Source organism: Anoplophora glabripennis, unplaced genomic scaffold (assembly GCF_000390285.2).
Source record: "Anoplophora glabripennis isolate ALB-LARVAE unplaced genomic scaffold, Agla_2.0 scaffold469, whole genome shotgun sequence".
Taxonomy (NCBI): domain Eukaryota; kingdom Metazoa; phylum Arthropoda; class Insecta; order Coleoptera; family Cerambycidae; genus Anoplophora; species Anoplophora glabripennis.
Window position 1 is genome coordinate 4,707 of NW_019416551.1, and position 127,728 is coordinate 132,434.

The window sequence follows — 127,728 nt, forward strand, 5'->3', positions numbered from 1 at the left end:
CAGTTCCACTATAGAAGGAACCTTATGTCAGTAAAGATAAAGTAAAACACCTATTACATAAGGGAAGGTAATCGTAGATTCGCTTACAAAATAAAATAAAAGAAGAAAATATCGAAAACAACTCACATCAACTGAACATTAGCTCCATAGTAAATCAAATCGAAGTGGTCCGCAATAAGGCACGAACAGTTTTGTCAATATCATTATCAAAGGGTACAAGCGTTGCAACTTCAAGATTATCCCGCAAGAGATTTTATTTTCGGTGATTTACGGTTAAGCCTAAGAACAAGACTGAGAGCGCATCAAACGAACTTTGACAACTTTGAACAGTTTTTATAAACATGGCAGGATCGAACAGGCGCATTTATAAGTTTTCTGTAGGCATTCTTTATTTTTCCGTTTTATACAGGATATAACTTTAAGTAGGAGTCAGCTTTTTAGAGGTTATAGTACGTGTTCCCCACAATATTAATCTCAAATTATAGTTGTATTTCTATATTTAAACTCATCTTAAAAACTGCCACTAAGCAATACCTGGACCGGTGATTGTGAGCGCTGATGAGTATCGTCAGTTGTTCTTGATGTTTTTAATAAATCTGTATGAAACTAACGGAGTGACACTGCTTTTGTGTCGATACGTTACAAATTGTAAGTAAAACTAATTTATGTTTTAAAATAATATTTATCATTAACTACAAAATCCTTAATAAGAAATAAATAACAGTGCTTATTGATAGATTTTAATTACTTATCTTCTAAAATAATTTTAAGTTTGTAATAAAAAGTGTGACTATTTTTTTAAAGCACTGTGTTTAGTTTGCAAATCTCTGTGTAATATACAGAGTGTAACCTTAAGTCTGGATCAGTTTTTTATGGGTATACGTGTCACTGATTTGAATTGTCTTTTAAAATAATTACAAGATTTTAATAAAACATATTTACAGTACGATGGTTTTTCAGGTTATGTTATGCCGTGGCCTGTGTATTTGGTCGCTGCCGGTTACATAATTACTTTTCCTTAGCTAGGAATCTTGGGCCGTCCCTTGTTGTTCACGGACCAGGCTCTGTGGAGGCGGACAAGCTATTAGATTCGCCTTGATGTTAATTTCGGTTCCTATTAGATCTAAGTCTGCTGCAGACGGAATAGGGTCCTCTGCAATTAGTCGCATTTAGTGTTTCCAAACGTTTCGCCGTTCTTCACTGTCTGCATCTTCAGTGATGGCTCTGCAAATGCTTCACTGAGAGAGAAATATATGTTACACTTTTTTAGAGAGCTGTGTTTAGTTTGTAAATCGCTATACTTGATGACTTCTGAGCTAGTTTAGGTGAACTATACATAGATAAATTAACAAAATGATCAATAATTTTTTTACTCTTTTTTCTTATTAAGCCACTTGATCAGACGAATCGGTGCTAGAAATCTTAAATTATTTAAATCGTTTTATCACATTTATTTTCATATATTTTTTTAAATTATCGATTTGAAACAAGAGGTTTCCAATGTTTTTGTTGGAATGGAACTAACATTTGCATTTATTGTTTCCCTGGGATCATAATCAACCAAACGAATACCAAGAATATCTTATCCCAGAAAATAGTGGCCATAAGTTTCAAACGAGACAGTATCTGCTTGATATTTTCTTTTTGTTTAGACGGAGATTTGATGCATGACGCAACTGCAACGATTATTGTCGGTTCTCAATAATGATATGCGAGACCTATGTTTCATCTCAGTGATGATTCGATCAAGAATTGTTCCCCATGATTTTGATAGCTATTCAACGCCGAAAACCGTTTTCCAATCTTCAGTCTTCGATAAATAATGTGTTTGGGAAAAACTAATAGCAAGTATATCAATGGCAGAAGGAAGATTTTGTTTGGTCACTCGATACTTTGTTTAATATATAGGATCACGATTTATTTAAATCTATCATCTAACTGCTATCGCCTAGTATTTCATTGGGAATTGTAACACAAAAAAATAGAATTGATGGGATTTTACTCTCATTTTACATGGTAGATTACACAGCGCCACAAAAAAAAGGTGAGTTGGACTATTGACAAGACTAGTGTATTCTATAGAACTTTGACCCGTTGAATCCGAATCTCAAATCAGTTCGTTGATTCTAACAATACAATCCTCCCGATTTTCGGGAACAGACTTGAGTAGTTAATGAGTGAAAAACATTTAATTTTGGACCCCCGATATAAGATCCATGTTCTCCTCGCACATTCAGAGTTACGGGGTTACGGGGTTATGAAGTTATGGGGTTACGGGGTGCATTATAGACTTACGGGGTTATTGCGTTGTGGTGCAATGAGATCATGACTTCGAATGTTTTTTAAATCACTGATTACTAAAGTCGATTTGAAATCTCGAAATCCACTTTCTAAAGGAGTGTAGGTATTGATGTTAGGAAAAAAAATAATTGATCCTGGAATTCTGACTTTAGATACGGTGGGTGAAAATACTATGGAAAATACTGGTCTGGTCCACTGTGCAACCCATTTTTTAATTTTGTGGCACTATCTATTTTTAAATTTTTGCTGACTATTCTGATCTTTAAAACCTTTAAAATATTTGCTGACTCCATTAAATCTCTCTAACAAAGGGATCAAGGTGCTCTGGTCTTCATTTCTTTTTATCGTGAACATTTAATCTTGCTGTTTACATAAGACCCCGTAAATAAAATTAAAAATATTGTCATCGCTTTTCCACCCCGCATAATTACAATATAAAATAGAATAGGTCATCTATGCCTACAGTATAAACGTATTAACATGACATCGAAAAGATTCAACCATCCGAGAGCTTTATGCATAGCAGATTACATAAAGGGCTCTCCATTTCACATCGAGGGGCCGGAGTGGTCCGAGAAGTTCACAAAAACACGTGATTCCAGTGGCGCGACGGCACGCCACTTCATAATTCGTATTGTTCGTCTAATTGGACCAGCCCCGCTGCTTTTGTTTTATATTCGAGCCTAAATATCACTCCCCAACAAACAAAGCAATAAAGCATCGCACAACTCCTAATTGCATTTCACTTTTTCTTTTGTTCCCTGCTAATCTTGTTTATGTCACTAAAGGTCTATAAACACAATCAAGATTTTTGAGTTTGCCTTGGAGGTAATAATGTTATTACTTATTTAGTCCCGTCATTGAACACTGGGCGGAATTTAGTGAGGCGGCAACTTGAGTGTCTGGTTCAATTAGTTCTTATGATATATTAATTTTTTATGTCAGTGTTCATGGTAGTCTATGAAGAAACTGTTTACATGAGAAATATAATACATGTTATGTAGAAACATATGTAGGTACAAGGTGTCCCTAAACTTGGTAACATAATTTTGAAGGAATGATAAGTAAGTCAAAATAAGATGAAAACTTGAATAAGACTTTTTTTAAACGTTTCTGTTTCCGAGATACATTACAGATCTTAATGCAATTTTAAAACGACAGTTGTTCAAAATGGCTTTCATCAGCACTCACACATCCACGGAGACGTCTTTTTAGGGAAAAAGTTAATTTAGGTAAATCGTTCCTTCTACAAACTGTTTTTACGTTAAACAACTATTGGTTTATTGAAATTTTTTTAGTTTTTTATATAATCTAACAAGTTATCGAATATCTCAGAAATGGTTGGTTTTATTGAAACTATCCGAAACTTCATTCAAAAATGTAAATAATGTATAAAAGCCTAACCTCAAATATTTTATGTGACAGTAACTTTAGACAAATGGAGATTATGTTTACTCGAATAAGTGTAAATATGTATGGATTATTTATATCGTTGATAAAATATTGTTCATAAAATATTAACTCTCCAAGTCTATATTACATTTGAAAATAATTATTGTTATATATTTGTTTTTATTAATAAATAAATAATACTTGTTAATATTTAAAATGTAAAAAAATATCTTATTCATTCATGTGTCTAGGTAAAAAGGTCTGTTTTAGTCGTTCACTACAGATGAAAAATAGTTTAAATATATTTATTGTCCTTTAAGTAATGTTAGTTTATTTAATAGTTGTCTTTTAGTAGATTTCACTGAATTAAATATTTTAACTTCATGATTTATTCTCACATTGATATACATACTTTTCACATACAGTTCTCACAAGTTCTTATACATATTTCAAAAAGTTTTTTAATACATGATACACAATTTTATTTTTCTGTAGCTTGTTCTCTTAAAAATGTAAAGAACATATTACAGACGATTTTGAGGGCGCCCAATCCTTTTTCTTAATAGCTTTGACCAATCCAATTTCATTTCCACTATCTTTATGAAACCTGAGAATAAAAACAAGGAAATGGGTAATACAATTTTATTCAGTAACTAATCACCTGTAATTTAACATTAATGTATGTTTATTATTGAAATTATATGTTGAGGGATCAATATTTATATAAATAATAATTATTATTTTTAATAGCCATCATGAAAATAAATACCAATTGTGACAAAAAACTAATAGTAAATAGCCGGTAATATGAGCCTGTATATTTACATCACTTAATAACGTGGGCACTAAAAAACATGAAGCCAACACTGGAAATACGTGCAAGTGAGACGGAGAATGCTGCGCGGAGCCGTCGAAGTGCCATAAATTTTAATATTATTACTTACCTAAAGAGTGTAATTTCAGCACTGTTGTGATCAGATTTGCTATTGCAATCGTCAACGATACACTTCCCCATGATTGCACAAATAAAAACAATATACTTAATAAAATAGCAACAATGTTAACACTGCGAATGTCTAACAGCGACTGAGAGCGCGAGCTGGCTGGGCTGAAGTTAGGCTGACGGTTGACTTCGCCGGCTTGCCTCTACAGTTCAGTCTATTTTGTCTATGTTTATATCCATGAAAAACAAACATAACTTATAACAACTTACACATTTTTTATTGGAAAGCCAAAATTAAAACAAGATCAAAATTGGCGCCACTACAAATCAATTACTATGAAAATAAAACATTACATACAAAAAAGTGTAATCACTTGTTCTTTATGTGTCTTTTTCTAATCTAACTTCAGTGCTGAAGGAAAGAAGTATATCCGTACTATTTTCTCATTTGAGGCTTAGTGTAAGAGGAAAATCGTCATATTATTATTACAAACGATATATGGAAGAACTAATTATAGTGGGTACAAATTCTGACTGATACGTTTAATTCGGTATTCCATTAATATACGTGGTCAACTCAATTGCCGAATGCGCTGAAAAAGAAAATTCCAAATTGATTATATTTACTTTAAAACGAGTATTTGATTGTAGACTGGCATCATGTGCGTGTCTAGTTGGAGAAACCTGGGGACTAAAATCGAAGATATTGCTACGTTTTTTTATATAGTAGTGGCTTGGTGGCTTAAGGTTAAACAAACCACTGCAAGAGAAAAATTGGATTGATTCGATAAGAGTCACGGTGTCTGACAGCTGCCTTTAAAGTCTTAAATGTGCCATCACTTCATAATAATGAAGAAGCAAGAATAGCAGATTTCCGTATTACAAATGGTTACATATAGTAACTGACACTCCTAAGTCGCTATTCCGTTACTGAAGAATGTACTTTCAGAGATGAGATCTGATGGAATAATCGCACAATTCAACATTCACAAACATTCGGAGACTAGAGTAATTAAGTGAGAAGAGAGTCTATACACAGTACACTGGAAAATGAAGCCTGGTATATTAGGATTAAGGCCTAGGTGACAAAAAAAACTATAACCTGGGAGCATTTTTTTCCAGTATTTAAAACACAAATTTTCAAAAAAGCGCTTGTTTCACAGAGAATTTGCTGAGGAACTACACACATTCTTGAATAACTGTGCAGCAATGGACTCGAATAGGATGTGCTCAAAATTTGTTTGCGATTATTAGCAATTGTTTTACAAATTGTCAGATATCAACATGCATACGCTATGAAAAATATTGAAAATATAGAAAAAGCATATGAACTTATAAAAAAGATACCCGTCTCTTTTTTCCTAAAATCGAGCCAGTATTTAGCGTTCTTTATGGTGCTGCTCAATTGCATTTTGGGAAATATGTGCAAGAAGAATATCGTTAATACTCGACTAAGACACACACATGCAAGGGAAATGTTGAATGTTCCGCATCAGAAAATGACTAATTCGATATTTTTGCAAAAACAAAGAACCGAACCGTATCATATAACTCATCATAATAACCAGGAAAACATGCGCAGAATTAGAAAAATGCGAAAATCCAAAGCGGCATAAGAAAATAAAAAATTGCGTGTCGTTTTCTGTCCCAATAGGTGCCGCAGCTAACTACTACATATTTCCATTCCTCACAAAAAGATGATCCGCTTTCAATTAAAAAAATTAAAACGAAAATGAAAATTTTTAGTGTTTTCTCGATTACTTGAAAACGGAAAAAGATAGGGATACCAAATATACAACGTGTACAACTGTTAGTGTGCTGGGTGTTTTCCTACTTCATCCTCATATACCGGGTGATTCATTGTCAGTGGAAGTCCAAGGTATCGTAACCCCGGATCTTGGTTAAACAACGCAGGCTTACTCCTCGCTTTGGTTGGATTATTATCTGCACTGGAGAGCAGTATCCCTATCCAAAACTAGCCTTACATAACTCCCAGTTTCTGCCTAGCTTCATGTCCTTTTGTGGATGCTCTTGTATGGTTGGAGTGGCAAATCTTCACCTGCATAATCATTGGAACCTGTCACTGGTGCTGCAGAAACCGCTCAGATAAGCCTAATTTTAAGTTATGCATATTACGTAGTTAACCCCCGGATCTGGCTTGTTCTCATATAGTACATATATTTTACGTTATCTTCTATTTGAAGATTTAACTTACGTGGTAGCAATTATCACCGCTTATTCCATTCCGCTACTCACCTTATTAGATATTACTACTCAGTACTTACGCTGGCAGTTTTTTTTGTTATTTAGCTTGGCGTACTGCTAGGTAACTTATTAGTCAATTTGTTAATAAGGTACATAAATTATTTATTTACAATTCTTGCTGACCTTTTCCCTGTCTTTTGTTATAGTTTATAAATTTATATTACTTCGGTATAGGTAACTGCAATAATTAATGAACTTTAGGTACACTTACAAAACTTTTAATAGTATTATATATTGTTTACGCTGAACTCACCAATACATGCCCTTGTTATTATTTAAATGGCCTTTATTCGCTTACGCTTTACTTAACATTGTTTCCTAACAATCTAAAGAATATATAAAGTATTTAATCGATTAAGCACTTAATTTGAGCTATAAGATATAAGTTTTATGTAATTTATTTCTTTGGAATTTTGTACACCGAACCAATAGCGCTATCGGAGAGGGTTATCACTATCCTTATTATTTAGATTACATAGCACTATTTTGCCATACTTAAGAGGTGCATAATCGGCTAATATTTACAACTAAATTGATTTAGCGATTGTAGCCTTTAGGCACCGGCCATTTAGATAAATTAAAGTTACCGTTTGTATAGTTACTTTCTTAGGGCTTTTATTTGTATCTTTTTCCCGTTTTTTTTTGTACTGTAAGGTTTCGGCGTCTCTCCAGCGTTCTTGCGTAGTGTCCATCGGGTTGTAAAACGGGTGGCGCCTTAAGAGAATTATTTTCAGTTATATCAACCCCACCCCCATTGCTGAGCTGAGCTAGGGCCAACCCTATAGTTGGAGAGAACCTTATTGTCCTTGGAAAGGAAAACCTATATTTTATTTTATCACCCACAACCGGGTAGCAATATTTATAGGAGCTTTTTTTGATATGTGACGTAGAATAGGCCACTAAATTTTGACCAATTATTTTCAATACATTCTGTGATCAATTTTGTGTCTATTTCATACAGTTTTTATATTTTCTCAACAGGGTAAAATTTGTAAAATGGGGGGAAATAAAATTTCGTTCCTTAAAAAATTCAAGACCCAACCAGTTTTTTATGTCGTAGATATTTATGTTTTCTACGTGACGGGAGTAAGCTGTGTCGGTAATAAATACATCCAGAAAATAGAAGGTGACACGACAACATCACGTAAGCCGAATAAGTGTTTATAATACGCGGCAAAGCCCGTCGGTGTATTGGCGAAGGCGCTCGGTTGACAGCAGCAACATAAATAAATGTCTGTTCCACTAAATGTATCCTCCCATTTGATTTTACTTATTTTTGTAAATTTCATCTTAGGTAAACTTAGATAAATGCATGTATTTTGTAGTAAAATCCAAACGTTGTACATTTATGAATTCGGATAAGACACAAGTAGGTACTTGAAAACTGTAGTAATTAAATAGAGCCTGAAAATATGGAACCTTGCTGTTAATAGGAAACCTTCATTAAGTCGAAAACCTATAAGGATATCTAGCACTAATGTAACTCTTGCAAGTTTTACGATTATAGGTAAAATGAATAGGAAAACAAAAGTTTATTTATGCTTGATATAAGTTTTGAAGGGTTTACCACTGGCTTTTATAAAATAAATTAAGAAAAAGGTTCCTTATATTTTTATGTTTGTTCTATCAATCCTTAAAAAAATGGGAGAGAATTTAGGACTACCCTTATGTATAGCGGGCGTGAAGCCTGGGAGGCTTCTCTTTGAGAAAATTAAAAGTATGATTTTGCTGGATTGCTGTAAGAATTAAAAGAAAGAAGTTGATTATCACTTTGAGAGAAAAATAGAATATTTTCCAACCATCCCAAATTTTTATGAAAATCCGGAAAATATGAAAAATTTAAATGTTTTGAGTGTGCTAGTTGTTTTTAACATTTTCCCTTTGACAAAATCTGTAACCGTTTCTAGTCTCGCAAAAAACTAATTTTTTCGGGAAAATGCGGAAAAGATTAAATCCCTATATTCAGTTTGAAAAAAACTATCTTTTTTTGTTTTGCAGTGTGTCGTTGAAAAAAAATTTTTAACGGTTTTACAGAAAATATATGAAGTTTTTTCAACAGTACAATATTCAGAACAACTAGCACATTTAAGATAATTTTTCGCAAAATAAAAATCGAATATTTCAGTCATTTTGCATTTTCCGACAAACCATGACAGACATAAAATTTTTTCAATAACAAATGCCCAACAATGATCTAATGTCCCCAACTAGCATATTCTAGCACATTGCAAAAAATATGATTTTCGGAAAATAAGGAAAACGCCTTTTTCCAATTTTTACTGTACAAAATTAGAGAAGGATTTAGCGCAACCATTTTTTTTTTTTAGAGAAACTTACCTTGCTCTCACCTATTTTTCTTTATTGAAGAGATATTTTATAAATTATTCACCTTCTGAACATACTACAGGGTGTTTCTAAAATGTGGTACCAAATTGGAGCTGGAAACATAATTTTAAGAATAAAGTTTTTATGAACATGGGTTCGAAATTACTTAATAGTTACAGGGTGATACAGGTACAATGTTAAATACTATTTTCTTAAATAACCTCAACACGACTGAACAGACTCAAATGAAACTCCATCTGAGATTTTAAATTATCGATCGCAATCATGAACTAAAGTTTTTGCTTAATTCGCAGTAGCGGAGATGCATGAGATTACTGAGCTTATTATTATCTATAATATTTTTGATAGACCAACATTTTCTTGAATGATAATCTTAAAAGGTACAAAATAGACCATCTTGCTCAATTTCTATGGTTCGCACAATTTTCGAGAAACTTGGCAACAAACAGGTATATTTTTATGTGTTTTGATTCCGAAACTCAAAAAAGCAGTAGATCGCCTTCAAACTGTGCTGAAACATTATACAGGGTGGTCCGAATTTTACGCAGGAAATTTCGAGGACAGAGATACAGGGTGTTGAAGTTGTTAAAAAAAATAATTATTTGTTTATATCTCAGGAATCAATTAATCGATCACAAAAAAATTTTGGTACAGATAATCTATTATAGGAGGGCTTGCATTCCCTAATATGAGCTCTAAAGGTATAACCAGTGGTGTATAACTGGGGCAAGGATTATCTCATTTTTTTCAAAAATGTATCGATGTGGGTGGTTCGCAGTTTGAACAATTGTTGTAAATACGTAACATTAATTTTGTTTCTTGTTTAGTTGCTGTTGCTTGGTAAATATATTTTTATTATTATTTTGATTTAAATTGTTCTTATTTGTAAAGAGTATTAGGCCTCCAGGGAAAACTACCAGGGAAAACTAAAACACGCCAGGAACACTACCTCACAGGTAGTGTAGAAAGGAGTGTAAATAATTGTATTGATGTGCTTACAAACTGCACTTACTTTTAAACATAAACATAAATATTATTCTAATATTATGATTAGAAGTGTCTGCCACAAGGGGATTGTATTGGTATGAAGGAGGAGGAGGGTATGAATAACTTGAGAACGGCGAATCTTAGGAAAAAAATTAAAGTCGCCTTTTTTACGTAGGTATTTTGTGCATTAGAATATAAATCAGTTACAAGGACTTGTAAAAATGCAGTGGCGTAGGTTTTTTTTTTGTAAAAAGAGGGGTGACCCCTGTACACCACTTGTTGAACCTTTAAAGCTCATATTTTAAGGAATGTAAGACTTACTATCATAAATTATCTGTACCAAATTTTATTGAGATCGGTTAATAGATTCCGGAGATATAAACAAAAAATCAATTTTTTTTTAACAAATTCAAGACCCTGTATCTCTAAAATGAGACCGTTCTAGACCTATATTTATAAGACAAATAAATATTATTTTAAAGAGATCTATCTGCCCTCGAAGTTTCCTGCATAAAATTCGGACCACCCTGTATATTAACAATTAATGGAAGAAAGAAGTCTATAAGAATATAGGTGCTGAAATGTATGTTTTCTAGACAGAAGCATGTTTTTGTTTATCATCATCAATTTCAGTCCAATCTATGTACAGGGATGGCCAGAAGTACGGAATATGATTCATATCTTTTGAATGAATTATTATTTTTTAAAACGTTGAAACACGTTAACTAATTTTGATTTTTTCCCATCTTTCAGTTATATAATAATTAATTTTTCTTCAACCCCTAACCCCCAGCTACCCCTACTTTTTTTTCAAATGGAAACATAAGGCATGGGGGGCTCGTTGAAAAGCTTATAGAAAACTGAATCCAGCCATACCAAATAAACAAGTTTTTTTTCATTTAGAAATTGAAACAACTAGATAATTTACAAAAATAAACTCAATGTCACAAATGCTGAAAATGTCCTCCATTCACTATTTGGCATTCTCCAAGACGATAATAATGCTGTCCACAGCATTCTGAATGACTTCAGCTGGTAAATTATATTATCAATATTATCCGGTCTGTCCTGGTAGACTCTTTCTTTCAAATATCCCCAAAGAAAATAATCCAAGAGTGTTAAGTCGGGGGATCTTGGCGGCCATTCAACTGTACCCTGTCTACCAATCCAGCGATTTGGGAACATTTCATCTAAGTATCTTCGAACATCAATACCAAAATGTGGGGGAGCGCCATCTTGTTGCAACCAAATTCTTTCATTCGGTATATCTGGATCAATTTCATGAGGGAAAATCACAGCTAGAGCAGGTATCAGGTCAAATGTTAGGAAACCCAGGTAGCGAGCGGCAGTAAGATTTTCTTCAAAAAAGAATGGGCCCAAGATTCTGTTGTTGATGATACCTGCCCATACATTAACTTTTTGTGGATGCTGCTTATGCGATTCGCATGTCCAGTGTGGATTTTCCTGGGACCAAAAGTGATAGTTGTGCCTGTTAACCACTCCATTAAAATAAAACGTAACTTCATCCGAAAAAAGTACGTCTCGTTGAAAACAATTATTGTCGTCACACCGTCTCATCATTTCCTCACAAAATTGTAATCGCCTATCATAATCGTCTTCCGAAAGCTCTTGGACAAGACATACCTTATAGTGGTGGTATTTTTCTTGTTTCAGAAACATTCGAATTGCAGTTCGAGAAGCATCGTCATTGCGGTTCAATGAAACAGTTGAAGTATGAGGATTTTCAATAACTTCTAATGCAATGTCTAATTTCTTTTCTTCATTCAAAGCACGTGCCCGTCCAGTTTTGGGCAAAGTCTGTACTGTACCGTGTTTCTCAAGTTTGTGAAATATTTTACTAACTGTCCCTTGCGACATTTGATTTTCGGGATATTTCGCATTAAATAAATCGCGCACTTCAGCCTGACTTCTTATTTTGTCCCCATATCCAAGCAATATCAAGATTTCAATGCGTTGCCTTTCCGACAATACCATTGCAATTCAGTAAATAAATTGATTTTGACACGATAGTAACGTTTCGAACTACAACTATTTACAACTAAAGCGAAAAATTAACCAGAAAGCCTGGCCAGTAAGTGGTGCCAAAAAACGCAACATAAAAAATATATCTTTTTTGCGTTAGCAGCGATAGGTACAGTTTCAAATTCTTTATTTTATTCTGTGCAAATTCATGGAGGATAACACAGAAGATAATTAAATTTTATTTCACTTGTTAAGTAGGTGTTTTATACAACCCTAAAAACCTTGCTATTGAAAAAATAAAACTTGTTTATTTGGTATGGCTGGATTCGGTTTTCTATATTAACTTATTTATTAATTGTGTGTGGACCTACTAAGTGTTTTTGGGTCTATGTTCGTAGGAAACTTTTTTAATTAAAATATTATTTAATATCTCTTAAGTCCATTTTGCATCATAATTTAGAAATACCCAATATACTCGGGAGCACTTGAAATAGAATTTTGTCATCCCTGTCTCTTTAGTCACTGAAACTTGATACCCCATTAAACATCGATTCACAATTTTATGCATTGCCTTGCTTTGATTAAAAACAAATTTCTCTTTGAATTAAGGGAATAAGGGAACAAAAAAAGAAACAATGCAGAACAATCCCTGCCCTCTGGAACCCGGAACGGTTGAGTGAATTACGCTGGCCGATGTCCGCTGGCTACAATTTGACACACGATTGAGTTAGGCCCCGGGGCCTCTAGGTGTCCTCACTGAGGTGTGTATTAGATTGTGCCAGCAATTAGAGCCCCATTTGAGCCTGCTAATGAGACTCTCTGGACACAATTATACTCATCACTTCTCCAGCCCACTACACTTGCTTTGTGAAGACAAACGCAGGCTGAATTTTTCACTTGTCTCTTGTATCTCCCCTTGAGAATGTACATTACACAATTCGTTTTCTTATTGTTCTCTGTATTGTAGACGGTCGAGTGGGCTTTGGAGTGAGTTTTGTTAGCGGAACTGGATGTATGTTGTCTTTGCGAAGGGGGCTCGAAATAATTTTAAAAAATCTGAATGTCTATCGACCGTGAACACCGAAAACAAAATACTGTTAAATGTGTACTGAATTAACTAGAAAAGATGAAGTAAATATATACAGTGTGTCACAAATCAGTAGGTCATTCCTTTTACTACAGGTTAACTAGGCGGAAATAATGGGATTTTTATCATGTTATTTTTAATTTGCGAGCTAAAGCTAATATTTTACAAAGGATTTTTATTCTATCTGCTCTATCTGTTTTCTCTGTTGTATTCGTTTCTCTGTTCTACAGTTTTGTAAAATACTGAATTGAAATATTGCTCATCTTTATATAGCTATATTGTTACAGTTTTGGGCAATTTTGGTTTAAAAAATCATGGCGCAAGCCGAGAAATGGGGTGTGGTAAGTAATACAGATCGCCTACCCCCGTCCAACTTTTTTCTACGCATGGCATCGTTTTTTTTGGATAAAATAGTTATTTTCCTAATTTTGTTCTCTCTTATATAATTTTTAATTGTGTCGTATTAACTCATGTACTGTTGATTTAATTTCCACAGCACTTACAAAGTAAAATTTGCGATAAATTGCAGTATTTGTTAAAAATTATTATTAGTATTATTTATACGTTTTTATGATTTAGTCACAGACAAAAACGAGTAAACCTTTAATTATCAAAATAATAATTCTAATAAATTATTAATCTCGAAAAGTACAGAAAACATGACAAATAGAGACGAATTGATATCATTTCCAAAAATTATAAACAAGCTGTTTGTTAATAAAAAAAACTAATATTTTAATGTTTGCAAAAATAACATTTATAGGTAAATGCGACTCGATGCCAAACAAGTCAGAGAACCCATTTACGAGTATCTACAACAATAATAAAGCCGGCCGCACATTGAGATGCAGGTGACGCAGGCAACGCAGGGCAGGGTAGTGCAGGTTTCTGTATTCAGTACAACTTAATAGAGAGTAGGGTAGCACAGAACTGCGTTTAAGCAAACCTGCATAGCGCAGTCTTCCGGACACAGTTTCCTGCGCCACGTGCTTAGTAGTTTTTGCTGTTTGTAGTGTTTGAACTATTATTCAAAATGAATGAACAATTAATTGAGTTGGTGCAATTTTGCATTCGTGAAGATGGATGTGTACCTATTTTAACGAAGCGATTTCCAAACAGGGTTCTGAGACACTCCGCATTTTTTGTTTCTTTATTTTATTTAAATAAATGCATTTCACTGCATCGCCTTTTGCATTTTCACACCCTCTAAATTAATATGAGACGGCGCCAACGCGAAGACGATGGCACATTTACCTGCTTAGCAAGTTAGAAGCAAGCAGTATTCATGCACCACCCTCAGCGGACAGTCGAGTACAGCACAACTTCCAGTATGAAGGTCGCCGTTGGAAATAAGTAAGTTTGTGCTAAGTTCCACTTGTGAAAACTGCGCAGCCGCCACCGTTCTCAGTAAAAGCTTGGAAATTAAGCTGAGGTGGAAATTCAGTTCATCTCTATCCCTTGCCGTCGCAGCGCAGAGTCCAGTCCGCCAACACCCGGAAGATTACCGAAGTAAGTAGGTTCCGCGCATATCCAATGCGCAACTCTCCCGAGTTCCGTTCCACCGCTATAACCGTACAAAAGTGCCAGGGAGAGTAGGTAAAAGGTCTAGCTGAGGTCTAACCGTAGCATTATAATAGTATGTAGGACTGTATATAATGGATAACCTTAAATAAACGTAATTATTTATCGAATGTGACTTTTATTCCTGAAGTTTAACTTTCTCTAGCCCCCTGGACACACCGTGTCTTAACTGTAGCTGCCTGAGTAGTAGTGTTTGTTCACTGTAAACAGAAACTGGCGCCCGAGATAACCGCCATCAGTCCCCATTCCTTCGCCTGTGCTTCGAGTGATTAACCAAAATTGCTCAGAAATGTGATGGTTTAATCTTATCAACGAGTAACAAAATTTCAATTTAGGTTTTTTTAAATTTTAACTTTAATATCTTGTATCTCGAGACTGAGGCGTCTAAATTAAAAATGATAAAACAGTGACAGAAGTTCAATTGTTTTCGTTCAAGTAATTTGTAGTTAATGCCTTGATATACTTATTTGTGACACCCTGTAGAATCCCTTGTTAAAGTGCAAATCGATGAATCTAGTGTTAAATAGAAAAAAAATGTATACTGTCGGTAGTACGTACTTACCGATTGTAGCAACTAAAATTTATTATAGGTAGAGACTTTGTGATTAGGAAGAAAACAAAAAAATTTCTATCAAAATTTAAATGATTTTAAGTATTTTTCATATTAAATTATTAAATTAGTGCATTTTTATTAAATACTCACGCCGGTGCCACACATGCGACATTGAGCGAATATCAAGGAATATGAATTAAGAACAACACTGAATTTATACACAAATACATAAAAATACTTACAAAATATAAATTTTGAAAAAAAAAACGATTGCATAAGGAAAATAAATAAAAATATTAAAAATTCATAAAATGGATCTATATTTTTTAATCTACATTTTTAATTACATTTTGACAAAATCAAATTACTCTCAACTATTTAATTTCTTCCTCATAGAAGATTTATTTATTTGCTAAATAAAATAATAACTAAGTAAATGTTGCCTAGTTCAAAATATACTTCATAGGTATATGCATTATTTTCAGGTATGGTTTCAAAATCGAAGAGCGAAATGGAGAAAAGCAGAGAGATTGAAAGAAGAACAAAGGAAAAGAGACGGTCAAGATATTATTAAAAGGGATGGAGAAACTAAAGAGGAAAAGGTGTGAAAACTATTATATTAGTAAATAATATTGATCTTTGTTATTTTTGAAAAGACAGATATGCCTAAAATGTCAACCTAAAAAGCAGCTGAAAACTTGTATTCAATAGATTTGTCCTTGGGCACAGGTCTGGAAATTAGTCGCATATATTCGTTGATTTCATTTGGATATTAAAAGAGTCGAATCAACCCTTGCAACTTTCCAACCAAGTAAACACTAGAGAATCACCTACTTTTTTACATTATGTTTTCCTAAGTCGCGGGTTTATCGTGGACATACAAAAACAGTACTGCAACTCCCCGCAATTATTGATGGATACCAGAAACCCTCCATTCTCCAAGGTCCCAAAATATGTTACTTTATAATGAGAGATTTGTCTTCCGATCAATCAACACACTGGTTTTTTTGTTTATTCTTTTTCCTTTTGTATCACCCTTTTATCTTCGAATAATCTATGTAAAGGATTCTTTTTCTTCCTTTCATACATAACATCTAGTAGGTAGCAGTTAATGGAAAACTAAAAACCACTGTATAATTTGCTGCAGCTTTTAGGTGTAATTTTATAATGAAGTCGATTCAATTTTCATTCGCAATTGCTTTCAGATATTTCAGATATACCATGATTGTAGATAGGTTCTTTTGTAGAACCTCATCCATCGAAAAATCGATTAAATGTAAAGTTAAAACAGATTTTGGAGCTTCGAAGAGTAAGGAACTTCTGGTATCAATTCGGAACGGTAGGATTACAGGACTGATTTTCTTTTCGTATGTTCAGGATATGCCTGCGGTATTGGGTGAGTGTATCATACTGTGTTCGGAGTCTATCAGTTAGGAATCTAGGTTCATGACTATTAAATAATGACCCATTTACACAAGGCTAGTTGTGAAGACATTACACTAACCCAATCCAACATTGGCATCGTGTAAATGAGACAGTCCTGTAAATGGAATGTCTCCAGCCATTGTCCCAAGCCACTCCACTAATTAGAACAGTTTCTAATTTTAGGAGCCAATAGCGTCCCCCACTACTCAAGAAGTGGATTGGCTTGTGTAATGGCATTTGTGAGAACGTACGTTCCTAGCCAAGCCTAGCCTAGCCCTAGCCTATCCATTCTACACAACCGTATATACTAGACCACATAGATTATACAAAGATACTAGCCTGGCGGATGACGGAGTGGCCTACGTGTAAACTTCAATTGAATTTTTATTGGATTGTCCTCAACTTTGTCATTGGATTGGCTTAATGGAATGTCTTCACAACTGGCCTCGTGTAAATGGGCCATAAGTCACCGCATCCACTTGTCTGGCTGTTTGCAACTTTTTAAAACAAAATTTTAGTAAATTCCGTTATATTTTAATTTTATTCCCAAGTAACATTTATTTTATTCTCAATACCATTTACTTTTACAACTTTATAATAATCTTCTCTAATTATACTCCGAACATCTCGTATATCAGAGATCATAAGTGAATACGCTCCTGTATTGCCATGAAAATGCATTTCTATTTTTCAAAGCGACATCTACTCAAGAGTATAAATACCGGAAACCAACTAGAATTCCTCTCTTTTCTCTGCTCTTTAATTTCTGTCTTTTTCCGTGAAGTTTCTTTTCTATGATAGGTTAGAACGTGAAAGGATCACATTTTCTCAAGGAAAAATTATTGAAATTGTAAGTAATGGTGTCTATTACTATCTTAATATCTTTTTTAAATGTGTGTAGGTTCCGTTAAGACATTTTGCTTTTGTTGTAAAATGAACATAACCTATTCACACTACATGTTAGACTAGGTTATAATTTTTATTTAGCAGCTTTTGTATTAATTGCTATTGAGTTTTGGCTAATTAGTTGGCATTTTGTATTCCCAAAGGAATGTGGCATATTTTAGTTGCTAACAATTTTCTGCCTATAGTTTTTATATTGGTGTGAAATAGTTTATTGTTCTGGTGACATATAAGTAAATAAAAAGTATATGGTATAAAGTAAATCTTTCGGTTCTTAGAAAATAATGCCGGGTGACGTCTACAGAGTGGTTGTAGCGTCTGACGATGGAATGAGAGGATAAGTTGCAGTTTTCTTATTATTAAATCTGATTGCAGCTTACTTTCACAGTACAGTTACACAGTTTTACAGTTATTTCACAAGACTAGTAATCCGTTATTTGGAGCTAAAATTGATTAGATTTTACAATTTGTTTGTATATCGTATAAATCTACATAAACTTAACAAAGATATTAAGTAAGCAAAAGCGATTAAACGTTAAGATAATAATAGACACTATTACTTACAATTTCAATAATTTCCCTTGAGAAAGTGTATCCATCTCACTTTCTAGCCTATCATAGAAAAGAAACGGTACGGAAATGCAAAGACAGGAATTAAAGAGCAGACAGAAGAGTGCAAATTGTAGTTTGTTCCCGGTATTTATACTCTCGCGTAGATGTCGCTTTGAATAAAAATACGTTTTCACCGTAATATACGAGCGTATCTATTTATGATCTCTCATATAATACGAGATGTTCGGAGTATAATTACAGTAAGATAATTATAAAGTAAAAGTAAATTGGATTGAGAATAAAATGGATTAGAAATAAAATTAAAATGTAGTAGAATTAACCAAAATTTCGTTACAACTTAAATCCGCCTAATGTAGAATTTTATCTGATTTCTAGGTTTTAGTGGTTGCTCACCCGAAACTGAAGAGTTGCAAGAGTTGATTGCTTTTTTAAATAGTGAATGCCCAAAATACATCGATTAGTCTCCATGGTTATAATCAGTGGCGGTTTTACCATAAGAGCTGCAGAGCTGCAGAACACATAAAACTTTATGTATTTAATCATATTAAATATCAACAAAATATTTAAAGAATCCAAATGTACTCGCGCTAAAATAAATCTAGAAGCTTAGATTATTATTTATTACGACGCGACCTACNAAAAGTATATGGTATAAAGTAAATCTTTCGGTTCTTAGAAAATAATGCCGGGTGACGTCTACAGAGTGGTTGTAGCGTCTGACGATGGAATGAGAGGATAAGTTGCAGTTTTCTTATTATTAAATCTGATTGCAGCTTACTTTCACAGTACAGTTACACAGTTTTACAGTTATTTCACAAGACTAGTAATCCGTTATTTGGAGCTAAAATTGATTAGATTTTACAATTTGTTTGTATATCGTATAAATCTACATAAACTTAACAAAGATATTAAGTAAGCAAAAGCGATTAAACGTTAAGATAATAATAGACACTATTACTTACAATTTCAATAATTTCCCTTGAGAAAGTGTATCCATCTCACTTTCTAGCCTATCATAGAAAAGAAACGGTACGGAAATGCAAAGACAGGAATTAAAGAGCAGACAGAAGAGTGCAAATTGTAGTTTGTTCCCGGTATTTATACTCTCGCGTAGATGTCGCTTTGAATAAAAATACGTTTTCACCGTAATATACGAGCGTATCTACTTATGATCTCTCATATAATACGAGATGTTCGGAGTATAATTACAGTAAGATAATTATAAAGTAAAAGTAAATTGGATTGAGAATAAAATGGATTAGAAATAAAATTAAAATGTAGTAGAATTAACCAAAATTTCGTTACAACTTAAATCCGCCTAATGTAGAATTTTATCTGATTTCTAGGTTTTAGTGGTTGCTCACCCGAAACTGAAGAGTTGCAAGAGTTGATTGCTTTTTTAAATAGTGAATGCCCAAAATACATCGATTAGTGTCCATTGTTATAATCAAGGAGAAACCCACTGTTTTTAGAGTTTTGACTACTTTTTAGGTTCTAGGTGGTGATTTTTGTCAATTTAAAAATGTTGAAGTATTTCCCAGGGTATTCCAAATAAATAGAGTGACATAAGTATCATCTGTCCTGCGTTTCTTCACAATTTTTTTCAGTGAGCCTTTATTATTTAAAAGGATTGTTCATAAGTATATTAAAGCAACTTGTTTCATGTTCAGTATAAACAGAAACAGGGATATTTTCCTTTAAGCAAATCCACCTGGTACCTTTCGACAGTTATTGTAGATTTATATAATTTTATTAAGTAAATTCGGACATTTTCAAAGTAATACGAATTCCTAGGTCGACGACGGTCAACCCACCAGTTCTCCTGAAGTGAATCAGGATGAGGACATCGCGAGGGAAAGAGAATGCTCGAGCCGGAGCAGCGCGGGCCGTGAAAGTCCAGAGCAGATTAGAAGTGCCCCCGATGCTGATCCTTCTAGCCCCTCTTCGCCTCATAGCCCCGCGCCGTCAGTTTCATCAGAGCCTCCGAGACCTATCCAGCCACCCCCATTTAGTCATATGTTTCCCTTCGGCGATAGGTGAGTGACTCCTTATATTCCACATTTACAGGAATGCGGAAGTTCTAATTGGTAATTCAATTTGTGAAGGACATTGCCACATAAATTTTAATTGTAGATTTGCATTTGAAACAATTTCAATCCTATAATGACAAACTCTACAAGATTAGGTTCTCAAACTAGGTGACACAGTATCTGACAGCGATAGATAAAAAGCGAAATAAGAAGGAATAAAATATTTTCTAAAAGCGATTCTTAAAAGCTATACGGTCCTTCAAAAATGGACTGTACAGTACAGTTTTTAATCAATAATGCAATAGTAATGGAAGATATAAAGCGTGTTTTGGAAAAACATATCAGAAATTCAAGACCTGATAGAACATCAAAGAATAAAAATTTATTTTCTTATTTATTCATTTGTTATTGTCTTTTGATTTTGAGATATATGGCTTCCAAGATGACTTTTTGATAACAAAATGTAGTCAAATTTTTTGCAAAGAACAACGTAATAAGATTTGGTCTTTGAAGGTGCCAGATACCTGAATATGTTATTAGTTTTTGACCATCAATGGTCAAGGTCAATTCAAGGTGAAATGTTGATTTTTAATGTAATTTTTTATTTTTAACTACGGAATCAGAAGGAGTGACAATCTGTGAGTAGATATATAAACCGAAATAACTTGATTCATGTCGGATTATTTTTATTCTAGAAAGATGCCCTTGTAGTGTTCCTTTTCTTTAAAGAATATCAAAGAATAAAAGTTGGTTGACATTGGGATAGTCAATTGCATTTTTTCCAAAAAAAAAAAACTTGTGTTTTCACCAATTTCAACAACAGTACTTTTTATGTAAAATAAAATTTTACGTCGGAATATAAAACATATTCTGTAAAGAACATACCCTCAGAACAGTTACGTCATAAAATGTCACAGGAGAAAATCGTCTTAAAAACAAAAGACGACAGCCCCATGGTCACAAGAAAAATTGTTTTATTTGTTTGATAATCAGCTCCTAAATTTATGGTACCTTTTCCCAAAACAACCTGTAAATTTTAAACTTTGTGTAGTGTGAATCCCTCATAGTAGTTACATATATTATATCATTGAACAAAGTCTGCTCAGTGGCTTCAGAATTAGAAGTGATTTTGATAGGTTTCTACTTCCAAAAGGGACTGATAATTTACATATACATGTATTTAAATAAACAATTTTAAAAATATTTATTTTATGAGTATTTTAAATTAAATATACAGTGTCAACGTCAAAAAGTCGAAACCAACTATCTGGCAACCAGCCCGAAAACTATTCAACCACTGTCAGCTGCCACGGAAGCTACCAATATATATATATATATATATATACAGCGTGGTAAAAAAGTTCTGCATAAAATTCATATTTTCGTTAAACATTTTTTTTTTCGNTTTAATTTAAGTTAATGTGGATTTATGCAGATTCTTGATCTACGGTCCGCTGCTGACAATGTTTATAACATTGTCCTGGTTTTTGAAAAATTACTCCTGACTATGCATTTTAATGTTTTTAAACAATTTTTTGGAAAGTTGTTTTGTCCTCTATTTAGACTTCTTTACTTTTCGAGAGACATATCGTCCTGTTCTTCAGAACAAACTCTGAAACTGAGGATTAAGTTCTCTGGTCGGTGCGTATATTTGATATTTGTACCAATCCATGGAGCCTCAATGGTTTGAAGTCGTTTCCAAAATCGATTTTTTAAAATTTTGTGTTATTTACTTCTCAAATGCTGATTTATCTACATTATTATTTTTTAGGTGACACTTAACCTCATGCTAATGTACCCACCTCTCTGTTTAGCAATATACAGGGATGGCCAGAAGTACGGAATAAAATTAATATCTTTTGAATGAGTAAATTTTTTTTTAAAACGCCGAAACACGTTAACTGATTTTGATTTTTCCCATATTTCGGTTATATAATAATTCATTTTTCTTCAACCCCCTAACCTCCAGCTACCTCTACTTTTTTTTTCAAATGGAAACATAAGGCATAGGGGGTTCGTTGAAAAGCTTATAGAAAACCGAATCCAGCCAGCTACGTTCCTTAATATATGCAACCTCATATACAAAATGTGTGCACAGCGAACAATTAGATGCGTCCTTTGATTTTATTGGCTAATCAGGCACGTGAAGTAAATGCAGTAATATTTCGTACGTGGTATCACTGTATAAGTAAATAATACAATGGTGGTATGTGCTGGTTTATTTCTGCGAGCGGCACGTGTGAATATTTTCGTTTAGGCGTCTACGGATATTATAATTATTAAAATGAATAACGTTTCATTTAAAAAAAAACTTTATTTGGTTCTCTGCCTTATGAGGATAAACTAAAAATAACATAATTAGGTGGGCCAACACCACAATTAAATAGTGTAGTCGTAGTGGAACAAGCCGAAGTAAAAGTTATAAAAGACAATTTAACAATAATGTATACACAAAAGCAGAGTGGGTGTGCGGGTGTCATTTAAAAAATACACTGTTTTGTTTTCTGTCCTTACTTTTCGGTGGTGATAAAGCATGGACAATATACAGTGTGAAATATTTAAGTAATTTAAATCATTAGATAAAATAACCATAAGAAGTCAGTTAGATTCTGCATATTGGGATAATATACGGAAACACAATGAACAGGTAACGAAAAATCGTTATCTATCTAAAATCATAGATTGCATAAAATTTTGCGGAGCTTTCGAATTAGCACTTCGCGGACACGAGACAGAAAATTCGGACAACTCTGATGTGTTTCGTGGACTCATAAATTTTAGTGTAGATCTTGACGACATTTTAAAAGAACATCTAGCCACATGGGTATGACCGGGATTTTCTGTGATTGTACCGGGAATTAGCTGTATGGTCCCGGATTTCGGANAATAAAACTTGTTTATTTGGTATGGCTGGATTCGGTTTTCTATAAGCTTTTCAACGAGCCCCCTCATGCCTTATGTTTACCTTTGAAAAAAAGTAGGGGTAGCTGGGGGTTAGGGGGTTGAAGAAAAATGAATTATTATATAACCGAAAGATGGGAAAAAATCAAAATCAGTTAACGTGTTTCGGCGTTTTAAAAAAATAACTCATTCAAAAGATATGAATTTTATTCCGTACTTTTGGCCATCCCTGTATAGGTTGCTGCATATACCTACAAAGGATGCTGAGTACACCTGGGTTTTGGAGCACATTCGTCTTATTGCCTGATAATCCCCGTTTTCCTTATTCTTATCATTTCCAACTAATGGCTTGTTCAATAATTTTGTTAGTAAATCCAGTTCCTCTGAAAGCTGATCCTAAGTGATCTAGTTCCTCCCGCAAGTGTTGTCATGTTGACGGTATGTTAATTCTAGGTCAGATGATAATGAGATTCAGTGTTATAATCCATTTGTGTTGATTTTCTGTAAATGTTGCTAAAGTGCTATTTGGTGATGTCTTGATAAGGGCATATAGGATCAAAACAGTGTCATTTTATTCTAAATACTATAATGAAGCTAATTTCCTTATGTTTGTCATTAATATGGTCCAGAAATTTTTACATCTTTATATTCATGAAGCCAGATGACAAAAGTTTTGTCAACATATCTAAACCAACATTTTGGCTTTAAAGTTGCTAATTCCAGAGTTTTTCTCTCACAGTCTGCGATATAGATATTGGTTAGAATTGAGGATAATGGGGAATATGTAGCCGATTCTTCAGTTTGTTTATAAAATTGATCCAACCCCTAAAGGAGAAGAATGTCCATGACAACTACCTACCTTGGAAGTTTGCATACCAAACTAATATTTTGACGGTCAAATCCGTTCGAATTCCTTCTAACCAAGAAACTACTGAACAGATTTTGTTTGAATGATTATGAATTACCCACGCTGGATATATTACTGATGTTTATTTATTTAATCCTGAAATAGGTTTTAATTTGCGAAAAACGTTACTACGACTTGACTATACATCTAAAGATAATAATACGATTTTAGGAACGAAATTCGATTCCACCTGGTATTATTTCTGTAACGGTTATTAAACAAACAAAATTACTTCCCATATATTTTCTTTTCTCCACAGACTACCTTTGTTTTTCGCTGTGGCTGATTTCGAGAAAATGTAAGTACAAAATAGTACCACAAAAATTTCCTACGCTAATCTGGTCTATAAAATGAGATGAGATTAGAGATAACGAAAATATTCGTAGTTCAATAAATTTTGTTCTTGTAGGTATCTCAATTTGAAAATAACAAAATTAATCTATCATACTTTAGATACAATTTCGGATAATTTTCTGATCATAATCTACATTTAAATAAATTATTAAAACAGAGAAACACAAAAACGAATTAAATCTAACATTAAATGCATTTGGTGTACAACCAATGAATTAGAGTGAAATTGTTGGAAATAGGGTAAATATTGGTTAGGTAAAAAAAAAACGTATTAATCTGGTCATTGTCAGCACTTTTGACACCATTGTCTCAAAATTTAATTAATCTAAAAGTTTTGTGTTTATACAAAATTTTGTTCTATTAATATTTATTTATTTACGAGTTGGTCTTTGTCAAAGTTAAAATTACAACAATTATAATAGACATTTCTTTGCAAGATTACATTATTTAATGGGTTGGATATGTCCAGGGTGTTTTTTCATTTAATAATATTTATATAAATCATTTTTAATTTTTATATAGTCCATAAAGTTTGTTCCGCATATCATCAGTTAAGAACCTTCTCTGTGCTATCTTTTACATATCTAGATTCTTGGTATCAAAGAACATTGACCTCATTTGATAGAATCTTAAACATTTTTTTAATTTATTTGAATTAACTTAATTAACCTTTAAGTTACTTAAAAAAAATTGATGGATAAAATTTGGATAAATTTTTTCACATAAACAGCAATCAAAATTTTAGTCTTTAAATTATTTGGTGAATTTCTTGGTTGATCTAATCTGCACCTATTACACAATTAATACTCACAAAATGCTGTAATATTGCGCGGTATACTTAACTTAAAACGTACATAATTGTATGTAATTTGTGGTTTTATATTTATAATATATTTTTTTTTATTAGGTTTTAGGAAATCTGTAAATTCTTAAATATTTTACAACAATTCTAGCTAAGGACTTAACATAAAAATATTCTTTAAGTAAAACATATTGCCTAATTTATTAATAGGTATATTTTATTAATATTGACAATTTTTATTACGAAATATTTATCTCTTTTTTCGTTTATTTAAAGAATATTTTTATTTGGGTAAACGACGCAAAACAGAGCTTAAATTAAATATACGGTCAACAGTTTTTATGTTAAACTAATTTCTGGAATTATCCTGGCGCTAAGAAATGAAATTTTTACTCAAGACCAAATTATACAATTACAAAAGCTCCCGCAGCTTGTTACAATTTTTTATAAATTAACCCACATTAAACATTAAAATGGAAGGTCAAATTACCCACAATATAGGAAAGAATGTGTGCACGGCATTCTGTTGTCTAATTAATTCTGTTACGATGTTAATATAATTACAGACACTGGCAACTAAGGCATGTTATGCCTTTAATTAATCAATGACGTCACTAATTTTAATTATAGACAGTGTAATGTATCCCATATCACGAACAATAAAATAAAATAGCAAGCTACATCGTGCATGACTATTTTTATATCAACGATACTCTGAGACGAATTGCGAAATTAAGATAAAATTTTCCTAATTGTCATCTCAGTTAAAGATAAATTTGTTCGCTATTTATTGTACTCAAATTCAAGTTCCTTTTCATAGAATTTAAAAAATCACTTACATATTTACAAATTTGATATACAGGGTGTTTCAGAAAGACTTCCCGTAAATTCAGGGGGTGATAGTACGAAAAAAAAATAAGAATTTTTTGTCTTATGAACTATATCTCTATCTCCTCTTGTTTTCGAGATTCAGAGCGACAAAATAAAATTTTTTAAATAGAATTTTTACGAAAATTTCCAAACGGTGCGAAATATTTTTATGAAATTTGGTATTCCGGGGTTTTTAAGGACACGAAATACGTTGGTCTAATTATTTTTGGTATATTTTATAGAGGGCGCTAATTATGCTACATTCGTATTACATTTTAAATTCTAATTTTTTTTGAGGTTAGGTTTCGGTCTCCAATTTCTTATGTACAATTTTATTTTCTAAAAATAATGTACTCTTGTTAGAACTTCCTAATGTGGACGGTTTTCGAGAAAAAAGGCTTTTAATTGAACTCTTACACTACGGTGTAGAAAATAAGTCACTTTTCTCAAAGTAGGCTTATGTCAAAACTTATTGATGGATGTCTCATAAATAACATATACATTCTCAGTAATATTTTAAACTCTAATTATATTATTATTATATCAAAATTTTAGTGACTAATTAGTCATTACTAACTAAAATTTGGATTTACCTGAATGGCAAAAAACCTAACCTTAAAAAAATTAGAACCTAAAATGTAATAGGAATGTAGCGTAACTAGCGGGCTTTATGAAATATCCAAAAAATAATTAGACCACCGTATGTGGTGTCCTTAAAAACCCCGAAATACCAAATTTCATAAAAATATTTCGCATCGTTTGGAAATATTTTGTATCTCGAAAACAAGAGGAAATAGACATATAGTTCATAAGACACAAAATTCTTATGTTTTAATCGTACTATCACCCCCTGAATTTACGGGAGGTCTTTCTGAAACACCCTGTATAAGTCTCAGACATTTATATGTATATAAAAAACAGAACCTGACGGTATTCATCTTCTACTCTCAGATATTGCAGTCTTAATTTGTCCACACCACTATGGACTATATTTAATTTATCTTTAAATCAAGTCATTTTAATGTTTTATATCTATATTTTATTAACAATTATTATCTCACTCACTCACTCACTCACTCACCCACTCACCCACTCACTCACTCACTCACTCACTCACTCACTCACTCACTCACTCAATTTTTGACTTCAATCAGTCACTACTTGGATCGAGTAGATTCTGTACATACAGATTTTCCACGCTGTTTAAAACAATTGAATCCACTAATCTCATATGCTTGGAATTTGTGACCCTTTTAGATTGTAAAAAAGTTATATTTTAGACAGACATCAAAGTCTTCGATTCGACAATGTCACATCCAAAAAAATCATAGCAGTGTCTGGTGCGCCTCAAGACTCACTTGGGGTCACTGTTTCTCAAAATCATTTTAAACTATATTAATGAGTGATTTTTTCACTGTAAATTTTTACTGTTTGCAGACGTCTCGAAATTATTCTGAATTATAACTGATAACTTCCAATTTTAGTAAAATTCAACATGACATCAATAAATCTATTGACTTGACATGACAGAAACGATATGGAAGGGCAGAAGCACGTTTGTACATATTTACCATATTAATTATTATGAACATTCTGTTCAGTACACCAAATATTTGGCAGTTACATTTGATTCTTCTCATTGTTATTGTCTTAACATACAAAGTGTGAAAGCAATACTGAAATACATTTTCAGGACTTCCTTTAGCAAAATAAAAAAATCATTGAAAAATGGGAATATACCCAATGGAAGACATTTGTTAAATTACATTATAAAGGCAACTCAGAAAATTATACACTATTCGTTTTCGGAAAATGTTTGCCATTTGTTATTTGTGTCTTCTGATTTTGTTTGGAATATATAGTGTATTTTTTAAGTATGTTTTTTAAGTAAATAAATAGTTAGCCTAATTTATAAATTTATATAAAACGTAGAGGGAAATTCGCTGCTTTCGAGATATGGGCCTTAAAATTTTAACATTGAAAATAAAGCAGTAGCATTAGTATTGCTAAATGTTAGAAAAACATGAACAGTGTATAAGGAGGTATAAACACTCCAAGTGTGAGAAATGTTTAGTCACCATCCCTAGACGGAGGAATGGTCCGATCGGAGTCATTTTGGTATCGTTGTGTCGGTTGGACCTTTTTGTGTCGAATAGATGCAGTCCAAATATTTCACAATTAAGGGGTGGTAATGAGAAGAAAAATACACTTTGTCTATTTTTATACGATTCTGTCGAAGTGAACTCAATGTGAAAACCAAGTTTTTCAAGGCACATGTGGTAGGAGGTAAATTTATGTGTTGGGGCGGTAAATGAATATATGATTTTCAAAACGAAAATTTATTAGAATAACTTGGTATAGTGTTGCTGATATGTTGGTAAGGATGTGCAGTTGGGGTAGCTGTAGAGTTTTTGGCGGTTTTCAGAGTGGTTATGTGAAGGATGTAGGTGGTGGAAATCAGTGGCGGCTCATGACATTGAGAATAGGTGAAGCATATTCATTGATTGACTATAAAGAAAAAAAAAAAAAAAGCGCCGCTGGCAAAAATTTTCAAATTTTCTAGGTCAAACAGCTTTAAATGAATCTGGAAATTTTTAGTTGCATTTGCAATATTACCAAAAAACTGACGTTCGTGAGAAGGATTTTCATTTAGATTTTATAAAAAATAGAAATATTAGTTCGGCTTGTGGACTTCAGCGAACATTAACGCATACCGTACGCCCGACTTTACACCCACAATTAAACACGGCATACAGAAAAGTTTTTTTAAATGAACACTTCCACACAACCACTTATACTCCGAATACTATTCATTCCGAAACTTTCGAACGTACACGTTGTCTTTTGACTTCCCCTTTTTTCCACATCGAGAGAATAAGACACATGTCTCTCGCAATTTAAAAAATTCGTTTTGTCCTCAATTTTCCATCTGACGTTTCCAATAAAATACATACTGGATCATACATAGGAAACATTTCTACAATTATTATACAAAACAAATATTAACAAAGAACCGTTATATTCGTTCATTGGGCGACGTGTATCGTTTAAACTGTTAAAGGCACTGGCACTACTGGCAGGGTGGCAGGCAGGTGCCAGGTAGGCGACGAGCGATGCTGGGCTGGATGCTGCTTCTAATTTTGCATCACTCGTTCCCCCACGCCGTACTTTAATCACGTATTGGCCGCCTCGTTGCCATGACAACCGTGGTTGTCATGGCATTGAGAAGCAGAATACAAACTAATTTCAATCTGCGTCACTTGCGTATACTAAACGTTGTATGGTCCGAAGTTGATGTTCGCGCTCAACGAAGACAATGTTTTATTAAAAGGCGTTCACCGCGCAACTATTCTATTTATTTCCGCATATTAAACAAACAAACACAATACATTTTCAATATAGAATTATACCTAAATTATAAAATTTATATAAAATTAAAAATAATTTTAAATTGCACAACCAAACGGAAATTTTAGGTGAAGCGGTGCGTCACTTGCGTCATCTGACTAGCCGCCACTGGTGGAAATATATACAGGATTGTATCTTTTATCGTTTTATGCGTTTCGAATTACGGCGATTCTTAATTTACGACAAAACTGACATTATTTTTCACCAGATATAGTGAAACGGTTTAAATATTCTACAGGCACATTTTTCAAATACATGCCACGACAAAAATAATTTCTAGTGTATTTTACTAAGTTGTCCTACTAAAATATGTCAGTATTTGTATAAGTAAATTCATATATATACCAGAGATGAGGTGTTTTATTTTATCCACACGTTCATTTACAATGCGTCAGTAGCTTGGGAGCGAACTCTGCAAATTTTTTGAAAAATACTAATCTTTTTAATAGATATGGAATACGCAAATATCTGCAATCAGTACTTACAACATCTGATAGTTTTTCTTCATATTAATTGTCAGCGACGTAGATATGGAGACGTCACTTCCTTTTCTGAATCGTATCTTCTATGCCTATGACTTTTTAAAAATATTCCCGCAATATTTTTTGTTAAATCGTTATTGGTTTTGTAGTATAACAACCTCAGGTTCGGTCAAAAAAAAATATAAACGTAGTTGTGGCCAAAAATATATGATCGTCATAAGGAATACCTACGTTGTGTACATATATTTTTTTATTGACCGGAAGGCGCTGGCTACTAACTTCGTAGAGAGGATGTATGGTTTAATTTTATAAAACAAAAGCAGAGTAAATACACCTAACTTTATTATTTACGTACAACAGTCTTCAAATTAAACATATGACAAATAGAATGAACAACAAAAATATTAACAACCATTTAACAGAATGAGGGTGCCAGGCTCACCTAGAGCTCCTGTGGGGAAAGAGCATGGCAGAGAAACCCACGATCGTTGCTCTTACCACCCAACTATAAATACAAAACAACCGCTAACCAAAGGCATAAATTAAGATCCTTTGCTAATGATAATTAAAACTGGACTTATTTAATTTCTCACTAAATGTCATCTCACTCAAATTAGACATATACACTTCCAAGTAAAACTGAAGAGGTTAGAATAATAATAATAACAACAACAATAATAACAACAATAATAACAACAACAATAATAATAATCAAGGGCGAAAATGTTAGTAAATTCAACAAAGCTCTTATATGCGTATGACATAAAGTGAGAACAAGAAATCAAAGAACAACGTAATCTTGATAAAACAAGTTAAAAGTGAAACAAAGAAGTTGCTATTGCAATATCTGGCAGTCACGACAAAATATACATATTTTAACATGTAATAAATAATGAACAATCTTTAATAATAATTGTAACAATTTTATCTTAGAGAAATATACGCCCCTGAGCATAAAACAATGAAAGCTAAACATATACAGAATTATTATCATGAAACATCTATGATTTTCGGACAACGTAACCAGGACAAAAACAAGTTAAATGTGAAACAAAGGAGTCATTATTGAAATGTCTGGACGCCCATGACAATATATATATTTTAACAAGAAATAAATAATGAGCAATCGTTAATAATAATTATAATAATTTTTCCTTAGAAAAATATATGCCCTTGAGCATAAAACAATGGAAACTAAACATACAAAGAATTATTGTCATGAAGCATCCATAACCATCACAATCATAAGATTACATAGAACAATTAACAACAAAGTACTTAGAGAATATTACCTGCTAACTAATAACGGTTAAACACTTAATTTTACACTACTTTGTCACACTGCCCGCCGATCGTCTTGCTACCTCTCTGCACACTGTTCTCACTTCAACTGCCTATCTTCGACTCACTAGGCTTCCTTCCAGAATTCCCTACCGTTTGTTTTTTGTGCTTCCTTCTACCAACCGTTAATATTACTTTTTCATTATTATACAAGACTCATGTAACAGGTGACGTCGAAGTTGATAAGATAAGTACGGTTTTGCACAGTTTCAAAATCCAGTCAAGTGCGAAAAATGAAAAATGTCCTATTTGACTGAATATTTTTTTATTTCTGTAGAGACGATTTACGAGTATTGCAAGGTAGCTACAACATACTCTTATCACCATCATCCATAAGTATTACAAGTTCAATAGTGGGAACAAATTAAAAAAAGCTTTCTATACATGACGAGATAACAATACTTACAAGTACAATCCAATAAAAACAAATAAAAGAACAACTAACCTAAAACTAATTTGAATGTGCTTAGCCAACTGGAAATAGTCTTTGTTGGAACCTCTACTTATAAGTACATATAGACTTAAACTTGGCACAGCGCAGTACCTACTTACATAAAACAAATCAGTGTAGGAATAAGTGGAGGGGTAGAAGAAGTCAAAATGGAATACTTGATGTGGTATACATAAGGCAAGTTCGGTATTAACATCTAAACGCTCCAGATATGTTTTGTTCTTTTCTAATTGTAAAAGATGAAAAGACAAAGAGATATGTCTAGAGCATCTAGATGCCAATACCGAACTTGCCTATAGAATCCTCTCACAGATTTTTTGCCTTTCAAGCTTTTTTCGTTTACAATTGAAACACCAAGACTCCCAACACTGTCATCATTTTTGAACTGTTATTCGTACATGGAACATTCCACGAAAAAATAAATAAGTAAAATTACGTACGTTTTTTGAAGGGTCATAGAACTATTAGGAATAGTAAGGAAAAAAATACTTTTTTTATCTATTTTAACCAGAGTACTGGAAGTCTATCTCTTAAGATTTTAGAAATCGGTTTTTTATTCTTCACAGGACCTATAAATTTTAGTTATATTCAGTGCGTTATCTAAAAATCTTCTATAAAAGAAAAATATATTGAAACTGAAGCCTATGCGCCTATTAGATTTATAAAATGATAAACCGTCTAAAATCCTGGAAAAGGAGCCCAAAGTAATATTCAAATAACGTGGCAGATGATAAAAAACGATACATCCATTACGACACAAGATGATTTTCAAATGTTTATGATTGTATTAAGGGCGCATAATAAGGACTTAAGGTAATTTAGTCGCGCGGCGGAAAATGAAGTTATAAAGATACGAACTTCTCAAAGGGGACCTTATTGTCTGTAGCTGTAATAATTTGGAATTCCTCTAATCAGATTTTATACCGTATTTCGCTAGCTTTAATAAATTATAATGTAGCCGAATTAGGGTACCTACGGAGTAACGCATTTTCCCCAAATTATAATAAGAATTTTTGTTAGCGGCATTATAATAAGACGGCTGTATTTACGAGGTACCGTTAAAATAACTCCAATTTTCACAAATTATATTCCACCCAAGCTCTTTAAGGAAATAGAGAAATTTTAAGGAAGAGATAATAAAAATTATAATTTCTAACAACTTATTCATAAAAAGAAAATCAATGGTTCTATACTAAGTGATATTTAAAAGTTAATAATAATTTACTTATTTGTGTGTGCCATACATAAAAATTGATGTAATATTATTTGTATCACAGTAATTTTTCTAGGGAAGTTAAAGCCAAATCATATCTTTAAATGTAACTATACAGGGTGTAAGAAGTATGACTGCCATAACTTCAGCATGAGATAGACTAATCATAAATGAACAAAAAAGTTGTATATTACAGGGGCGTAAGATTAACAGTTTTCAAAATACAGCGAGTATTAGTATTGGGATGTTTCATCACAACGTGACAACAGCGCTACACAGCTGATGCACACCACGTGTGCATGGGACAGACTAAGGAAAAAATATAAATAACTATTATTGTGAAACATTTAGTAAATTTCAAGACAATTGTTTTCCAGTTTTTAAATAAATAAATTAAAATGTTTCCATTTTGTAATACGAAGCTATAGTGTTGTTCTTAAATTTTAGCAAGAATTTTAGTAATTATGAATCTCTTAAAACAGGAACTTAATTTTTAATCAAATTATGAATTTGAAAAATATGTAATTAAAGTACTCAAAGATTCAGGTCGTCCAAATACTCATACGTATTAAAAATAATTTAAGGACTTACCAAAAAGCAAAATTCAGTAATTTTTAAACACACAAGTACAAATCAAACTACAACATATGCTCAAAATATCCACCACCATTTTCGACATATTCGCGACACCTTCGAATCCAATTTTCGCGCACTCGCTGGAAAACACCTCAAGAAAAGGAAATAGTGGTATGCAAAAAACACTCCGACACGGTCCAATTCCAAATACTAACACCAACTGAATTGCGTATGGCTGGACAGCTTAGTACCTCGTGTTAACCGCCACGCCGTTGTCGCATTGCTCGATATGAATTTTATCGAATTTTAAATTTATTACAACGCTAATTATTTTTTAGAATTAAGCATAAAAAAGTTCAAAAAAGTGATATACATACATTCTATTTTATGATATTTTATGCACGCAGTTATATCAATATTCCTTAATTAAATTCTGTTAAAATTAGGGCAGTCAAACTTCTAACACCTATACAGGGTCGGAAAGTCCCCATGGTTCATCGGCCGTTACGTGAGAGCGATAAAGTAAGTCATAGAAATCCGTGCGATAGAGAAAGATGGCTATAATGAAGGCGTCTAATAGTCACCGCCCATTTCGCCCTTCCACAAATAAGAAGTGAATCTTATTTCTGTTAAAATATAAGAATTCGATTTCTAAGCAACTTCGACTTCAATACATTTAGCCCTAAATCTACTGGAAGCGGGAGAAGGTTCCCTAAAGCAGAGATAAATATCAGAAGAATGCTAAAGAACTCCAGAAGAAGAAGAAGAAGAAGAATTAAAGTAAATTCTATGAGTAGTAGTTGTAGAAAAAGAAGGAATCTCAAAAAAAGAAGGAACTGCCTAGAAATCTCAAAAATAGAGGAGACTTAAGAACAAACTCCAGACGAAGAAGTTATAGAAAAAATTACTCTTCAGACAAAGACACTGAAGAAGAGCAAACTCTAGAGGAAGAAGTTGTAGAAGAAGAAGACATTCTAGAACAGGAAACCGTGGATAAAGATTGCACTGCCATTAAAGAAATAAAGAAAAAAGAAACATCAGCAGAAAAAGTTGTAGTGAAGGAAACAGAAATGAATGTAGAAGTGTTGACAAAAGCAGTGAAAGCACATGAGATAAGTATTATCAAAGTTTCAGTAGCGGTAGCAAAAGTCCCAGAAGAGGAACATGCACTATTTGACAAAAAATTCAAATTATTTTAACTGATGTAAAAGCTAACTTATTTTTTATTTTTATTCAACACCTTGTAACTGTTAATAATTGGACCAAGTAAGGCAAAGTTGAAACATTTTTGATGTTCTACATTCCCCTGAACTATTTTACTTTGCTTTGAGTCGCCATGTTCAATTAAAAAAGCTTGCATTAAATTGAGATTTTTATATTACTTCTTGAATAAAGTTAAGCGTAAAAGTTTGGTTTAACATTTAGAATGTTGACGCCAGTAGGTGTTATTTGTACCTACTTACATGAAGCAAACAATCTAAATAGACCTATTTTGATCCTAGGATTTGTGGTCAAGCGTAAGTAACAGCCTGTATAATAAATTTTGATCTATAAATACATTTTATTTTATTAAGACACACTTACACATTCAAGTGATAAAAAATAAATCGCATAATGTATGCCCATAATATTAAATGATTGCCTCTATAAACAACAACTTTATTGGTATAATTTAATCAATAAATATAATGTTCAAGTGGAACATATTACGCACCGTGCTCACCCTACACTGTAAAAAACAGCAGCAGCAATCGGAAAAACTAGGTTACGATTTTATAGAAGACAATTTATAGCAAATAATTTTATTTCCTTACAAAAATCTCTACATGGGCAAAACGTTGTCATGAAAATTCACACAATTGTTCCTAAAATCATGCCAAAAACAAATTACGTGAAAATTCAACATTTACGAATATTTTTAACAGTTGTGAGATTATTTTTAACAAATTGTAGATTTTTTCAAATTTTCAAATATGAAATTGAAATTTTGATACAATTTGTTCCTGTCACGATTTTAGGAACTATTGTGAGAACTTTTGTGTGTTTTCTGTGTCTAGAAGTCTTGGAAGAGAAGTAGAAGTCTTCAAATAGGAATAACATATGTATAGAGTAGGGTTTAATTTGAAACGACAAATTTAAACAAAAATTCAAAAATCTTTTCTGGTGGTTTACAGAGAGGCATATATTTCTTTAATCTGTTACTAACAGATCGTATGGCAGTAACAGGAGACAAAAAACGATACTTATCGAGACTAAGGAAATATTAGCGGATATGCCTTCTCTTTACTTGGTGATAATTGTTAGGATGGAATTTTTTAGACTATTATATGCACCAAGAGATCTAATCTAATGGAAAGTATCACACTAGGTATGGAAACGGACAATATGGAGACAAAATTCAGTTTTGAATAAAAACTTTAAGGTATTCATCACATATCGAGGTGGCGCAAATGAAACACACAGAAGTCAAAGGCTGAGCAGTGTAGGTACTAAGGCTGGCAGTATTAGTGAGGCGATTGAAACTATCGTTTCAATATCTCAAAAGCATAAGCAATACTACGTTGTGGAAGAGAAAATAACATGAAAACCTACAGGAATCAGTAGTCTTACAGGTTGTCAGGCCTCTTTGACGGCGCTGACTAACTCGAACAACACATTTAAACTGACATAGGAATGACTGAAATAATTTAAAGTCATGGTTAATAAGTTAACTTTGATGTGGATGCTAAAGATTTAGCTAGGAAGGTTTAGTCAACTCATTTTATTGGCTTGGAATCGACCCTGGGAGTGTTCAATATCACAGTATGGTTCCAAATAACGGAATGGGTCAGCAACAAGCATAACCTACCATGTTCTGTGTGAATGTGAAGCATTAGACCACAACAAAACAGATAAAGCTATTAAAATAGGGTTGTTTCCCTTTGCTTACAATAATGAACTCATGTTTCCTCTATATTGAATTTTTGTTAATTTTGTGTTAAAAACGGGTATCAATCATATGATGGTCTTGTATTAGAATCACATTTCTATACTTTCTAAGTGGAAAGACATGTACATAACCGATTTTATGATTCCGGTAGATATAAAAAATCATAAGATTCGCCAATAAAGTGAGACTCCGCTGCCGTTTCCTTGCTATTAAATTCCATGTGTTATAGATTTATACAGGGATGGCCAGAGGTACGGAATAAAATTCATATCTTTTGAATGAGTAAATTTTTTTTAAAACGCCGAAACGCGTTAACTGATTTTGATTTTTTCCCATCTTTCGGTTATATAATAATTAATTTTTCTTCAACCCCCTAACCCCCAGCTATCCCTACTTATTTTTTTCAAATAGAAACAGGCATGAGGGGGCTCGTTGAAAAGCTTATAGAAAACTGAATCCAGCCATACCAAATAAACAAGTTTTATTTTTTCAATAGCAAGGTTTTTAGGGTTGTATAAAACACCTACTTAACAAGTGAAATAAAATTTAATTATCTTCTGTGTTATCCTCCATGAATTTGCACAGAATAAAATAAAGAATTTGAAACTGTACCTATCACTGCTAACGCAAAAAAGATATATTTTTTATGTTGCGTTTTTTTGGCACCACTTACTTGCCAGGCTTTCTGGTTAATTTTTCGCTTTAGTTGTAAATTGGAGTTCGAAACGTTACTATTGTGTCAAAATCAAGTTATTTACTGAATTGCAATGGTATTGTCGGAAAGGCAACGCATCGAAATCTTGATATTGCTTGGATGTGGAGACAAAATAAGAAGTCAGGCTGAAGTGCGCGATTTATTTAATGCGAAATATCCCGAAAACCAAATCTCGCAAGGGACAGTTAGTAAAATATTTCACAAATTTGAGGAACACGGTACAGTACAGACTTTGCCCAAAACTGGACGGGCACGTGCTTTGAATGAAGAAAAGAAATTAGACATTGCATTAGAACTTGTTGAAAATCCTCATACTTCAACTGTTTCATTGGCCCGCAATCACGATGCTTCTCGAACTGCAATTCGAATGTTTCTGAAACAAGAGAAATACCACCCCTATAAGGTATGTCTTGTCCAAGAGCTTTTGGAAGACGATTATGATAGGCGATTACAATTTTGTGAGGAAATGATGAGACGGTGTGACGACAATAATGGTTTTCAACGAGACGTACTTTTTTCGGATGAAGCTACGTTTTATTTAAATGGAGTGGTTAACAGGCACAACTATCGCTTTTGGTCCCAGGAAAATCCACACTGGACATGCGAATCGCATACGCAGCATCCACAAAAAGTTAATGTATGGGCAGGTATCATCAACAACAGAATCTTGGGCCCATTCTTTTTTGAAGAAAATCTTACTGCCGCACGCTACCTGGATTTCCTAACATTTGACCTGATACCTGCTCTAGCTGTGATTTTCCCTCATGAAATTGATCCAGATATACCGAATGAAAGAATTTGGTTCCAACAAGATGGCGCTCCCCCACATTTTGGTATTGATGTTCGAAGATACTTAGATGAAATGTTTCCAAATCGCTGGATTGGTAGACGGGGTACAGTTGAATGGCCGCCAAGATCCCCCGACTTAACACCCCTGGATTATTTTCTTTGGGGATATTTGAAAGAAAGAGTCTACTAGGACAGACCGGATAATATTGAGAATTTAAAGAACAAGATTAGGGCGGAGATGCATAATTTACCAGCTGAAGTCATTTAGAATGCTGTGGACAGCTTTTACTATCGTCTTGGAGAATGCCAAATAGTGAATGGAGGACATTTGCAGCATTTGCGACGTTGAGTTTATTTTTGTAAATTATCTAGTTGTCTAAATGAAAAAAAACTTACTATTGAAAAAATAAAACTTGTTTATTTGGTATGGCTGGATTCAGTTTTCTATAAGCTTTTCAAAGAGCCCCCTCACGCCTTATGTTTCCATTTGAAAAAAAAAGTAGGGGTAGCTGGGGGTTAGGGGGTTGAAGAAAAATTAATTATTATATAACCGAAAGATGGGAAACAATCAAAATCAGTTAACGTGTTTCGGCGTTTTAACAAAAAAATAACTCATTCAAAAGATATGAATTTTGTTCCGTACTTCTGGCCATCCCTGTATAATACTTAAGCGACTAGACGCTGCTGTTAGCCATTGTTGGCAGTGCCATCTCGGCACTACAGAAAATAATATTAACAATTTTAAAATGAAAATTTTAAATATTAGTATTGTTTCTTGATTTTTGACTTCTTGATTCAGAAACGAAGACCTTGTGAACTTATATTATTTTTCAAAATAACTGTTTCTATTTGTTTAAATATCATTTTCATTACTACATCTAATATTCTACACACATTCCTCAATTTTCTTTGGCAAGATGTCATTTTTGAAAATACTCATTAAATATATAATAATTTATTATTATTTTTTAAACATTTAAAAAATATAACATCACTTATATTTTTAGAAAGTTTTGTGGTAAATATCTAAAAAATGATATTTCCCATAAATTTTTAAGTGAAAAGTTGATAATTACGACGAAGGTATTTCAGAAAGCAACAATAAATGTTGAGGGAGATACGAGTATAATTCAGTACGAAACACAAATGATACTCATACACAGGATGTCCCCAAATTTCACCGACTACGTTTGACTGCATATTCACTACGATAAATAAATATGTACGATCTACGAAAAAATTTAAATAAAAAATTTTTAGTGTTTGAGTTAAAAGCATTTAAAGTTGTCAAAAATAAAACTAATTTAATTAATAACTTCATAACCCGTTTACCAATCGCGTTAAAATTTGGTACATTTATTTGGACAATTATTATGGCGTATTATTTCTTAAAAATTTAGCCAAATGATATATTGGGTGGTAATTTCCTCCGGTTACCTCCCCTTTTACAGTAATCGTATTTTTTTAAAACGGACAACATTGAAAAGGTAGAAAAAAATCGTGAGAAAATCGTCTACAGAAAACTATCCTTGAGAAAAATGGCACTATTTGCAGGTCAGTATTTTTCGGTTTGCGTAGTAGTGTTCATTGCTGTGGCTATCAGGTAATGTCATTATTATCATTTGCTCTAAGTGACAGCGTATTCTTATTCTACTTTTATCGTAATATTAATTGATTCTTCTAGTTTTTTAAATTCGTTCCATTAGTTTATTTAGGAGGAATTTTTTTATTAATATCGTTTTATTAAAAAAGGAATATTCATTCAATGAGCTTACCATGATATGCATTTAATATTAGGATGGTGCAGGATAAACTATCGAGCTGCTGCAGTATTGTAAAGTGAAAGATACCCAAATCGTCGAACACCTCACCATACCACTTTCGTTTCGATTAACAGAAGATTACGAGACTATGATTCTTTTAAAAAAACATACTGTAAAGGCATCCTCGTCAATTGCCACTTGAAGTATAAGATGAAATTATTAATGTTGTCGAAAATGAGTCAGGAAGAAGTGCCCGCAGTGTATTAAGACAATTAAATGCATGTAGAACTAATGTTCCTTAAAACAGCAACCTCTTCGGCCATTTCATTTGACTCCTTCTCAAGAACTTGAAAATTTAGATCCCAACGCACGTTTACAATTTTGCCGCTGGTGAATGGTTTCACAGAAGATAATAATTTGCTTAAAAAATTGTTTTTTACCGACGAATCTTGTTTTACAAGGAACTGAGTTGTACATTTTCATAATTTGCATGTGTGGAGTGACGAGAATCCTAAAGAAACACGACAATAATAACATTACCTGATAGCCACAGCAATCAACATTTTATTTTCGTCGCCTACTGAACTCAAAGTTTTCCGTGACACTACTACGATAACCGAAACAAACAGATTTAAATGTCATTTTTCTAAAGAATGGTTTTCTGTAGGCGATTTTCCCAAAAGACAATTTTTTGTAGATAAAACGGCATTTTCAATATTGCTGCCCGTTTAAAAAAAATACGGGAGGTAACCGGAGAAAACTACCATCCAGTATATCTATTTGACTAAAACTTTAAGAAATAATACGCCATAAGAGTCCAAATAAATGTGCCAAATTTTAACTCAATAGGTAAATGGGTTGTGAAGTAATTAATTAAATTAGTTTTATTTTTGACAATATTGAAAGCTTTTAAGTCAAAACCCAAAAATTTTTTATTTAACTTTTTTTTCGTAGATCGTATTTATTTGTCGTCATGAATATGCAGTCAAACGTTGTCGGTATATCTAATACTAAATCACAACTTTGCGATATATATGAGAAAGGTTATATTTTTTAACCAGAAACACACCAATTTCATTAATTTCGTCATTACCTCTATTTTCCTAAAGTATCTTTCAAGGATTCAAAACATAAATAATTTGTTTTTTTTATATGGACTTTACACTCACCTGGTCATGTATTTGGATATCTATTGTGAGAGTGTAAATTCTGGTTTTTGGTTCTTTTATGGGACACATCCATTGTTTTCTGATATCATTCAAATGTAGTTCCATCCCTTTCCCAGAAATAAGACTTTTTCAATGAAAAATTTAATCCTGAACTTGTTAATCGCAGAAAACTATTACGGGAGACCTTGGACAAAACCTAAATTTGCCTTAACAAAGAATTTAGTATATTCCTCTTTTGAAACATTGCCAATATTCTATTAGTTTTTGAGACATTCTCAAACTCAGATTTTATTTATTAACTTGCAGTATTTTATTATAAAAATTTGTTATAGTTTGATAAAGCAACAGTTTTTATACATAATATAAGCATTATATAAAATAAATATTCAGACGTATGGTTAGTTTTCAGTCCTCTTTTGCTTTAAGTTCACTCTAATCACCTTACTTGCTTCCGAGAACATATATAACTAAACATTGAAAGAACAATGGAGAATTTAAAATCCCAGAAGTAGCGGAAAATGAATAAAACCAAAGTTGACATTTGTTCTTGGATAATATTCGTTTCGTAAAGTATTGAGATCCATTTGCTCGCGATCTCGGAGATATAAATAAATCAAAATGTCACATTTCTTCTATTACATTTTCCGATATGGAGGCTGCCTTGTTTGACGTCTCTAATAATGTTTGCTGACATGCTTCTTCCAGTGTATTCTCTAAATCCGCCCCCAGTTAAAATGTTTAGACTTCAATTTACTTTACAGCGTCCCAGAGGAGGCTTTGGCTTATGTCTACAAATCACATCAGACGAGTACGGGATATCCTGGATTGCTGCTTTAAGCCACGGTCATCTACTCTATTTTAAATTCATATTTTGTATGATTTGACATTTTGTCTGTCAGGCATTTAATTTGCTGCTACTACATAAATAATTTAGCTCTTTACAGCCAAACCTTTTGTTACTTACATGAAACAAGATTTCGAATTTTGAGGTTGTAATTAATTAATCTACAATCTATTTTACAAAATTGATGATTCCCGAGTAATCGTCAATCCTCAATAATCATGAATACTTGAGTATTAATGGATGCTCTATTATTCACAAAGTACTTTACTCATGAATAATATTTCCGAATCTTGATTATATATTTAAAATAGATTGGTAGGAACAGTAATAACTAAAAATATTTAATTACAGGGTGTTTATTAAACATACGGAAAAAATTCAAGGAGTTATTCCCTAGACTATTCTAAGAATATTTTGTCCTTTGATGATTTTTGAAAAGCTGCTTTGTTCCGAAGATAGAGGTCGAGAAAAATTTTCGACAAAAACAATTTTGATATTTTTGAAGTTATTAACGTAGTCGAAATAAAAGTATAGCGTACTACGCTGGGTTTACCGAGTATAATTTTTTTTGAAAGAAAAAAAAGGAGGCAAGTGCAGGCATTGAAAAAAACCAGTTTGAACGCGGATTTCATTTGAATACATCTCGTGATTGATCATTTTGTATGTGTCGAATTGGTTGAGACTGATTGACGTTTGGCTGTTTGACGTGTATTTTCTGTTTTTAACAGTTAAACTTTTGTTAGTGAGGTTATCTATCATGAATTGCTATACAACGTCGAGATGACTGATATGACTGACTTGCTGATAGCAGTCCATTAAAAGCTAGGCGGTTGTACATTGAACGATTTCCTGACCGTAAGTAATGTTCCTGATAGAAAAACGTTCCGAAGTATTCATCAACGTCTTCATGAAACAGGCACATTAAAACGAAGTGGAGGACCAGGAAGGCCAATGACAGTAACAGCGGTAGAAGTGGAAGAGAATGTGTCGGACATGATACAGACAGATAGATCCAGGTACTTCTACTCGAAAAATTACAAATACTTTGAAGGTAAGTAATGGAATTGAAATATTTTTAGGGACTATTTGTTATGCCCATACCATATGCAACGCGTTCAGGCACTTTTTCCTGCTGATTTTCCTCCACGTACTGCATTCTGACAATGGCTTTTGCACACATTGGTTCAAATCCCTCAACTACTGACGCTGATTCTTTTTACCTATGAAGAGAAGTTCTCAAGAAATGTAATAAGGAATTTTGACAATAACCATGTGTGGGCTGAAGAAAATCCACGAGTACCTCATGCGGATTGAAGATCGTTTTCAATATCATTTCTCGTTGAAAGTTTGGGTTGGAATGGTGGGTGACTGGCTAATTGGACCGGTATTTCTACCAGGAAGACTTACCGGCGCGGCGAGGTGTATCGCAATTTTTTTGGAACAAACGCTACTTATCTCAGTTTCTGAAGGATGTACCATTGGCAACAAGAAACAATGTGCACAATGGTACATCAGCACATCTCTGGATTGGTCGAGGTGGATCTCACTTATGGTCTGCTTGATCCTCGGACTTAAACCCCCTGGATTATTTCCTATGGGGCCATCTAAAGTCATTAGTTTATATTACTCCAGTTGAAAATGTGGAAGATTTAAGAAATGGGATAATTGCTAGGTGTAACTCAATATAAAACGACTCTGGTGTTTTTGAAATCAAAGTCAAACAGAAGAAGATTGGATTTTTGCATCATAGCTGGAGATAGTCATATTCAACAGTTCCAGATTAAGAAGCTGTATCTTCGGAACAAAGCGGCTTTTCAAAAATAATCAGAGGACAAAATGTTTCTATAATAGTCCAGAGAATAACCCCTTGAATTTTGAACTATATGCCAGATACAAATAGAATGCCATTCTTTGTATGTTTTTAAAAATACAAACGGTTTTAAACAATTAATAACTGAATTTATAGAATAAATGTTCTTTAGACTTGGCATCGTCCTTATTTGGATACCCTGTAAACATATCAATTAATTATTGTTGATCGTTTATTTAATTGCGATGTGGCCAATCAAATATTATACAGGGTGATTCACAACTTATCCAAAAAAATTTGGGAATAGATGCGGCATGAGAAATGGAGTCAATATCGTAAAAAATGTTTATGTAAAATCCTTATAGTTTTCGAGAAAAAAATTATTGAAGTTATAGTTCATTCAACCACTACATAGCTAGACAACTGTTTACAATAGTCTTTTAGTAGTTAGTGTCAAAAATGGTTTGCATGTATAGCAACTCGGAGTTGATGGATATGGTTTTAATTTATGGTGAAGCAAGACAACATTTGTATTATAGTGAAGCATTTGTGTTATGGTGAAGCAAGACAACATTTGTGTTAGTTCGTAGAAACTGAGTAATATGGACCCAAATGTGTTTACACGTTGGTGGATAAAATTTTGAACAGTTGTTGTTGTAACATCGGGTATGTCAAATGATTTTATTATTTAAAAACACAAAGGCAAAAGCAAAGGCAAAAGCAGTTGAATTTGCCGATATAAAATAGGTGCTATAAAATCTATTTATTTATTTCCTTGAGAAAGTTTTTGCCCGTTTTTTTTTCAGACAGCTATGCCGGTCGCATTGGGCGAGGTCAGGTTTTACAGTGGACCAGTTTCCAGTGCCGTGCAGAAGTGTATTTTTAAATCATTTTCGATCTGCCCTTTTTGATTTTTTCTTTACAAAATTGTATTTGTAAGGGTCCCCTGTACATCCAGAATTTTTTTTGGATAAGTTCTGAATCACCCTGTATTTTTAATCAATCAAATTATTATTTTACTGACAAAATTCGAATCTATACTGAAATTTTATAGATGATATAACTACATAGTTTTTGTTTTGTTTTGCAGTCGAAATGGTGGTTGGTGGATCACATTAATTTTGTTAGCTTTTCGTATTTATCATCTATTAAAAATATAAATTATTGCACATGCGCCAATAGTAAAGTGAGTAATTTTCTTTGTCCAATATAAGTCAACTCTGGAATTCTTTTTTGGCAACTTTTTGATGAATTTGATCTGTAAAGAAGTTGTTTGGATTTTGTTTCGAATTTTCTCATTAAATTAGGAAACTGCAGCAGCTATTATAATTTTTGGCATGCAAAATTAATATTTCGGCAGCAAATATCTTCGACTACCATTTTGGTTCCAAAGTAGTGAAATAATTAATTGCGGTAGGTATTATAATCAGTTTTATTCATAAATAAACTAACAAAGTTCTTCATGAATGGATTCATTGACATATTCATAAAATGTTTAACTAAGTCATAACAAATAAAAAAACAGAAAAATAATATATTTTGTTTGATAAGTTGATGACTGTAATTTTCGAATTAGATAACACAAAAAAATCTAATGCTACTGTGACAGCTCTAGTATCACTCTTTATAGAAACATGCTGTAGTAAACATGTGAACGAATAGTTAACCTCACTACTTATTTGTTGGTAGGTTGGTACTTCTGAACTTCAATTATAAATGCACTTAACCGCTACTTCATGAAGCGACTTCATGAATTAATTTATCAAGAAATTCGCATTGTAAGGCAGCTATAAAACTGTGGCTGTGATTACACTGAATGCGAATCCGTACGAAAATCTGTGCGTACGGATTGTCAAATTAAAATAAATACATACCTAATATTTACAGTAATAAACAATTTGGATCGATTTTATTTTGATTACATTTTAACAAGGCAGTGTAACTGTTTTATTCGTGCGAATAATTTTCGTAGGAATAATTTTCATACAAACAGATTTTCGTAAAAATTCGCTTTACAGTTTTTCCAGAAATATGTTGTTCTAAGATCAGTCTCCTAGGGTATTATTACAATAATTATACAATTATGATAATTTTTTAGTTGCATACTGAATTTGCTATGTATAATATAGGTAATAAATATAAAATAAATCTCTCGTTGCGACATAAAACTTCAACCACATTCGAACAGTGTAATAGAAATTCCCTAATTGGACAACGACGTTAAAACATTGCAAATTGACACTTGACCCATTGAAAGCGCAGCAGCGCAAATTATATTTGCCATAGAGTCTGTCTCTGTCTGACGCAGCAAGAATTCTTTAATTGTAACAAATGCCAAGTACTAAAATAGACCGTTAGACTATCATTGCCACTAAATTCATTTAAATCAATTGGAATTACACTCTTTTAAATACATCAATGTCAATTAATACTCACTTCGTTCCAAGAATAACAAAAATAAAAATGTATAATACAATAATGTTCGTTTGTGTATATGTGCAACGTATTATCATACAAGTATAAATTACATCAGATCATTATAAAATTTCGTACCATTGAAATTGATACAGACAGTTATACAGGGTGCCTTACAAAAAATGCCACCAAGTTTAACTCGATTATTTTCTGACAAAAATAGTTCAAGAAATGCCACAAACACTAATTTTTATTAGTGTCTACATATATACTTATGGTGGGCTATTATTGTTATTATTATTATTTTTAATAATACACAATGCTACCACACTAAAGTGTGGCCCATTTAAGATGTAAAGCCCATTGTAAAGAAAGGTATTTAAGATTTGTTTCGGCTTTCATTTGAAACATTTGCTTATACATTCTCTTGCCTCATAGAGATTTTATAGTAACAAGTGAGGAAAAGTTGCCAATAGCGCCACGCGGGCGCAATTAATTCACGAGCGAAGCGATCAGACCACCAACGTTTTTCAGTCAGGCTCATTTAAAAAAGGTGCAGTTCTTGGAAGACCATTAAGTATTAGAACGCCTGACTGAGTTGGAAGAAGCTATTCTACACGAAACTGAAGAAGGCCCAAATACTAGTATTAGAAAGATCGCTGCAAATCTTAATATGAATCATAAATTAGTTTGGTCCGTTCTGAAGTATCAACAGTTATACCCGATCACATACAAACGGTTGAAGCCTTACTGCCGCAAGACTATCCTGCTCGCCACAATTTTGCCACTGGATTTTGCAAAAAATTGAACAAGATGTTGACTTTACCGCTGGCATCTTGTTTACTGACGAAGCTAATTTTTCCTTAGATGCTATAATGAACTTAAATACGTTTGATCTGATGAAAACCCTCATGCCATAATGGAATCTCGATTTCAACATCAGTTTTCTTTGAATATACGAGTATGGGTGGGTATTATTGGAAATTTTCTTGCTGCGCCTTACTTTTTACCAAGATCTTTAACAGGTGCCTCCTACAGACATTTTCTTGAAATGGTTTTTCCTGAACTACTTGACGATGTCCGCTATGCGCTAAGAAAAATGTCGTTTATGCACAACGGGGCTTCCCCACATTTTAGTTTGACTGCTCGTGAGTTTTTAAATGAAAGATTCGATAATAACGTGATTGGACTATCCCCTCAAGAACCAGGTCAACCTTGGTCACCCAGACCACCCGATATGAACCCTATTGATCTTTTTTAATTTAGGGACATCTCAAGATATTAATTTACAAGGTTCACATTGAATCTGAGGACCACTTACGTCAACAAATTATAGTTGGATGTGATATGACAAGAGCTACTTCTGGAATTTTCGCACGTGTTCTTGCTGCAATTTCAACAAGATCTGAAGCATGTATTTTGGCTGAAGGTGGCTATTTTCTATGTTTGTTATAATAAATCATAGTAAAGTAATTGTTAATTAATTTGTTAGTTATTACTTTATGGAATATAATGAGTATCGTAAAAATGCACTGGATCAAATAAATTAATTTTGTTTTGAACCGGTTTGGAATACAAAAAGTGTAAAGAAACAAAAAGTGAAAATAAAACAATGGCTTATGTGATGACCTATTTTATTTGTAATATTATACAGGGTTAGAGTGATACATTTTAGTTTGGCAAATAATGATCGATGATATCCACACCTCCGCCACTGGTAAGTTTCTAAAGCTGGTAATTTTTCGTTTCATACCTACTGGAAATGAAGGAGGATAATGGCTGCCCTAAGACCCCACATTTAAATAACAAAAAATCCTTATTTTTGGCCACAGAGTGGGTCCCTGGATTGTTGACCTCTACTTAAGAAACACCCTGTATATTTTTTGGTATCGTTATCTCGATTTTTAGTCAGTTTAGGTAACCGTGCGGTAAGTGTACGCAATACGTGTATCTATTAGTTTTGTGGCAAAAATGTGTTGGTAAATATTCAGTCTTTAGTCGTCACACAAACTAAAACTCAGACAGAATTACGTGAATATAAAAATAAGCAATTTGTTCAAAAGTTTTAAGATATTAGGGTAATTCACTTTATTTTCACAAACTCCAGAAAATAATGCTAGTTTTTCATACATTTTCAAACAATTTTTATAGTCGAGTTTTTTAATTCTCCTATTAAATAATTTTATATGACTTACATCTGAACACATTGAAAAAATTACTTACTTATTACTTGAAGTGAATATCTGGTTTCCAATTAATAACATATCTAATTTAATATAAAATGTGGCCTAACAGTTGGTGAGCATTTACTATTTTTGTGAAAGAGTACGTTTTTTATGCACGTTTTCATTAAATTTGGTAAACAGTAAACAGTTAAAATATTGGATATGCAAAAATGAACGTTTTATGAACATTACATTAAAAATGGCAGTTGCCTGTCTTAAACATAGATGTTGGAAAAAAATGCGTTAATACCATTTTCTTATTTTTTTTAAGTATTAATTACTAATTAATACGTTTAATTTTTTTGAAGACACAATTTTTCACTTCTTAAATCGTATCAAGCAAAAATCGAAAGCGGAAACGTTTTCCATTTCCTCCTTTTTCTGCTGCTTTCTTATTCAGGTGTGCTAGTGAAACTTTTTCGCGTAGCGCTTAAAATTTAATCCTGGAGATACTTGGTATACAGAAATTATATTGCTAGCTTCAAAAGAAATTACGGCACTCATTCCTCTTTGGTGCTGTTATAAAAATTAAATCAAATTTTCCCCAATAAAGTTTCCCGGATACAAGTTAGCTTTGTAGTCGGCCAGACGGGTTTTCGACGAACAGTTTTCAGTTTATTGCAATATTTTGCATTTATATAGTTCGGGAAGCAGGACTCTCTTCGCTTCCTTTCTGAATAAATACGAGTGTACATTAAACATTAAAAGCTCAATTACTGTAATTTTTAAATATTATTAGATAGGTATTAAAAGTTTCTAAATCGAAAAATCTTGAACTAGAAAATACCCTAATAAGACATCAATAGCACATATTGTGTAAGTTAATTTTTGAACTAACGCATTGTTTTTTTTGCACAGCATGATAGTTTTGTGCTTTTGAAGAGTTTCATATACTATCAGAAGAGATAAAGACAGAAACCAAACGTCTCTTGATTTTTGAGAAAAAATACACGCTGAAAATCGCATATCTTGGTTCGCATAAGAGTATTTTGCTAGAACGCTACGTCACGCGACGATTGGTTATATTTATAACTAACGACCTTATGACCTGCAGTATATTTGTAGAGGCGTTTTTAATTTTACACCGTTTTGTAATTCTAGTTAACTTTTCTGGAGAATTGTGACACTTTTCCTTTATTAGGTCGAAAATGTCTCTTACTCGAAAAAAATGTTAAACTAATAAAATTTGCAAAAAGTTTCCTGTAAGTAAATTCCAACAAAACATGTTTTATAAGAGTGCAGTTAAAAATATTTAAAAAACTAAAATAAAGTCATAACATTTTACTTGATCAATGTTAACATCTATATGACAACGGCAATTTTTGAATAATATTAGATTGCTATATGGAAACAACAACAAAAATATTGTTTGCAATTCTTTATTTGTGGCATTTTCAGTTACTTTTTTTTATTCATTTGGGTGTTTATTGTTACACTGAAAGGAAGAAAAAAGTAATACGGTAGAAAAAATATTAAAATAGTGAGCGTTCATTTTATTAAATATTCTCATTGGCGAGGTAACTAGAGATCAGATCGGAAATGTCCCTATACCCATTCCAAAAACAAAAATGACCGTTCAACATTTACCGAGGTCACAGGCACATATCTAAAATAGTCGAAGTTTTTAATCCATGCTATTTTACTAATGATGGCGGAGCATCAACTACTTCACATTTTAGTAATCGCACTATCCACGTCATTGTACATGTCTGCCTCTGATCTGAAGCTTCGCATCGATCAGTTTATTGGATACGTATCTAGCAACACCCTAATGCCTGCTCTGTTGGCCTGGCCTGGTGAGCAATCCAGTTTTTTGCTGAGAGACATTGGCCGTTACTCATTTCATTGTCGTTTGTGCGTGTGTGAGTGAGTTTGACGCTTTGCTTTGTATGGTACGTGTTTTTATGGCAGTCAGTAGCATTGTTTATCGTGAGCATAAAGCGGCACACAGTTTGACCATAGATTTGCTGCGTAATATAGCTGTTAACTGGCGTTAACTGGTAGGTCCTGTCATTGAAAACTCCAGAATTTCTACAACAGTATTTTTTTTTAGAAATTCTATCAGTTCATTTGATTCGTATTTGCATTTTAAAGAAAAAAGATATCTTCTATTTCGTTCTAAAAACCAGTAATAGTCGAGTAAGTTGAAAAAATCGAAAATACCTAATTCTAAACCAATTCGTTTCATAAAAACCGTTTATAGGAATTTTATAATTCAAATGTAATTTTAAATAAAAATAAACTGTAATCATACAAACTTTAAAAAACACTTTCGTAGACAATTTTAATTGCATAAGAAATAGCGTCCAGTGGAAAAAACAATAAAATATTTACATCAATAATTTTTTCAAAGATGCCCTTTTTAGAGCGTTTTAAAGAAGAAAAATTTTTATACATTTGGTTGTACTCGATGCCAGAACTTCTCAATACTTTTACTATTGACGTATTTGTGATGTTTTGTCATTAATTTGTTTAAAAACTATGCCAAATTTCAACAATTTACGTAAAATATTTTCAGAGATATTTGAAGAATTGCGATATATTTTTTAAATTTCAACACCCTGATCTTAGAAACCAATGGTCCTGATTCATTAAGACTTTTTGGCCTTAAATGACCAAAGGAATATGTTTCAACATTTGCAGTTGCAAAGAAGTAACTCCATTTCTCTAAATCATTGCGAAATATCGTTTGCCAATTAAAAATACAGTATCCACGGATGATGATGAAAAGAGATATAACTTTTTTATTTTTCATTTTATCAATAAAATGTTTGTTAAAACAGTCTGTTTGTATGCAAAATGTATAAAATTGTAGTTTTAAGTAAACCAACTTATACATAGTGTCTTCTACAAACAAGTGATTTGAAAATAGAAACTGATTTTATCCTTAGCACTCAATATTACGTCAGTTAAGCAGCATATAAATAACCAATCCTTTTGAAGCACTTAATATGTCCATATCGTCATAATCAAAGGTGTAATCAACAGAAAAGTTTTTGTTAAAATTTTGAAATTTTGAGAAACAATTATGCATGATTGAGCCTTGTCAAAAGCAAGATTTTTTTGTGTAAGAAAAGTGCCTTTTTCGTTCAAGGTATCAAAAATTTTTTGTAATTAACACCAATCATTAAGGCGATCTGCGGACATCCTGTATATATTACCACGTGCGCACTACATAATTCTGCAACTGGAAACAAGTACAGTTTTTTATATGAATGAAATAAAAATGTTTTTACTCTTTCCAATTCTATCCCTAGACATATTGTCTGCCTCATAGTTTCGTGATAATCCTATATGTTTGCCTCGTAGCTCTCAGACTACGAAATTTAAATAAAAATATTACATCATCTATAGATTCTGTCGAAAAGTTTATAGTGAGCAGTTTTTACTTTAAATCTAACTCTTTGAGTGACAAAGGTAAGAGATAGACGAAGATGTCAAGAAAATGAAAATCAATCCCAAAAAAAAATAAAATTCTTTGAAAACCTATCAAATATTTGATTTGACAGTTGAATCTGTCTTGAATATCAACTCGAGAACTTATACCCAGTATTTTTCTAGCTTTAGTAGCTTCTAAAGTATCCTAACCAAAAAAATATAGAAACAGATGGTTTTAGGTCATTTTGGACGTAAAAGTAAAAACATCTCAAAAGTTTTTTTATGGTAAGTCTGGCTTTGAGAACACAATGACGTCCCACGAAAATGTCGGAAAAAATACTTAAAAACTATCTTTATAAAAAAGTAAACAAATAATTTTAGTTTTATCCATGTCAATTTGACGAGTTAAAAATTATTCTGTACTAATTAAAGAACCAGTTAACGATACGAGTAAAAATATTATTAGGGGAGACTCGGGCAAGAAGAACCACCTAACTTTAAAAATCAATCAAAATCACATAATTCAATCCAAAATTTTGAAAAAATTTAATTAAAATAATACGATTGATACATTACAAAATATCTTTATTAAAATGTAATAACAAAATCGAATATTCTATAAAAAAAATAAAAAAATAAAAGACTACTTTGGTTCTTTTTGCCCAAAGATACCGGGCATAATGAACCACTGCTAAGGGCAAAAGTAACCATAACTTATAATACATACTATGGGCAAGAGGAACAATGTATAGAACTATTGTGACATGTTATTTAAGTTTATTTATAACAGAAGACTTGCAGTTGTCACACATGTATACACCGGATTTGTAATCAGTACATAACTGATGAGCCCAATTCTGGCAAAAATTGCATTTTACCCAGTACTCACCCGCTGCAGAGTTGCCATAGGTATCATCACAGACAAGACACGGCACATTTTCATTTGAAGGGTCAAGTTGTTCTTCTGGAGGTTTTGGATATATCAACTCGCATTGCTTGTTTGATGCCTTGGTCTTGGTCACTTTTTTTTGTATTTGTCATATCGGAAGGCAACTTTGTCTTAATCTTAATTCTTTTAATACTTTCGTTTCTAAGCTCTTCTTTTATAGGAGTCGAAGTTAAAATTTCGGATTTTTGGGTTTTGCGTTTCCTTTGGGATTCGTTGCGTTCTACACGTGGCAGTGGATTAATTTCAGCGATTGGAGTAAATGACATTTTTTTTGGTTGATAATAGGAACAAGATGGAATGGGCGAAATGGCTCTTGGTTGTTCAACGGAACGAGATTTGCTTATTTCATTTGGGCATAAAATTATTGGTGAACCTGGAGTATGATGATCTACAGAACTTCGGTTGACATGTTTGGTTTCCAAAGATTTGTTAAACAATGGAGGAGTTTTCTGCTTCTTGTCACTAGAAGTATTGGGATTATCACTTTCTTTTCAGCATGATGCTATCGGAACGTCAGAATAATTATCCACTTGTTGTTCATTGTCTTGCAATTTATCAGTTACCAACGATGGTGCAAAGTCTATATCGCTAAATACGTTGATGCATAAATCTTTCCCAATTCGTGTAAAGTGATGTGCTGTGCGGGATGTTGTTTTTGCCACTTGTCGACTGCCCTTTCAAAGTATTTTCCCAATGGCCCATAAACAGCTACATCCAATGATTGTAGCTTATGGGTGCAATGCGGTGGCACTGAAAGAATTACCACGTTATTTTCTGATGCATAATCTATTAGTTCCAAAGTTCTGTGAGATACGTGATTGTCTAAAACCAGTAAACATTTCTGTTCTGGAGTTGGTCGCACGGACTTTACGAAAAATTTCAGCCATTGAAGGAAAATGTCACTGTTTACCCAACCATTATCACTTACAAAATCAATAGTGCCGGGCGGAGTTCCATTTAAATATCTTGGATTTCGTTTTTTCCTAGGAAAAATTAGAGCTGGAGGAATAAATTTGCCAGAAGCTGAGCAACAACATATTGCTGTTACGAGTTGTCCTCTTTCGACTGACGAAATACTCCCAACTTGTTTTTTCCCTTTGGTTGAAATGACTTTAGGTGGGCGTTTTGCAGATGTTTGTATTCCGGTCTCGTCCACGTTATATATGTTATCCAGTTCTATGTTATGTTTTTCTCTAGCTGTTTTTAAATTCTCGAAAAATCGCTGAACCTGAGGTCTATTAAAACCACACGCACGGGCAATACTGGTAGATTCTGGAGTCCTAAGACTGAGTTCCGGGTGTCTGCGCATGAAATTTGAATACCATTGTTCTCCGGCAATACCGTTTTTGAAACTGTGCGGAAGCTTATTTTTCTCTGCAAACTGAAAAGCCAAAGCGCACAAGTCTTGTTTTGTGCAACCATAAAAACGAGCGTCCAATTCTTGGACGTGCTGAACAATTTGCTCTTCCATTTCTTCCGAAAATACAGGTCTAAAACGTCCCAGTCTTTTATTACAGGATTGTTTTACAACGTGCTTTCTTAGGGTTGGATATGGAATATCAAACTGTACGGCAGCGCCACATATTGAAATTTCTTTTTTCTCAATGGCACTCAATGCGAGTCTCATTGTGTCTTCTGTCCATCCTTGACCTCTATTGCTTTTGCGTTTATAATTGAACACCATTTTCTAAAAAATAAATATATTTTTGTAATTATTTTCAATTTTTAACACAAAATTTCAATACAACGGGCAAAAAGAACCGGGCAACTGGAACCGGTTATTCTTACCCGGCTCCTTTTGCCCGACCTGCAGCCAACTCGTCAAACTACGATTAAAAATATTTAAACGGGATCCTAGCCACTTCCTTATTTTTAGGTTATAAACAGAAACAAATACTTTTAACAATACACGTGTTTAGTTGTGAATATCTATCAAGAGCTATGAATAATTTCTAATTGACTAATATATATTTAATGATTTAAGATACCCACAAATATTATTGATTGAATAAATCTAAGAAATAAGTACTTACCAACTCACTTCAACGCACAAACAATGGCAAACTGTGGTGGCTACTATCAAGACACACCGAATATGGACGATCTACTGCAAGTTTAGAGAAAATGTTGCGATTCCTTTTGCCCGCATGGTTCCTTTTGCCCGAGTCTCCCCTACCTATTTTTATATTATTAATAATTTTATTTCCGCAACAAATTATAGAAATGCTCTCTTATAATTTGTTATTTAACAACCACTTAGTAATTTAAAAAATTATATGCGAGTCCTTCCCACCCTGTATATGTATGTACACTTAGATGCCGGGTTAATCAGTACATACCCTTTGTAAAGTAGCAACCATTATCCACTGCTTGATGCGTTACCAGAAATCGTAAAAACTTTATTACCACGGTAATTAAGAAACCATCTCTTTTAATAAGTAACCCCTAAAATTACAATAACAGTGTTATTGTGTAATTAATTTATACTCTGTGTAATTTAAGATAATTTAACGATGTTTTTTTGGCTTCCTACCCGCATTTAAATTTTACGGCATACTCACGCGTGGCAATTAAAATAATATTATATATTTGGTTAATTAGATATAACACGTTGTACTTTAATAGCTTTAATAAATTAATGGTGCCGAAACAGACGAAGAACACTGAAGCATTCTAGAAATTTAGAACTTAGAAATTTACGTCAGATAATTTATAGTGCTTGTAGTGGTTCCAATGCGTCAAATTATTTTGGTACATGTAACAAAAAATAGTGGCGAAATTTTAATTTCAATAAATTGACTGAGAATTTAATCTATTGGCCAATTTTGTCGAATGCAACGATTAAAATTTATTCTGTAGTGCCAATTTAGTTTTATTTTAAAATTGTGACAATTTTTTTTAATATTTAAAAAGTAGATTACATAATACATATGTCAGTGTCAGTTATTCTAACTGTGTTAATCTGACATAAGTATACACATCTTAGTTCATAGTTTGTTATGATTACAGAGGCCGTCAAAAAATATATATTTTTGGTTTTTAGATCAGACCTATCATTTCTTATAGATTTTGATGTCTTGAAATCAAATTCGAAGAGTAAAAAAATGTTCAACGATTAGGTTTTTTGTAATCGCAGGGACAAGTCTCTTCTATATTTAATATGCAGTTATGGTCCAGGCGCTAGATCAGTAAAAGTAGGCTTTGGCGTTTGTGTTTGAAGTCATCTACAGGGTAGGAAAGTACCGATGGTCTATCTGAAGTTACGTGAGAGCGATAAAGTAAGCCATAGAAATCCATGCGATAGAGAAGGATAGCTATAATGAAGGCGTCTCATAGTCACCGCCCGTTTCGCCCTTCCACAAATAAGATCCACTTCTTATTTGTGGAAGGGCGAAATGGGCGGTGACTGTTAGACGCCTTACTATACCCATTCTTGTCTATCACATGGATTTCTATGGCTTATTTTATCGCTCTCACGTAACTTCAGATAGACCATCGGTACTTTCCTACCCTGTATTTTATTGTACAAAAAATCCCGAATCTTATGTAGAATAAGAATCCGAGTTTGCCTATTCCAAAAAAACATTGCTAAATTCAGGGGAACATCAAACATACAAAAAGAATGAAAAATGAGCCGTTTTTCGACGTACTTTTTCCTGTAATATTGAAAGTAAGCCCTAAATCAAAAAGTCATTCTTTATTTACTGTTTATTTGACGATTTTCTATAAAGTTATAACAACTGCGAATCAAAAAATTTGAATTTTGCATTAAGAATGGGCGAAAAATAGTAGAGAATCATATGTATATTTGGAGCAATTTTTAAAATAAGTAAATAATTATAAATATTGATGACACTTTGTGAACATACATATGTCAATTCTACCCTAAAAATTTTTGCAACGATCGATAGCGTGGTTTTCGATTGACAGGATTGTTAATTAAGAAACTTTCAAAATGTTGATCGCGTACCGTGGGTTTAAATTAAGGTAAATAAGAACGCGCATACAATTTTTTAGAGACACTTGTCATAATAAATCAATACTAAAAATCCCTATTTTTACACTTTTATAACCATTTACAATTTTTTTCAAATTTTTCAACATTTTACTCTATAAATAATTATATATTGCCCAGTGAATTTTCTATGCAATCGACAAAAAGTTGCACACAAAAAAACTACGTCGCATTTTAGTCAAATACGATAGCATTCTACTGTGTAGATTCTGTTGTAGCTTTATATAAAATCGTTAAATAAACAAAAAATAAAAAATGACTTTTTTTTATTTAGGGCTTACTTTCAATGTTACAGGGAAAATATGTCGAAAAACGAGTAATTTTTCCCCTGAATATAGCAGTGGTTTTTTGGAATAGGTAAACTCGGACTCTTGATCTACATAATATTTGGGATTTTTCTGTACAACAAAATAGATGACTTCAACTACAAACGCCTCGAATACTCTACCCCCTGGGCTCAATACAATATTTGGTAAATATAAAAAATACCGACTCTATCCGGATTTTAACCTACCTAGATGGGTTCCTATGTATTTTTGAGTGTTGAACACGAATTATGATGTCCAAATTTGGTGGACGGCACCTTTAATGGGAAAAAAGGGTGAAAAGGGGAAGAAAAAATTGTAAGGTGTGTTTTCCTATGTATATTTGGGAGCTCAACATAAATCAGATGTTAAAAAAGGTCATTCTGCCCATTCAAGGACAAAGAGGGCAACTTAAAGGCGGATATCCATTTGTGACAATGCTCCGTAACGTAACAACGAACATGTTACGGCCTGTTGCAGAAGGTGACACGGTTCGCTGCGAAAGTATGTGTGGTTTTGGTCATATCATTCATTCCGTAACGTAACAAAATAAGGTTACGAGATGACACAGGAACATAAACTCGCAGTATGAACCTGACTGCAATAATGGACTTGTCACTGCAATTGCAGTTAGCAGCAGCGTCATATATTTTTATTCATCATTCAATTTTGAAGAATAAGAAACGGAAATCTCCGGAAATTTTTTCTTTACTCCACTCTATGGCACAAACACACTCTTTCTAGTCACTGCAGAAAACAGACTGACCCCAGACCATATACAAAAGACTGACGAAACAAAAAAATAAGACATGTTCTGATGGTTCGTCCCGGATTAGTTACGCGTGTCAAATTTGTTACACGTACCATGCAACAATTTTCCGTCTCCACTAGCTGTAACGTAACATGTTCGGTGTTACGTTACGGGGCATTTAACACAAGTGGATACCCCTCTTAAGAATAGCTTAACCTGATCTAACTAGTGCCAACCTACGCATGCGGTAAACCCTTGGAAGGGTTTTAACCCTCCGTAAGGGTACTACCAACATTTTACCACTTCTATGGGCAGACTGGCACTTGGGTGGTAAACAATTCCAATATTCCAAAAGTAAAATTTAAATATTATCCCTTAAAAGCAAAATAGATTTCTAAATTTATTACATTTATTTTTACTCTTATATTTTTATATCAAATAACAATTTGAAAAAATTTCACTTTTATGTGTTAATTATTTGCTCTCAAATACAATATATGGATAAAATCCTCGTATCCGAAAATGAAAATAAATAATTTAAACAAAAAATGAGAGTAATCCCGCCCTAAGCGGGTTCATGTAATCAGCGTATTTTATACATTTTCGGTAAATAAAATTTTCCAAACATATTTGATATTAATTTTTAGGCAAAGCCCCAAAGTATGCATGTAGTAAATTTATTTCGGAATTATTTAGCATGCCTGGTGTGCTTATGCGATTTAAATTCGTCACATAGCCTGGAGATAAAGTCGGTCAAAAAAGTCGCTGGAAAAATATGAAATATTCATCTGGATAAAGCACTTGGGCCGTTGCAGGAGCCATGTGCACTAATGGGGTAAATATGAAATGCTAATATTTGCCAAGTTAGAAATTATATTTTAAATTGAACTCTCATGGCCGGCGCGCATTTTATATTTTTAGGGGTAGCATGTCACAGTAATATGAAACTTATATTAGGCTGATTAATAACAGTTGTACAGGGGTAATTAAACCATCCGTATACCGAGTGTTAATAAAATTGGTTGCATTGCAAAAGGAACGAATGAAGGCATTTTATTCAATTTTGGTATGTAGTTTTTTTGTTTTTGATTTTTTTCAGTCAGATTTACATATCAGCTTACTTTTACGATAATTAAAAAAAATCACCTACGCCTCTTTGTTCCCAAGATAGTTTTTTTTATAATGTTAACTGTTAATTAACTGTTAGACGTGTCGGACGGGATTTTAGGGACAATTAAAGAAAGGGTTAGACATTTATTTTCAAAAAATTTTACATTGATAATTCATGTAATAAAGGCGCTTGAACACCGCTCTCGGTTGTGCGTTAGATTTTTATCTAATGTTTCATTTATCTAACTTCTAAGCTCTATTAATGCAAAAAGAGCGAATTCCCCTGCGGCTTTTGGGAATCTGTATCTATATCGTTGTTTTGCACATCCTATTTTGTTACTTGTAAAGAGTAGCTTTATTTCAACTTTATAAAATTTTTCTTTTTCGATAGATTTTGGATCAATTAGAACCTCTATCTACAATATTAAATTTTACAATTAACGTTTACAAATTAAACAATTAGTTGCAAAAAAACTAATGAAATTAATTAAAAAATACCTGGAGCAACAATTTCACGGTCAATCAGATTTGGCACACATGTTGGTCTTTGGATTGACCGTCTTTTCTATAAATTTCATCAACATCCATCGCTTTTTGCATTAATAATGCGCAATTTTCGAAAAACGATTTTTCCGCGTTCTACCTTTATTTTACAGTTAAGAAGTTGGTGAAATAGGACATTAGGTACCATAAATTGTAGGTAATTTAATTGCCTACAATATAAAATAAATAATTATCTGATAGGTTGTCTAGATTTTCGTGGGCAGTAAAAAAAATGTAAGGTAATTTTGCCACTTATTTGTAATTTGCCAACTTAGTGTTTGTGATCTAATTCGAATATACTATATACAGGTTCCTCAGAAAGGAATGAGTCATACTTCAAGAATAGACTCATTTGGATCAAGTTGCCCGTGCACAATTTTGGTTCCTTAAAATGTTAGATTCTCAAAAAAATATATTTCTTTTCTTTACATACGCGTGACTTCGTAGGTATCTTGATCTACATATGTAGGCCTATTTTCAGATGATGAAGGCTATTCATGAAATATGACCCAATCGTTTTGGGATACCATGTATATTAAGAAAGAGAAGCTGGTTGATTTTGGAACAGGTCAAATGCGCTTCCTGAATAGCGGTGCGTCTTAAGAGCAGCTTTTTTTTAATAAAACGAAATATTGCATTATAATATAACATAGCTAGGTAGCTAGTTATGCCTACTAGGTGATAAAAAATGAACAATGACGTAAATAGCACTTACCTGTACCAAATTTCAATGCAATACATTGTTTTTCGGAAAAGATGTAGCCAAAATTTGACTACTTCATCTTTGCGTCCTGCATCTCGAAAACAAAAGGTGTGGTCCATGCATCAATATCATTAAGTATTATACAGCTAACTATGAAATTTTTTACTATAAATCGCATTTTTTTTAAATATACCAGTGACTTTAGAGGGTTAATTGAAATTTAAATGCGATATATGTTGTTTCAGGTAAAATTTATTTAATCAGGATCAACAACTTAACATTTTTTGCTATTGTGCGTTTTTTAAAGTTTTCGGAGATTTCGAGTTAAATGTGTAAAGGAAACCACCCTACTCGGTATCAATCGATTAATAAAAAAATTCTTAATAAAAGAAACTACTTATTAAAATATGTATAGGTACATACTATACTATTTTAACTAAAATAAAATATGTTTAGAATTATTATTTAGAATTTAGAAATATTTAGAATTTAATTTTAAACTGAAACATGTAAAATATAGCGATACATTTAGATCCAGACTCTAAAATTATGTCCACTTTCTATTATCTTACGAACAATACAGAAACGAGCTGTCTGACTATCTAAAATATATATTTTGAAAATTAAATTAATATGCATTAAAAGTAGTAGGTAGTTCAATAAAATAATTGTATTTACAATTTAAAAAAAATACAATTTTATCCATAATTCTTTTGTTGTCTGCTACACTAATTAAAATCCACATTTTTCAGTGTTTTCATATCTCCCCAAATAAGCAAAATAATGAGAATGGGAGAACACTTGACTCATGTAAAAAGTTATTTTTATTTCAGTTGCTTCATTTAGAAACCATCCAAAGAAATTACAAAAAAAAAAAACTTACAAAGGCTCTGTACAAATTATTTGTTTAGTTAATTGGTAGTTAACTATTAAATTAAATTTAAGCCTATTAATGAGTTTTATGTACATCTGCCCCTAAAGTTTCGCCTATGAAACCGGTCAGACGAAAGCACAGTGTATCGGATGCAAAAATGATTTAAAAATACCAGCGAGCTTTTCAGTTTTAAATTCTGTATAAAATAGTTATGGTCCGCTTTTTACATTTTATTCGAATTACTTTTTGCCTCTTCAAATTGAAAAATAATAACGCTACATAGGAAAATCTAATCTGTGGGATATTTTATTATACAAACATAAATTTTTTACGTACTTTTAAAACAATATTTTTTTTGCCTTTTGTAAAATTTGAAAGAGTTGTTGCGATTAATGAAGTTTTAACAGTATTAAACCGTGATGCCGCCATGGCGAATAATAAAAGCTTTTAAATTTTACAGAATTCGTTTCAAATTTAGCCCTGTAATCTGTAGAGATGTTTCAGTCCATTTTAATAAAAAAATATTGGTCTAATGTACTCTTCAATTTCATTGATGTTTTTTTTATATAGTATTTTTTATTTAAAAACATGAGTGTTTTAAACGCTAAACATTACAATCCTATTAAAATAAAAAAATCAAATTAAAATAAAACTCAATCTTTCGCAGAGTTATGTATCATTATTTCTGCTATGAATGTTTTTTTCTATTAAACTACTAAAAACTTTAAAAATTAACAGTTCATTCCCTGTAAATATTATTACCTATATGTATATTTTATATCCAAGTTAATTCAAGAAAGGTCAGGGTTCTAGAAACAGACATGAAATTCCGCAATATGCAGGCCTACATAATCATATCACTAAAGACATTACTAATTTCAATCAGAAAATTTAGCCATAAGTGCATATTTGATGGAAAATTTGCAGAAAAGCTACACAAACTTATCTACATATTGTCCAATAGTCAGGCTACATAAAGTCTTTGAATCCAAAAAAGGAGCAGTTAAAACTTATTTGGGACTGTTAACATTAGTCAAAAGAGCAAATATAGTCAAAGTGTGTTGGCTGTCCAGATATAAAAGCATTGAAGAAAATGGAAAAGTAGATGAATTCTTTGTGAGCAGAAAAGAACTATTGAAATGTTATGTATAAACAAAATCGATCTTGGAACACTCGTACAAGTTTTAACAGGACACTGTCGACTAAAGGAGTAGCTCTACAATATAAAATTAGTAGAAATATAGACAGCTGAAAACACAGTAGGTCTGAATTAGCTATCGGATTCTCAATCAACCTTAAAGTAAGGAAAAGAAGCAGAATAACTTAAAATTAAGAAGCCAAAAAAAATTAAAACGTTCCTTCAATGTTCTTTTATTATCTTTTATTATAATCAGGACCATGGCCTCTAGCGTTTCGTTCACTGCTCAAGGATTACTGGCAATTCTTAGCAAATAGCTTACATAACTTAGCAAACGTCGCAGGCAATTAGCAAGAGAATAAACTGTCAAGCAGGGTGCAAAGATTTAAATCAACTTGATTTAAATCATGATTTAAATTGTGATTTAAATCAGTTGATTTTTTATTTTAATCATGGGAATAAATTTTAAAAAATCAACTTTTTTAAACGCTTTTATTAAATCGAAAAATAACTGTAAAAGTTACAAAACTATAAAATATGATTCATTCAACACACAAACTTAATATCTATTCATCAATAAAATAATATACTTTCTGTTGTAATATTTTAATATTATTAATAACAAAAAATAAATGTGTAAAAGGTATAAAACTAATATATCATATAACACAAATATACCTAATAGTTATTCATCAAATAAAATATTACACTTGCTGTTGTAACGTTTAATCAAAAACACCAATTTGCCTGCCTTCTCTACTCCCAGTCGATTCCTCAATTTAGAATGGACTAATCCAAACGAAGAAAAAATTCTTTCCACCGACGCCGATGATGCCACAGCTCCCAGAAGTTGCCTAGTAATTTTGATAATCGAATCTCCATTGTTTCCAAATACATCCTTGTGAGATATCCACCATTCGATTGGAAAATTTTATTTTGTTTTATTTTTTTTATGCAGCGCTATGGAAATGTTTGTTATTGTATAGGTGCGGCGAATTAGGCATTATTGACAGGAAATAAGACGTTAATTACTAGAAAATGCGATTTAAACAAAAAATTTGATTTAAGTCAAAAAAATCTGATTTAAAAAAAAATCTGATTTAAATAAAAAAAATTGGGTTTTTTGATTTTAAAATAAAAATCATGATTTTTTTGCATCCTGCTGTCAAGTAAGGCATACATTATCCTGAAATGGATCAAATCAAATAACCGAAATAAAATTAGACAGAAGAATTAGATAATTTTTATTCAAAATTCAAAACAGAATATTGTAATGATAATAATTATTGAGCGGTGAAATACAGAAATACAGAAGTCATAGAAGACAAATTCTCTGGAATCAACAATAGTTTGGAGGGTTACTCAGTATACTGAACTACAGCACTTCGGCCCCATTGCGCCCCTTGTGCATCCTCCCAACGAGAGATCAGCTCTACTGAGCCGTCAACCAGCCTATCAGGGAGAAAAAAGTGATGACATTGCTCAGGGCGATCTCTCTGATGTAGGCCATAGAAGTCCATCGTTCTCTTAACACGGATTCTCTCTCGTCGTGTCTCGTTGACGAGCCACCAGTGCACTCACAGAGTACATGGAGAACTGTTTCGTCTTCCTGCTCACACCCTCTACAGAGAGGTGTTTCACACTTCCTCATATTGTAGAGGTGTTTCCTTAGCCAGCAATATCCGGTCTGAATTCCCGTCACCAGACGAAGGCTTACTCTGGACATTGCTAGGTATGTTTTGGCTGTGTCTTTGCTGGGGTATCCTAAGAACTCCTTAGCAGATTGACAGCTGTTTATTTCATCCCACCGTGTTCTAAACTCTCTGTGGGTCTCTTTAATCATTTCAAAAAGTGATGACGAAATCACGCTGAAGGGGCTTCTTTATTACCATTGAAACGGTCATGTCCCTTAATCCAGCATACCGATACGCTATTGGTAGCTGAGGCCAACACCAGCGCTTGATGGCATTCCTATACCGATCTAGACATTATCTTTCGATTAGACAAACTCTCTATAACCATGCTGAATTTTATAGAGAAGTTAGAATTTATCTAGAAGTAGATACAAAAAAAATCAATTAAAGATGGAAATGTTGGAATTAGTGTATGTGGGTATTATACTGGAACGAGTGGCGTAGCTTTTACAGCCTCTGTTTTTTAATCATTTCGCCTACTTTTATAATCATGGCAGTAAAAATCAACTGCACAGAAAGTAATAGACCATCACTGATCTAATAGTTGGAGACGCCATGCCATAAACCTTTCAAATATCCTTTTCGATGAAAATATACTGTTATACGTTTAAATTTGATTGTATATCTACCAAATGTGATATAACAAGTACGAACTTGTTACAGCATTTAATCTGCAGTGTATTTAATATGGCGCAATTAACAGCAGACCAAATCATAGTAAAAATGTGCATGCCGCTGTGCACACATATTTAAGTTACAGTCTAGCATCATTTTTAGCTTAATTTGCACTTGTCAATCAACTGAACTTCTAGTCTAGAGTTCTAGTCTAGAGTTAGTTAGAGTAGTCCAAAGCGGTACGTCTATAATTGTTTCTCTTTTGTGTGCAATCACATTAATAACATAATTTTATTTTCGTTATATATCACTAGCCTTGTCTACCTTCCTTGATGAAGGATATATATATGTATGCATATATTGTTTAAAAGTTTTTAATGTTCTACTTTTGCTTAGCAGTCTTATACATGATATTGCTTAGATAATGAAACGTCAAAGAAAATGCGGTTCATTTATTGTCTGGACTCATGGATATAACAATATAGATGGAATTAATTTTGACGTCGCATTCATTATGGAGTTGGAAGAAACCGAAGAAGAAAATGGTACCCAACTAATCTAAATACAAGGGTCAATCAATAAGATAGGCCTTTCTAGAGACCATCTATAATACTCAAGACGAGCTACAAAAATGAATGTTCTCCAAGACCTCTGTACATACACGTCCCATATACGTAAAGCAAAGGATAGGAGACATTTTAGTACAATATACAGGACACTCTGCAGACCAAGTAATATCAAATCCTAGTAACACGAAAAAGATTCTAAACTAGATAGAAGCAATAGAAATCTAGAATAATTTAACCCAGATGAACACTAAGAAGTACCTGCAATTTGGAAACGATATACGAGTACACGTAAAAAAAGGAACGTCGTAAACCAGTGACTGCAAACCATGCGCTAGGTCACGAACCAGTACACAGGGCAAATATAAACACCTGCCAGAGAACTTAATTTCCAGTTTCAGCATATTTTCTGAAGAGAGAAGTCTCAGACGTTGTGGCAACCAGTATGGTAGTTATTTTATAAGGAAAATAATAATTAGTAGCTTTCTTGCTTCATTGAAAGTTTCTATATCTAAAAAAGATTAATTAATTAAACATAAAGTGCTAAAGTCCCACTTCAGATAAAGTAGAAATTACAGAAAACTCAACGAGGGACTTGCTTGTCCTAAACAACAAATGAAGTATCTAATTATATATATTATTACCCTAATTCACTTTGCTTAGAACTTACCGGTATGTTCCCTGGCAATGTCAAATTGTCTGACTGCGCTTAAAACGGAGATTACTGGCTAATTAAACATTGTGACATAACTGCCCGACAAACTAATTAACACGATGTGCATGACATCATGCTCGGTTAGATTGAAGATTTCAACGTTGAGCTTGATGGATTGGTTGATTTTAAGTGCGTGATGTTGTCCAATTAACAAGTGTTTAAATTAATTATTAAATAATTAGTCTTCTCGTTCTGGATAATATAATGTTATTTTAGGACCTTAAATGGCGTTAATTAGAGCAGTTGTTTGGTAAATATTGTGCGCGTTGGTTAGCAGTTATGTAATTTTTTTATAAATTAACGTCCTCATCAATTAATACTTCAGTTTTTATTTGATTCAAAGACCATTTTTGTACATTTTAATTTGCCTTTCAAGTATTGCAAAGAAATGCGCTAATACAGTAATTTTCACCTTTTTTGCCCTTTATAAGATAAAAAGGTCTGCAACAAGTAATTTCTTTTTAGTTTACAATAAGTCAACTACACTAGCTACTAATTGCAACATTTCACTCCAGGTAATGTGGTATTTAAGTCAAAATCCAAAAATAAAAATCAACTAAAATTGTAATATTCAAATATTGTCCAATTAAAAAAAAAACGGTAAAAGGTAAAAAAGTTCTTCTTAAGATTTTGTCCGACAATTTATCAAAAAAAAATCTTTATAAAACATATACAGGGTGTCCCGGTACTTGATACAAAAAAGTCAGGTACAAATAGATGAGGTCAAACTAATGTCAGTCTTCATATAAATTTTTTTCATCCGGACCTTCGTTAATAAGTTACGGGCCCTCAAAGGTGAAAATTAAAAAGTTATTTTTATTTACAGTCTCCAAACCTAAACTATTAACTTCAGCATGATGCAAATTTGGTGATCAATAACACATACAGCTTGTTTTTAATGTTGTAAGTGAAACTTCAATATGTCCAGAATGCCAAGGATGGACTATGCTCAATGCCCAGAATTTTTTCGTAGATGACGATCGCAATCTGCCCGTATCAAAAATAAGTTTTCCGAAGAATTTGCCAACGATAATACCCTCTCGGTTCAACTCGGTAAAATTAACAGTTTAGGAAATATTTGCGATTTTATGTCAGTGCACATCGAGCGGCGCCTCCATCATTTTTGTTAGAACCGTATATACTTTTTAAATAATAGCCTAGAAAATCTTACTGTCTGCTAATGTAATTTTCACTAACAAAATTTACAAATACACAAAAATGGTGTAGGCGCTGCACGATGTGCACTGTGACATAAAATCACAAGTATTTCTTAAACTGTTAATTTTACCAAGTTAAACCAACAGGGAATTAATGCTGGCAAATACTTCAGGGAATTTATTTTTGATACAGGCAGATTTAGATCGTCATCTATGCAAAAATTCTGGGTTGTTAGCCATTGGGCATAGTCTGTTCCTGGCGTTCTGGATGAAGTTTCACTAACAACATTAAAAACAAGCTGTACGCATGTGTTATTGATGAGAGATTGCAAATAAAAATAACTGTTTAATTTTCACCTTTGAGGGCCCGTAACCTAGTCGAGGAAATAAAGCACAAAAAGGGCCGAAATCTCCGAAATTTTTCGATCAAGTCGTATTAAGATGGGATTTTTTGCATTCACTTTCTAAAATTATGTGGAAAAAATGTATGAACTTTGTATTTAGGCGAGGCAATGAAGCATAAAAGTTCGGAATTTTTTTCATAAAAACTGATCGGAATGCGGTTTTTTGCATTCTCTTCCAAAAATTTTTTGTAAAAAATGTGGCTACTTTGTGTTTCTGACAAATCGGAAATTGAATTGCTGCAGCCAAAAATGCATTCAAAAAATGCATTTTTTGAGACGCCTTTTGGAAGATTTCAAAACTTCGTAAATAAGAGTCAGAACTGGCCCAAATCGGGTACTCGGGAGTTTTCGAGGTCGCTGATCACGATTATGATGTTCAAATTGACCCCCCGAACACCAGGAACTCAGGAACGCCGATGAACGTCATCTCCGTGGGACTCTCCCACAAATCACGCGGGGAAGGAGAGAAACTCGGCGCCCGGGGTTTTTTTGGGTCGCTGAATTCAAATATGCCATCTCGACGACATCATAATCGTGATCATCGACCTCGAAAACCCCTGAGTACGTCCGTCCGTTCCGATCCGTCTTTATGGAAAAAAATCCGAACTTTTGGCCTTTTTAGTGCTTCATTGCCTCGACTAATTATGTTTAAAGAATTCATAACTCGGTTAATAATGCCTGGAATGGACTCAAATCAGGGTCCTAGGGGTTTTCGAGGTCGTTGATCCTGAATATGACCTTCAAATTGGTCCATCGCCGACCTGGAGCTTAGAATTGATGATGAACGTCATCTCCGAGGCTTCTCCTGAATTTCACTCTTAAATGCAACGAGACTTGACACCCGGAGGTTGTTTGGGTCGCTGATTCGTAATCTGGCGTCGGCAAGCACCCCCGGACACCTGGTGCACCGGAACATGGACATGGACGTCATCTCCAGGAGTTGTCCTGTAAAATTCGCGTAAACTAGCCGAAAATCACATCAGGGGGTTTTTCGATGCGCTCTTCTTGAAATCATCTTATAATATGGTGCATGCACGACTGTGACTCGAAAAACTATCCGGGCCCTATACTTCAGTTGATGAAAATTATATTTAGTAGAATTAAAGTTAATAGTTGATTAGATTAGGATAAAATGGAGTTAAATTATATTTGAGTTAAATTAAATTGAAGTTAAAAGTAGGTTAGAAATGGCAATTGATTTGGACATAAATGATTTTGATTTGTTTTTGAAACAACAATTACATACATTGTGACATCCATTCAATTTATTCCCTCTATTTTCATCTTGCATACTTTAAATGAGATCAACAATTCCAAACAAGTTATTGGAGTATTAACGGCAGTCTCAAATATATTAAAAATTCATTGTATATTGACTTCCGGTGCACTAGGTGTCCGGGGGGTGATTGCCGACGCCAGATTCGAGAAGAGCGCCCCAAAAACCCCCTGATGTGATTTTCGGCTCGTTTACGCAAATTTTACAGGAAAACTCCCGGAGATGACGTCCATGTCCAGGTTTCGGTGCACCAGGTGTCCGGGGGGTACTCGCCGACGCCAGATTAAGAATCAGCGACCCAAAAAACCGCCGGGTGTCAAGTCTCGCTGCATTTAAGAGTGAAATTCAGAAGCCTCGGAGATGACGTTCATCATCAGTCCTAAGCTCCAGGTCGGCGATGGACCAATTTGAATTTGAACGTCATATTCGAGACTAGCGACCTAGAAAACCCCCAAGACTCTGATTTGAGTCCATTCCAGGCATTATTAACCGAGTTATGAATTTTTTCTAAGTGACTTTAAAAAATGCTTTGCACTGCACAAATGCAATTTGGCCGAAAAACATAATACAAAGTTGATACATTTTTTTCACATAATTTTAGAAACCGAATGCAAAAATGATACGACTTGGTCGAAAAATTTCGGAGGTTCAGTGCTTTATTTCCTCGACTAATTAACGAAGGCCCGTATGAAAAAATTTTATGTGAGGAACTGATATTATTTTGACCTCATCTATTTCTCTTCGACTTTTTTGTATCAAGTACCGGCAAGTGTACAGTTCTAGCATAGCAATTGTGTCCAATTAAAAATTAAAACCAAAAAATAGTGGAAGCGCCACTCGATGGGCAGTATGACGTAAAATCACAAATATTTCCTAAACTGTTAATTTGACTGACTTAAACCAAGAGGCCTCGTTGGCTAATTCTTCAGGGAACTTATTTTTGATGCAGGCAGATTGCGATCGTCATCTATGCAAAAATTCTGGGTTGTTAACCATTGGGCATAGTTCGTCCTTGGCGTTCTGGGCATAATGAAGTTCCACTTGCAACATGCTAAAACAAGCTGTAGGTACGCATGTGTTATCGATCACCAAATTTGCATCATGGTGAAGTTAATAGTTTAGAGACTGTAAATGAAAATAACTTTTAATTTTCACCTTTGAGGGCCCGTAACTTGTTAACGAAGGCCCATATGAAAAAAAATGTATACTTTCGACTTTTTTGTATTAAGTACCGGGACACCCTATATATATATATTTTAGGATTTCTAAAAATATTTCATCAATCAAATAAAAAATTTCTGTAGTAGAGGCCTCTTTAAATTTTAAAGATGGCACTTATTTTGTGCTTATTGTAGAGGGACTAGTTACAGCTTACTGAGTGGGCTTCCCATATGGATAATTTAGAGAATTTACTTAATTTTGAAGAAAAATTGTCTATTAATTAAAAATAATAAACTTAACAACGTTTGAGATTTAACAATAATTTATTATGCATAATTTGAAATGCAACGCAAATCAATTTAAAATTACGAAGAATTTGAAATTTTATTATCAAATTAAAAGATCATTGAAACAATTATCTTGTTTTTGATAAATAATAAATAATACTATCAATTTGTTCGACAGAAAAACATTATTACATTTATTATATTATTTTTATTTTCAGTTTACGAATACATAATTTATTGCAGGCTAACTTTAGGATCTTCTAATGAAAACAAGTGCAATACATATTTTAGATAGTATTAACTAAATTATTTGATTTAATGAATGGTAAACTAATTCTACCATATACTTTGTGTCAAACTGTACATTAGAATCAATTAGTTGTTATTAGAATATTCGAGGTGTAGTTAAATGACAACATCGAAGTGGTATACATAATTACATACACACGAGTCCTCCTACGCCGTCGTAATGAACGCTGTGACATTCAAATTCGAGAAAATGGCGGCACCGCGACGAATTACCTCTAAGTGTGAGGCTATTAGGTACACATTAACATCTGTTACAGAAATCTTTGAAAGACGTCAATCTGATTAGTGCCAGCATATACGTCCTAGGTCCACATTGCTATTAACAATTATAAAATGTTTCGCATATGTCAATTTTTAGTATTGTGGGTGGTACTGTTATATCTAAAATTTATACCAACACTGATGTATCGCATTTGGGACAAATTTTATATAGGCTGTTTTTTTAAGTCTTTAAGTCTGTAATGTTAGGAGGAGTTGCTTCAGTCATTCAGACGAAAATGCGTTTAGGGACTACTGACATAAAGTAATTTTTTTGAAATTCAGGATGTTGAGGTTTAAAAAAATTATTAAATTTGTACAAATATTTCTCTGAAATGTTTGACCTACACTGAAAGAAATGGGTTTATTAAACTGTTTATCTAGAATAATGTGTATAGCGCATATTAAAACTTTTATAACCAATATACAACTTTTATTAAAAAAAAGCAATCATCGCCATACTCATTATTCAATCAGTTTAACTGGAAGGTGCTTAATACACCTTATGCATCTATGAAATAAAGGTTATAATGAATTACTTATACATTATTAGGTGTTATAGACTTTATATTCCAGTTGTATAGTAGGGAAGATTTGTTGTATAAAGACCAGTATCCGAATTTGTATATAACAATTGTATTAACAGAATTATTCGTTCTTATACTGAATATGTTTCCGTTTTTAACGTGTAAAACGCATCTTATAATGGTTAAGTGATCGTCACCTCTCGGTGCATAATCGGTTATGATCGTTGTTAAGTTATATTCATAGTCTTGTAATAATAATCATATGTCAGACCCGAGAGCGAAGTGCGCCGACTCAATAAGAAACCTGGCTATTCCAGCCGCTGATTTAGGGTTCGCCGCACGAGCTCATCCCTTCTAAGATTTCAGTAGCATGCTATGCATGAAGCAGAACGGTACTCAACTATCTTATACAGTCCACTTTTATTGTCCATACATGTTCAATCATTGTCAAAATAAACACACAAAACCACAACGTCTTTATTATCTTTACTCAAGAAGAGAAAATACAACAATCGTAAAATTTCCGACAGTCCGCTGTGCATCGACTTACACACGTCTAGTTTGATGAAAATGGACAGTATATGCACATGTTTTGTGGGATACATGATCATATCGCGTTGTGTGAAATGGAAAATTATTATGTAAGTATCTAACTGTTTTATGGCTTGTAATTGTTTTGTTTTTTCAAATGTAAATCTTGTCTAAATCTTAAAAATTATTATTTTGTAGGTCCTATTAGAAATCGCTGATGTTAAGTTTTACATAAGATGGAGGAACAGAAGGTTAACGGTGACAAAGAAGAGCATGGTTATAAAGTCAATCAACCAGAGGAAATAAAATTATATGGAAAGAAGCTCAACCTTTCTGGGGATGCTTCATTCTTAAGGTGGAAGAGTTATAGTGCAAATTCTCATGTAATACAAGAAAATACGGGTGCATCGTTGCTAAGAAAATAAACTGGACAGTTTTGGGAGCGATTTGTCATCATTTTTAATGCTTAAAAGTATGTTTTATGTATGTTTACATTAGAACCTTAGCTTGTAATTACAGTTATCCAATAAAATTTCTGAAAACTTAATGACATATGTTTTTAACTCATACAGAGTATACAACAGTTTAATACATTTATTATTATAAAACTTATAACCAGTACTAGATGTTCTAATAACGATATGGAACACTTTAATAACAGTTATTGCTATTATTTCGTAAAGGGTATAAAAAACGTTGTATACTAGTTATACAATAATTTAATAAAGAATAAGGTTTATAGTCACTATACAACTGTGCTAGCAATACGCGTTTTATATCCAATATTCACCTATCCAACTGTCACATATAGTATACAATGGTCTATAGAATGGTATATAGAATTCTAATAAAGAATAAAACGCATTTCTTTCAGTGTAGAGAGAATTAAAGAAAGGAAATTGAAGCTTCATGTCTCTAGTTTTCGGATCTGAAGTTTAAAATTTTTTAACGTTAGCAATTTTTGAATAATCATAAGTAAATCAACGTAAAAAATTGCAAATTTTTGCTTTTCTTTAAAAAGGCCTAAAATTTATTTTTATTTTGGTAATGTGACCATAAAGTTCTTTTAGATAATTTAATTCTCTTCAATTTGAGCGGTTCCGGAACCTGGGCAATGATTTGTCGTTAAGTTATCGTCGATCAAAGCAAAAAAATCATTTTTGATTTTGGCAATCAATTACTCGGGAAATAATGGTCGTACAGAAAATCCAAGCAGGGTTTTGAAAACATGTTCGTTATGTGAATTAAAAATACCCCTTCTGGTAGAAGCGGTTTCTTATGGATATTATCATCTCTGTTTCCTGAGTTCCTGAATACTTTGACTGAAAGCAAGACGTGCCGGAGGATCTATTGGTAGGTAAAAGTTCTTGAACTGATTGAAGGTGGAATGGATGTAATAACTAATCTTTTAATACTCTATTAACGGAACTTTTTGAAAGCCAACCTCTGCCGCTAAACGCCTTGTACGTACTTGCGGAATTTCTTCGGCCCTTTCCAAAATTCGTTCCTCCAGCTGAATAGTTTTAACCGTCCTGTTTCCAGAAGGCGCGCGCCTCTCCGCATTAGCAAATGTTCTGTGATTTAGAATTCTTCGATTAGGAATTCTTTCAGCATATGCTTTAACACTAGCAGAACTATTTCCTTCACAATAACCCAAAACTAGTAACAGTTTGTTCAGAAAAAATATAAATTGTAGCCATAGTAAAGAAGATATTAAAAAATAAAGTAAGCTAAAATTAAATGACACCTAGCTTGACGCTGAACCTCTTAAGTATTGTTATGAATTTATTTCATTGCTATGTGGCACCTCAAACTACCTAATTATCACCTATTATCTTAAACTGATCTTATATTATTTAATGTGTAAGAAATGACAATCCATAAACGATACCAAAATTTTGTAAGAGGCAAAAAAATCTTCTAAAATAGTGCTTATTTTTAAAAATATAAATTCTGTCGACAATGGCGTACACTCAAAAATGTTACGGGATAGTCAGTGGCGTACAGGCATTAGAAAGAGAACATCCTGTATATGTATTCTCAAGAAATTCTATATTTACATTGCCCTTATATAAAAAAATACGTGTACCAAATTTGAAATTTCTAAGAAAAACAGTTTTCAAATTATTTGAAAAAAACTAGGTTTTGTATATAGGTAAGTTAGGCTAAATAGTCTTATTTTCATCCAAGGAACCTATGGTCAAGCGTTGTCCATCCTTTTCAGGGGTAATAATTTACTATGCCTACAAATTTTTGTAAATCTTTAATTGTTTTGGGTTGTGGAAAATTTCTAATTATTTCAAATGATATTTTTTTCCAACACAAAGAACAAACCATGGTGTTAAAGATTGAAGACAGTATCTTCCAAATGGTCAAATCAGATTATCTGTTCGGTAAATTTTTCGTGATGCGAAATCACACTCCAGGAAACTGGACGCAATAAAGCTATCGTTTCACGGTTTGTATGGCACATGGTCATATTCTGCTAAAAATAAACGTCTTCCAGATTCAATCGTAGTCCCAGCAAGTTAAATTCCATATTGAAGAACTACGGACGTATATCCCAGCGACTCCAGAAACCGCTGCAGTCACTCGTTTTGGATGGAGAGGTTATCTGACGACCTCTTGATGTCACAACTTTAAAATTTTCTTGAAAAAATCAAATCAAATCATCTCAAATCTTGCGTAAGTTGGACTTTCTAATGATGCAAGTTTAGATTTTTGTGCAAAACGCAGTGCATACTGGTTTGTGATATACCACATTGCTGTGAACTCTTGCAATGGCCAGACCAAGATTTTCCGTGACACAACAGCAATGTTTTCGAGACTGAGCATGAGTTGGACTCTTAACATCGGTAATATGTCCTGTACGTTCAAATTTAGCCACTAAATTCACAATTGCTGTACGAGAAGGTGCATTTGTGTCACCAAAATGGATACGGATTTTTCGAACTGTTTCCGCGAAATTTTCACCATACTTATAGTGAACTTTTATTACTTGTAAGCGTTGCTCATCTTTATCTTTATCAGTCGCGCTGTTTATAAGTGACAGCGCGACTGTTCGAAATGTGTCAGCTCCATCTGTAAGAAATAGTATACAATTTAATGTGAAACCTTTTAATGGAAGACCCTTTACAATTTTAAATACACTCTACGTCAAAAGTCTTGGACCCCCTGTATATTCGTTAAAACCGTTGTTTTTTATACTGTGGTAAAAAGGTACATGCATTTAGGGAACAAAAAGGCAATAAAAAGTTACGGACCATAAACACTTACCTTACGTTTATTTAGTTAAATCGCCAACTCAATTTTTATTTGTGTTAAGGGGGCGATTTAGTATGTATATTTTTACCATGTAACAGAGCTTCAGATGAGGACAGAAATCGTCGAAGAAACTAACATAATTGAATATTATGTATCAATGTATTCGCAATGGTTCCCGCTAGTGAGTGAAATAAATTTCAATGCTCATGAGAACAGAAGAATAATTTAAATAAATGCCAAAGTACCTCAATTTTAACCATACTGTTAGTCTGACAATATATTGCATTTACGACGGAACTAAGTCAGGCACAATAACCAAACTACTTCACTCACTAGAACGGACACTTAGGATCATTTGTATTTAATTTTCAGATTAATATTTATTAACAATTCTATAATTTGTGTCCTCAAGTAAGATGACAACATTTTACACACGACTCCATGTTTATTCTATACTTAAACCAGAATTTTAGCGGTTTCTATCTTCTACAAGAATTTGTAAATATAATTAGTTTGTATAATCTGTCACAGGTGTCGCTACCCTTGAAAATGAAAGCGAAAACACAGAGTTGGTTTATTGTAAATTGTATTGGCCGAGAAATAGTGAAATTTCTGGCGTTTTTAGGTACTGAAATCTTTAAAAGTAAAACGTGTAGAACAAAAGTAGGGGTAAGCACAAAAATAAAATCCTTGATGTTTTGTTTATTCATGGTTACCGTTTAAATTTACCCAAATAAAATAATAACTAAAAAAAAGCGTTTGCAAAACATGCGTTTGCTATTATCCTAACCCCACATTTTAACAATTATTTTCACGTACTTATAAAAAGTAAACAATTTTATATGTAGGACTAAGCAAGTAAATGTTATAAGAATATTTACATGTGGAATTATATATAAAAAAGATAGTATTTTCGTAGATTTCAGTACCTAAAACCTTAATGGTTTGATCGTTTTTTGCACCTGTTTATTCGTTTTACTGCGGCCGGCGTCTTTGAAAATACTCAGGTGGCATGACATAACATTCCTATTATTTGATAAGCTTTAGATTATTCAGTTATTAAATGTTTGAAATTATTTGTCTTTGCGGAAAACACTATTTACAGAATATGGGACCCATAATGGTCTGATATTATCTTTGATATATAAATATGGGTAATATTTTAAAAGTAGGTAGGTACCTAAGTAATAAGATTTTGTAAAGCTTAAGTAGTACGAAAATATAACGCATAAAAAACCAATAATATGTACTAATTTTTCTTTATTAAGAATAAAGATTAAATTTTACGTACAGGGTGTCCCACATAAAATCGTTATTTATATTGTAGCCTTGGTAGTTTCAAAATAAATTTACAGCTTAAAAATTGGTCTGGCTCAGGTAGATTTCTGTTTCAATCTACAAATCAGTAGCTACTTACCGATAAGAAGGAAACCACTAGTCTAGTCGAGAAGTGAGTTTTTTTTGCGAAAAATAGTTATTGTAATCCTAAAAATATGGTTGTTAGTACATTGGATTCGGAATTATATTCAGAGAAAGAAGTATTTTTAAATTTATCCGCAATTAAAAATAGCAATTGTTATAAACAAAAAACGAAGAGAAAAAAGGGAGTCTCCGTTTTTTAACTATAACTAAAAAAATATTGAAGATAGCTGAAATTTCAAAAAAGATCCTGAAAGAGGAGAAAATTTCAGCAAAATAAGTCAGGAATTGTAGCTCCATTATTTATAATTTTAATTTGACGTTGAAAATATAGCTCCGCGCGGCGGCGGCGGTTTCCGCGTCGTCGCGTCGCCGCCAAGCAAAGTGTGCAACACAAAATAATTTTTTTATAGTATTCAATATTAATTTAAAAATCTAAATAAATTATAGTGTCATCTAGACACTTGAAGGAACACAGCCCAGTTGGAAAATAATTTTTAACTTGACTTATGTTAAAGTTATTCAATTGTTAATGAACTAATTTTTCGTGGTCCTAATCTTTCATAAAACTTGTTGTAAAACTTTAAATAATGTATCTAAAATTTTTTTTCTTTCTGGGAGGTCTTTTTATATACATAATAAACAAGATTCCGTTGTAAAAGTTTATAAAAGTTTTTTCATTTGTTTATAATGATTTTTTAAAGTTAACAAAAAATGAAAAATCCGGGAAATGTTATAAATTTTTTTTTTACCAAATGTTTGATTTTAGTTGTTTTTCTATTAATATATTGCGTTTATTAGCTTAGCTAAAAACTTTTTAACGTTATTTGTTTATAAATTTGTTATAAACAAATGGACAAGTTTAATATTTTTGAAACATTTTTTTTGCCATTTTATTGTCTTGGTAATCTGTTTTTTAAAAACAAAAATTTTTCTTAAATAAATTTTTTAATTGTTTATAATCGTAATTTCCCTGGGAACACGATGGTGCAATTATTTTTTTGCTACTTGCCGTAGTTTACGAGATATTTGCGAAAAACCTTATTTTTTACGGGTTTTTTGACCTTTTGACCCCTTGCCTGATCACCTAGGTCAAAAATGTTTGCGGATTCGGATTCCTGAGGGTCGAAAACATATTTGCGCCCAGGTTTGATCGACAGAGGAAAAAATGGAGGTTCAGCCTTCATTTCAATGGACTAAATACATACAGTAATATTATATATATATTTTATGCCTATACATATTATTCTCCAAACGCAATTAGTAGCAAGATTCTATATATTTTAGTAATTAAGCAGTGTTTTTAAGTTAAAACGACTCGTCAAAGTAAAAAAATATTTCAGGTTAGGTATATATTTTTTTTACTGAAAATAGCAGTTAATTTACATTATCGGATTGTTAATGTGAAAATATAAACATTAGACTGTTGACTATTCCATGTTATACGTGTTTTAAGGTCACTTTTGAAGAAGAAACTACATGTAATTTTAAAAACCGTATTTCTGTTTTTATAATGAAGGAATAGTAATTATAAGATTGTTTAAGCTTATTAACTAAAAATTATTGCCTACTCAATAAAAAAATATTATTGTCCTCGATAATCTATTACTGATTAATAAAATATTTACTCTCTTTCCTTATAAGATTGTATGTACACAAATTGGAGCCGTTCCTGAAAAATCGGGCGAATGTGGCTGCAGTTTAAATTATTAGACTTGAAGCGTTGGCCGCTAGAACAGCACCTGCCGGGGTCCCGTTTTGTGACTCACGCTGGGCGATATTTTTTGTACAAAATCCCGTCCTTAAACCTCTTTCGAGATATTTGCATATTTGTTATGTTTTCAAACGCACAACAATTTTAATTTTAGATATATTTGGCTCAATTATCCTGTCAAGATTATCTCATCGTATTGATACACCATTTAAATACACCTTATAACATAATAAATACATTTATAACATTTATTAATTCCTTCCCCGCCACTGTCACAGCTTTATTCTGCGTGACATGCGCCGCCTGGCTAAAATAGATCCCCTTACTAAAGGAATCTACACATGCTATCCAATTAATATGTTAGTGTAGCAAATTAAGCTGTCTGAGGTATTTACGCAAATGCATTCACTTTGGCAGCGCCATAATTTCATATAAGGAATCTTCTCGAATGTCGCATATTATATTAAACAATGTCACGAAGTCAGTTTGAGAATCCCGTTATAACTGAAGTTGTAGCCTAGCGACTACTATACTCAAAAGGGTATCAAATTAATTTATAATTAACATACAAATTAGGTAGTAAGTGGCTTGTACATCGCACAACAGACTAATGTAACGGCATGTTTTACTTTCAGACAGGAGTTGCTTTAGTATATAAATTGTACATAATATAGTGTGTCCGGTAACTTAACTTAAAAAACATTATCAATATTTTGGAAAAAAAATCCACAATTTTATAAATTAGTAATTGTTTGACCATTAGTCTTCAGGTAGATTTAAAAATAGTTGTATAGTAAAATTCGAAAAATGGGTGAATATTTTGAATTTTTTTTATTTATTTGTAATCATTTATTTATTTTCTTTGAGTTTTTTTGCGAGAAATATATAACTTGGAGGGTTTATCACAAAGGTTGGAACAGCACTTGATATCAAAATAAGACAATTTAGACTTACTTGCCTTTATACAAAAGTTTCGCATTTTTTGTTAGTTACTGTTTTAGCTAGAGACTTTTTATTTGGCGTATTCAGTATACTACCTATATTATTTCTTGAATATGTAAAATATAATATATAGAGCGATATTTTTTAAGAAAGTGCACTTGAAAATCCCAGAAATGTTTTCTTCGTGCACCCATAACTATCTAATTTACATTTTCAAATACTCAGTGGGTTTTAAAGATTTTTTGTCTTGTCCTTTCTCCACCAACGTGTTAACATATTTGGCTCCGTCGTACCCAATTCCTTCGAACTAATACAAATGTTGTCTTGCTTCATAACACAAATACTTCACCATAACATAAACGTTGTCTTGCTCCATCATAAATTAAAACGATATCCATCAACCTCGAGTTGCTATACACGTAATCCATTATTGACATTTGAAAAAGTAATGTAAACACTATCGCAAAACTTTAATACTAAAATCGGCTTTTCAGTATTCGATATCGTCTGGGGCCACGTGGAGAGAGAGAGAGCGAATTGCATACAGCGCACAACGCGAATGACGCTAGAGCCTACAATAGTTAATAATGTTCTTCTCGGAAACTATGAATAAGGATTTACAACATTTTTTTTACGATATTGACTTCATTTTTCATGACGCATCACCAAATTACCAATTTTTTTTGGATAAGTTGTGTATCACCCTGTAGATAGGTTAACGACGAAATACGAACACTTGATGGATTTTATTTTCTGTATTATTCCATTAAATATTCCCGCCAATTCAAAGGATTTGACTCTCTTATAGGCGAGCGGTTCACCCCTGAAAAAAATGGCATGAACCCGACGAAATTTTTAAAACAAAAACCTACAGCATTAAACTTTTTTTATTTTTATTTTTCTGAGAATTTACATATTTTTCTGTACAATGGACCAAAATAAACACTTTTTGTTCTTTGACAAAATTTCGAATAATGCTTCGTTTCCGAGATATTTACAATTTAATGTGAAAAAAGTAACGAAATCGACAAACTTTCGGAATTTTTTTCTCACGTTTTTCACATTAAATTGTAAATATCTCGGAAACGAAGCATTTTTCGAATTTTTGTCAAAGAACAAAAAGTGTTTATTTTGGTCCATTTTACAATAAATAATTTACTATTTTCAAAGCCATTCGGGGAGTAATTTTTTTTCACAACTTTTTTGTTTATAACAATTGACTGACCACGCCGAAAAATATAAAAAAAAATATGTAAATTATCAGAAAAATACACTATAAAATAAAAAAGTTCCATGCTGTAGGTTTTTGTTTTAAAAATTTAGTCGGTTACCTTGAGTTAGAAGCATCTTTTTAGGGGTGAACCGCTCACCTATTAACGTCTACTTTACAACAATATTGAAATTTATTATATTATTATTATTTAAATCAAGAGAACATAACGATCAATCACCAATGACTGTTTTTTAGAAATAAGTGTATTTATTATAGTTTCAATTTTTGTTTAAATAAATTTTACGTTGGTTATTAAAAAAAAGTGGCATGCCAATTTCATAATTTGCGTATTTTGCAATGAAATGTAAATGAATTTGATAAATAATCAAACAGTAAATTGAAAAGCTTACATTAACATGGAAATCGAGGCCCAACTAATTCCTGGTGATATAATTTACAAATGGAAACACGATGATTATGATACATCATGTAGCAATTAATGCAAACTATATCAAATTCTATTAAGTCACTTTGGGAAGGGCTGTGCTTTGACCGCCGAATGCATTGCAAATCCCTTCGTTAAGTGCGAATGGCTATTTCGAATGTGCGGCAATTTAATCACGCCTTCCTGTTCAAGCTGACTCGAAAATTATTGTACCCATCATCTTAGATTTAATTAATGTTCTATCCTTTAATACATCGGGTGGTGATGATGTCTATTTGGGTAAAAAATATTTTCCATAATTTTTCATATCTGCCTATTTGGTAAGTTTATATATGATTTTCAGAATGAACCGATTTCCTTAAGTTCAAGCTGACTGTTGATAATTTCTCATTTTTTGAACAATTGTTTTCAAAAAATTTGCGAACATATTTTGACAATTTTTGATTTTCTATTGTTTCTTGTAAAAAGATACAAATTATTTCATTTCAAATAGCAACTGTAAAGACATAATCGTTTCTATGGTTTCGATAGTCATAAATTTAGTTGGTTACTTCCAGTAGTTATTTGTTCTTCTTCGATCTCGTTTAGGTCACAAACATGGACATTTAAATAAAGGGGACTTATTTATTTACATTTCTAGATGAAGTCTGGTCTATTCACAGTCTAATTGTATCATTGTTGTCAGCTGTATAATTATACTGGAAATGTACTTAATATTTTTATCGCAATTTTCATCACAATTGTGAAAATTATTATTATAGGATAGTATTATTAAGTTATGCATACAATATTGTTAAATTCTGTACTATTTTTCATTTTTCATATTTGCCATGTTTGAAGACTTGGCAACTACGCAACAATTTGTAGCGTGTTCCTTGTTCGTTCTGCCGTGGTTGGCAGAATATGGCCTCTCTTGTTAGAAAATTGTTGTGATTTTAGTAAGTGAAACGTGATTAGTGTTTATACATGTATTTCGGATAAACTTCTAAGGTGTGAATATGGTTAGACAGTGCAGAATTTGTAAGAAATTGGATTATAAACATCCACATCAGCTATCCTTCCACAGGTAAGCGTGCTTGAAGGTGACTTTGGAATGTATATGCAACTGTGGCCATTGTCGTGCGTGTGGGTAAGTTTTATTTGAATAACGGTAAAATTTTATAAAACTGACTTGGTATTTTTTTAAATTTTTTGCTGAAATAGTAAGAAAACAATAATATGAACCACGTTTGGCCATTAAAATCAAAGGAAAATGCTGCACCACAAATAAGTTACAGACATTATTTATATTTAATATATTTATAGGTATTTCAATGTTATCCCTTATACCCAACATTACAAATTTTAATCATTCATCATTTTCATTTTCCTCTACGACAAAAACCTTTTCAAAAATATATTTACAATTTTACTAAATGCACGAGCATAAAAACTGAATAAATACAACAGCAAAAATATGGTGGTGGTTCACTTATACATAAAAATACCGAAGATGCAATCAACTGAAAGTTGCATTCATTCAACCATTTGATGTTCTCCTTTGGGAATATATTTTTATGTCTCACTGAAAATTTGCCTCAGTATTCTAAAAGTGAAATGTGAACGTTTTTAGGATGCTTGGGGATGGTGCAACAAGAAAGAAATGGTTACAGTTATTGGGATTCCAAGAAGTTATAAAAATATTATATATATTTATTATAAAAATACTGAGTAGCTGTTGAAATATATTGACTTAGGACTATAAAATATTTTATTTTGACCCATCCAAAATGTACGACATTGGAGATGTAATCGCGCGCATCAGTTGGATGAAAATAAAGCCCTCTGCTTTCCCCTTGTCTAGCTTCACCCAACATATGAGATAGACTGTGACATGCATAGTCCCCTTTATTTAAATGTCCTTGGTCACAAAGCATAACCAAAAATCACTTCTATTTTGTCGACGTTTCGTCGTTTCTACTTATCATTCGTCAATAGAGAAAACTGTCCGCGTTGGACACTTTGTTCCGATTAAATGCAGTGCAATGTAGACCCTACTATTGGCCGTTATTGGTACTGCCAACTTAGGAACATAATAAGACATACTAAAAATGTTGTAATATTTAATTACCATGGCAACTAAATATGTTTCAGATATTTTGGATAATCATTATGTACACAGATTTTCAAATGCTATCGACAGCCTCGAACATAATATTTTAATTAAAAAACTGGATGAATATGCGATTTCTGAAGGCATCGTTACACTGTTTATGTCCTACTTGAGTGACAGGACACAATATATCCTGTAACGTGGATGTAACTTACAATTGTTATCGGACGTACCTAAAGGTTCACTCCTGGGACCTCTGTTATTTAACATACTTTTAGATGATGTAGGACAATCATCGATGTCTCTTTTCTGTCACGCTGATGATATGAAATTATATACCAAAATTGGGGCGTATGAGAACTGTGGTAGATTACCAAAATCATTATACTTGGTTAAAGGTTGCGATCTCTATCCCTAAATGCTAAATATTTCAACAACTTCATTCTATTGTATCTTATTACCAAATAGATAATGTCTTTATAATTGAAGCATTATTTATCAAAAACCTAAAATCCTATATGAATTTAAGATATGCCATACAAAATGGCAGAACACTGGTTTCACAGAACATAATACTTTGATAATTTTGTATCTCTTTTGCAAATCTCGTTCGTTTTCAATAGATAAACATATAACAGAGAATGTATCTTAATTTCCAATCTTCCAGTAAAAACGTCAATGTCACGGCCCACATTATTTTGAGGAAATCAGATGAAACATTGTATACAAATTAGTACATTCTGTAGCAAATTTGGATTGAGGAAATTAGAGCTAGTGGAAGATTCTGACCGCGAGCTAAAGACGAGCGCAAGGGACTACTTGTATTTTGACAATTGTTAAGATTATATATTGGCGCATTGAGAATATTACCGAGTTTGTTCATTCCAGTTACTTGTCTGATGCATTTGCCTTTTGAAAATTTATAAAAAGTAGGTATATTAGAACAAACATCGAATAGTCCTAAAAAGAATATTTTTTCATAATATAAAATTCTACCGTTATTATCTTGGTTAATTTTTGTGTTTGTTTCTGGATTAAAATTTAATATTATTGAACCTAAATCCTCTACATGTGAAATTTTGGGACTGTGACCTACATAGGTTACTTACTTGCTTTTGGTATTTTATTCGATTTTATATCTACAACATGCTCTTAAACAATGATTTTAGTTACTTTTTTCTCTAATTAGATAATAGATAAGGAATTTTGTGGAAACTATTTTTTATCGTTTTTGAAACGATTGGAAATCCAGTTCTGAATCAAAGCATGTTTTTGGAGAAGGTTGACGATCAATCTGTTTCGACAAATAGTTGAATAGTTTCGCACCACACGTGCTCGATCATTGTTTACACAATTGGAACATGCAGGTTGACTTTAGACCTTATGTCAACAAATGGTAGACACATAGAAACAAACGGCCTATATTAATTCAGCGAATGTGTTTCATTTTGTTACACTTATTCCAGTTGTTTATTTATTGGTCTATGAGAGAGTTTTTGTAATACAGTAGGTAATCGTATAGCCCGAGAGCCAGCAACCGTTTTGAGGTCATTTGGCAAAAGCTGAAAATTTTTCCTACGCTTCATTTGGTATCACTAGTAAGTAAATCGAAATCCAGCTCGCACAGTTCCGGGGGGTGTAGCTGCGGCAGCCTCCCAAACATGTAAAATAATAAAATAAAAAACTAATACCGCAAAAGCTGAGACTTTGTTGACAAATTAATTATGTTATAAACAAAAGAAAAAACATAATCCGCTGACTTTAGAGTGGGGGGTTATGCCTCAGCTTTTCACCTAAAGAAGTCAAAATATGCGCTAGGTAAACTGATACCGCAAAAGCTGAAATTTGGTAAAGTAATAGTCAACTTAACCAGTTATACGAAAAAAAATGGTCCGCTGAAGTTTTAGTGGTGTATAAATGCTCAGCTGACGAGTTGAAGGCACAGCACATCGCTATACGCGCGGGCGCGTTGCATCTTTAACTTTATCAGCTGAGCACTTTTCCCTCACTAAATAGAAAGCTGAGTATTTTTTTCATTTAACTTATTAAATTAGCTATTGTATTAACAAATTTCAGCTATTGCGGTATGAGATATCTATAATTTTTCCATTTTTTAAGTCTTAGTAGTAATTATATAAAAATAGTCAACTTTTTTTCGAATATTTATTTACAGTAAACGTTATGTATGAAAAAATTTAATCTATTTCATCTTCCGATTCATCACCCTCAATGGTCGCTGGAGTCAATATCGATTCCTGCCATTTCTGCCTCATCATCTGTAAATATATAATAATAATGGTAATAATAATAACCACGGTAGCGAAGTCGGTCGAGCATGCCGTGGCAGGCAGTTCTCGGCCAGACTTCGTATTCTGGTCCGGGTTCGATCCCTGGTGTCGGCACTGGCAATGTCAATGGATAAAGGGTGTTTGTCCGCGTTTTTTCAAGTGTAACCCCCTCCCGCACAGCCTCTGGCTTTGGATTTGGGGGTTGTCTCATTTCTGTGGAGCGTTTTATGTTATATTATTAAAAAAACGTTAATTATAAAAAATAATTACATATAGTACGAATATTTTTAAATATTTTTAAATTGTATTTTACATATATGTAAATTAAATAATCAAAAATTTACACTTAAATAATTAAATTTCATTATAGAGCGAAATATATTAGTATATTCTAACCTCTACTATTTCTTTGTTCATCCTCGATAATTATATCTCCAAGGGAAGAGGGCAGCTGTTCACCCTCGAACCATTTAAAAATAAATTTGTTCCCCTTCTCTTCCCAGCCGAAATCAGTCGGATATAATTCTGTTGGGACCTGAAGATGAGCGTGTGCCCAAATATTTGCAATATACGTTGTCCGCAGCAAATGTTGGTGCAGTTCAATTTTGCAAGGCGGTAGAGCTGATCCGTCGATATTATTTTTTGGCAAATGGAATATGTCATCGTTTCTTAAAATATTATATGTCTTCAAAAATGTTGCAACTCGAGCCTCGTTGACTTTGTTAATTTTTTTAAATCCATACATTCGACAAACATATTCTTCTATACTATCAAATGTATTCTGCATCCCTCCATCAGGTACGTTGCTTAATTTAATAAAACTATCGATGAAAACTTCAGAGTTGCGTAAAAGCTTATAGGGCCGAGTTTTTCCTTTTTTGAAAAATGATGGGTTGTAATCGCAACCTGTGAGGGCATGAAAAGCTGGCAGTGCTGCGCTTAATTTAGGGCCTAGTGTTTTATATAGATGACTTATGTTAATAAAACGCTGATTATTACCGACTCCGGCTTCCATTGAAACTTTAACATTAGGATTACTTATGGCACTCATGTTAGCCAGATTGGAGTAGGAGAGGGGACGTATTGGATGCTGGGACCCATGACGTTCAGGTGAGGAAAAAGGAATCTTTCAAACTATGAACCGAATATCCAGTTTTGTACTCATGCGATTGTAATTTCCGAAGTGGTTATCTAACTTTATCTATATGTACATTACATACATATATTTACTGTTTATAATTTTGTTATGCAAACATAAGTATTTAAATGTGAATATTTATTAAAATTCTTTGAATTGAAAAACTCGTGAGATCATTTATTGTAAATAAATATTCGAAAAAAGTTGTATATTTTTATATAATTACTACTAAGACTTAAAAAATAGAAAAATTATAGATATCTCATACCGCAAAAGCTGAAATTTGTTAATACAATAGCTAATTTAATAAGTTAAATGAAAAAAATACTCAGCTTTATATATAGTGAGGGAAAAGTGCTCAGCTGATAATGTTAATGATGCAACGCGCCCGCGCGCATAGCGATGTGCTGCGCCTTCAACTCGTCAGCTGAGCACTTATACACCACAAAAACTTCAGCGGACCATTTTTTTCGTATAACTGGTTAAGTTGACTATTACTTTACCAAATTTCAACTTTTGCGGTATCAGTTTACCTAGCGCATATTTTTGACTTCTTTAGGTGAAAAGCTGAGGCATAACCCCCCACTCTAAAGTCAGCGGATTGCGTTTTTTCTTTTGTTTATAACATAATTAACTTGTCGACAAAGTCTCAGCTTTTGCGGTATTAGTTTTTTTATTTTATTATTTTACGTGTTTGGGAGGCTGCCGCAACTATACCCCCCGGAAGTGCGCGAGCTGGAGGTCGTTTCTCTTACTAGTGACACCAAATGAAGCGTAGGAAAACTTTTCAGCTTTTGCTCTTTTGGTCATCAAAAAAGGTCGCTGGCTCTCGGGCTAGTATCTCTCCGTGTGAAGTTCCAATATGATTCTCATTCAAAATATTACAACAACTTCTCCTAGTTATATTCAGACTACTCGTAAACACAAATAAAAAATAAATTAACTGCGTGTTATTTCCATGAATAACTCCAAAATTGATATCAAATTTCATACGTTGTGATTGTACCTTAGATTTAATTTTAAACTCACGCAAAACAATAAAAACGTGGTACTGAAATGCTAACAATAAAAAAAATATTTCGTACCTAAGTGTACTACTTATTTCATGATGCTTACTTATTTAAGAGCCTCTCCACATCATAAATATGGCTATTATTTATTTAAATCGCGAGGGGTGGAAAATTAAGGGGCGAATTTAAAATGGTAAAAATCGGCCGCCGCCGCTCCGCCCTCCATTAAGGATTCAAATTCGAACCGACGCAAATGCTTCGGGGTCGCATTTTAAATTGCTTCTCAATGAGATTTTTACGTTATTATCTTTATTGGCATTTATTATTTATTACATATGGGGTCAGTTTTTTCTCTATTACTTTTTGGATATTTTCGGTTAATCTGTTTAAAAACATAATTATTAAAGATTTAAAATGTTTACCTCAGAAATTTGTAAGTGAGTAAGATAATCAAAATGTATTATTTCAATCAGTTAATTTTTTAAAAGTTGAACAGCTTTAGCCAACTCACATTGTATAAATTCTAAATTTCTTTTAGGTATCTAACAATAATTTTAAAATTCCATCAACACAACAGTTGCTACTTCGGTCATTTAATAGATCCTGTATCTACAATAATAACAAACTTAACAACAATACCCACTTCATTCAAGAATAACTAGACACGATCAAATCAAGAAATTTGCTTGATACCATAGAGATAAAAATGCTAACATTAATAAATGTTGAATAGTATAATAAAAAGGGTGAAAGCACTAGAAAAGAAGTGAGGCACATCACAGCAAATCACAGAAATTATGTCGTGACAATGTAGTTAGCGCAAAGATGAGAAAAAGCAAAGAAGAAGAAAGTTGTTGAATATTAAGCTTGGTTGCCATGCCTTTTGTTTAAATTTTTTGACGTTTCGAGAGTGTTCTTTTTTTTTCTTCAGATAAACTCTCAAATTGAGATTAAATCATCTGGATGGTATTTATATCAGTTCATGGCATTCCGATGTTTTATTCCTTAGTTGTAGGGTTAGACGAGCGAGTTTTGTTTAACTTTCTAAAAGGGTGAGTATTATTACAGCTATCAGAAGAAGAAGTAAAATATCAAGACTTGCTTAGAACCAAGAATTAAACAGAATTGGAAATAAGGCAGATATTCCGGTCACATTAGACAGATGGACTCAATTACATGGAGATTAAAGCCAAAAACTATATACTGGACATTCTTCATGGTTGTTAGACCCATACTTCCTTTTGTATATTACGGACTAAGATGTAGTAACAAAGTACCGTCGCTACTGATCCAAGAAAAGTATAAGATTTGCTCTTGTAACACTAAAAAAGGCAATAAAACCGCATCTACGGCGTCTATCTAAGCTCTTTTAGACTAGTCTCGTCTTCACTTTGTGATAATGTGGGAAACGGTAGGATAGACTTCTTCAGGCTGTTTTGTGCACCAGGAGGCTTTCGTTCACACCTGACTGAATAAAAAATCAACAGAAATTATTATGCTAAGGTAATATGGAACATACGAGAACAGATATTGTAATGGAATGGGTCGACAATCAACTATACTGAAATATTATACTCAATTAATTTTAGGTGAAGATTTTTGAATAACTATCTAGAAATAAAACTGAAAACATTATCACCATTAGCCAAGAGTCACCTACGAATAGTGACACATTTATACGACGTTGTGGCTTTAGAGAACATCTGAACAAAATCGAGCTAGTATATGACGAAATTTTGGAATGCAGAGTCTGCAAGTAGGTCAACCGAAATATACTGTCAAAATATTGCATGATTGTGAAATATTAGATAAAATAAGATAGCTTTTTTATGGACAACCAAAATTGGATCTAGAAGAATACAGCAAGTGGTAGATTTAATATAATGCACGACAAGACTGCAATATTTGTTGAGACATTGCTTGGTAGCTCTCATAAAAATGATGTAAATGCAGTCATTCTCCAAATATCTGTCAGACATAAATTGTGTCAAATCTTTTGTTAAAATTTATAACGTCAAGTTGTACATAACAATCACTTGTGTACTTGCGCTACACAGTACTTGTATTAGCTTTGGCAATTATTTGGCAAGTCAAGATATGTTTTGGAATGTATCGATTTGCATCATCCACATCATACTACATTTGTTTACATTTGCCAAATAGAGACCGCATCATCTGGAGTCAGCTTTACATTGTTTATTGCAAACAATTACCTACTTTCTCTATAGGAATAAAATAATTATGAGAAAATTCTGAATTGGTAATATTATATATATATTATATATAATACCAACTTCTTAACTGACCAAAGGTTGTAAGGCCCACGTAGTACTTTCGTCGCATGCACGGCACTATAAAGGTGGCAATAAAGTGTGTGGTCACTGATGATTGGTAGGTACTACTCATAAACCAAATTATCACATTTTATTCACCAAAGTGGGGAATAATTTTAGTAGTTAAGTAGGTCCAATAAGTAAGGGTTTTGGAACTTATTTTGCCACTATTTTCAGAGTAAAGATTGATGATAACTAATAAGCTCACGGAATAATAAATTTTTCTTTTGAGTAGACAACAATATAAGTTTTTTTGGAACTAATTTAAAGCTATCTGTGGGTCACGGCGCATAAGATCCATTTATTACTTCATCGTTGCCCAATTAATGCAAACTAATAAAAATGAACCCTAAATCTATCTAAAGGAGAAAACATAGCAAGTGGATATCTGGGTATTCCGAGGGGTCAAAATAAAATTCTTGCACTTTTTTCTCCAAAATGGATTCTTGAGGAGTTATAGGCATTTTAATAATGCTCAAAATTAGTTAAAAATTGCTCCACAAGAGGACATTTTAGAGAAAAACGTGCAAGAATCAAAGTTTGTTATATTGACCATATTAACACTTTACTTTAAAAATTGTAACTATTTTAACAAAAAACCGAAATTTCCACTGATTTTGTGATATTTTTTTGAGGTTAGGGAAAATCCTGAAGTGATGGAGCATTTTTGATGGCTCCATCGTCATCAGCGGGTCAAAATACAGGGGGATCATATGCTGTTAAAAAATATATGACAAAAAAATCATTTTCGTGTGGCCGTGTTAATGTTTGCTCCATAATACAGGGTGTTTCAATTAAAACTTCCCACCTGAAAAATATCTAAATTAAAAAAACTGAGACTGGTCGATTTTCTTTTCAAGGCGAAGACATGATGGCGTAAGTTTTGATGTCTTGGAAGCTACCCTTTAGACAGGGGCGTAAAATACCCTTAAACTTTAAATGGCACTCTATGTTGAGTGACAGCTCATTTTAAAGCTTTTTCAATTCTGCTCACGATGACATATGACTTTAAATTTTGGTTTGAATATGACAATAAACTCATCAGTTAAAAAATAAGACAAAATACCAATTAATGTTTTGATTTTTCGTTTATCTGTCCTTACAAAAACTTCCTACCCAACTTTTTTACCTGTTTTACTTTAAACGTGACAATAATGCCTCGTCTTGTCTTGTCGAGACAATATCCCATAAAATCATCACAAAGTCGTTTGAATTCCAATTCGTGAAAATGGTTTATTCAATTGCTGAAAAAGTGGGAATAATTAGTTTGTTGTACAAGAATAATGACTGTGCACGGCAGGCAGCACAGATTTTTAAAGATCGCCATCCTGACAAAAATACTTAGCATCAGTACGTTCTGGATTTAGTGCATAAATTTTCGAAAACTGGATCGGTTGCAAACATCAACGTGAACAGGTCATATATAATGAGGGTAATCAGGTGGCTGTCCTGGGTCACATCCCAATGGAACCAAATTTAGTCTCAGGAAACTTGCAAGTACTTCAGGAATTTCTGTACCTAGTTGCCGCCGAATCTTAAAAATTCATAAGTATCACCCATACAAAACTAATTTGTTACAAGAAATTAACAAAGATGATCTGGATCGCCACTTGCAGTTCTGTGATCGTGCTAGAAGGAATCCAAAATTTTTTAGTCAATCTGTTTCTCCGATGAATGTACGTTCCAACTAGATGGTCGAGCCAACCGCCATAATTGCCGGGGTGATGAAAATCCACGCATTTTTCATGAAACTCATACGCAGCATCCGAGGAAATTGATGTTTGAGCGGGCATACTGGGAGACCACCTCATAGGACCTTTCCTCCTACCGGGAAATCTGGATGGAAACATGTATCTGAATCTGCTGGAAAAGAAAATCTACCCGATGATTGTGGAAGTATTGAAAAATGGCAACGCTTTGCCAGAAGAGGATGTGTGGTTTCACCGGGATGGTGCTCCACCACCCAGCGGAGGGAAACCAATTTAAACATTTAATAAAATAACACTCTTTCATTCATTGATATTTTGTCTTATTTTTTAGGTGATGATTTTATTGTCATATCCAAACCAAAATTTAAAAAGTCGTATGTCGTCGTGAGCAGAATTGAAAATGCTTTAAAATGAGGTGTCACTCATCATAGGGTGCCGTTTAAAGTTTAAGGGTATTTTACACCCCTGTCTAAGGGGTAGCTTCCAAGTCATACAAACTTACGCCATTACGGGTCCCCCTTGAAAAGAAAATCGACGTGTCCCAGGTTTTTTGTCTTTTTTTTTAATTCCGATATTTTTCAGGTGGAAGTTTTACACCCTGTATATTATACTATTAGTAATATATTATGTACCTGTATATTATTAGTAATATATTATATTATTAGTATTATAAATACTATTAAACACAAAATATTTTGCATATCATCTTGAAATTTCCTAGAAATATGTTACTGACTTTTTAATGGTTAGTATTCACTGGTGTGAATAATATCAGCATGATACGAGAACGACAGAAAAAAACTTTAAGTGAAATTTTATGCAGGGCATCTATATTTCAGGATTTTGTGTCTGGATCTCATACATTCTGGCCTATTACGCGAGTTATATGTTTCAAGAAAACATGCGGTACCCCGGAGTGCATAAATTTATATTCATTTCTGCTGGCGCTATAAAACTATTCGGATAATGGGAGTTACGCTGGCATATTATTGTATTTTAATATTTAAGTTTCCTTTTATGGACCCTCCGGCGACTTATATTAGATTCGCTCTATAAAATGGCAACCATTCTTTTGAGTTTCTGTACCTTTTGTGTAATGTCCAATATTATGAGAATAAAATTTGGAGTTATTAAATAAATATTATTTTGCACTGTCTTGTGAGATTATGTATATGTATATAAATAGACAGAGTAGGTACTTCATATAAAATGTAACACTTAAGAATCTTTCGTAGTGAAAAAATACTTTACTGAATTCAAATAAAGTTTCCAATAAATAAATGCAGCGATATGAAATTTGACAATTTTTTTATATTTGAGATGGCTCTTCAGCTTTATTGAAGAAAAAATTGTATCAAATTGAATAGACTAACAAAGACGTATAAGGGTTGTTACGGTCGTGAATGAAATTGATTCTAAAACACTATTGTAAATAAGAATTTAATTATTTTAAACAAAATTAACACTTCTTCATAATTTGTAAACTATAACAATGTAGAAAACATTGAATGTTTTTCTTAAGCTTTAGCAAAATTTATTCCCAGTGGGCGGTCTCTAATTCAATAAAATCTGAGAAAATGCAAAAATGTGAAATATTCCAAAGCTAAGCGGCTTTATCCTTAATTATACAAATAAAGTTTTTTTTTCAATTTTAAAATTTTTTAATGTAATAAATACTGACAACAACAAACAATATTTACACGCCACCCCATCAACACCTACAGACAGTTTTAACCTTTTTTCAAATTTTCTGTAACAATGTAAGTATTTCATCTAGTAAAAGTTGATAATAGTCTCTTTAATTTTGTTTTTTAAATAATTCACTATTATTTCCAAAATTGGCTCCTTCATAAACTTTTTGTTTCAAACATATCTCCATACGTCAAATCAAGAGTCCGAAGTGGTCAAGGATATGATCCATATACAGTGTGACCCATTTCAAATGGAAACAGGCCTAGAAAAATGGTATTTATTATCCAATTTATTTCGGATTTTCTCTAAAAGATGGAGCAATAAAAACTTTATTCTGGAGCAGAATATTAAAATTTGATTTCTATGTTCAAGGTCTACTCCGAATTTTTTTCACTGTCAAATCTAACTACGGCACTGGATTCAGCATCCCCTAAAACGGTTTTGTGGCAAATTTCGTAAATAAATACTTAATAATGAGGAATTTATAACAACAATTTTAATGTAGGCATGTTTCATTTTTTTAAATACTATTATAGTAATTTTCTAAAAAAAATGTTGGCTATGAAAAATGATTTAAAAAAATGAGAAATAAAAAAATACAATAAATTTAACATCACAATACAATGACATTTTAAATTTTTGTAGCCTCCATAAGGCTACCATTAATTTCGATGCACTTTTCGAATCGCTTACGAATATTTCTTTGAACATCCTGTGGTTGTTGCGGGGCTTGTGAAGAAGTCTTCACAAGCTTGTATGATTCTTACACACAATTCTTTTCTATTGCCTGGGCGTGACTTATAAACCTTGGATTTTATGATACACCATAAGAAGAAGTCCAACGGCGTTAAGTCCGAACATGAAGCTATTCCGTATGACATTCATCAACTAAAATTGAAGATTTACTTTTTCTTGTACAGGAAGTTCATGTAATATATATTCTAAAATTCATTTCTTAGGAACTGCAAAAACTGTACGCTATTCATATTACCCTCAAAAAAGAAAGGACTAATTATCGTTTTTATTGAGTCGTTTACAATTAATAATTAATATTCGACTCTGGTATTTCTGTAGTCCAGTACTAGAATTTTGTGACTATACCAGACACTATTAGTTGTAAAAGTTGCCTCATCGGTGAATATAATAGTTTTTACAAGATTTCTACTCTTGAGGTACTCTCCTTGAGCCCATAAGCAAAATTCCATCCTCTTTTTATCATCACCAGGTTCCAAGGTGTGTAAAAACTATAAAAATAATTTGACTATACATATGACTAAAGATAATACAAAAAAACTGATATTTTGAGATTAGTTACAGATTATTTTGTTATTGCGTGATCACCTTTAACAAAAACAAAAACATAAATGAAATGACATTTTTTGAAATGGCGGTGTATATGAATTATTTTTCTGACACACCTACCAATATTTGCCATTTGTACTGCAGTTTCAAATGTTTGTATATAATTTTGTTATATTAATGTTTATTTATAAATATGGAAACAAAAAGGGCTCTTTGTAATAGCTGTTCTTTTCACATGTTCTCTTTGTCGAAGGTGGTGAACAACATACAAAATATTTCTCTGAATAATTACATAAACAATTTCAATATATTAGATTTGTGTCCTTGTCTTAATTATATTTAGGCATATCATTTTCAGTTTTTATTTTGGATAATTATTTATTACTAGCTGTTTACTGGTTATTGAGGGTATAATTGAACGCTAGTTAGGGTATGTAGCCGATAGAGTAGTTATTTTCCGCAATATGAGCAGTTAGAAATCTTGTCTATGGGGTTAGGTTCTTTTGTATATCTATATTTCTGGTATCGAAGAACATTGTTTGATTTAATTTTAGGATCTAAAGAAAAAAACTGAATTTGCTTGAATTGTTTTAATATTTTTAAAATAGAGTAAAATAACATATTCAATGTTTCATTAAAGTGACTCTTAAATTTATCAATTTCAAAAACGCTATAATATCCATTTGTAAGAGTTAAGTTAGGTTAGATCTTTTATAATCTTGAGGGTTGCTTTCGCTGTACAGCAAGAATAAAACGCTCTCTCAACGGTAATAATAAAGTATTTTATTGAAAACTAAGTTTGTGGAAAAGATGTGTTGACGGGGCGAGTGTTCTTTGGAGAGTCCCTGTGTGTGGAGTCGGTCGTAGGTAGCTTGGTAGCCGCTGGCAGAAGTCCCTGGTCCTTGGCGCCACTTTGCCGGGGTCGTCTTCCGGGAACCCCGTGGTGCGTCCGGCGGCGTTCTTGACGTAATGCTTAAAAATGGGTCACTTGCGAACATGTGTACCCACAATCTGTTAAAATGTATTGCGTATAAAGAGCAAGCTTTTGCATTCACTAGAAAAAAAAAAAAATGAATCATTAGTGCACTCAAATAACTTAAATAATGAATTTAGAATGAACACAATGTTACGAATAAAAACCGCTTTGTTTTTCAATTTTCTAACTCTCTGCTTTGACAAATAATCAAAAACTAATACTATGCTACAAAAAAATTCAGCTTAAGACAATAATTTCATTTACACCGTTCGTTGCTGAAAATGTGCGTAAGAGACAAAAATGAAATCAACAAAAGTCTTTTTGTTTTAATTAAACTCTTAGCAAAAAAAATGAAAGTATAATAATATATGTATACAGGGATGGCCAGAGTACGGAATAAAATTCATATCTTTTGAATGAGTTATATTTTTTAAAACGCCGAAACACGTTAACTGATTTTGATTTCTTCCAATCTTTCGGTTATATAATAATTAATTTTTCTCCAACCCCTATCATCGAGCTACCCCTACTTTTTTTTTCAAATGGAAACATAATGCATGAGGGGGCTCGTTGAAAAGCTTATAGAAAACAGAATCCAGCCATACCAAATAAACAAGTTTTTTTCATTTAGAAATTGAAACAACTAGATAATTTACAAAAATAAACTCAATGTCGTAAATGCTGAAAATGTCTTCCATTCACTATTTGGCATTCTCCAAGACGATANAAAAAAAAATAAATGAATCATTAGTGCACTGAAATAACTTAAATAATGAATTTAGAAGGAACACCAATGTTACGAATAAAAACCGCTTTGTTTTTCAATTTTCTAACTCTCTGTTTTGACAAATAATAAAAAACTAATACTATGCAACAAAAAATACAGCTTCAGACAATAATTTCATTTACACCGTTGGTTGCTGCAAATGTGCGTAAGAGACAAAAATTAAATCATCAAGTTTTTGTTTTAATTAAACTTGGCAAAAAAATGAAAGTATAGTAATATATGTATATATTCACCTACTCGTAAATTGGTACATAATTGGTACTACAATATGCACCATACCACAAAAAAGTCGTTTGTAATTATTACTTTTCTTTATATTGCTTTGTTAAGAAATTACTGAAATAGCGCTTTTACATGCGTGCGCTTTGTATGATCAACGACGATATGTACCTCAATATTTTTTTGTGTTTTTAAATTGGTTTTTAATTTTAACAAGAATCAGATTTTAACAAGAAGTTCACTGAAAAATGTTTGACAACTAGGTATACAGGGTGTTACAAAATTCGCGGACACGGAATGTGGGATCATATTGAGCTAGATAAGGTGATAAAAAAGTGTTTTTATGATTTTTCAATCAGATCAATATTTTTCGAGATATAGCAGTATCAAATATCCAGAAATATAAAAAATATATTTTTATAAATTTCAATTTTCAATGATTAAATAAACAATTACGACAAACGAGTTACAACAATTGTTCAAAATTTCCACCGTCTGCTGTTAAACATATTTCAGCACATTGTGCTACTGCTCTAATGGAGTTGTGTATCACCTCTGGTGTTATTTGCTGTATTGAGTGAAATATGCGGTTCTGCAACTTATTCAAATTTGCCACTGGTGTTCTGTACACCAACGTTTTTAAGAAGCCCCAAAATAAAAAATCACATGGCGTTACGTCTGGACAACGAGGTGGCCAAGCAAATGGACCGCCTCTGCCAAGCCAACCGCACTGCTTCACCTGCACGATTATTTGAAGCTCCGAAAGCCATCACCATAATATTCACGATTTGAATAATTGTGACCTATTATTTTGCAGTTTGAATTGACAGGTACTTTTACTGTACTCTAACGATGTCAAAGTATTGATAAATGCTTTCTGAATTGTCATTAATTGTTATAGAGCTGTCTGTTTCAAACAATACAACAAATAATACCAGAGATAGTAGGTACGCAACTCCATTCGAGCTGTAGCACAATGTGCTGAAGCATGTTTAGCAGCAGGTGGGGGAAATTTTGAACAATTCGTTTGTCATAATTGTTTATCAAATGATTAAAAATTGAAAATTTTTATTATTTTTGGATATTTAAAACTGCCGTATCTCGAAATATATCGGTCTGATAAAAAAATGATACAGACATTTTTTTATGACATTATCTAGCTTAACATGATCCCATAGTCCGTGTCCGCGAATTTCGTAACACCCTGTATCATAATTTCAACTGATAGGTGTCAATGACTTTTCATTAGTTCCATCGATTTCCGAGCAAATGAATAAGAATGGGCATTGGGCATATTCACTAATATACATAATAATTAATTGAAAACCATTTTATTGATTGAATTTTGGTTGAAGCACATTGTATATCGATGAATTTAAAAACTGGCTCAAACTTTTAAACATTTCATCTTTTTTTAAGTTAATCATTTATCCGATACACCCTTATTCAAAATTATAAAAATTAAACACAACGTCCTACACTGCTGATGAAAATATGATCATTTTGTTGCTCGTGAGCCATGTACTCAGGATTTTACGTGTACTAATAGAAATTGCCTTATTTATTAAATTACGAACCTCCTAATGCCTCAAATTGCGTTGTAGGTTTACAGAGAAACATGCATTTAGAGACTTAAGCATAAAACGGGCTTACGTAGTCAGCTGCGGTTTCCGGAAACCTGGCCCTCTTTGATGCCTTGATGTCTGCTAATTAGCTGATTAATTAATTGCACAGTCACTCTAATTCGATCGCTATTTATTTATGAGCATCAGCATTAATGTAATTACTGGAGGTGTTGTGAAGCGTTTTCATGTTTCAGGACCTTAATCCCCCTGCCAAAACTATCAAAAGCTAATGAGTTGGGTGTACAGAGTGTGCCCAAGTTATGGCCAAGAATATTGAAGACAATTAAATGCAAATACCTATTAAATAAAGTTCTTTTTATGTGACAAATATATAAGATGACTGGAAAACTTGTTTATTTAGCTGAAACCATGTTAAAAGAGCTCATTTGCAATTGATTTTGGTGTAATATACAGTGTGGTCCGAATTTTATGCAGGAAACTTCGAGAGCAGATAGATCTCTTTAAAATAATATGTGTTTGCTTTATAAACATTGGTCTGGAACAGCCCCGTTTTAGAGATACAAGGTGTTGAAGTTTTCGTTATTCATATAAATACAATCCCCTTGTGCAGACATTTCTAACCATAATATTACAATTATATTTATGTTTATGCATAAAAGTAAGTGGAATTTGTAAGCACATCAACAAAATTTTTTACACTCGTTTCCACGCCACCTGTGAGGTAGAGTTCCTTACGTGTTTTAGTTTCCCCTCTAAGCCTAACCCACTATCTTTACAAATAAGAACAACTAAAATCAAAATAATAATAAATGTACATTTACCAAAGGCGAGGGGTAGTGAATTTTCACAATCTGCATATTTGGTCACGAGAAAATAGTCATGAAATTCGGACAAGATCTTTTCAACACGAATTTTCTGTGAACGTGTGGCTCGGAATAATTCGCAATAAAGTTTGTGGACCTTTCTTCTTGCCACCCCGTCTAAATTCCCAGTCATTTCTAAACTTTCTAGAAAACCATCTATTTGAATTATTAGAGGATGTTCCATTAAATATACGACAAAATAGCTGGATACAATGGATGGTGCTCCTGCGCATTCTGGGAGAATAATATAAGAATGGCTTAATGAAAATTATATGGGGCGATGGATAGGTAGAAGACCAAATGCCAATGTCAACCATAATGGTGCAGAGGGTCCAGTGTCTTGGCCAGCCAGATTGCCATATCTAAACCCCCTGGACTTCTATGTTTGGGGTTATCTGAAAAGTAAAGTTTATTCTACTCCAACAGATACAAGACCACAACTACTGCAACGAATAGAAGACGGGTGTAATGAATTAAAAGAAAACCACCACATGATATATTTCATTAATAGAAGATGGCAGAATTGTATCGATGTGGGTGGTTCGCATTTTGAACAATTATTGTAAATACGTAATGTTAATTTTGTTTTTTGTTTAGTTGCTGTTGCTTGGTAAATATATTTTTATTACTATTTTGATTTAAATTGTTCTTATTTGTAAAGAGGCCTCCAGGGAAACCTAAAAACACCTGGAACACTACCTCACAGGTGGTGTAGAAAGGAGTGTACATAATTTTGTTGATGTGCTTACAAATTGCACTTACTTTTAAGCGTAAACATAAATATTCTTGTAATATTATGGTTAGAAGTGTCTGCCACAAGGGGATTGTATTGGTACGAATAACTTTAGAACGGCGAATCTTAGAGAAAAAATTCAAGTTACATTTTTTACGTATTTTGTGCATTGGAATATAAATCAGTTACAATGACTTGTAAAAAATGCAGTCACTGGTTGAACCTTTAAAGCTCATATTTTAAGGAATGTAAGGTTTACTATCATACATTATCTGTACCAAATTTTATTGAGATCGGTTAATAGATTCCGGAGACAAATAAAAAATCAATTTTTTTGACAACTTCAACACCCTGTATCTCTAAAACGGGGCTGTTCCAAACCAATGTTTATAAGGCAAACACATATTATTTTAAAGAGCTCTATCTGTTTTCGAAGTTTCCTGCATAAAATTCAGACCACCCTGTATAATTATGCAGCCACGTAAACCAATTTTCGATTTCCTATTTCTTTAAAATTGCGGTTTCTGTACTACCTATATCATCACAAAAAAGAAAAGAATATTTTTTATTTAATTTTGTTCGTACTATGATTTTCAAATACGTGTCCTTCTATACATCCTTAGTAATAATTAAAACATAAACAATATAACTGATATTTTCCACAACGTTCAACCAAAAGTCCTAAGAAAATATATTCAAAATTAACTTAAAAGTTAAAAAAAACAATATCAGACACATTGGATAAAAAAAATTAATGCGCATGTCTCGAATAAATAAATCTCCAACTAGTACGACCGGCAGCAAACGATTTGGTGACAGTTTGTAAATCCTTCTCGAACACCAAAATAATGTCCTACAAACGAGAGTAACTTTATTAATTCAGGACCGTATAAGAATTCCAATGATATAAGAACTTCTACAAATAAACTGTGATTTTAGGTGGACAAATATAATAAACCAGTGTTTGTGACCTTTAACAAAATTTGTATTTGCACGGACAACAGTATGCATCAACTCACTATCCATATAATGGATTTAAGTTTCAGTGAGTGCAAATATATCATAATATACATTTAAGGTCAACGTGTTATAATATAATTAAAGTAACCTCTTGATTTTATTATTTAGATCTGTCACGTTTAGGTAATACAATACACAGAAAGAAATGAGCTTATTAAACTGTTTATCTAGAATAATGTGTATAGCGCATATTAAAACTTTTATAACAAATATACAACTTTTATTAAAAAAAGCAATCATCTCCATACTCATTATTCAATTAGTTTAACTGGAAGGTGCTTAATACACCTTATGCATCTATTATAGTGAATTACTTATACATTATTATGTGTTATAGACTTTGTGTTCCAATTATATAGTAGGGAAGAATTGTTGCATAAAAACCACTATCCGAATTTGTATATAACAATTGTATTAACAGAATTATTCGTTCTTATACTGAATATGTTTCCGTTTTTAACGTGTAAAACGCGACTTATAATTATTGTTAAGTGATCGTCACCTCTCGGTGCATAATCGGTTATGATCGTAAAATTTCCGACAGTCGGCTGTGCATCGACTTACGACTATTACACGTCTATAGTTTGATGCAAATAGACAGTATAAGCACATGTTTTGTGGGATACATGATCATTTCGTGTTGTGTGAAATGGAAAATTATGTAAGTATCTAACTGTTTTATGGCTTGTAATTATTTTGTTTTTCAAATGTAAATCTTGTCTAAATCTTAAAAATTATTATTTTGTATGCCCTATCAGAAACCGCTGATGTTAAGTTTTACATAAGATGGAGGAACAGAAGGTTAACGGTGACAAAGAAGAGCATGGCTATAAAGTCATCAACCAGAGCAAATTGATTTAGATGGAAAGAAGCTCAACCTTTCAGGGGATACTTCATTCTTAAGGTGGAAGAGTAATACTGCAAATTCTCTTGTAATACAAGAAAATACGTGTGCATCATTGCTAAGAAAATAAACTGGACAATTTTGGGAGCGATTTGTCATCATTTTTAATACTTAAATGTATGTTTTATGTTTACATTAGAACCTTAACATGTAATTACAGTTATCCAATAAAATTTCGGAAAACTTAATGTCATATGTTTTTAACTCATACAGAGTATACAACAGTTTAATACATTTATTATTATAAAACTTATAACCAGTACTAGATGTTCTAATAACGATATGGAACACTTTAATAACAGTTATTGCTACTACTTCGTAAAGGGTATAAAAACGTTGTATATAGTTATACAATAATTTAATAAAGAATAGTAGAAAGGTTTATAGTCACTATACAACTGTGCTAGCAGTACGCGTTTTATATCCAATATTCACCTGTTTAACTGTCACATAAAGTATACAATGGTCTTATAATGGCATATAGAATTCTAATAAAGAATAAAACGCATTTCTTTCAGTGTAGAAATGTTATTTTGTTCCGTTTTAATATCTCATTTCCAGGAATCCAGGATGCATTGAAATATGAACGTTTCGATTACTATTTATCTCCGTCTCATTCATGGTTAATTGCTGTATGGACTTAATTATATATTTCTTTAAATCAAGTTTCCGCACATATACATACATGGCAATTTCGATCACAAGACGTATGATTAGGGTTAACTTGGCCAATTTTATCCTTAATTTTTCAAAAATTGATGCATTTCATATCTTGTCAAGTACCTACATTCATTAATTTTGTTGGGTTTGGCACACTTAGGACAGACTACTGAATTTTTACAATGCTGGGCAGCATGTTCGTAACCACAACATGCCAATGGCATTATAAACTGGACAAGAGTTGTACCTTATGTATATCATGACCTACTTGAACTACAGATGATACAGTGCTACAAAAATGTGGAATAATATTTTCGACATCGGGTCCACATACAGCCTTAATTTTAACAGACGATAGAATACTCAACCATTTCCGAGAAAAAAATTATCAAAATCTCCAACTTGATATACAAAAGTTCGATTAATTGAGGAATATTGACATAACTGCGTGCATAGAATACCATAAAATACAATATTTATCATTTTTCTTCTTCTTCTTTATTCTTAATTCTAAAAAATAATTAGCGTTGTAATAAATTTAAAATTCGATAAAATTCATATCGAGCAATGTGACAATAGTACCTCGCAGTCCAACAACCAACAATACGCAATTCAGTTGATATCTGGAATTCGACTGTTACGGAGTGTTTTTTTGCGTACCACTATTTCCTTTTCGTGAGGTGTTTCTCCTTGCTTTTTTAAAATGTTTACCATACGTGATAATTTTCCAGCGAGTGAGCGAAAATTGGATTCAAAGGTGACGTGTGTGCATCGAAAATGGCGGTGGACATTTTGAGCATATGTTGTAGTTTGTTCTGTACATGTGCATTTAAAAATTACTGAATTTAGCTTTTTGGTAAGTAGCTAAATTATTTTTAATACGTATGATTATTTGAACGACCTAAATCTTTGGGTACTTTCAGGCCCGATCTGGCTCTTTCAGGGGCCGTCGGGAAAAATCGAAATCGGGGCTTATTTGGTTTTGTCTGTTATTAGGGTGCATATCGACTCTCCCAAGAAAAACTGTCGTATCTCAAATTTGGTTATACCGAGATTTGCATTTGAATAGTTGAGAAAATAATTTTCGTTATTTTTTTTATTACAAGAGCTAAATCGTTCTTCTTTAACAAAGTAATTATTGTTTAGGTCTTAATTAATTATTATTGATGATCTAAATAAAATAGTTTAGGATAGGAAAAAAATGGATTTTGAATGAGTTTTCGTCGACAAAATATTTATTGAGAAACAACTTGCTACATTAATACCTAACATACAGAAAAATTTAACATTTTCTATTTTTAGATAAAAAAAAATAATTGTTAATAATAATCAATAATAACATAAAAGGAAAATTTATTACGATTCAGAGTTATCTTCTTGGTCAATATTACTTTCTTCCTGGTGGTCAGTCTTACTAGCAGGCCGAAGGGAGTTGTAAAATCCATGATACATCGATGGTGTCTGTTGAATATTAACGATATTGCATAAGACTACATGTAATATATTCAGCAACCCAAAGAGTAATAAAGTAATAAACAACCGAAGGGACAGTTTTTGACCTGCAAGTACTAGGGCACCGAGGACCGACCGACCACCCAGTTAGTTAGTTCACTCCGAGCATTCAAACACGCCGCGTCTACTTTCGATATATACTGTATTTCTGTATTAGTCATTTATAACAATTCTTGTTTTATCAATAATTAATTGCAGTTATGTGTTCCAAATAAAACGATTCATTTCACTCAACCACTCCGACAGTATCAAATTAGACTTACACAGACCCAAAAGACCGCTTAATTTTTTACCATCAATTGGCAGCAAACCTTGATACAATCTTGGAAATTGATATTCTTCGCGTTTACGCGTGTTTTTTGTTTGTAAGTCTAGTTCTTTATGATTTTCTCCTAATGATACACAAAAAATACTTTATTGGGAGACTTTGGATGGCAGTGGTTTTCCCTGATTTTGCTGATTTTTACAGCCTCTCCAGTAATATCTTTTTTCCAGTTTTGTTTCTTTACCCTTGGTTTAAAAGTTACAAAATCTTCTTGAGACATTTCTTTTACTTTGTACTGAGGGGCAGTAACTTTGGCCATTTTTATTAGAATCCACTGATCAGGAGTGTATATAACAGAGTGACGTTTTGTTGCAACTTCGATCACAGCATGCATGCTGTCATTTTCATTCTGCATGTGGCCAATTTCAAGAAAACGGTGTGTTATTTCCAAATCCAAAATCATTGATGCAAATCCCATTTCTACAAAAGATTCAATTTTCATTTTTACGTTCTTCTTTTTTCTATTCAATTTACGGTGGCTATATCTCAGGAATTTACAAAAAGTTTTCTTATACTTTTGGCGCCTCGTTAGTCGTTTGGGGGCCTATCTTCCAAAATAAGTCGGATTTTGCCGACTTCCCGACCTGGCCAGACCGGCCTGGGTACTTTAATTACATATTTTCCAAATTCATAATTTAATTAAAAGTTAAGTTGCTGTTTTAAGAGATTCACAATTATTAAAATTCGACCTAAAATTTAAGCACAACACGTATTACAAAATCAATACACTATGATTTAATTATTTAAAAACTGGAAAACAATTGTTTTGAAATTTACTAAATGTTTCACAATAATAGTTGATTACATTTTTGTTATTCCAGGACAAGTCTGCCCGTGCACACATGGTCTGCATCCGTTATGTAGCATTAAGTTAAGCGCTGTTGTCACGTTGTGATGAAACTCCCCAATATTAATACTTGCTGTATTTTGAAAATTGTTAATCCCTGTAATATACAACTTTTTTTGTTCATTTATGATTATTCTATCTCATGCTGAACTAATGGCAATCAAACTTCTTACACCCTGTATGTATTTCTAAATTCGGAAACTCTAGTTATACTAATTATACCCTCACTCACGTTTTCTACCTTAACATCATTTATATCAGCCTGCACCGGATTGATTTTTTCGAACAAGTGAGTTTTACAAATGTTTTGCTATGAATTCTTGGGTTTAATGATTTTGGAGCTTCATTTGTTCTTCGTCGCTACATCAACATAGGAGGGAAGCTGACATATGAGGATAAGATTTTACTGAAACGGACATATGAGGATAAGATTTTTCTATAGTCTCCCTTTTTCCTCAAAGACGTGTTACATTTTCACTAATAGATTCGACATCATTCTTTATATCTTCTGAAGATTTTTTACCAATCGGCAACTTATACAACCGCCAGGCAAGTGGAAAATGTTGGAATTATTTTCAAGAAGTACATATTCCTATTCATTTATTCCAGACAAGAAAAGTGATACCATTTATTTGCATGCACACTAAACCATTTATTAATAAGCCATTCAAGTATTTAACTACAGAATAAAAAAAACGACAATTGGAAACTGTTGTCGACTGCTGCAGAAACAAACCTATACTGTTTTCACTACTTCCCAGGTACATATTAAGTTGACTGCCTGATATCTGAAACTTATGGGAAGTTTTTGAAATCATCCCATCTAAACCAACCGTTTAAGAAGATGGAGACTATCTTTCTTTTCCTTTCTATTATGCCAATGATTGTATAAAAATGTTTAGTAACAATGTATTGGGTTAGTTATGATAGCCGGAGTTGTGAAAATGATATTTACAAACAATCGATATAATTCTGCAAATATTCAAGAAAAATTGACCATTTCTTAGAAGAATTTATATGATCAAGAGTATCTTTATTGAGTTTTGTGGTTCGCTGTGACTAAGATATTGGCGCAATAAAGAAATATTTTTTAAACTTATATTATACTATAAGTAACTATTAAATTTATTAGTAAATCCTGGTTATTAAATAATATACTTATAAGACTCACCATTTAACCAGTTCTTATGATGTAAGGATTTATTTAATTCATTTATTAAAATTTTTCGTTTATTAACCCAGTCAAAGTAGCTCAAAAAATAGGGGTAAGCCTACAATAATTCGCATAAAGATGAAAATTGGTGCGAATGTTGGAAACATCATTATAAAAGAAATGTGGAAAGTCCTCATCGATCCCACAACTGCAAAAAATTTATTCAAGGTCAAAATTCGCAAATATGTTTTTTTTTTGCATTTTTCAGCCAAACAGTAGGTTTTATCATAAAAATAGGTCAGACGAAAATTATAAATCATGCAATTATCTATAAAAATTGTGCTTACACTTTTTTCCTAAGAATCACCATTTCTGAGATATGGCGATTCAAAAAGATGAAAAAGTTGTGTTCTCCATAATATGCACACGCTTCCACCTGTGAGGTAGTGTACGTGGCGCGTATTTTTTAACGTGGTTTTCCCGGTTGGCCTATTCCACGATCTCCTGTTTAATTAAATAATATTGTATTGAATAAAAAGTGGTACTACTGGAAATGATGAAAGCGGTAATTGGGGAAAACTATTCGTCTGATTGATAATTATTATCTAATGGAACTTCAAGTGTAATGTCTCCTTCTTCTTCTCACCCTTCTTCTTCTTCTTCGTGCTGGATACAAGTAAATTGTTCTAACAGCGATGCATCAGATGTCTCCTCGCTGATATCGTAAGAATCCTTTTCTGATGGCGATTCAACATTGGAGCACGACTAGCCTTGACAACTGGTACATGCTAATGAACAAAACAATCCAACTTTTTGCAGCCGCACTTAGCAGTACATCCCTTTTTGCAATTGCAAAATATTGTATTGAGGAGTTTTTCCGGTACAGGAGTCTAGATGGGTTCCACTGTATTGTCAATTAAATTCCAATCCCAGTCTTCTGGGTCCATATACAGAAAGAAGGAAGCGAATTCCGTTGGTGATTACAGCTTGTGGAGTACAGTTACTCTCTTTAAAAACTTTAGCACAATTAACTAAATCTTGTTTTTCAAACAATTTAAAAACTGTTGTTTATCCCTCTTGAAAATTGCTGATGTATCGCAGCCAGTTATTGCATGTGAAAATAGTATGTGATTTTGGCATTTTGAAAAAGCAGACAAACTTTTGGATCGCTGTTGTTTTTTTAGATAAATAGTTTTTTCGGTAAGAGTTCGAGCACTAAGTAATACCAATAAATCATCTTCACCAACAACAATAGTTGTATTTATTGAGTTGAATTGTTCTATTGCTATTTTAATTATCAAATTATGGAGAACACAACTTTCTCAACTTTTTGGAAACTTCTTAGGAAAAAAAGTTTAAGAACAATGTTTATAGATAATTGCATGATCTACAATTTTTGCCAGTTCTATTTTTATGATAAAACTTACCGTTTGGCTGAAAAATGCAAAAAACCCTTATTTGCGAACTTTGACCTTGAATAAATTTTTTGAAGATGTGGGATCGATGGGAACTTTTCACATTTCATTTATAATGGTGTTCCCAACATTCGTACCAATTCACCGGGCTATATCTGTCAGTATGACACATAGCTCTATTAAATTAAAAACTAATACAAGTATTCGTTACATATGTACCCTAATTCTGGGGTATAATTTTAAGGCACAATGTTAATTAAATTCACTTCACCCCCCGCGTAATACTACGGCAGAGAGCCCCCCCTCTCTGCGTCACACAATGGGTCGCTTAAAAAACACTCAAAGAATAAAAAATGCGTAAATTCATCCCGAAATTAAACACCCCAAAACCGCTATTAACAAAAAAAATCGCATAAGAATACAAAGAGCCACCCTCAGCGTTAATCGCCCTACTTGAGGGTCTTGGGGGGTGAGAATCAATGTAGCATATGCAAGAGCGTATACGCCCTTTGCCCTATAGGCAAACAAAACGTTAAGTCAATGGAGACCGGAAGTGCGCACATGCGCGCGCGGAAGTCAATGTGGACCGGAAGTAGTGGCACTTCTTCTTCAGCTTCCGCCAGCTATCTAGATGACCTTCTATCTGGCAGAGACAATGCGATAAAGGACATTATTTGGATGATGTAATGCGTTTAATCTCTAAGGGTGGTTTCGGGGGTTGTTATATGTGTAATTACTGGGGATGAATATAGTAATAATGCTTTGGAACTAAACACTGGTGACAAGCATAATTTTCTCGTTAATTCTTATATAGATTTGTAAATTTTTGTTGTTTTTTAATATAATTATAAAAAAATATAATATACCTAACTCCTAAAAAATTGCAACTTGGCAAAAATTTATGTATTAAAAAAAAGTTTTGGTGATTGTTGCTGCAGCTTACGAGCCGCGTTCACCGAGGAAAAAGTTGGGTTAAACTAAACTGATTTAGATGAAGTTACCTTTGGACAATTTTGCTTACCAAAAAGTTACGTGCCATCAAAATTTTTTTTTATTATTAATGTTCCTTCGGAAGTGTAGCAAAAATTTTATTATTGTACGGAAGTGGAGGGAACTTTTAATAAAATAAAATTCTTTCATTCATTGATAATTTACACTTACACTTTAAGTGATGATTTTATTGTCATATCCAAACCGAAATTTAAAAAGTATGTCGTCGTGAGCAGAATTGAAAAATACTTAAAATGAGGTGTCACTCAACATAGGATGCCATTTAAAGTTTAAGGGCATTTTACACCCTACCTAAGGGGTAGCTTCCAAAACACCAAAACTTACGCCATCACGTGCTCCCCTTGAAAAGAAAATTGAAGTGTTTTTTTTGTTTTTGTTTTAATTCCGATATTTCTCAGGTGGGGAACTTTCATATTGACCTGAAGATGTAGTTATTATCTACGAAACCGGTAATCATATAATAAAGGTTGTGAGAATTAAGGACTTTTCACAGCATTTTTAAAATATTTTATTTTCTTTAAATATTTCTAGGTATGTACGTAAAACAAGTTCCGTTGCGTAATTAATTTATTTGATGTAAAGATTGAAATTTAATACAAACTGAAATTATATTGAACCTACAAAATCAGAGCTTACTAGCACTTTGTTCAGTATTGTAATATGGGTGGCAAGATAATGTATTCATTTAAAAAATATTTCTTTGTACCCAAATCGCTTCTTTAATCAAAATTCTACAAAAGGCCCAAAAACTTCCAAATAAAAAATAGTTATCAATATTGCTCAAATGAGGAAAAAGTTGTGAACGGATATTATCACCATACATCAATTTTGTAGGAAAAAACACTGTATAACACCAAAATGTGTAGATGGAAAGCAAAACTCTTCACTCCAAAAATAATCAAAATCGAATAATACGTTTTTGAGTTATTTACAAAATTCAAAAAATTTTCACGAACTTTGAGGCCATCTAGCTATCAAACGAAGCTATTTCGGATATAGTTAAATTAGTCTAAATCTGTCTATTTTGGCTCCACGAATCTGTGGTCTTCCGTTGTACACGTTATTTTAGGACACCCTGTATAGGGAATTATAAACTTGATATTTTCATTTTCGTTATGTGAGACGAAAATAGTATTTTCTTCTTATATACATTATCTCATATATTTTTTCACGTAGGATCCAATGGACTTCTTAATTTTTGAATAACTTATAGATCAGAATAATATTTTTTAAAATTGTGACCATAGTTGGTCATGACCTAAAGGTGTTCTGGAACTTCCAAAAATATACATATAGTTTGTCGTACCTATTTTAAAATATAGAAAAAGAGACGAAGTAGACGTTGACTAAAAACAAATGAATGATTCCATAGATTTTGGTGCCATCATTGGGTTTAATTTGCTATGAAGCCTATAAAATATTTATTTAAAAAATAATAATAAAAATAAACTCGTCTAGTTGATAAAGCAAAACTTATTAAAAAATAGATATCTTGTTTTTTATAAAGCCTCTCTAGAGGAAATAAAACATATTTATTTCATTAAAAATGCGTTAAAATATAAAAATGTTACATATATGTCAAAATTGTCAAATATAATGGTTGTGTATTCAATGTTTTCTGTAATTAATGTAACTACATGAATTTGTTTTTTAGTCAAAGCTAACTCTGTCCCCGTTTTTAGAATTTAGAAAAAAAATGGGATAGCTTCTTTTATTTATTTTTGAGAGAATATTTTTACAATATGCGGTTCAACCTTTTTTTTATCACTATAACAGTGAACTCAAACTCCCATTTAAAAAATACTGATTTGTAAGTCAAAAACCGTGAGTTATTAAAAAAATTAAATATGGTACTGGGTTCTAAATGAAAAAATCTATATGAGATACAATATTAACTTTTTAAAAAATTGTAGTCGACCATTGTGGTCATCGAAATTATAACAATTTTTAATTTTTAGCTATAACATCAAAAATGTATTTTGATCTGAAGGTTTCTGTCACGCGAAAACATCCAAACATGACATAGAAAGTCAAATGGACTGTACAAAAACTATTTGTAAAATATATAATTTTATAAAAAATATATATTATATTTTATATAAATGAGATGAATAATAAATTCTCTTTGAAATAAAGATTTTTAATTCACTTTAGGGAAACAAAAAGGGTAGCTACATCTTCTAAATATATTAATCTAAAAGGAATATATGGTTCTGCCAAACAAATGCATGAGATATATGGGGGTCTATGCAGGATTTTTAAAATTTAATCCAGAGCAGCTTATGCAGAAGGGAAACTATATTTGGCCTTTACAAAACGGATCTATAAAACATATAAATTCTATATTCTTTGTGAGAAGTGCCATATTACATCTCTTGAAAGCGAGCAAAGATCTGACAAGACGAGAATTTAAATATTCATCAAGCAGACATAAAGATCGTAATATCATAAAACGAATTTTCCATTCGCTGAAACAAAAAGAAACTGGCTAAAGTCCCATTTGCATTTCACAGAGATACGCGAAATGACACTGATATTTTCATTACGCTAATTTCCTTCTAAGCAAATTAATTTGCAAAGGAAAATTGTCTTTACTCCACCTATTATTACAATCTCCTTCTATTTCTTTGATGCTATTCTTCAGAAAAGACTTTATATTTGTAAATTGCAGCCATCCCGACTTAAAAATATGAAAAATAATAACTACCAGGACAATTTAAGGGCCAAGGGTTATTGGATTTTATAAATGTGTGCAATCCCTATATCATGGCTAACATTTTGTTCAGTATCCAAATAAGTCACATTGTTGCATAAGTGTGAAAAAGTGATAGCGTGAAAATCTAGACAAATATATATTAAGAAAGTAATACAATGCAAAGCAAAGCTTTTACTCATTGCAAATATAAATAAATAACACAATTTTCTATACCGACAAAACTACAAAAAATATTAATATAATCAAAAATACAGTAATTATTCTTGATAGGAGTACATTTCCAAATCAACGATCTATTATTATTAGAATTTATACTCAGATGAATTAGAAAATATAACTATTTTTGTTTGTTTTAGCTCTACTGGCGGATTCAGGCCACTCATGGAAGGGAGTTCAGGTGCAAGGAACACCCCTCCTCTATTTTTCTCGCCACATTTAGCATCGCATATTTCTTCACAGTTTTCACCACCATTATTTCCTACACTTAAAGGTAAGCAAAAGAAAAATATGACATCCAGAATTTTAATTTTGACTGTAATTATTGCTACATTCTTGTTACAAAATTGAAGGAACCTTTTTTAATGCAATTCAAATAAACCATGTCTGTTTGCAAATACCGCTTATCGCGATACGTATAGGGTGGCGGTTACAATGGCTGCGCATTAAACGGCGGTAGTAAACAATTTGGACAGATTTTACTTTACTTTAACTTTAACAATGAAATATGTAATTGCTCTACGAATACTTAATAAATTATTTGTATGAAGTTTATGCAAAATAAAATCGACCCAAATTATTTAATATTGCAGTGTAATCGCTCACATGCGACAGGTATTTGTTTAATCTGACATTTCGCATGTAGAATGATTTTGGAATTGTAAAGCCTGAACATGTTGCATATGGAATTCCATGTCAACTGTCCCAACGCTCGCAGTCGACCATCTCCAATCTTCATGAAATTTTGCACAGAAATAGCCTTTAGTCCTAAACTAAACTGGGTAAAATATTAGACTCTAATATGCTTTTGTCTACAAGTTATAGGCTTTGGTGTACAGGGCCATCTTGCAATGATCACGCGCGTATTCCAAAATCCCTCAACTTTGATTGCTTGTTTTTTCAGTTTGGCTCAACAAATAAGGATACAATTTAGCTGAGTAGGACATCTTTTTGTGCCAAATCCAGTCGCGCAAATAAAAAAGCAATTGTAGTCAAACCTAAATTGCAAATTGGTGCCAAATTTGAGCAAAAAAAAATCAATTTCTGAAATAATGACCATACCTTAAGCACAAATAACTTAAGATGCTGCAATTTAAATCAGGCAACAATTTTCCCAAGAGTGGGAAATATGCTTAATTTCAAAAATTCAGGAGTTATGCTTTTGAAAGCAGAGGATGACAAAAATGGCAAAAAAATATGCAAATTTGACCCTATTTCCAGCAGCAAAAATCGGAATGTGGTTCATCTTTAATTTTTTTCTTTTTTGTTTCATTTGAAAGACCATTGTTTCTTTCTTCTACCAAATTTATTGTTTTTCATTTTGTGCCCGGTTATTGTGAAAGGGTGTCTACTTTGTCTAGATTTATTTCGAGCTTGCAATGCAATAAAGTAATAATGTTTTACACCCTAGGAAAGACTTATTGTGCTTAGTCACTGGTGTGATTCTGATGCTTCTATCCTGTCCATCATGAAGTGATGCTATTATTATCCATCAATTCCCATAATTTGGCAAACTTGTGAACTGTGGTACAAATTAAGTAAACTGAGATTTCACCGTGGTTTCATGTGTGGTGAAGTGAGGTGTTTATGTAAGTAAAATATTCATCCCGATTATTGGACACAAGTGAGATATTAAACTGATGCAGCAAATTTGCTTGTTCTCTATTGATAAAATGAGTTTTTTATTTAGGCGGATTATTAAAATTATTGCTTATGGACGATTCTAATTTGCAGTCAAATAGGAAATGCATTAATGACAAAGATGAGCATATAGAAGTAGGTGGCATAATGAGCGATTTTTACCACATTGGACACTCAGGGAAGTCAGAATGTCAAACGTCATCTTCTTATTACAGAGGCGAAAATATTCTCAAGCCAGTCTCTGATTTGTTCTCAGGCACTGTTGAGCAGGCGGACTGAGTTTTTATTTGATGAAGCTCTCTCACCATGAAGCTTTATTTCTAACGAAATATGAATTTCTTCAGAAGCAGTGTGCCAACCCTTAGATCAGCCACAATGGGCCAACGCAAGGACAAAAATAAAGACTCGAAATTTCCAAGTGAAATGTAGCATCACTTCATGAAGGACAGGTAAATACTAGAAGCATCGGGATCACACGAGTGAATAAGCACAATAAGTCTTTCCTAGGGTGTCAATTATTATTACTACTTCATTGCATTGCAAGCTCGATATAAATCTAGGCAGAGTACACATCCTTTCACAATTATGCATTGCGTGTGAGAAGTTATTTGTGCTTAAAGTATGGTCATTATTTCAGAAACTGATGTTTTTTGCTCAACTTTGGCACCAATTTGCAATTTAGATTTGACTACAATTGCTTTTTTATTTGCACGACTGGATTTGGCAGAAAAAGTTGTCCTAGTCAACTAAGAGTAAGATCCTTCTTCGTTGAGCCAAACTGAAAAAACAAACAATCAAAATTGAAGGATTTTGGAGCACGCGCGTGATCATTGCAAGATGGCCCCTGAACAAAAGCATATTAGAGTATAATATTTTATCCAGTTTAGATTAGAACCAAGGGTTATTTCTGTGCAAAATTGATGAAGATTGGGGATGGGCGATTGGGAGCATTGGGATAGTTGACATGGAATGACCCTATGGTTAAAATCGATTTCGCTTAAGTTTTCCAGACTTTGACGATAAATACTCAACTGGCGTGTAATTTATTTGGTATTGTGGTAGGCTCATCAACAATTTCTAAATTTGTTTCTCTGTCTGACGTGGTGCCACTGCAGCGTTTTGCTCGCACTTACCGTAGGTAAAAGCAATGCCATTTTTGTCATACTGGCACTAACTTCTAGTTTGGTAGATATCTACGTTCAAACACAGCTTGTCTAAACAGTAGGGCTGTCAGAACTGAGCCGCGGGACATAGGCGTACGCATTATTTATTAAAAAGCAACAAATTAAATTGTCTACAATACACCACCATAAACATCAACAGATAGAAATTAATTCCTCAGCATGCGCATAATAACAAAGGCAACAGTATACTAACGTGACTTGAACGTGGAAGGCATTCTGAGGCAGCGGGTCACGCATGTCTTGGTTGATCCGCTTGACACGCCATTGAATTGCGGTTCTCTCTGACAGCCCTACCAATCATTCATAAAACCACAATAAATTTAGTTTTCCAATACCTTAAGACGTTTCATAAAACTTCAACTTCTAACTGTTGGGCCCACAAATCCCAGTAAAAGTAAACTTCATTTACTGCGACACCTTGTATGATAAAACTAATTTACTTTGGAATAGTTTAACACAACTTTGTGCAAATAAAACATCTAGCAACATATACAAGCGACACAAAATAATTATCTACATATTTTTCCCTGATCCTCTCTTTGCAAATTTCTTTTTGGATGGCTACTTAAAACAGCTTCGCGAAACAATATTAGTTGAGTACTACAACCTAATGGAATCTTAAAGAAATTAGGGTGGATATTACGGGGATGTGATTAAATTTAAAGTTGAAAGTGTGTTCTCAATAAATTTGAGAGTTCTCAGGTGTAAAGTGGTGGCAAATTGGCAAAATGCGGGGTTTATAAGTGGATAGAAACCTCGCGCGGCATAAACATAACGAGATAACGTAATTCATTGCTGGATTTGAGGATAAATCATGGTTACGACGTGATAGAACAGACATCAAACCCGACGCTGGATCGACGGAAGATGTATTGCTTATAAATTTCGGTACGTGACAACTTAATCGATCTTCGGCGTATCGAAAATAAGAGATTAAAAAATTCATTCAAATTGGTTTCATACATCTTCCATTTTGATAGCAGCTAATATGAGCGAAAAGTTTCAAAATTGTTTTACAGAAAATGTATAATACCTAGGTATACGTTTCTTAAGTATTGCATATAAATTGTATGGTCTAGAATAATTCTAGGACCGACGCTGAAATTTTAAAATCATTATAAGAACTTTTTCTACAATAAGGACAATATTTTGACATTTAATGTTCAAAATGTGCTATTTTTTTCACATCACGTATTACATTGTACTATGTATGGCAATAAATTGGCATCCAAGTATATGTCACTTATACTAAAATACGGTTTTAGAGAAAAAACATTGCACCTATACAGGGTGTCCCATTCTAATTCATCACATCACATCAAAGATGCATAGTTGACCTCGGGTCAGATTGACCTCTAGGGGCTCTCTCAAGGTCAAATCAGCTTTTCCACTGAAATATTTACATTTTATGGCATAGGTTGAATAATTTTTGTGTCAATTCCGTACAAACTACCGTGGTCATGATTTATGAATTGTGACACTGAGTTCTATCCAAAGATGCACACAAAAAAATTTCTTGTATTTATGTATTTAAATACTTTAAATTTCTACCCAGAAATATAATTTCTTTCTTTAAAAATAGGCAGTATTTAAAATAAATATTTGATACTTACGGTTAAACGAATTATATTCTTAATTTTATGATCTACATAGATTGTATAGAAACATGTTTTGTATTGTATATTAATATATCGTTTGTTTAATACTAAATTGAATAGTTTTGGTCACATGATTGTATATATATTTCTCAGTAATAAAAAATATTTTGTTTCAAACTCACAACAATACCTAGTACAACAGCTAGGATCGTTTGTAAGTTTAACCAACAAATTTGTTTGCAGTCTATAAGAGAAAGAGAGAGTAAGAGATATTGCAGTCCGAGATAATAAATTTCAAAACTATAAAAGATTTTAATCAAATTATAGATATATATTTACAAATAATATATGTAAATTCTAGAAAAATTATAATTGCAGCAAATATTTCACATAGTTTGACGAAAGTATATACATATATTTGAATATAATAAAATAACATTTACGGCAAATAATTCCATTTAAAACTATCTGCTCATTTGATCCGAATGTGTACTTTTTTTTCAGTGTGGGAAAAGCGGAAAATGTCACGTTAAAAAATGTATATTTGGTCTTCCTTCAGATGGACCCCTAGGAGACCTTCAAATGTCAGATTAGGTTTTCAACTTAAATGTTTACATTTTATAGCGAAGATTTGATGCTTTATCGATAGCCGCTAATATTGACGGTTTAAGCACAAATAATAGACTCTTAATTTAACATTCTAATGGCTCCTACTCTCAACCTCTAGATCTAGATCACGATCAAAATTGGATTGAATGCCTCATTAACCGTGGGAGCCATCTGGGCCTCGGCGTAAAAAAAGAATATTTATGTTAAAAAACTAAAATCCTTTTTGAAGGACCTCAAGGGGTCCATCTGATGCAGGGTCAACTAAGTATACATTTTTGACGTTAGTCTAACCCGAGATCCAATATACATCTTTGAACGTGAATTCCTCGATCTTTCCATTTCTGGATAAAACAAATGGGGTTTCCATTTGAAATCCTGAAGTTGACCCCCAAATGACCCCTAAGTTTGCACTCTGAGTCAAAAAGAAGGTCATTATCGCACAGCCCCCTTAAAACCTTACAACATTTGTTCTGGAAGTTGGAGGTCATTCTGCAAAGTTATTGATTAAAATAAGACACCCTGTATAACTCATGCAAAAAGGCATTTTTGGTACTTTACGTATTGTCAAATCTTTATTATTTGTACTAGTTGCATAAAAAATGGTTGTCTACAATCACTATAACATTAAATTTAGCATCACGTTTTCGTACTTTCTAGCCATAGTGTGAAAAAGATTTATTATACATATTGCTATATACATAGCAACCAACTTAATAGGTAAATACTTATACGGGGTCGGAAAGTCCCCATGGTTCATCGGCCGTTACGTGAGAGCGATAAAGTAAGTCATAGAAATCCGTGCGATAGAGAAAGATGGCTATAATGAAGACGTCTAATAGTCACCGTCCATTTCGCCCTTCCACAAATAAGATCCACTTCTTATTTGTAGAAGTCTCTATCGTACGGATTTCTATGACTTTCTTTATCGCTCTCACGTAACGGCCGATGAACCATGGGGACTTTCCGACCCTGTATGTATGTACCTAAATTATAAATATTTAACAGTATGTTGTACTACAAGTGCAGAAAATAGGTAATTTCCGTTAATTACGGTAAAGCAGTTCTAACGAGTCAGATATTAGCATTTCTACACATTATATTATTTCTACCGTTACAGTTTTTGCCTACAGATAGTGATACTTCCTGCATTACGTATTTTAATTTTTTTAATTACCAGTTATTTTCTCTTATCTCGGGGGGATATTTTCCACATTATCATCACTATTATTTTTTTGTCCTGTAGCTTTTAATGTATTTTCAATATTAGAATTACTGTTAATTTTTAATTAAAATTGCAATTTTCACATTAATTAACTAAAAAATTTCAAATACGTCTCGATTTTCTTCGTTCCAAAAATGTTTTCTTAGTTTTCGAAAAATTGATAAATTTACAGAATTATTAAAATTTTATTTGGAGTAATCGTTGTATGTTTTGCTTTCGAAGTACTTTTAGTAGATATAGATAATTTGATATTTCGGTAAAAATAAAATAAAAGACGAAATGTAAAATTTTAGCGATAACTTCAAAACAAAAAAAGATTTCTCACATTCTTCTTCAACATGTTAATCGTCAAATTAACTTATTTGTTGATTTAATACAGAATTCTTTTTGAAATCTGACACAAATTTTATACAGTATATTGTGGAAATGAATGCAAAAAATATAGATGATGACAGACGGAAAGGCGATTTTCACATCAAATTTTAACCACGTCCATTCCGAAAAATAATGTATTGGTATTGCATTGAAATTGTCAGTCTCCAAAATATAGGACAACAAACTGCACCTACTGATAAATAAACAAGAATACAGCCTTCGCTATCCGAGTATATGTACCATGTAAATATGTATATTCCCTGCAAAAAAATTACAGTAAACCATCCTGAACGCCAAAATTTTTTCAGGTTTCCCTGGACTGTGTTCCTGCTGCCCAATCAAACCCATGTCAAGTCTGGGCTCTTCCTTGCTGCCATCTAGCGAAGCATCTCAGATCTCCCCCGGCAACGATCAGAGATCGTCGAGTGTGGCGGAACTAAGAAGGAAAGCTCAGGAACATTCCGCTGCTCTCCTGCAGAGCTTACAGCACGTTGCGAACTTTCAGCAAGCCGCCAGTCTAGCAGGAGGGCTGAATTTTCCCCTGCTGCCGCCTTTGACGCTGCAAGCTCTGCAAAGGAAACATGAGGGGGCAGAAACGAACATAACGTCTTCGAAGGAGTCAAATGGAGCGTAAATATTTTCAGTTGTATACTGAATACATTTCTGGTCCGAAAATTCCATATTTTAACACAATTTTTAAAAATGTTTTTGTGTGTAACGGGTTTATCGAGCATAAGCAGTCGTTATGGAGCCTTTAAGTTGTAACGAATGGGACGGGATTTAAGCTAAATCATCATCATTCTACAGAGCTTTCATAAATGATTACAAGTCACGTGAATAGTAATTTTGTTCGGAACAGAAATTGTATTTCCTTCGCGTTGGCAATTAAATTATTAACACAAGATTAAGATTACGTTAAAACACAATATTCTGTTTCACCGGCTGTGATTGGTGCAATTTTTCAGGAGGTTCTATTCAACCAATCATTGTAAACAAATAATCAATATTGGTGACAAGATTTAGGGATATTTCGTACTACCCGTGCAATGTTGGTTGCCTAAGCTCGGCGGTGACGTGGCTTGTAAATATTTATGAAGGCTCCGCAGCAACTGTATGTTTATTAATGTCAAGATACTGTCAAATTTATTTATACAGTATCAAAATACTGTCAAAATTTTGAGATGCTGTCACAGTATGTTGTGTCAATTTGAAAAATGTCCGCAGTGATCAGTATTTAGAAGAGAAGACAGAGTGATTTTTGCATAAAAAATGGTTATTCTTGAAGGTGCTTTTAAATACTCATAGTAAAACAGAAAATGACATTTTAAGCAAAAATTTTCTTGTGGATGTGGGCTCCAAACCATTTTTTAAACGAATTTGAATATCACAAAAAATTTGCTGCCAGTCACCATTTTTTAAAATTATTCCAAGGTAGCTTATCAAATCGAAATAAAACTAGTTGATTTATGACAATAACCTTATAGAGGAATAGCACAAGAAAAAGATACATTTCGAAAATCAAAAATGGCGAGGTTAGCTATAAATTTTGCTAATTAAAACTTTGTTAATTAAAATAAAAAATTGTTGAAGAACAGTGGCGCCAAAATACATTCATTATGAAATATGAGTTTTATCAAAATTTGAAAACAAGTAAAATTTTTGATTTTCAAAATTTATACCTTCAAGGATATACTTAATAATTTAGTAGCAGTTTGGCGGAAACTATAATTTATCATAAACGAACAACGACTTGTATCATAAAAAAAAGTTTGTTTAGAAATATACAGGGTGTTTCATAATGATGTGCAAATATTTTAAGGTGTTTAGAAAGTAATTTTAGGGGGGGTACTTTCAATATCTTTGATTTGAACCCCCCTGAGAAAATATTCAAATTTCAAAATGGCCAAAAAATTTTATTTTTTTTTCACGAAAACGGTTAAACTTAGAAATTTGCATTTTGGTACACGTTAACAACTAGTTGAATGGTATTTTTTGGCAGTCTTTTTTTCTGGTTTATATCTTTGAATGAAAGAAATTAGCACCCCTTGGTTTTATTTCTGTCACAACATTCTACGTTAGCCAATTCCAGCAAGAAAAATAGCTTTTATTACTACATTTCATTTACAAACTATTTTTACTCTTTTCATTTTTTCGTATACTTAATGGTTTACGAGCAAAAAAATAAATTATTTTTCATTGTCAATTAGATACACATAGGTAATTAGTAAAACAGTTACCAAATACGATTGTCGTTTTTGACGTGCTTCTTGCAAAAATTCTTTTTTATCAGTAGGAAAAGCTAAGCAAATATGAATTAAAAATTTAATAAAAAAAAATTAAAGCTGATTATTTCGGCCATTTTGGGATTTGAATATTTTCTCATGGTGGACTCAAATCGAAAAAATGTATTGGAAGTACCCCCCAAAAATTACTTTCTAAACAAAAAATATTTGCACATCATTATGAAACAGCCTGTACATTTAATCGAAAACGCAACAAACAACTTTTTTAGGTTACAGAATCCTTAATTATTTTGTGGACTTCCAACGATTTGTATGAGTAAAAAACTGTTCCTCCGAAAGTTATTGAAACTCTTTGCTTACAATTAAATTTCTTATCTTCCTCCTATTTGCACCATTTATAGAAGCACCTTGTATACTTACATGGCACCCCTAACATAGACAACGTAAATAACGTAGTTCACCTTAAAACGTCAATTTCCAATATTCATTCTCTACATTGCATACCTATACGATTATCTTCCCTCATCAGGGAATTTCATCAAAGATCGAAATTTCCTTAGACTTAAATTGATGACGTGAACAGAAATGTGACGCATTGTGAAATAAGTAGGTACTATACTATTGTCTACTTCATACTGATATAGTGCATATTATTTAAAATGAATCAAAAGAACTTCTTCAATCTAGGTTGACTTTAGGAAAATATGTAGTGACAAGGGGATTAAATTAAAGATTTAAAGCTATTGGAGTACGCCAAAACTGACAATCACTTCTTGCTCTACCGTAATTCTTTTTGTTCACATAATGCGTATTAAAGAGTCAAGTATATCCACCTGACTGTTTTAATGAAAAATATGTACTTCGTTAAATGTTGCTAAAATCTTAAATACTGGTATTGGCATTTATAAGCCATTTGTTTTAAATAATATAAAACTCATTTACTTACGTTAGTTTAGTTTCTCTAAAGATAACCCATTTTTATAAAGAAAAAGTATCATCACATAAAACTACTATGTCTTGAAACATTATGAGTGCTTTGTGGAAATTACCGTTTCTCAAAATTATAATGGTACTTTTAACGGATGAAATTATAAGAAACAACTAGTCTGTGGACTATATGCCCCCTTACACCCACAATAGCTAGTAAAAAGAGTATTTCGTCAGCAGAATCACCATATACAAAACCAATTTCGATTTATTAGCTTTCTTGAGTACGGCGAACTATTTAGCTATTTGGATGTCTATTTACCGACATGTTTAGAGTATGGGTGATATTTAAGATATGACATCCTTGCAGGTTATCTGTAATAAGTTTTATATCATTTTGTCCAAATAATATTAAAAGTTTAAAATATTATATTAAATATTTATTAATGTTAATTTTTGAAGTATTTTTATTATGTTCAGTATTTTTTTATTCCATGAAGAAAATTTACAATTACTTTTTTTTTTAATTGAAACCGACGTGCAATGTTGCAATTAGTTGCAATCAACACCAAAGCTTAACATGCTGTAAAGTGATTTTAAATAATCTGTACATTTATTGTATATACGAATATTAAAAGCATTAATTAATATATAGATACATATAGTAGTACATTAACTGACATATAATTAGAACAGTAGCTTAAATAGATTAATTTTAAACCATTTACCCTATGATTGTATTTTAATTCAAATCTTCTTCAGCAGAAACGAGTAGTTGAAACTATTAGAATAAGCATTGTAACTTAATAAGGTTTAAGAAAATATTGTAATTTCTGTAAATATCAGGTGTAGTTTTTACTTAATATTTTAGTGAGTATGTAGAATAATAGTTACCATTTTGTGATGTGATTTAGTATTATTATTCTTACTGAGGATGTATTTTAAACAGTTATGTAAAAATGTAAAAATCTAGTGTGTCGAATAAAATAATAAATATATAGAAATTCCTTTCTCTTTTATTCTGTGTTATATTATATTTAAACATTTCATTGAATAAAAATATGGACCGTTTTCTAAAAATTAAATATCAAAAGTAGTGAATATAATTCTTTTTCTATTGAATATTAAAAAAGAAATGTACACGGAATATCGAAATGTTTATTACAGTGTTAAAATAAGATTAAATGGTAAATTACAATGTGCTACACAAAATTTCATGAATCAAATAAGAAAATTTATTAAACCTATAAATTTCATTTTGCTATAGGTAAGATCAGGGGCGTAACTAGGATTTTTGCTAGGGGCGGACTCAGGGTTCCAAAAACCTAACCTAAACACTTTTTCGTTTAATTATAAAAAAAAAGATCACGCAATCAGCGACCTAAGATATATATTTAATACCTACATTCAAATAAAGTGACAGAAAATTAACATAAACTTGTATTTCTAATTATGAGAATTTCTCTCTGAATATCATTTAGTGTAACCTATTTTATTATTGTAACTATGACAATTAAATTAAAGAAATGAGTAGGGGTACTAAAAAGAGTAAAGACAATTAATGAAATTAAATTAAAAGACATTCACATTATTATTAGAGTGGTATAAGAAAAACTTTCGCTGACATTACTAAGTTCGGTCCTTTTAAATGCAACGATATTTAGTATTAATGCTCATTGAACTTGCAATATCGCTGATTCCGTATGTTTATTTAAAAAATTTTGGAATCTTATTACCTGAATCAAAAAGTATGTGAAAACATCAATATACTGATATCTCCTACTGTTGAACAAACACCACCAGGTAGAATAAAGCCCTTGAAAAATTACTTTATTTTAGTCTCTTTCCAAACATCCATCCACTGAAGATTGAATTAATTATTAACCATCAATCAGAACAGTAAAAAAAGTTGTCTAGGTCTTTTTACTTTAAAGCGAGCATCAATTTTATTTTTACCGGTATTTCACTGGTAGATATTATCATTTTCTTAAGAAAAAACAATGCCCCCCCCTCCTCCTTTCCCTCCAAACTACAACATAATAATAAGTGGAATAATAAAAAATAATTGTAATTGGTATGTGCGACCTTCAATGTATTTACGTTTAAATCTATTTTAAATCTGAGGAGTATCATAAAGACCGTATTAGAGAGACAAAGGCGTCGCGACGTTGATCGATGCATTTGTATCCTAAGCTGCCATTGGCAAATCGAGAAAGAGGCGGGACTGATGCGGCACCCCCGCTAAAAGTGAGAGTAGAAGCAAGATAAGAATATTTCTAGAGTTTAGTACATATTAGGTTAAAATAAAACACGTAGAACAATTATGATAGAAAGAAATGTAGATTCATTAATTTAGCAATGGATTCCTTCTTTGAAATGTATGTATTTTTATTTATAAATTCTTCATGTTCTCATGTAGCGTCAATAGTTCCTTGGAAAAAATTCTTATCTGAATTACTGCAACCAAAAATTATACTTAGGTTATAAGTTACTGGCGTTCTCTATAGGTAGACTGAGACATTTCATTAAGCCATGGTTGGCTCAATGATCATATTTTAACTTCAAGAACTTTCATTGAGTCTATTTTATTTTTTTAGGTACAGTTTTTATGTTTTCAAAATATATATTTCTTTTCAATTAACATACCATTAAAATTCGTTAACTTCATAACTAGATTTGTAGGTTTCCTTGGCAACTGTTAGTGGTTGAGAAATTTCCTGGCTGGCTGTCACGTCGCGTCGCCGGTTTAGGTTTGTTAACGTTTTGAGACACTTGTCACTCTTTTCTTCAGAAGAAACTATGAAATTGATTGAAGAGAGCGACATGTCCCTCAAAACAAAGTCTAAACCGACGACCTGGTATCATTCTTCAAATTGTTGAACTCTACTTCATGTTGCTCAATATATTTTTGGACCACAATTTGAAAGTTAATATAGTACCTACAATTTTATTCTATATTATTCTGAACTCATGCTATAAATTGTCTTAGAGGAAATCTAACCAACTTACTCGTTCACATCTTCGTATTCTATTTTTTCGCTTACATCGTTGAAAATCTCATGAGCTATAAGTGCAAGTTACAGCGTGCAATCATTATTAATAAATTCCTCTTGTTTTTAGTTTCAATATCAAGTGTCAAGAGTACCTTGGAAAGAAACATATTTGGGATTTGTCACTCTTATTTTAACACTCGCACTCTTAGTTTATTGAAAATTTCTTGAATTTGTGAATTTCCAAGAAAATTTGTCTGTAACTATCCAAAGACAATAGAGTCGACTAATGATGCAACTCTCCCTTTATTCAAATTTAAATTCACTATAGGAATAAAAATAATACAAACCATTAGAACCGTTAATGCCGTTTTTCGTCAGAATTTGGGATGTTTCATAGCTTGCTTAAATGCTCATGACCGTTTGACTTTGAAGGGGATAATTTAGACACTTTAAAATAATCTACATTAGTTGATTTGAGGATTGTCCAAGAGGAATAATTTCGTTTAATAAACTATCGTGCACGACTAAATAATGTTAACCCATGGTTTTAGTCACTGGAATGTAGTGCCGAGGTTTTTTTCTTCGGTTAAAATTATTTAGTTCTTTTCGATTGCAATTGCTTCTCTGTAATAATTGGTAATTGTAATTGATTAAAATCTTATTATTCATACTTAGGTATATTGCATATTTATTCCCTGTGTTCTACAACTGGTCATTTCTCTGTTTTATTAATTTAATAACACGTATGTTTCTTTAACCTCGTGCTAAAGTATCCCCCTCTTTGTCAGAAAAATAGCATTTTATCAATGAGGCTTCTTGCTTATTTGTCTCTGAGTCTTAGAAAAAAATGGATATTAAGAGCTCGCTTTAATATATGCCAATTAGGTACTCTATTGAGATTTCATTCTTTTAATTCTTTATTGAGAAATCTCTGAACAATCTTAATAAAACATTGTTTTTCAAACATTATTTGACTATAAGCAGGTGGATTTCTCTGGGCCTCGAAGATAGGAATTGTAAACTAGATTGTAAACCCGGTACATTTATTAGTCATGAAATGAAGTTGATATATGAATAGTGAAAGTACCTGTGTTTTTAAATATCATATCGGTATATCGCCATTAACATCTTTCTCTGTATAAAAGAAGAAGAACCCTAACTACAACCAAAAGTAAATCACGCCACAAATTTCTGAGGTAAAACTGATTAATTGAATTTAATTCGATAGTTCAAAAATGATCCGTTTAAGAGCTACAGGGTGTTAAAGTTTTACTTTCGAATTGGTTTTCCATTTATATTTCAGAATGGGCGGTATGCTGATCAAATATAATTAAATTATCTATCAATTTCGCACGAAAAATGTCAACTGCAAATTTTTCGTCAACTTGTGAAAAAAATAATGACTCAAAATACAAAATTATTTGTTTATGTGGAGAATAAAATAATTTCACAACTATGTATGTTTATACGAACTCTTTATAAGATAAATCGATTGCGCAGGTTTGAAAAGATTAGGCAAATATTTCCTATTCGGATTTTCTGACCAGTCTCTGTTTCTGAATGCCTTGTTCTCTCTCAATCCATTTTCCTGAGTATCCCAATTAAAAAAATGTTCATACATTTTGGGAAAAATGTGCATGTTTAATGGCAAATTTTCAGGTATATTCGGTAACATATATACTTATATTTTGAATAAAATTCAAATAAACATCACCGTTGATATTATGTAGCAATCTGATCGGACCAATTAAACACTTATCTGTCTACACGTTAACTTTGAATTCACACGAAAATGTCTTTCATGAATATTGTTCGATTTTTTGTAGTCATAGTAAAACATAACTAGCCGGTAAAAAGAAATTTTGAATAAAATTAAGATGCATTTATATAACAGTACGAATAAAAAGGAATGAAATCTATTAATAAATCTTGTACTGCCTGGGGATGATACGGCTTAACGAGTTGTTCTTTTTTGATCCGGTTGATGGTGCTTTTCTTCGAAACTCTTGTTGTTCCAGTTTTCTTGTGCTGTTTGTTAGTTCTTATTTAACTCTTTGTAGGGTAAATTTCTCAACGTTGGGCAGATTTTATTATATGTCGCAGTCTAGAATATTTTCTTTTTAGTTTTAGTTCTCCATTTCCTCAATTTTTTTCTAAACTTGCTGTCAGATATTAATGAAAAATCGTTTCAAATGAAGCATTTTTGGACTAACGTAAGTTGGCTTAAATTAAATTATATCTATTTCTGAAATCTCTAATAAAAATTTATTCTTTGTATGTATTGAACTGTGTCATTTGACTAATCTCTGACTACTGTCAATTGCACCAACAAGCACAAAGAATCCCACTAGATAATTTCAGAGATATGAAACAATTTCGCACTACATTTACATCCTGCATATGTGAAGGGTCTCCCAAAATTTACGCAGGAAATGATTCTGATAGAAAACACAGGTTTTCAATTAAAAATTGTAATTTTTTTTGTTGATTCGTAAAGTATATCTGGTAAATGGTCTCCACAGCTTTACTGGCAAATACGTACTATTTTGTCGAAATTTTCCATGACCGTTTTGCATAAATACGGTTGAATTTTGTTGATATAGCGCTCAATTTCCTCCCTCAAGGCGTGGGTGGACGTGGGCTTGTTGGCATAAACCTTAGACTCCAAAACCCAAAGAAAAAAATCCAACGGCGTTAAATCGCATGATCTGGGCAGCCAATTCTGATCACCAAAACGGGAAATTACACGACCAGAAAATGACTCATGCAGTTAATTGAATTGTTTCTCAGGCTGTATGGCATGTGGTACAGTCTAGTTGAAACCACATGTAGTCTACATCCAGATCTTGCAATTTAGGCACTAAAAATTGGATTAGCATGTAGCAATAGCGAGCACCATTAACTGTTATTGCCTAACCAGGCGCATTTTCAAAGAAGAATGATACCTCCAGCCCAAAATCTGCCCCAAACAGTGACACGTGTGGATTCATTTGTTTTTCAACAATCACTAGTGGATTTTTTGCACCCCTAAATGCGACAATTTTGTCGATTAACGAAACCATGAAGATGAAAATAACTCCCATCGCTGAAAACGATTTTGTTCGGAAAATCAGCATCCATTTGTTGTTCCATAATCGATTCAACGAACTCTCTTTGCTCTGCGTGGTCAGTAGGTTTTAGTTCTTGAGCCAATTGATTTTTATAAGCATGAAGATGTAAGAGCTTTTCGAATTGTTCCACAGAGATCACCGGAAAAAGCAATCCATAAAATGTAGAAATATGTCGACTATAGTGGTTAACAGAATGATGATATTTGCCAAAGGTGCATGAAAATTCTTTGAAAGTATACAGTACTTAATGATTTCAGTATACATACATGTATACATGTACATGTTTTCTAATTAATAAAATTAGGTAATTTTTTCTATTACTTCTAATTGAACACCTTGGTGCAAGAACCGGACAAGTGTACTTTTTTTAAATGTTGGGAAAATGAAAAAACTTGTTCATTTGGAAGCAAGTTCACAAAAATTAAAAATTTTATCAGTTTTATGCAGGGATGGGCGGGTAGACAATGTCGACGTAGACAATGCAATTGTCTACGCGTAGACAATGATCTAGATGAAGACTTAATTTGGAAGAGTCGACAATGTAGACAATGTCGACAATGTCAACAATTAAGAAACTCTCAAAACTAGAAAAAGGTGTGGTAGGTATGTACCTCAAAAAAAGAATTTCGTAAGGCTGTAACTCGTGATTCTTGCAAAAAAAGAAAAATTGAAAATTTGGAATTTGGAAAAGTACCTACCTATCACAACCATCTATAAAAAAAA

At 32.6% G+C, this 127,728-nt stretch overlaps 1 protein-coding gene across 1 annotated transcript; it reads left to right on the forward strand.

The window, feature by feature from the left end:
- Positions 1-15,815: 15,815 nt before the first annotated feature.
- On the forward strand, positions 15,816-118,366 carry LOC108910046 (homeobox protein unc-4 homolog). Its single transcript, XM_018714542.1, has 4 exons — positions 15,816-16,040; positions 20,134-20,375; positions 111,244-111,377; positions 118,041-118,366. The coding sequence occupies exons 1-4, from the start codon at positions 15,909-15,911 to the stop codon at positions 118,364-118,366; spliced, it is 834 nt and encodes a 277-aa protein (XP_018570058.1). The 5' UTR covers positions 15,816-15,908.
- Positions 118,367-127,728: the final 9,362 nt, after the last annotated feature.

What these genes read in the sequence shown, in the direction of transcription:
- LOC108910046 (XM_018714542.1), top strand. Translation starts at nt 15,909, where the DNA reads ATGCATTATTTTCAGGTATGGTTTCAAAATCGAAGAGCGAAATGGAGA. An exon ending in GAGAAACTAAAGAGGAAAAG is followed by an intron (nt 16,041 to 20,133) that starts GTGTGAAAACTA and finishes ACGAATTCCTAG; the next exon opens with GTCGACGACGGTCAACCCAC. An exon ending in ATGTTTCCCTTCGGCGATAG is followed by an intron (nt 20,376 to 111,243) that starts GTGAGTGACTCC and finishes TGTTTGTTTTAG; the next exon opens with CTCTACTGGCGGATTCAGGC.